The 143,514-nt window shown below is 39.4% G+C and overlaps 11 protein-coding genes and 4 non-coding genes across 15 annotated transcripts; 7 read left to right on the top strand and 8 right to left on the bottom strand.

The window, feature by feature from the left end:
* Positions 1-9,076: 9,076 nt before the first annotated feature.
* LOC112085724 lies at positions 9,077-9,182 on the top strand. Its single transcript, XR_002899023.1, has one exon. It is a non-coding gene; the product is annotated as a small nucleolar RNA R71 (small nucleolar RNA).
* Positions 9,183-31,995: 22,813 nt separating this feature from the next.
* LOC112085536 lies at positions 31,996-32,102 on the top strand. Its single transcript, XR_002898839.1, has one exon. It is a non-coding gene; the product is annotated as a small nucleolar RNA R71 (small nucleolar RNA).
* Positions 32,103-38,239: 6,137 nt separating this feature from the next.
* LOC112085843 lies at positions 38,240-38,346 on the top strand. The gene has a single exon (XR_002899131.1). It is a non-coding gene; the product is annotated as a small nucleolar RNA R71 (small nucleolar RNA).
* A 7,516-nt stretch (positions 38,347-45,862) lies between these two features.
* On the bottom strand, positions 45,863-45,968 carry LOC112085695. The gene has a single exon (XR_002898995.1). It is a non-coding gene; the product is annotated as a small nucleolar RNA R71 (small nucleolar RNA).
* Positions 45,969-60,234: 14,266 nt separating this feature from the next.
* LOC18014302 (putative F-box protein At4g09190) lies at positions 60,235-61,466 on the top strand. The gene is given in 2 exon segments (XM_024154594.1): positions 60,235-60,448; positions 60,451-61,466. Coding segments are annotated over 2 exon segments (1,230 nt in total).
* Positions 61,467-75,173: 13,707 nt separating this feature from the next.
* LOC18014600 (NAD(P)H-quinone oxidoreductase subunit T, chloroplastic) lies at positions 75,174-76,202 on the bottom strand. The gene is made up of 2 exons (XM_024154020.1): positions 75,787-76,202; positions 75,174-75,697 (listed from the first exon to the last, which is right to left on the bottom strand). The coding sequence occupies exons 1-2, from the start codon at positions 76,110-76,112 to the stop codon at positions 75,274-75,276; spliced, it is 750 nt and encodes a 249-aa protein (XP_024009788.1). The 5' UTR covers positions 76,113-76,202; the 3' UTR covers positions 75,174-75,273.
* Positions 76,203-82,755: 6,553 nt separating this feature from the next.
* On the top strand, positions 82,756-85,455 carry LOC112085382 (meiosis-specific protein ASY2-like). Its single transcript, XM_024154593.1, has 5 exons — positions 82,756-83,638; positions 83,707-83,844; positions 83,915-84,654; positions 84,728-84,802; positions 84,841-85,455. The coding sequence occupies exons 1-5, from the start codon at positions 82,756-82,758 to the stop codon at positions 85,453-85,455; spliced, it is 2,451 nt and encodes an 816-aa protein (XP_024010361.1).
* A 1,599-nt stretch (positions 85,456-87,054) lies between these two features.
* Positions 87,055-88,395, bottom strand: LOC112085381. The gene is made up of 2 exons (XM_024154592.1): positions 88,137-88,395; positions 87,055-88,025 (listed from the first exon to the last, which is right to left on the bottom strand). Exons 1-2 carry the CDS (start codon positions 88,393-88,395, stop codon positions 87,055-87,057), a joined length of 1,230 nt encoding a protein of 409 aa, XP_024010360.1.
* A 174-nt stretch (positions 88,396-88,569) lies between these two features.
* On the bottom strand, positions 88,570-90,279 carry LOC112085380. Its single transcript, XM_024154591.1, has one exon. The coding sequence runs from the start codon at positions 90,277-90,279 to the stop codon at positions 88,570-88,572; it is 1,710 nt and encodes a 569-aa protein (XP_024010359.1).
* A 4,583-nt stretch (positions 90,280-94,862) lies between these two features.
* Positions 94,863-96,187, top strand: LOC18014599 (transcription repressor MYB6). The gene is made up of 2 exons (XM_006397127.2): positions 94,863-95,237; positions 95,596-96,187. Exons 1-2 carry the CDS (start codon positions 94,975-94,977, stop codon positions 96,071-96,073), a joined length of 741 nt encoding a protein of 246 aa, XP_006397190.2. The 5' UTR covers positions 94,863-94,974; the 3' UTR covers positions 96,074-96,187.
* A 14,737-nt stretch (positions 96,188-110,924) lies between these two features.
* On the bottom strand, positions 110,925-114,340 carry LOC18014598 (alkaline/neutral invertase CINV2). The gene is made up of 6 exons (XM_006397126.2): positions 114,204-114,340; positions 113,355-113,764; positions 112,402-112,833; positions 112,127-112,317; positions 111,682-112,049; positions 110,925-111,298 (listed from the first exon to the last, which is right to left on the bottom strand). The coding sequence occupies exons 2-6, from the start codon at positions 113,733-113,735 to the stop codon at positions 111,003-111,005; spliced, it is 1,668 nt and encodes a 555-aa protein (XP_006397189.1). The 5' UTR covers positions 113,736-113,764; positions 114,204-114,340; the 3' UTR covers positions 110,925-111,002.
* A 7,973-nt stretch (positions 114,341-122,313) lies between these two features.
* Positions 122,314-122,619, bottom strand: LOC18014597 (auxin-responsive protein SAUR15). The gene has a single exon (XM_006397125.1). The coding sequence runs from the start codon at positions 122,617-122,619 to the stop codon at positions 122,314-122,316; it is 306 nt and encodes a 101-aa protein (XP_006397188.1).
* Positions 122,620-133,401: 10,782 nt separating this feature from the next.
* LOC112085379 (uncharacterized protein At3g60930, chloroplastic-like) lies at positions 133,402-135,992 on the top strand. Its single transcript, XM_024154590.1, has 4 exons — positions 133,402-134,290; positions 134,382-134,537; positions 134,584-135,149; positions 135,222-135,992. Exons 1-4 carry the CDS (start codon positions 133,402-133,404, stop codon positions 135,990-135,992), a joined length of 2,382 nt encoding a protein of 793 aa, XP_024010358.1.
* A 1,735-nt stretch (positions 135,993-137,727) lies between these two features.
* LOC112085378 lies at positions 137,728-139,948 on the bottom strand. Its single transcript, XM_024154589.1, has 3 exons — positions 139,475-139,948; positions 138,454-139,415; positions 137,728-138,085 (listed from the first exon to the last, which is right to left on the bottom strand). The coding sequence occupies exons 1-3, from the start codon at positions 139,946-139,948 to the stop codon at positions 137,728-137,730; spliced, it is 1,794 nt and encodes a 597-aa protein (XP_024010357.1).
* A 702-nt stretch (positions 139,949-140,650) lies between these two features.
* Positions 140,651-142,153, bottom strand: LOC112085377. The gene has a single exon (XM_024154588.1). It carries the CDS (start codon positions 142,151-142,153, stop codon positions 140,651-140,653), a length of 1,503 nt encoding a protein of 500 aa, XP_024010356.1.
* Positions 142,154-143,514: the final 1,361 nt, after the last annotated feature.

The following is a 143,514-nucleotide window of genomic DNA, read 5'->3' as shown; positions in this document are numbered from 1 at the left end:
ATATATGAGAAAACAAATATAACAACTCGCGCGTCTCGCGAGATTTCATCTAGTATGTATACATACCTCTGTTCCTCTTTAACCCACCAGTCCGTTAAAGCACATGTGGCTAATCCACCGAACGATCGGCATTTTTGTTTAATCGCATTTGTGAGATCACCATATGCAAGACAATTGAGTGTAGAACCACTACATTTAAAAGATGAAATTAATTATATAGGACATCAACCCTAGAATAATTTCTTAATTAATGAAACACCTTAACCAACCATATACTACTTGGACAAACCATATTTTATAAACGACTAATTTAAAATAAGTTTCAAGGGAATACATACCAACAAGATAGTGGTAAATATAATGAAATTCATGAAATGATACTCTGCCAATTTGCTGTGTATTTCCCGCCCATAGGCTTTCGAGCTAAACTTGCCCATATCTCCTCTGCGAAGTTGCATTGGAAGAAAAGATGGTCCCCTATCTCCAAAGCTTTACAAAAAACACACTCTCCTGTTGCTCCAGTATTCTAGTGCAATATTCTATCTCTAGTGGATAAACGATTATGCATTGCAAACCAGGTTATGAATGAGTATTTAGGTGTTTATCATCATAATTCATTCTAACATATCATTGAGAAATCTAAACAAAATATTTACTTTTATAAATTCAAAAAGTTTTTTTTTAAATAAAATGTTTTATCGATTGAGCAAAATCTTTTATTGATAAGATATTTTTTCAGTCATGAAGAACTTTCTACACATAGTATGAGATATGCTTAAAAAAATTTAAAGGGTTAAGTTTTTCCTTAAAAATAGTTTGTGTGTAGAAATATTTTATTTTTTATACAACATTAAATATTACTTCCTCCATTTCAGTTTATAGGTCATTTTAGGATTGATTTTTTTTTATTTATTTCAACTTAAATGTTATTTTTATTTTCAATGTAGAATTTTAGACAAATATTTGTTTTAACCTTATTATTTTATATATTAATTAAAAAAAGGAAATTAGAGAGAGAGAGAGAGAGAGAGAGAGAGAGAGAGAGAGAGAGAGAGAGAGAGAGAGAGAGAGAGAGAGAGAGAGAGAGAGAGAGAGAGAGTAGTTATCAAAATAATGTTAATATGATAATACTATAAAAAAATTGCACTAAAAGTGTATGGAAAAAATTTATTTAAAACCATTGAATATTTTTGAATTAAAATGTTATTATTGTTGTTTAACGTCTATAAAATGTTGGGAACAGCTCTGTCTGCAACTGTAATTGTAGATCAAAGTGTGTAAGATGGAGCCACCATGGTGGCAATGGATTCATATACTTCAAAAAGGGAGAAGATGAAACTTTTTAGGTGGCCTGCTAAATGTATACAACCAATGTTACAGTTGGCTGCGGAATAAACTACGTCTCACAAGAGTTCTTTTTTACGTAACTAATCACTGTTTGCTATCTCAATATCAAATTCATTTCAAATCGCTTATGTGTTATTTGCTGACATCTTTGCTTACTTCTTTGATAATAGCAAAAATGGATCTCTAGTAGGGAAAATCCTCAAGGTCTTCACGGGTAATCTGTATCCGACAATAGCTCTACATAGCCGAAACGAGGAGTATGGTTCTTTTTTTCTTTAAAAAAATAAAACACCGATGTGAACCTTAATCTGTATCTAACAATAGTCGCTCCTTATGCCTTGCAGGGTTACTGTCAATTTCAAACCAGAAACCTTTTTTTTATCTTAAGGTAAGATCCATATATGCATATCTGTGTAGGAACACAAAAATCTGGACTGAATTCATGAAAAAAATAATTTATTAACGATATTTTAAGAAAAGCGTATAAAAAAAAGTAGACGTTGAAAACGGATGTGAGTGCAGTGGGCAATACAAGTTTTATCCAAGGCAAGCTGCAAGTGCACAGCAAACGCAGTAGTACTTAAGGATCGAATCTACAGAGATCTGTGTGTTGAGGATTCCTAACTGATACTAAAAACAATCGTAAACTTAATCTAATAAAAAAAAGGTTTTGGTTTGTCATTAGATCTAATTATGCAGAGAATTAAAAAGCTGTAAATAAAATCGGTTGAAAACTATATGAAAAACGGTGCTGGGTTCAAGGTTCATCTTTAGGGTTCATGTTCTATACACAAGGAATTTAGGCAAGGATTTTCTATGACTCTGAAACTAGGATAGACACATGTAAGATTAGCCAACTCTCATCACCCTAATCATCTAATCACTTGTTCATGGCAATTAACTTTCGCTCTCATGCCAGAACAAGATCATGCTTTGTAGATCGGAATCCATCGCTGCTTACGTATCCTTCGTAGGTAGCTTTCGTCTCTTATGACGGTGACATCCATAAGATCCAGTTCATGCAACCCATATACAACATTCTCGTGGCTCGGATTAAACCTAGGATCGGATTCTGGGTGATCAATCCAGAATTACCGCTTTGAGATTTGGATGAATGTGAGAATCATGTTAAAAATTGAAATCCTTTTACTAAAAACCTAGATGTCATTCGAACATGGGATCCCTTTGGATTACCCTTTTCACCCAACTAGGTGACTACTCAGACATGGTTGAGGTAGACATCATCATCAGTTTAGAACTAAGAAGAAGAAAAGTAAAAGAAACAAAGTTGCAGAAAAACTTCTCTTATTGAAGACAGAGTGGCGATGGAGAGCTTCTACAAATGCATAAAAATAAAACCTAAAACTAGAAATGAGTTATCTCTCAAAGAGAAGAAAGAGGCTCCCTTACAAAAGACCTAAAAATGAGTATTTATAGTGTTTCTCCAAGTCTTGGGCGTCTTGGGCATCTAGGGCTTGTAAAATGGGTGCAGGAAGTGTCTTGGGCCTTATTTGGGCTCCTGAGGTTCGGACATAGGTCCACTGGGGGTGAAACCTCCTGAGCCGCGGTGGGAAGAAGGCTGGCCGCGGGTGAAAGCACTTGTGCTTGACTGAGCTTGTGTTGATTGGCTTTCAGTGCATTGATGATATTTGGAGATCTAACCGTTGGATTGCTTTGAATTTAAGTGTGTTAGAAAGCTGGTTGTCTCCTCTATAATGACTCCAAATTTGGGGATGATCAGACGGTGAAAAGGTCTTCATTGGTTGCCAAAATTCTGACGGCCTGAATTTATCCAAAAATGTACTTTTTCTCCAAAATGCACTCCAAAGTCCCAAGTTTCCTGAAAAGCTTTTTAAAACTCCAAAAAAAAAACTTTAAAACGGAGTGAAAAGACCTGCATAAGATACTGAAAGTGATCCATAAAAATGCTCAAAATCAGGTGTTATCAACTCCCCCAGACTTAAACCTTTGTTTGTCCTCAAACAAAACCAAAGATCTGAACCTTGAAAAGAGGTTTGAAAATCTCAGGAACTAACAAAATCTTAGACACCATGCTTCTCAACCAGAGTTAGTCATTATGCTCAAATCAAGGATAGTCTAGAAAATTCTCACCAAAGCATAAGCATAATTAGTCCGTTAATCCGTCATGCGAAAATCTACACACTTAAACCTATCCTCCAGTCATTAGCTCTTAACATTCATTTATAAGTTCCAGTGGTTCTCATCAAGAGGAGTTTAGCAAGGCAATCAAGGCTAGGTATTCAGAATGGCTGTTTAGAAGGTGAGGTTTTTAGTGTTTAGAGTTATCTTTTCTGGAGAGACAAGACATTATGCAAAATAGCAAGAGACGGTGGAGCTGTTGATATCCACGGTTTCCAGTCACATTCTTCTTGCTTTAAGATTCTTGATCTCCTTTCTTCAGGTTCTCCTAATAACTCCCCCAGAATTAGATTTTTGTCCAGGTCTTAAAACCAATGCTCACAAATGAATACTTGTAGTCCTTGCTCCAGATAATTTCGGCCAACCTAGACTCTTTTAGGCTTTTTTTTCCCTTTCCTTTCATTTTTTTTGATTTTTTTATTTGAAGGGGAAAATGCCTTTGGATGTAGAGTCTTAGGGAGCACGAAATTTACCTTTAAATTCAAGTTTTTGAAGGTACCATTAAGTTTTGATAGATTCATGATGCTCCACTTTCCCAAATTCCTTTAGTCTTCTTCTTGAGTGACTGAAAACCATGTTGTTCCTCTCTCTCCGGCGTTTTTGCACATATCTGCCAAAAGAGCTAAAGAGAGAATGCATGAAGTTTGAAATGATGGTTTTGGATAAAGGGTGTCGTACCAGCTAAAGATGAACTGGCCATCTAGGACAACAAAGAGTGGTGATAATGATGTAAAGATGTCCTAGATGTGTGTCATGATGTCTGCTAAAACCAATGATGAGAAAATTAAATGTCAAAATTATGTTCAAGTGAAATGAGCTAGTCTATCCTGGCAGAAAGAGTCTCCATGAATCCAAATCCTCTGGTGGGAGTTCGTAGTGCAAGTATTCTAGCTACCGCCTACTCTAGTACTAACCACAAAAGAAACTAGCATCTAAAGTCTAGAAGCACATGGGTCTTACTCATCATAGTTTTGTGTCAAACATTCCTGAAAAATACTCAAGGTCTTTTAATAAGCATAGAAAAATTTAAAAATTGCAGAAAAAGATAAGAAACAAAGAAAAAATATATTAGTACGGATAAACATCCTCCCCCAGACTTAAATCACAATGTCCCCAGTGTGAAAAAGTTGGTGAGAAGATAGTGAAATAAAAGCAAAATAGTCTAAAATAAAAGAAAAGAAAAATGGTGATAGAACTTTGGGTATGATGTGGTGATGGATAGGCGCCTATGTCTCATGGCTGTCATCTGTCTCTATGGCAGAGGAATCATCATCAAACCGGCGGTTCTTCAGTAGCCTCTTCATGCGCTCGTTGATCTTATCTTGCTGATCAAGCTTCTTTTTCAATGAAAAGTCTGCATCACTCCTAGTGGATCCTCTAATCTGAGAAGAACTGGCTCTGGATGAAGATGGTGCAGGTTGAAGTCTCCTGCTGTTTACAGCTACCTCTCTCTTGGCTTTTGCAGCCAGAAATTGCTTCATGGTCAGAGGTAAAAGTGGCAAAGATGGTAGGAAGTCGCTAGTCTCTGGTTTCCATCTTGGGTCTGAACCATCTCGGAGACGGGGCATTAAATCCGATGGTAGAAGGACCCTGTACTCGGTGGAACTGGTGGAGAACTTGTAAGTAAATCCAATTGGGTCCATCTTGGCCCTAGTGATAGTCCTGTCTCTAGTGAACTGAGAAAGATCAAATCAATCCTCTCTAAGAGGTGTCTCAGCTGAAAAATCAACTCCTGCTGTTATCATAAGTGAAGTAATGATGCTCCCAAAAGCTGGTGAGTAGTCCTGAGAATCAGATGTAATCATCTCATGCTTAACCTTCACTAGGTTCCTTGCAATGATACAAGCAAAGCAAGGGAACCTGGGGTGATCTGCGAATGGTAGCTGTAGTGTCACCAACTCTGGTTTGAGGACATTCGCTTGATTGGCTCGCGAAAACACAGTGTGTGCTAGTAGTTTATGAACATAGCGAACAGCAGGATGAGAGAGTAATGATGCCTTGGACCTTCCTTTGTCATAAACTCCATAACCCATTAGTTTCCAGAGATCCTCATCTAGATCCTTCTCCAATGCAATCTCATCACAATAAGGCAACTTCAAAGCATCACATATCTCTAAAATGGTAAGAGAGTAGGGATGACCTCCAATATAAAAGGAGAGTGCGCCATCTAGAGCTCTAGGAGTAGCTCTCTTCTTGTAGCTCAAAGTTGCTGATGCAAGGAACTCCTTGGTGTGGTTCTCATAGGTCTGAAAATTCTGCTCCATGAATGATCTCATTTCAAGCCTATCAAGATACCATATCACATCTTCTCTGATACCAAGCATCTCAAGAGTTGAGTAGTAAATTGCTGGGGTTGGCTTGATCTTCAGCTTCTCAAGCTGCGCCAAGTAGTTGATGTCTGGGTGAATGGATTTACCAACAAACTTCACTTTCGTCCTAGAGGAAGACTTGACTTTTTGAGGGAAAGATAGCTGAGTGGAGGTTCGCTCAATCTCTCCTGAAAAGATTATTCTTTGCGCGGCAATGAAGGTGGATAGAGGTTCATCTTCTCTCAGTTGTGTCTCGTTCAATGCATCATATGTCTCCTGCGAATGGGGCTTTTTCGCATGAGGGCTCGTCTTGGTTCAAATCAGTCGAACTTGAGAGAGATCCATGACCTGCAAAAATGAGATTCTCGAGACAAAGGATAAATCAAGCTGCTTTGATATCGATTTTTATGAACAAGGTGTTTATAGAGTATCACAAACACATTATTATGACAAACAAGCTGTAAATGTATCAAACATTACAAAATCTGAGAATTTCTAGTCAAGTTCGATATATTGATGTTCAACACATGAGATTTCTGAATCAGAATGATGTTTATGCTCACTCACATGTAATCTAATCCAATTTTCTATCAACAAGAACCAAACAATCCAGATTTGCAAAGCTGAACCAAACAGATTCTCAAATTTTGATTTGCTCAAAGTCTCAAATCTCAGATTTTCGAAAATTTCAAATCTCTATGGTCTAAGTGTTTAATCATGCAATTAAACTGCCCACTAGTCTAGTCATAAGTGCAAAGACAGTTTCCAATCACCCAAAAGTGAATTTCTACTTATTTAAGAAAACCCTAAATCTGAATTCTTAAGAAAAAGTGAGAAATTTGAGCTCATACCTTGATGAAAGTGTTATGTGATGATAGATTTGAAATCTCCTTGGAAAAAGAGTGAGATATGTTTGAAAAATTTGGAAAGGATTTGTCAAGTTTGAAATCCGTCTTTTTCTCAAGATCTCCAAGCTTGTTGGGGAAGACGAAGAGAAAGACCTTTTTGATCTTTTAAAATTCTCTTTTTCTTTTAAAAAGGTGTTTTTCCGAAGAAAATTTTATTTTTAAAAGTTTAGAAGACTATCTGGCGTGTTTAACACGGGAATTATGCTTCGGGAACTTCCTGGTTAAATCCCGGAATAAAACAGGAAATTAAAGTTCCGGTTTACAAGAAACGGGGAAAAACTCGCCTGGGAACCAAACCATGGCTGGCCACGGGTGAGGTGCACGTAGCCGCAGCGGAGATAGGCTTGGCCGCGGGTGAGGAACGTGGACCGCAGCTGAGAAGGGCTTGGCCGCGGCTGGGTTGATCGCGGCCGCGGCAAATGCATCCGGGAACTCTCGGTTTTTCCCGTTTTCCTATTTCCTCCTCCTATCTTTTTATATTTTCTGGTTTTTTTTTAATGTTTTTGGTTTTTCTGGGTTTTATGAAAGCTTGAATTGCATAAAAAGAAAAGATAAAATAGAAAAAAATAATAAAAAGAAAAGAAAATCATACCAAATGGGTTGCCTCCCATTAAGCGCGCTTTTGTTTAAAGTCTTTTAGCTAGACTCTTGGCAGGATTATGATTTAGAAGAAGAGACAGGATTCCTTGAATTAAGAGTCCTTGGGATCCTTCTTAGCCTGAACTTGGGGTTTCCTTCATCTTGAATCACAATTTCTTTTCCTTTCTTAAAGATTTTTGCATTCTTGAGGACATGTTTTGTCTTCTCAACAATTCCTTCACGATTTTTCTCATTCTCCTTGCTGATATCTGGTGTCACCACTATCTTAATCTTCTTAAATTGCCTGGATGCAAGTGCTTTTAGTTCCTTTTTGTCCTCCAACACCTTCTCCTTGTTCTTGTCTTTTCGATTTGGAGCTGGGTCTGGTGTGGTTTTATAGAACTTTTTCCTGTCCACATTTAAGAAAACTAAACAGCAATTTGCGTGGTCAATAACAGCACCTACAGTGGCTAAGAATGGGTGACCAAATATCAAAGGCCTATCTTTGTCTTTGTCCATCTCCAAAACTTGAAAATCGGCTGGGATTGTTTTGTTTCCAATGATCAGTGGCAAATCCTGGATCATTCCTTTTGTTCTCTTTTGAGATGAATCACCAAAGATTATTCTTACTCGAGATGGGAAAAATGTACCTATACCAAGTTTCTCAGCAACCGATTTGACATGACATTCACATTAGCACCAGAATCACATAAACAATCTGAAAATTCAATTCCAAAGATTGAACAAGTGAATGAAAAACGCCCTGGATCCTTAGACTTTTTGAGTCTTTGGTCAGGCAAGCGTTTGGGTACCTTAACTGGATTGACTTGGCCTCTCTCATGCTCAGTTTCAGGGTCCTTCATGAGAGGTTCAGGTGTCGATTTTTCCTTAGAGTCTGCGACAGGTTCTTCTTCCAAACTGCTGTCATAGCATTGCAGAACTTCTTTGGGTTATCTTCCACTCTTCCTGGTAAGACTCCTGGTTGTCTCTTCATTGAATCTGCAGTTTGACCTATCTGATGTTCCAACTTCTTGACATGGGTCGCATGAGATTCGAACTTCCCATTCAAGTCATTGTAGATACAATCGTCTTCACCCCCATTTCCCTGATTGACTTCTCATTGCCTTGAGTAGTCTGCATCATAGTTTGTTCAAGCGATTTTACCTGGTTTCTTAGCTGGGAAAGGGTTGCTTCTAATGAGTTAGTCTGTGCTTGTTAAGGATTGAAAGATGGTCTTTGTTGGAAGTTTCTTCCTCCATAGTTTCCACTTTGAAACTTGTTTTGAAAACTCCTTTGCTGCTGCAGATAGGGCTGATTCTCGGCGCCTTGATTTCTATATGAGAAATTGTTGAAATTGGCACCAGAGTTCCTAAATTGTTGTTGAAAACTGGACTAAATCGGTTATGGTATGCCTGAGCTCCCATAAAATTGATTTCTTCCTCTTGATACATGCCATCTTCTTCATATCTTCCATCTTCTTCATTTCCTACAGCAATATCACAAGCATGTATATTCTTATTTTGAGACTTAGGAAGTTGACTTACCATGCTTTTTAGCTCAGAAATCTCCCTTGATTCATGACTAGTGATGGTCTTCTTTGATCTATCATACTCAGGTTTGTTATTGGTATTGGCTACACCTAGATTTTCGATGAGTGCTCTCCCTTGAGGTATGGTTTTCGAAATGAAATCTCCATTTCTGGCAGTGTCAAGAGAAAGTTGATACTTCTGCTGAAGCCCCCTGTAGAAGGTGCTTAGCAGGTTTGCTCCAGAGAAACCATGATGAGGGCAGTCTCTCTCATACTCCTTGAATCGCTCCCAAGCTTCATAGAACTATTTTATTGGGCCTTGTTGGAAGCATTGTATCTTGTTTCTTAGCTGGTTCGATCTTGACTTGGTGTAGAAGTGGTTCAGGAAAGCTGACTTGCATTCTTCCCATGAAGTAATAGAACCAAATGGCATAGATTTTAACCATCTAAAAGCTTTATCACTTAGAGAGAAAGGAAAGAGCTTACACTTCACATAGTCAACAGTTTCTGGAGTTGTTCTCACCATTCCAAAGATTTCTTCAAAAAAATCAATGTGGTCCATTGGATGCTCAGTAGAGATTCCATGGAATTGGTTCTGCTTCACCAAAGAGACAATCTGAGGTTTTATCTCATGATTTCTCTTAGAACAGGAATTTGAATAGCTGATCGATTTTGAAAGTGTTGGTGAGGTGCATCGAAATCGGCAATGAGTCTATTCCGAGGCTGTCTTCTCGCAGGATTGACAAGTTGTATTGGTCGATTGGCTTCTCTAACAACTGGTGGAACAATGTTTTCATCATTCCTTCTCCTTCATCATCGGCCTGGTCTTGTCTCCTTTAATTATCAGCGGCTTGAGCAGGATTTAGAGGCACTCGGTTTCCCTCTTCATCGAGTTGTGGCTGTCCATCTTCTTCATGGGCAGCATCTACGTCATCACCATGAACTGACTCACGGTCATCATCTCCAATGTGATCCTCCTGATCACGGTTTAAAAGATCTTCATGATGGGCATTAAGATTGGCCATCTTGAGCGTTCTTCGTCTGAGTTTTCTAAGAGCTCTTTGTGTTTGTCAATCTCGTCTAAGGGCATTATGATGTCGTCAGGATTTCTCCTAGTTTTCATGCACCTGTGAGCAAAGAAAGCAAAGATAAAAAGAGGAGTTAGAAAATCTCCAGCAGAACTCGAAAATTTTGGGGTTTAGGATTGAAATTAGATTAAGAAGTCAAGTAAACAGCGACAGATCCCCGGCAACGGCACCAAAAACTTGATGTGGTGCAGTGGGAAACACAAGTTTTACCATAGGCAAGCTGCAAGTGCACAGCAAACGCAGTAGTACTTAGGGATCGAATCCACATAGATATGTGTGTTGAGGACTCCTAAATAATGCTAAAAACAATCGTAAACCTAATCTAATAAAAAGGGGTTTTGGTTTGTCACTAAATCTAATTATGCAGAGAATTAAAAATCTGGAAATAAAATCGGTTGAAAACTATATGAAAAACGGCGTTGGGTTCAAGGTTCATCTTTAGGGTTCATGTTCTAAAACACAAGGAATTTAGGCAATGATTTTCTATGATTCTGAAACTAGGATAAACACATGCAAGATTAGCCAACTCTCGTCACCCTAATCATCTAATCACTTCTTCATGTCAATTAACTCTCACTCTCATGCCAGAACAAGATCATACTTTGTAGATCGGAATCCATCTCTGCTTACGTATCCTACGTAGGTAGCTTTCGTCTCCTACGATGGTGACGTCCACAAGATCCATTTCAGGCAACCCAGATACAACATTCTCGATGCTCGGATTAAACCTAGGATCAGATTCTGCGTGATCAATCCAGAATTACCGCTTTGAGATTTGGATGAATGGGAGAATCATGTTAAAAATCAAAATCCTTTTCCTAAGAACCTTGATGTCATTCCAACATGGGATCCCTTTGGATTACCCTTTTCACCCAACTAGGTGACTACTCAGACATGGCTGAGGTAGACATCATCATCAGTTTAGAACTAAGAAGAAGAAAAGTAAAAGAAACAAAGTTACAGAAAACTTCTCTTATTGAAGACAGAGTGGAGATGGAGAGCTTCTACAAATGCATAAAAATAAAACCTAAAACTACAAATGAGTTCTCTCTCAAAGAGAAGAAAGAGGCTCCCATACAAAATACCTAAAAATGAGTATTTATAGTGTTTCTCCAAGTCTTAGGCGTCTAGGGCTTGTAAAATGGGTGCAGGAAGTGTTTTGGGCCTTAGTTGGGCTCCTAAGATTTGGACATAGCTCCACCGGGGGTGAAACCTCCTAAGCCGTGGTGGGAAGAAGGCTGGCCGCGGGTGAAAGCACTTGTGCTTAACTGGGCTTGTATTGATTGGCCTTCAGTGCATTGATGATATCTGGAGATATAACCGTTGGATTGCTTTGATTCTTAGTGTGTTGGAAAGCTGGTTGCCTCTTCTATAATGTCTCCAAATTTGGGGATGATCAGATGGTGAAAAGATCTTCATTGGTTACCAAACGTTTGACGGCCTGAATTTATCTAAAAATGTACTTTTGCTCCAAAATGCACTCCAAAGTCCCAAGTTTCCTGAAAAACCTTTTAAAACTCCAAACATGGAAAACACTTATAAAACCTTTAAATTTGAGTGAAAACACCTGCATAAGATACTGAAAGTGATCCATAAAAGTGGTCAAAATCAGGTGTTATCAAAAACGTTTGAAAACGCTTGTTTTCTGTAGTGGGTTCTCATCAATGGAAATGCTCTAATGCTTTCTTACAATACAGTTTAAATAGTTTTGTGGGAGTAAAACAGCAGTATACAAAATCACATATGTGCGCCGGTGCAAGTGCTGAGCCCATTACGATGGTTTAAAAGTCGTCGCAAACTTACAACGATTTTACGACGAATTTACGTAAAAAAAAAACCGTCGTAAATTCGTCGTATAAAAACATCGTCGTAACTTCGACGTACAATTTACGACGAATTACGACGAATATACATCGATAACGAGAGATTTGATATTGAATGCAAAATCGTCGTAAATTTGATGTACAATTACGACGAATATATGACGACTGTATTTCGATGTAAAAGATACGACGATTTTACGTCGACACATAAGTTAGGTGAGGAACATTTAAAAATAATTTATCGCATAGTGATATGATCGTGACAAGCTCAGAGGAGGAGGAACCAGAGGTAGCTGGCAGGATCACTCGTTCCAGGGCTAGAGAGATGGCTAAGGAGGCTCACGCACTCATGGCCGCAGAGGACATCGATCAACTGGAGGCTGGAGCTCACATCTTCAACATCTCTATCTTGAAGAATGAAGAACCCAGTAACAATGACTAGGTAACTTAGGTGATGATTCTGTACTCTTTTCCTTGGTGAAGATTTTGGAAGGCAAGGAGGTTCTTCTCCAAGGTTTTTAACGAGGCAGTAATCATTGCTACGTCGAGTTACTTAGAAGTTGTTACTAATGGGTAATAACGTGCAAAGTCACAATGACTTGTGCACTAGTTGTTTTAGGCGCACCACTTAGGATTTAGAATTGACGCCTCACTGTTTTATTTTTAATCAAACTTCTTGTTGTTTTTATTTCAAACTTCATGTAGTTTGTCTCTTAGGGCTGCGATTTCTCTCTAAGTCTATTTAAGAGAGAAAATCGCCTAAGTGTTATTCAGTGAAGAATTTTTAGCCAACTTTTAACGTGTTCTTCTCTCTTTGATTTCTGAGAACTAAAAACTCTGAAATTCGAATCTCTTAAAAACTAATCTGTTTACAAGAGATTCTACTATCTCTCCATTCCATTGATATCTTCTCATCAACGCCACCATCTCAAACCATCGATCCGATCCACCAGCCACCATCGCCTCTCATCGCATCGATCATCATCATTGATCCGATCGCTGCAACCACCTTCGCCAACCCATCGAGTCACGCGTTCAGCCACCATCACCACTCCATCGCATCATCGCTGCAATTCCAACCACCATATCGCCACATCTATTGCCCTTGCTTCAGAGTTGATCACCTAGGATCGTATCACGTGGTATCAGAGCCAACTCTGAACCAAAGGCTGAGAAATCTCTAACCCTAATCGCGATTTTTGATCTGAATTCGTGTTTCGATTGTTAGGGCTTAGCGAGTTTGGTTTGTGTGCATCGATCTGTTTCCTTTTGAATATTGTATCATTATTGCTTCGTATCGTTAGCGAAATCGTTTGCTATTGTTAGGGTTAGTCAAGTTTCGCATCGTTCGTTGTTATTCCTGCTGCTAGTCATCGTTCGTTTGATATTGTTAGGGTTAGTCGGTTTGCTATCGTGTTAGTCTCAAGTTTGTTTGTGTCGAGTCCTATCGCATCATATCTAATTTGGTAGATCGTGTTTAGGGCTTGATTGTTCTCGTTTTCGTTAACTTGATATTTAGTTGCTTCGTTTTCGTTTAGGCTTTGTTAAAGAGTCTCGTGTTTTCGTCTTCGTTTAGGTCTATTAAGAGTCTTCGTGTTTCGCATTCGTTAGGTTGTCAAGAAGTCTTCGAGTTGTCATTTGCGTTTAGGCTTTTTAAGAGTTATTGTATTATCGGCTGTTTCGTTCTCGTTTAGATAGGAGAGTCTTCGTTTTTTTTATTTTCGTTTTGTTTTTTAGTTTTTTTTTTTTTTAAAAAAGACGAATTCTGTGTTAGATTATTGTAGGTTTCGTGATTTTTTTTTATGTTGAGTTTAGTTCGATCATGTTTATGTCTTTGTGATTCCGTCTAGAACAAGTTACTGCGAGTTCTTTTAAATTTTTTCAGGTACTATGGAGCTTTCAGCTGAGGCGATGGAAGCTCTGAACCGAGCAATGTCTCAACAAATTAAAGAAGCGAATCAAGCCATAGCAACTCAGCTCACCCAACAAATCGAACAACTCAATGACAAGTTTGAGACAAAGATGAATGATTTGCTCAAAGATCTCAGTGCAAGTGGAGAAGAGTCGTCTCAAACTCCAACTCCGTCGGAAGCAATGCGCCTAGCTAAGGGTAAAGGGCACATAGGATCTTCCCGGAAACTCCTACGCCACCCAACACCTTCCGAAGCCAGGACTAAAGCTAAGTCCAGCCGAAGCCAAATTGGGGGCAGAGAGACTACGTTTAATCCGAGGAGGAACCCTACTGGTGCAGATCGAGATGGCCTAAGGGTAGATCGCCAGCACCGCCGAGAGGAATATATTGCTGGGCATCGAGTTACCCTGGAATCAGACCCATAATACTATGAGGAGGACGAAGCTTCTGATCATAGCAGATAAACTGTGAGACGAGATCGAGGCCGACGACATGGTCGAGATTATGATCCTCTACGTCAGCAGCTGCGTCACATCAAAATCCAGTATCCTCCTTTCCATGGAACTAATGATCCCGAAGCTTATCTAGATTGGGAAAGGAAGATGGAGTCTAATTTTCTGGTCCAAGGAACTTATGAGCTCAACAAAGTGAAGATTGCAGTTTCGGAATTTCATGGGTATGCACTTCTATGGTGGGAGCAGTTGGGAGTCACCAGAAATCGCCTGAGGGAACTTCCGATTACCACTTGGGATCAGCTTGTTATACAGATGAGGAAGAGGTTCGTTCCAGCCTATCATCAGTGCGAAATACTCAACAAGCTTAGGCGCCTCGTTCAAGGTACAAAATCTGTTCGAGATTACTATCAGGAATTGGAAACTTTGCTCTTTCGTGCAGATTTACGAGAAGGAGAAGATATGGTAATGTCGAGATTTCTTGGAGGACTTAACCGAGAAATTCAAGACAAGGTGGAACTTCAGGATTTCGCAGATATCCAAGAGATGGTGCATAAGGCTGAATTGGTGGAATCTCAAGTCAAGAGGCGAATTATCAAGGCCACATTCACGCCTAGTGTGCCTAAGCCTAAGGAGATCAGCAAACCAGCTTACTCCAGAGACATCAAACCACCCTCTACTGGAGTTAAAGAAGAAGCTAAAGCTGAGTTCAAACCTAGAAGTGGTACCTCTATCAGCAATGTGAAATGTTTCAAATGTCAAGGAATGGGACATTACTCTCGAGATTGTCCAAACAAGAAGGTTTTCTTGTTACAAGAGGGAGGAGAGATAGTTCCTCAAGAGGACTCAGAGGCCGAATATGAAATAGAGGAAGAGGAAGAAGCTGCTGCCGTGGGCGAGATGCTGGTTGCCAGAAGGACTTTGAGTGTTCAGAGTCAACCTGAAGAGACTTGTCAGCGAGAGAACCTGTTTCATACGAGATGCTTCATTAAAGAGAAAGTTTGTAGCCTGATCATAGATGGAGGAAGTTCTACTAATGCTGCAAGCGAAGATATGGTTAAGAAGCTCCAGCTCAAGACTATTCCTCATCCAAGATCGTATAAGCTTCAGTGGTTGAATGACAGTGGAGCCTTGACCGTATCTCAGCAAGTTATGGTTTCTCTATCTATTGGGAAGTATGAAGATGAGATTCTATGTGACGTCATTCCCATGGGTTCGAGTCATGTGTTGCTAGGCAGACCGTGGCAATCAGATCGTAGGGTGATACACGACGGTTATACCAACAAGCACTCATTCGAGTTCAAAGGTCGCAAAATTACCCTCCTACCTCTCACGCCTACCGAGATTTACCAAGATCAGATTCAGATGAAGCTCAAGGAGAAGGAGAAAGTCGCCAACAGCCTCTACATAAACCACAGTGAATTTTCTAAACTCTTTGATCCTGAAATGACTACTTTTATGTTTGTGTACAAGGAATCCCTTGTTAGTACTAACCCTTCACAGGAGCTTCCTAGTGCTATGTTTGAGATTTTGCAGGAATATAAGGACGTTTTTCCGGAAGAAATTCCACCAGGGCTACCTCCAATTCGCGGGATCGAGCACCAGATTGACTTGGTACCAGGATCAGCATTGCCTAATAGGCCAGCATACCGAACCAATCCTGTAGAGACTAAGGAGCTGCAAAAGCAAGTGGAGGAGCTGATGAGCAAAGGCCATATCCGAGAAAGCTTGAGTCTATGTGCGGTTCAAGTTCTGTTAGTGCCAAAGAAGGATGGTTCCTGGAGAATGTGTGTAGATTTTCGAGCTATCAACAACATCACTGTGAAGTATAGGCATCCGATTCCAAGACTAGATGATATGCTGGATGAGCTCTGTGGATCAACAATCTTTTCGAAGATAGATTTGAAGAGTGGGTATCATCAGATCAGAATGAAAAAAGGAGACGAATGGAAGACGACATTCAAGACAAAGCAAGGACTCTACGAGTGGCTAGTTATGCCGTTTGGTCTCACCAATGCTCCCAGCACCTATATGAGATTAATGAACCATGCCCTGAGACCATTCATTGGCGTGTTCGTAGTGGTTTATTTCGACGATATTGATTGTGTTGTGGTGTGCTGTGTGTCGAGGGTGTCAAGTTTTACCCTAAATGAAATCAATAGCCGCAAGTGCACAGCTGATCGATTCTAGTACTTATGGATCGAATCCACAGGGAAGGAGGATCTTTTCCTGCAAAAAGCCTTTGAAATAAGTATTAAGTAAGGAAGTCTAGAACCAAAACGGTTTTGTGGGGGTTTGGTGGAGTGTTTAAAATGTAAATACGAAATCTTAAAAGAAAAATACGGAAATTAAATGGCGTAATAACTAAACTTAATGAAAATGACCTAAAGGGGGTATTTATAGCTTCTGGGGTGGTTCTGGACACTTAGGGCTTCAAAAATAACGAAGGGAATTGATCTGGGCTTTAATTAAGTCGTCGGGAAAGTGAACAACCAAAGTCCGCGGTCGCGGTGGCTCTACCCGCGGGAAAATGAGTGTTGGCCGCGGTCCCGGCACTTGCTCTCTTCCGGAACTGCATTTTCTGTCATTCTTGCATCGGGAGTATATGAAGATCTAACCGTTGGATTGTATCCAAACCAAGTGCATTAGAAAGCTGGTTGGATCCTCTATGTTGTCTCAAATTTTGGTGGTGATCAGACGGTGAGAAGGTCTTCATCGCTTGTCATACTTCTGACGGTCTGCATTTATCCAAAATTGCTCATTTGTTCCAAATTGCATATCTTTTGCCCAAGTTTCCTGTAAAGTCTTTTGAAACTCTAAAACATTGAAAACACTTTAAAAAACATTGAAAACAGAGTTAAAACACCTGCATAAGATACAATTATGATCCATAAAAGTGGTCAAAATACGGTGTTATCAACTCCCCCAGACTTACCTTTTTGTTTGTCCTCAAACAAACTTAAGTCAGGAAAGAAAATTTTGAAAAATCGCAGGAACTAAACAATATTTCAGTGACCGTCCTTCTAAACCATAACTTAGCGTGAAACATCTAATTGGATCTAGTCTAGAAAATTCTCACCAAAATACAAGCAAACTTGTCCGTTAATCCGTCATGCGAAAATCTACACACTTAGATCTAACTTCCAGTCAACTAGCTCTTAACATTCATTAGAAATCTCGGTGGTTCTCATCAAAGAAAGTCTAGGAAAGGCAATCTAGGCTAGGTGTAAAAAGGGTTATTCTAGGGGTAAGGCTTAAAGTGTTTACGGGTTACCTGAAGATCTGGAGAATGCAAGATATTATGCAAAACCGCAAGAGAGAGTGAAGTTGTTGGTATCCACAGTTTTCAGTCATTTTCTTCTTGCCATAGATTACTGGCCTTCTTCCTCAGGTTCTCTCCTACCTCCCCCAGACTTAGAATTTTGTAAATCTTTCAAAAACATAGCTCTATAAACGCTTAGTAGATACTTCTTGCTCCACAAATTTCGACAATCTAGGACTCATTAGGCTTTTTGTTTCCCTCTCTCTTTTCATTCGTGTTTTTTTTTTTTTTTTTTTTGAAAGAGAGGGAACACCTTTAGATATAGAATCTTAGAGAGCACGAAATTACCAGTTAAGATTTGCCTTGTAAAGCTTCTTGATGTTTCTGATACTCTTCCTTTCCAATTCCATTCAGTCTCCTTTGTGAGTGACTGAAAACTGCGTCGCTCCTCTTCTCTCCGACGTTTTTGCACATATCTGCTGATATAAACTAAAGAGAGAATGCACGAGGATTGAAAACAAGGGTTTTGGGTTTAGGGTATGATACCAGATAAAGATAAACTGGTCATCTAGGACGACAAAGAGTGGTAAAAGTGAGGGTAAAAGACGTCCTAGATGTGTATGTCGATGCCTGCCTAAAATCAATGATGAGAAAATTAAATGTCAATATTCAGGTCAAATAAAATGAGATAGTATATCCTGTCAGAAAGAATCTCCATGAATAGAAGTTCTCTGGTGGGATTTCGTAATGCAAGTACTTAGCTACCGCCTAGTCTACGCCTAAATCACAAAAGAACAAAAAAACGAGGAAATAGCGTAGAAGCACACTGGTCTAATTCATCATAGTAATGTTTACTGTGTTCCTGGTTTGAAAACTTTTTGAAAAACTTTTTTGAAAACGATTTTCGAAAAATTTTATGAAAAACTTTATGAAAATTTTTTTGTGTCCAAAACAAACTAAAAAAAAATCATATTTCATTAGTAACGGATGAACATCCTCCCCCAGACTTATTTCACACTGTCCTCAGTGTGATAAATCTTGGAAAGAATGGTAAAGAAAATAGAAATGTTGAAATGTTTAAGTGAACTTATCGTGCTGGAGAGTGATGCTCGTCTTTTTTTATTTATTCTTCCTTATTGAAAACCTGAAATTAAATGAAACAGAAACAAAGCAATGGAAATAGAAAATAAAGGTCAAAGGGAAATAGATAACATACCAAGTGGGTTGCCTCCCACTAAGCGCTTGTTTCAAGTCATTAGCTTGACATTGTGGTTCGATTAGACTTAACCGGGGTCGTGACACTCCTTGGTCTCATCATTGGCCGATGATGGATCAATCAAAAACATCACTTCTCTTTCGTCTTTGGTTTCTTCAACCACGCATCTTCGGAATAACCCATCAGCACATCTCTTATAGAGATAGGGTTCATCCCAAAAATAATGTCTTATGTCTTTCAGGAAGTTTTTCTTCCTATACCCGAAAAATTGCGGGGGCTCTACATCAGCTGCTAAGTAATTTGCTATGTGCCTAAACCATGGGGTGTTGAAAGCATCTGCTTGTCGCATTAGAGGACGTGGTGGTGCGGTATTGGCATTGGGGGTAGTATCTATCGCATAGATGTTTTCTTCTGGCAAACTGTCATTTAGAGGCAATCTTTCTTCAACTCGAATTCGTGAAAGATGGTCTGCAACTCCATTGTCTGCTCCTTTCCGATCTCAAATTTCGATATCGAATTCTTGCAGTAGGAGGATCCATCTTATCAACCGAGGTTTAGCGTCTTTCTTAGACATTAAATACTTGATTGCAGCATGATCAGTATGAACTATGACCTTAGATCCTACGAGATAAGAACGGAATTTCTCAAATGCAAATATGACAGCCAGAAGTTCTTTCTCTGTTGTAGCATAATTGCATTGAGCTTCGTCTAGAGTTCTGCTTGCGTAGTAGATTACGTGCAGTTTCTTATCTTTTCGTTGGCCAAGCACTGCTCCGACTGCATAGTCACTTGCATCACACATGATTTCGAATGGGAGTTCCCAATCAGGTGCTTGCACGACAGGAGCGGAAACAAGAGCTTGTTTGATCTTATGAAACGCGGCTAAGCACTCATCATCGAACTCGAAGTTCGTTTCTTTGCAAAGCAAACGCGTAAGAGGTCTAGCTATTTGAGAAAAATCTTTAATGAAGCGCCTATAGAATCCTGCGTGTCCTAAGAAAATACGAATTCCTTTTACGTTTGTGGGTGGTTGTAGGCTGGTCATGACTTCGATTTTAGCTTTGTCAACTTCAATACCTTTTCCGGAAATTCTGTGCCCAAGCACGATTCCGTCTTGTATCATGAAGTGACATTTTTCCCAATTTAATACTAAGTGCTGATAACTAAGAGATTTCACTCTTTATAGAGGTTATCAATACCCCTGTCCTTGTAGTACAAGGGGTTATCAATCCAAGCTTGCAGTGGAGACACTATCTATGTCATTTGTTGGCTTAAGTCAAGACAGATCAATGAAGGTTTTTACTAAGCTAAGTGACAAGCGAATGAGCATAAAAGTAAAGCAAATGATAAGATTTAAACAAAGCTAAGATGCAAATGACAAATAAACGATTCAGATGATTATAATGAATGATAAAGGCAGAGACTTTAGACAAGATAATCGACTCAGGTGCTTCCAAGCTAAACAAGTGGGTTAATGAATCATTTTATCAAGCGATTTCATTTAACTTTGAACTCAAGGCATGTTAATCTTCTCATGAAAGTATTAAGCATCTAAACTGATCCTCTTTCATACCAAAATCCCTTTTGAGAAGCATGAATCAGTCAGCAATAAGATTCAGTTCAAAAATGCCATTTAAGAGAACAAACTATCACTCTCGCGATGAAAGACTCTTAAACCCTTAACCGAGTGGTTCAGACATTTCTACAAACACTTTTGATGCGAGATATGTCTAAGATCTGAACCTCAAGTGATGTGCTTGGATCCAGCCTAGAGATCTCGTCGGTTAAGGAATGAAACATGCAAGACTAGACACCTAAACCCACTAATCTACTTTGAAAGCACCCTAATCTACTTATCTAAAGCCACTTAAACGACTACTCACTGATCATAACGAGCTCACTAAGTCCTTTGCAAGACGTGTAGCTAGTCATGATAAGGAGTTTGATGTTTGGATGATAAAAGAAATAAAGAAAGAACGAGATTCAGATGCAAAAATGAGATATCGGATTAGATTAATCCAGTTTCACAAAAGAGGCAAGTTCTTAAAGCTAAAAACAGATAAGAGATAAGATGATTAGGTTTTTAGTCTCAAAATATATTTATAGCAAAGGGAAAGTGTCGCGGGTCAGCCCGGAACAAACCTGGTACTGAACCGCTTCCTTGGGTTGATTGTGAGTGCCACGGTGTGTCGGAAAGTGAAGCCGAGGTCTTCATGCCGAGGTGTGCACGTGAGTCAGGATCCAGGTGAAGATCTCGTGAAGAACACGTCAAGAACATGCATGAACCCTAGTCTTTGATCCATCCTCAAGTGTGTGTTCTTAAGCCATTCTGTTCTTGATTCTGGGTTCGTGACAAGGGACCTCGGGATAAAATGTTGAGGGGTCATGATGTCGAGGTGTTTGGGAGAACACAGTCCGGCATGCACGCCGAGGTCGTTACACCGAGGGGTACTCTCAACCCTTAGTCGTTTCCAGCTTTAGTTCTTACGTATGCATGCCTCGATCTAATCATGCCAAGGCTTTGGGACGATGTCTGGTCCAAAATACTTCCAAGATATGAGTCTCGACTTGAGTGATGCCGAGGTAAAGATACCGAGGCTTGTGAAAACACTTAGCGAGTGTCGCAACTCATTTAGGTTTCCTGGATCTCACATCTTTGCATCGTATTGAAATCACCGGAAAACAGGCCTTTTGGACCAATGTGAACTCCGGAGACTTTATCTTTTAAACCACTGCTCCGAACTAAGCGATCCCGAATGCTCTGAGAAGATCTTCCATGGATCTCGAACTTTGATGAAGACCGGGCAAGCTGATTCGGTCCGGAAAGGCTCCGTCCGCCGTGATCTTTGGACTCCGCCGTTCGGTTTTCGGATGCGCGTAATGCTGGTGCATCTTCCGGAAGCTGTATCTATCTCTCCACTAGTCCGAATTGGATGATTCCGATCGTTCTGGGATCTTTGCTTGATTGTCTCCAACTTTGATGAAGACCCCGCCAACTGATTCGGACCGGTAGGTTCCCCGGATTGTTGATCTTTGAAATGTGCGGACAAGGATAGATTTTGGTCGAGAAAAGCTTCCCGCGGTAAGGAAAATGACCGAGGGCTGTGTACCGCGGTAAGCTTTTTGATCGTAAATTTCTCTCGCCTCGGCCAAAAATTCAACCCGTGGTATTTTGCACCCGATACTCGACCCAAGCTGATTTTGGTCGATCGGTAAGGATTTTGGCCGGTAATGAGCAATCGGTAAACTTTCTGACAGAGGTTTCTGTCCGGCCAGTACGCGATTTGGCCGAGAAATTCCTCCAAGCGGTTTTCACCATTTTTGACCCTTTTCTTCATCGTTTTCTTCTCTGCTCCTCTTCTTAAGCTCTAAATGACTTCCAAAGTACCTGATGAAGACTTCAAAACATGCAAAACTCTTTGGGACCTAATGCAAGTCCTAAATCCTATTTTTATGCCTAAAGACTCAATTTACATGGGAAAACATATGATGAGGACTCTAAAATGCACTCTAAATGATGTAAAATATAGACATATCAACTCCCCCACACTTGTCCTTTGCTTGTCCTCAAGCGAAGAGAACAAATGATAGAGAGAGAGGTTGTAATGCAGATGGAGCTCATATTTCCTTTTTAGAGAGAAGTGATCGCAAAGAGAACTCGGATTCATGCTCAAATATGCAATGCAAAGCTATACTCGGATATTTTCCAATTAAAGCACGGAATCTCCACAAGTCATTATCACATTCAACTCTTTCACATTCATTAAGTTCGTAACCGGTGAATCAAATGATGCAAATGTAAATAGGCTGGCTTGGCTAGGGTAAGGTCATGAGATAAAAATGATCTCATCAATATTCAAGCGGGTGTAATGCAACAAGGGATCTCTCAATGAACAACCAAACTTCGGCAGAATGCTAAAGGTAAAAAGCAACCGATGCATACAAGGGCAAGACTCATCACACCCCCACACTCTACTCAAAGCGTTTCTCACTTGCTCACCCTCTCAGAATCCTCACTCTTCACAATCGTTTTCTTTTCACTAGGGGACTCGCCTTTTTCTTTTATTTTCAAGCCTTGGTTTTCACTTATTCAAACAGCTCTTTTCTTTCATAGCACATAGCTTCTTTCATTTTCGTTTCAGATTCACTTGAGCCTTTGGCTTCTTTTCATTTCAGAGCTTATCTTTTCACGTCCAAGACTTAATTCATTTCCATTTGTTCCCCTAGCTATTCCACTCTCACATTTCCACTCAGCTCACCTTTTTCCACTCACCAACAAGTCTTTTCCCCCACACTTATTTCTCACCAATACTCTTGGTTCCTTGATGTTGGAACATATCACTCAATGAGCCATGCCCTTGTCGCTCTAAACCTAACACTTTCTGCCAAGTTCAGTCCAAGGTGGCCTTACAATTCACACACAAACATTGGCTCGAAAGAAAGATGGGTTCAAGGTGAGGGAACTGATCCATGATGCGGATTCAGCTACTTGAGCTAAGGAAGGAGGGTGGTAAAAACAATGATTCTAGCTCAAGTATGTATATCGGTATCCACAAGCCTATTCAAGCAATGCATCAAAAGATATTTACATTTCAAGTTCAAGGTTATCACTTAGCTAGAGTTGAGTGTATTTCAGACTTGCTTCTCAGATTCAAATCGTTTCAAGCTTTACAAGCACAGAATGAGTTTCACAAGCATATTTAGTTCAAGTTCTCAAGTGATTTACTCTCTCTAGGAAAAAATCTATCATTGCTCCTTGCACTGATGCAATCCTACATGATGCAGCTAGACTCGATCTTAGAATGTGAGATGCAACTAGAATGATGTAATTTATCACATGTATTAAGCTAGATGAGACTCAAAAATGCAAAAGTCAAATAAGAGCAAAGAAAACCAGATCAGAAGACACAAAGCTCCTCCCCCACACTTAGATAACACAGTCCCTTGTGTTAGAAAAGCGTGTGAGAGAAGTGAAAAGACAAACTGAACGAATGCAAGATGATATATACAAGATGCATATGTACAAGGGTTGAAGTCGATACCTTAGTCGGAAAGGTCGGATCCCAAGTAATGCGAGGGATTCGATGTGGAGCATGAGGGAGTAGGCTGACGTGGTGGGCTGCTTTCTGAGGGTTCAGGCAGGAAAGCCGTGGCTGGGTCGATCCAGTCTTCTTTGCCTGGTGGAAACTCCGGGTTCCTCGCGTTTGAGCTTTCTCCAACTCCTTCCTCTGTAATCGGTGCGGTTGAGGTCGCTGAGTTCTTATCCGGTGAGGATGGCCTCGTGAGCTGCTTTACCTTCTTCTTCAAATGCCTCACACAATCCACCAATGCGTGGATGGTTTTGTCTTGCCACTTACACCACTTTTGGAGGGTGTTTACTCGCGAGTACAGCTTCTTGGTGTGCTATTCAGGCTCACCCCACACTTGCAGATCAAAGTGATAGCAGCCTGCTCCGATCCTTCTCTCATAGTGTCTCTGCTCTTCGTTATCACAACCTTCCTGGCTCTTAGTGTTCTCGGGTTCGCTAGGTGCTGCCTTGGTGCATTTGCGTGTTGGTGGGTCGAAAGCTGGGTTATACAGTTGATCTTTGAGAACGTAGAATGAGACATTACACTGCTTGTCGAGCATGGTGAGGCTTCGGTTAGGCAAGAGAACCTGTGTGCCGTCTCTATGCAGTAGGGTGAAGTTGTAAACCCATTTGTCCCCTGACTTGCCTCCGAAGAAACCACTTTTGCTTAGGTATAACTCATCAATGAGATTCGGCTTCTTTGGTGAATCAGGGAATATAAACCCTTGAGCTCTCAAAATCTTAGTGACAATCCAACCGTTCTGAAGCCTTCTTGCTCCTTTCTTCTTTCGGTCACACCACACATTGTGCCTGTAAGTAAGCATTTGGATTGCAAAGAACGCGCCTAGAGAGGGTACATGCATTGGTCCTTGGAACTCCTTCTTGTTCTTCATTTGAGTGATGAGCGGCTTCAGTCCAAGTCCCAACAACTCAAGCTCGGCCGTATGAATAACACCGGGGTTATAGGTCGAGAAGAATGTGGAGGCGAGAACTCGGTTGGTGTATCTGATCGTGGGGTTCCTGATGCAACTCGTCTTGCTCTTGCCTCCAAAGTAGGGTCCAAAAGCGATCGTTTCCCACAAGGCAGCCAAGTCCTCTTTTGGGTACACGAACTTGTCAAGCGAGCTTCCATTCCTTTCAAAACCAAATATCTCATCAAGCTCCTTGAAACTGACCTTTGCCATGTAAACGCTTGGGATCTCTCTTGGGGTAGATGACGACCTCCAAAGTGGCAAGAAACTGTTGTGTAATCCCTTCATAGGCAACATCGCTCATCGTGAAGAACTCGGCCAAACCCATGTTTTGAAAGATGAGGGTAACATCATCGAGTATCCCAAGCTTCCTCAACAACTCCATATCAGGGAACCGACCTTGAGCCACTCTTATAGAGTTAAAGTGGTCCAAGTACTCCTCAGTAGTTGGGAAATGTTCTTCCTCGGGCTCGGGCTTCGGTTCCTTCTTGGCTTTCTTGCCACAGTTGGCTTCATGGGGGACTATGGCTCTGAGCTCATCCTCGTCGGATCCAACGGTAGCCTGCTTCCCATTTCTTCTTGATTCAAGGGCCGGTGCCGGAATGAGCTCGGCGTTCCTTGCGCGCTTAGCAGTAGGCTCACCATCGGGTCTCGCTGAGGGTTTCTTGCTTGTTCCACCATTACGCGCCATGGCCACGGCTTTCCTTTCGTACCCCTCTTCTGGGCCTCGTTTTTGTTCATCTTATGAGTGGGAACAGCTCGGTCGCCGGTCATCTGCAAGGCAAATTCTCAAAGAAACCGTTAGAATCAAGTATATCGATAAGCACATGTCTCTAAAGTTAGCAAGAACGGGGCTTTTCCTCTAACAAGACCAGGGTTATAGCTTTTTCAAACATCAAAGAGAGTACCAACAAGCTAGAACAACCAGAGAGAGACAATATATCTAGACAGTTCAGCTCAACAACTCGGTTCACCATTTAAGCCAATTCCAAGCGCTTTTTCTCAAGAATTTTAAAAACTCAAAAACAAGTGATTTTCAGAACAAAGACCGGTCGTTCATGCGTTGTCTATCCCGATGGAATTTTTAAAATTGTTCCCAAAGGCCGATATGTTCTAAAAGAATCGATTCCACATTTTACAAACATTAAAGCCCGCAAAGAATGAAGGAAAAAGATGAGTTCTTTAAGATGCAAATACCTTTGGGAATCCAAGATTCAAGCTTAGTGAGATGCTTATGCTGAATAGACAACACCCTAACGAGTCTAGAACGCTTGGAATCACACGAAATGACTGAGGAATGAGAGAGTTGTGTTCGTGAAATGCAGAGAAAAGAGAGAAGAAGGCAAACTCTGCGTTTTGGTTCGGGATGGAGGCTGGTATGGGCTGGAGCGCGCTTTCCAGCTGGCGTTTGGACTGTAGTGGGACTGGTCCCCCCCTTCTCCTCAGCTGCGACCGTTGACCGCGCCAAAAACCATCTTGACCGGGCGTTTAAATTTGAATTACCGCGCAAAGCCTTCAAACGGACGCGACATGGGGATGACGTGGGCCGTACGGACTAAACCAAATTTTCTCGTGTTAACTTGAGCGGCCTCGACTTGTTCCACCCCGAGGGCACCAAGCCGAGTGGTTTGAGCTCATGCTAACGAGTAGATCTCCGTGGCCTCCACGTCTTTTCCTTGGGTTCGCGCAAACCTTCTTCTTCGATCTAAGTGTCCCAAGTGTTTTTGTTTTTGATCGTTCTTGAAACCGGGCACCTCGGCATGCTCCACCAAGAGGGTATCATGTCGAGGTCACTTGTTTTAACAAATAACACTTGGTGCTGGGGGTTCAAGCGTGCTGGCCTTGGTGTAAACTGGTCGCGGCCTCGGATCGAGGTTTTAGATCGTTTTAAGTGAACATCGCCCCTCGGTATTATTACACCGAGGTGTTTACACCGTGAGCCTCCCCCACACTTAGTCATTTTCACTACAGCTATTCTCAGACACGGCCATGATGAAATTAAGTCGAGGAGTTTAGCTGAGGTTCTCAAGCTTTTACTCGGTAAAAGGTGACCGCGGTATGAATATACCGAGGGTCGATACCGAGGCTATGAATACTCTCTGACTTAAATCATCAGGCCGTATCTTTTTCAAGCCTTTTCTTACTATCATCCTCGAGGTTCACTGTCTAACTCCTGAAACACTTAACAAACCCTTCAAAAGATTTCAAATAAAAAGAAAAAGAGCATGAAAAACGAAATATGTACAAGGATAAGCTTGGAGTGTCTCCCAAGAGCACTTTGTTTAACGTCGCTAAGTTTGACTTTTCATACCTTTTCAGGCTGATTCTGGTTCAAGTAGGGGAACTGAGGTAGCTCCCTCCCTTGTTTCTGATGCCAAGTAATGCTTTACCCTCTGGCCGTTTACCACAAAACCTTGTCCATCTTTTCCTTTCAAAACCACGGCTCCATAGGGTCTTACTTCAAGAATTGTGAATGGACCGGACCACCTAGACCTCAGCTTCCCAGGGAACAGCTTAAGTCTTGAGTTAAACAACAGAACTTGGTCCCCTTCTTTGAACTCTCTCTTGTGTATCTTCTTGTCATGAAGCGCCTTGGTTCTTTCTTTGTAGATCTTAGAGCTCTCAAAGGCATCTAACCGGATCTCCTCAAGCTCATGAAGCTGTAAAACCCTCTTCTCTTGTGCGGTCTTGATGTCAAAGTTCAGAAGTTTCACTGCCCACAAGGCCTTGTATTCCAACTCAACCGGTAGATGACAGCTTTTCCCATAGAGCAAGTTAAATGGTGAAGTCCCAATGGGGGTCTTGTAGGCGGTTCTGTAAGCCCACAGAGCATCGTCAAGTTTCTTGCTCCAATCCTTTCTGGATGAGTTCACGGTCCTTTCCAAAATGGCCTTTATCTGACGGTTGGAAACCTCCACTTGGCCGCTGGTTTGCGGATGATAAGGTGTGGCCACTTTGTGCTTTACTCCGTGCTTCTTCAAAAGACTCTCAAGGGTCTTGTTGATGAAATGGCTTCCCCCATCACTGATGACTACTCTTGGTACTCCAAACCGTGGGAAGATAATACTCTTGAAGAGTTTTACCACCACTTTTGAATCGTTGGTCGGAGATGCAACCGCTTCAACCCATTTACTCACATAATCCACTGCCACAAGGATATATTGATTCCCATATGAGTTTACAAAGGGGCCCATGAAGTCAATGCCCCAACAGTCGAAGACCTCCACTTCAAAGATTGGGTTTTGGGGCATTTCATTCCTTTTGGATATGTTTCCGTGCCTTTGACAGGCTTCACACCTCGAGACCACTTCTTGGGCGTCTTTGAACATGGTCGGCCACCAGAAACCGCTCTGTAGAACCTTGGCAACTGTCTTGAACGCACCTAAATGACCACCATACGATGAGCCGTGGCATTCTTGTAGCACCGGATGGATCTCTTCTTCGGCCAAGCATCGCCTATAGAGATGGTCCTTGTTAAGCACGTAAAGGTACGGCTCATCCCAATAATACCTCATCACATCTCTAAAGAACTTCTTCGTCTGATAAGTATCAAGATCCGGTGGCTCTAAACCGCAAGACAAGTAGTTCACAAGATCCGCGAACCATGGAAGGCTTCTTTCTTTGATCGTGTTGGCTTCCTCCACTTCTAGGTAAGACTTGACTAGCATAAGGGTCTCCTCCGGTAATGCATCATCAATTGGGACCTGTTCTTCAATTCTCAACCTGGAGAGGTGATCTGCGGCTCCGTTTTCAATGCCTTTCTTGTCAAGTATCTCCATATCAAACTCTTGGAGCAATAAGACCCATCTCAAAAGCCTCGGCTTAGCGTCCTTTTAGACATTAGGTACCTCAAGGCCGCGTGATCTGTGTAAACCGTGACCTTTGATCCCACTAGATAACTCCTGAATTTGTCAAATGCAAACACAATGGCAAGCATTTCCTTCTCGGTTGTGGCATACTTTTCTTGAGCCGAGTCCAAGGTGCGGCTGGCATAGTAAATCACATGGAGCTTCTTATCTTTCTTCTGCCCCAAGCAGCTCCCACGGCATAATCAGATGCATCGGTCATCACTTCAAATGGTAAAGACCAATCAGGGGCTTGTACAATCGGTGCACTGATCAAAGCCTCCTTGATTCTCTTGAACGCTTCCTCACATTCTTCATCAAAGTTGAAATACACTTCTTTGCACAATAACCTGGTCAAGGGCCTGGCTATCTTGGAGAAGTCCTTGATGAACCGTCTATAGAACCCAGCGTGGCCAAGGAAGCTTCTTATTCCTTTCACAGAATTCGGGGCTTGTAAGTTCACCATCACCTCGATCTTGGCCTTATCCACCTCGATGCCTTTCTCTGATACCTTGTGTCCCAAGACAATGCCTTCTTGGACCATGAAATGACACTTCTCCCAGTTCAAGACAAGCCTATGCTCCTCACATCGTTTTAGAACCTGAGAAAGATTAGCAAGACATTCGGAGAAAGAGGAGCCGTATACGGAGAAATCATCTATAAACACCTCAAATTTTTCTTCAATTAGATCAGAGAAAATGTGCATCATACATCTTTGAAAAGTGGCCGGTGCATTGCACAAACCGAATGGCATTCTTCTATAAGCATAGGTGCCATAAGGGCAGGTGAATGTGGTTTTCTCTTGATCTCGGGGGTCTATAGGTATTTGAAAGAACCCCGAGTATCCATCGAGAAAACAGAAATAAGGATGATTAGCTAACCGTTCAAGCATTTGATCAATGAATGGTAAAGGAAAATGATCTTTTCTTGATGCAGAATTCAATTTCCTATAGTCTATGCACATGCGATGGCCGGTTATAGTTCTTTGGGCTATGAGTTCATCCTTATCGTTTTTCACCACCGTGATCCCACCTTTCTTGGGCACAACGTGCACAGGAGATACCCACCGAGAGTCAGAGATTGGATATATTATCCCTGCCTCAAGGAGCTTTAGTATCTCCTTCTTAACCACCTCTTTAAGGTTCGGGTTAAGGCGACGTTGGTGCTCAATGGAGGACATGGCTTGGTCCTCTAGGTGGATCCTGTGGGTGCATATATCAGGAGAGATCCCTCTAATGTCAGCCAAGGAATACCCTATTGCTCTCCTGAATTTCCTTATTTCATTAAGCAATGCACGTTCTTCATGTTCAAGCAAGCTATCGTTTATGATCACAGGAAAAGTAGAGTTCAGACCTAAGAACGCATACCTGAGCCCTGTTGGTAGAGGCTTTAGCTCAACAGGGGGTGCGTCTGCCTCGTTCCAATCGGCATCAAAGCTGCATTGGCCTGGAACAGCTTCCTCGGCCTTTGCTTCATTCTCGCGCGGTTTACCATCGGCCTCGGTATGAGTTGTCACGGCCATGATATCCCGAGGTGTCTCTTCTGTTCCCGTGGATCCCTCGCTGTCTAAGATGTCGAGGCCACTCTTCCTGAGCTCCAAAAACCTCGCCTCAGCTCCAAGTTCCCTCGGTTGGTCCAAAAGACGCTTGTACACCTCGCTTTCCTTGTTCAAGTACCCGTGCTCGCCTTGTTCACGTGTCAAGACCACTTGTAACGGATCCTCTGCGTTTAACTCTTCAAGGAGCTCATCAGCCAGCTCCTCCATTACTTCCACGTAGAAAACCTGACCTCCAATGGTCGGTTTCTTCATCATCTCCTTCACACTGAACTTCATAGTCTCGGAACCGATGTGTAGTTCGATCATTCCTCCTCTCACATCTATTATGGCTCCTGCGGTTGCTAAGAACGGTCGGCCTAGGATGATAGGGTCCAATGGTTCCTCGTCCATCTCAAGAACTATGAAGTCCGTGGGGATTTCTATCTCACCGATCCTCAAAGGTAGATCCTCAAGCAACCCCACCGGTAATCTAACTGATCTATCAGCTAATACAAGAGAGATCTTGGCCGGCTTGTAGCTTTTGTATCCCAATCTCTTGGCCACCGTGTAAGGCATTAAGCTCACAGAAGCTCCCAGGTCACATAAACAGTTTGAGAACTTCAGGTGACCTAAGGCACACGGCAAAGTGAAGCTGCCCGGATCGGATAGCTTCCTTGGTACAGATCTCCTTTGTAGTATTGCGCTGCACTCATGACTCAGTATCACCATGCCCTGGAGCTCCTTTTTCTTGTTGAGGATCGCATCCTTTAGAAACTTCCCAAGCTGGGGTATAGCTAAGAAAGCATCTATAATGGGTAAGGTTAGTTGCGTGTTCTCCAAGTGTTTCTCAAAGACCACCTTGGCTTTGTCTAGGATTTTCTTTTTGAAACGCCCTGGGAATGGTATCTTGGGTTGATAAGGTGGTGGTGGAACATAGGGCTTTTCAAGCTCGGTTGTCTTTTCCACCTCTTTTCCTTTGTCCTTGATCGGTTCCTTCTCTGAGACCTCTTCTTTGTGCGCATCATCTGAGGCTGCCTCCCCCTCTAGTTGCTCATTGGCCTCAATGAGCTTTGTTTTAGGCGTTGGAGTTTGTAATTCCTTACCGCTCCTCAATGTGATGGCGTTCACATACTCTTTAGGGTTCGGCTCCGGTTTACCTGGTAGAGCCGGGCCTCTTGATGATGTAGATGTCTGGTTTTGCTTAAGCTCCCTGATATCTTGCTGCATTGTCGCGTGCTGGCTCTCAACCCTTTGCTGGCCCTGTAACAGCTGCTGTAATATCCCACAGACGTCGTTCCCCATCTGATTCTGACCCGGTCCCTGAATCTGTTGCTGATTACCTATCGGCTGTGGATTGAACCCTGGTGGAAATTTGTGTTGCTGCGGTTGGCTGGTGAAGTTGTTACCCTGAGCTGCTTGATTCTGCTGAGTGTAGCCGTGCTGTTGCCCACTGAACTGTTGCTTGGGCTGGAAGGTATTCTGAAAAGGAGCTTTTTGAGCATAGCTTTGTTGGTGTTGTTGAGCAGGGTACACTTGGTCTTGAGGGTTAGCTACATTCGGGTTTCTGTATGAGAGGTTTGGGTTACTGTTGTAGTTGTTAAACCGCTGATACCTCTGCTGATTCCCTATGTAATTCAGCTCTTCTTGAGTTAGACCATCTTCATTAACATTGTCAAAACTTGGCCCTTGCTCATCAAATTCGCCTACAAAGTGTATTGGCTTTTGAGTCGCCATTAAAACCTTGTCAAGCTTGCTCTGAAGCTCTCTTATATCCTTTTTCATACGCTGTTCATCACTAGATCCCTCTGTACGGTTTGCCCTATCAAAGTCCTCTCCATATGTGTCATTGGACATGGCTAGGTTCTCGACTAGTTCCATTGCCGCATTGATCTCTTTCCCAAGAAAATTTCCATTTGAGGCTGTATCGAGTTGGTTTCTGATCTTGGGGAGTGCACCTCGGTATAAAGTACTCAAGAGGGATGCCTCTGAGAAGCCGTGGTGTGGGCATTGGTTAGTATAGCTCCTAAACCGTTCCCAAGCCTCACTAAAGCTCTCGTTGTTGTGCTACGTGAAACTTGAGATCTGATTCCTGAGCTTAGCCGTGCGTGATGTGGAAAAAAACTTTGATAAGAACGCCAGTTTACACTGCTCCCAGGTTTGTATAGAACCCCTCGGGAGGTTCTTTTCCCACTGGTGAGCTTTATCACCGAGGCTGAATGGGAACAAGCGTAGCTTGAAGCTGTCTTCCGAAACGCCATTGATTTTGGTTAAGTGGCAAACTCGATCAAACTGATCTAGATGTTCAAGAGGGTCTTCTCCGGCTAGACCGTGAAACTTTGAGTTCTGCACCATATTGAGCAGGGAAGCTTTAACTTCAAAGTTGTTATTCTGAACCGGTGGAGCTTGAATCCCAGCTCGGTATTGGTGCGCATTAGCTCGGTCGTTCTCTCCAACAAAGACTGGAGGAGGTTGTCTCTGAGCTTGTGGCGGTGGCGGATGAACATGATGGGCTTGTTGCTCGTTTCTATTAGCTTGTTGTTGGTTTTGCTGAGCAAGCCTCTCGTTCCTTTGAACCTGTTGTTGGTTTACATAGGCTTGTTGTTCATTTCTTCCTGCCTGCGCCTGATTAGCCTGAGCCTGGTGCTCGGCTTCTTGAGCTTGTTGCTCGATCCTTTGCTGTTCTGCCATTCCAAGTCGTTCAAAGTGCCGTTCTCTCTCGCGAGCTCGCCTCTCAATCCTGTTGATGTTATTGTCGTATGGTAAAGGCGGTTCTGTGCTACGAGACCTGGTTTTCATGCACCTGAAATCAAAACAAGAACTTGCAAAAGAATCAGTGAAACAAAAGAAAGGAAAGTCTTGATCTTAAGAACAAATAAGAGAATAATGCTCCCACAAGTTGGCAACGGCGCCAATTGATAACTAAGAGTTTTCACTCTTTATAGAGGTTATCAATACCCCTGCCCTTGTAGTACAAGGGGTTATCAATCCAAGCTTGTAGTGGAGACACTATCTATATCATTTGTTGGCTTAAGTCAAGACAGATCAATGAAGGTTTTTACTAAGCTAAGTGACAAGCGAATGAGCATAAAAGTAAAGCAAATGATAAGATTTAAACAAAGCTAAGATGCAAATGACAAATAAACGATTCAGATGATTATAATGAATGATAAAGGCAGAGACTTTAGACAAGATAATCGACTCAGGTGCTTCCAAGCTAAACTAGTGGGTTAATGAATCATTTTATCAAGCGATTTCATTTAACTTTGAACTCAAGGCATGTTAATCTTCTCATGAAAGTATTAAGCATCTAAACTGATCCTCTTTCATACCAAAATCCCTTTTGAGAAGCATGAATCAGTCAGCAATAAGATTCAGTTCAAAAATGCCATTTAAGAGAACAAACTATCACTCTCGCGATGAAAGACTCTTAAACCCTTAACCGAGTGGTTCAGACATTTCTACAAACACTTTTGATGCGAGATATGTCTAAGATCTGAACCTCAAGTGATGTGCTTGGATCCAGCCTAGAGATCTCGTCGGTTAAGGAATGAAACATGCAAGACAAGACACCTAAACCCACTAATCTACTTTGAAAGCACCCTAATCTACTTATCTAAAGCCACTTAAACGACTACTCACTGATCATAATAAGCTCACTAAGTCCTTTGCAAGACGTGTAGCTAGTCATGATAAGGAGTTTGATGTTTGGATGATAAAAGAAATAAAGAAAGAACGAGATTTAGATGCAAAAACGAGATATCGGATTAGATTAATCCAGTTTCACAAAAGAGGCAAGTTCTTAAAGCTAAAAACAGATAAGAGATAAGATGATTAGGTTTTTAGTCTCAAAATATATATATAGCAAAGGGAAAGTGTCACGGGTCAGCCCGGAACAAACCGGGTACTGAACCGCTTCCTTGGGTTGATGGGTGAGTGACACGGTGTGTCGGAAAGTGAAGCAGAGGTCTTCATGCCGAGGTGTGCACGTGAGTCAGGATCCAGGTGAAGATCTCGTGAAGAACACGTCAAGAACATGCATGAACCCTAGTCTTTGATCCATCCTCACGTGTGTGTTCTTAAGCCATTCTGTTCTTGATTCTGGGTTCGTGACAAGGGACCTCGGGATAAAATGTCGAGGGGTCATGATGCGAGGTGTTTGGGAGAACACAGTCCGGCATGCACGCCGAAGTCGTTACACCGAGGGGTACTCTCAACACTTAGTCGTTTCCAGCTTTAGTTCTTACGTATGCATGCCTCGATCTAATCATGCCAAGGCTTTGGGACGATGTCTGGTCCAAAATACTTCCAAGATATGAGTCTCGACTTGAGTGATGCCGAGGTAAAGATACCGAGGCTTGTGAAAACACTTAGCGCGTGTCGAAACTCATTTAGGCTTGTATCGACCGTGTCACCTTCCGGAAGCGATAACTTTCAGCACACGACTCCAATTGCTCTGGGACCAGTTCCACAGTCAAGATGACTCAACGAGCTCGAACTTTGGTGAAGAAACCATTGGAGCTTGGGAAGTGGAAGGCTTCCTGGATCTCACATCTTTGCATCGTATTGAAATCACCGGAAAACAGGCCTTTTGGACAGATGTGAACTCCGGAGACTTTATCTTTTAAACCACTGCTCCGAACTAAGCGATCCCGAATGCTCTGAGAAGATCTTCCATGGATCTCGAACTTTGATGAATACCGGGCAAGCTGATTCGGTCCGGAAAGGCTCCGTCCGCCGTGATCTTTGGACTCCGCCGTTCGGTTTTCGGATGCGCGTAATGCTGGTGCATCTTCCGGAAGCTGTATCTTTCTCTCCACTGGTCCGAATTGGATGATTCCGATCGTTCTGGGATCTTTGCTTGATTGTCTCCAACTTTGATGAAGACCCCGCCAACTGATTCGGACCGGAAGGTTCCCCGGATTGTTGATCTTTGAAATGTGCGGACAAGGATAGATTTTGGTCGAGAAAAGCTTCCCGTGGTAAGGAAAATGACCAAGGGCTGTGTACCGCGGTAAGCTTTTTGGTCGTAAATTTCTCTCGCCTCGGCCAAAAATTCAACCTGTGGTATTTTGCACCCGATACTTGACCCAGGCTGATTTTGGTCGATCGGTAAGGATTTTGGCCGGTAATGAGCAATCGGTAAACTTTTTGACCGAGGTTTCTGTCCGGCCAGTACGCAATTTGGCCGAGAAATTCCTCCAAGCGGTTTTCACCATTTTTGACCCTTTTCTTCATCGTTTTCTTCTCTGCTCCTCTTCTTAAGCTCCAAATGACTTCCAAAGTACCTGATGAAGATTTCAAAACATGCAAAACTCTTTGGGACCTAATGCAAGTCCTAAATCCTATTTTTATGCCTAAAGACTCAATTTACATGGGAAAACATATGATGAGGACTCTAAAATGCACTCTAAATGATGTAAAATATAGACATATCAAGTGCTTATCTTCACATCTTTGCAGAACTTTACCAAGGTTGCCTAGGCATTTTTCAAAAGAAGATCCATAGACAGAAAAATCGTCCATGAACACTTCCATGAAATCCTCAATAAAGTCTGTGAAGATCGACATCATGCACCGCTGGAAGGTAGCAGGTGCATTACACAATCCAAAAGGCATACGTCTGTAAGCAAACGTGCCATATGGACAAGTGAATGTCGTTTTTTCTTGATCCTCCGGTCGAATAGGAATTTGGAAAAATCCGGAGTATCCATCAAGGAAGCAATAGTAGGGATGATTAGCTAATCTTTCTAGCATTTGATCTATGAAGGGAAGTGGAAAATGATCTTTCCTAGTTGCTGAGTTCAGTTTCCGGTAATCGATGCACATACGATGTCCAGTTACTGTTCTTGTAGCGATCATTTCATCTTTATCATTTTTAATGACAGTGACTCCTCCTTTCTTTGGAACAACTTGAACTGGGCTAACCCAAGTGCTATCTGAGATAGGAAAGATTATTCCAGCTTCTAAAAGCTTCATAATCTCCTTCTTGACAACATCCATGAGATTAGGGTTCAGTCTCCTTTGCCTTTCGATTGAGTTTTTAGCATTATCCTCTAGATTTATCTTGTGCATACAGAGATCTGGAGAGATTCACGGTATGTCATCAAGGGAATATCCTAAGGCTTTTATATGCTTTCTCAGCTCAGTCAACAGCATTGTGGTTTCTTCTTCCGTCAAACCAGAGTTTTATTTTGACAGGATAAGTAGAATTTGGTCCAAGGAAAGCGTACTTAAGTCCGACGGGAAGAGGTTTAAGCTCGACTTTAGGGGCTTTAAGCTCGCTCCAAGAATCATTAATTGCTGCGGCATTGTCTTTAGGAGGTGTAGGAATGTTTGTTTGGTCCTTAAGATCTAGATAGTTTAGAGGTTTCCTATAAGTTTCGGACTTATCAAGCATACGTGAACATTCACTCGAAATTCCTTCAAGGAAATTGCGTTCATCTTTTGCGGGTGAAAGCGTGACACTTAAAGGGTCGTCTAGAAGCAGATCTTCATAGACTTCCTCAATAATTCCGTCTAACTCATCAACCCAACAAATTTTGCCATCCAAATTTGGTTTATCGAAATTTTTGTTCATGTCAAACTGCATTAATAGACCGGCTAGATGAAGGTCGATTTTTCCTTCAGGAACATTGATTATGGCTCCGGCTGTAGATAAGAATGGTCTTCCAAGAATAAGTGGATCCTTAGGTTCTTTTTCTAGTTCTAGAACTACGAAATCGGTTGGTATGGAACATTTTTCGATTTCGACGGGAACATCTACTAAGATACCTACAGGTTGTCTAACGGAACGATCAGCTAGTACTAAAGAAATCTTAGTGGGCTTGAAAGTGTGATGTCCTAAACATTTTGCTACTGAAAGAGGCATCATGTTTATGCTAGAACCTAAATCACAGAGAGCACGCTCAAAAGCTACATCATTGATGGTGCATGAAAGTACAAAGCTTCCAGGATCGTTTTTCTTTTCAGGGATTCGGCTTTGCAGGATAGAACTACATTCATGGGTTATCATCATAACGCCTTCTTCAAGAGTTAAAGAATTTGTTAGAATACCCTTCATGTATTTTCTTAAAGCAGGAATCATAGCACAAGCTTCTACGAAAGGTAATTTCACATTTAATTGATCAATTAACTCTTTCAGCTTAGCTTTTTCTTTTTCTTTCTTAGGGGCTCTTAAGGCTCTAGGATATGGAGGTTTAGGTTTGTAGACATGAGTTGGTGGAGGTGGAATCGGGTCTTCTCCGAGGATTTCCCGGGGTGAATCTTCTCTTACTTGTTCTCCATCCTTCTCTCCTACCACTTCTTTTTCAACATCTTCATTCGTGATTCTTTCTTTTTCTTTCTCCTTTTCCTTACCCTTTTCCTCATCTTCAGGATCTTTAGGAAATTCAGGCTCTTTGTAAGCTAATCCACTCCTAAGTGTGATAGCTTTCACATCATCGGAGGGATCTGCTTCACTTGAGCTTTCGAAAGAATTTTCACTTGGTTCCTCCTCAGGTTTATCTAAGTTTTTAGAATTGGTTTTGACCATTATGTTAAGGAGGGTATCGGAATCCTTCTGCATCTCTTTTAGTTCAGATCTAAGATCACTAATCTCTTGAGACATGGATTTTTCAAGCTCTAGAATCTTTTTGTTTAGGTTTTCAGCTTCAGAAGAGGGAAAACTAGGATAGGAAACAGGATTAGATTGAATAGCCGAGATTGGTTCAGAAGGTGGTGTCCAACCAGGCTTGAAAGACGTTTTCCCGCGGTCAGGTGGCTCACGACCGCAGTGAATCAAGTCTTGGCCGCGGTCAGAACAGCCACGACCGCGGTGAAAGGTTGCTTGGCCGCGGTCAGAACAGACACGACCGGGGTGATCAGAAACGAATGGAACATCATGAATTTGATATACTTCTGCAGTGTTCATCATCCCTTGATCATAAGAATCCATTGGGTTGTCCCAACCATCAAAGTTACACGTATTGTGTACCCTATTTGGTTGTTGCAATCCAAGATGACTCATTATGTGACGGAGACACTTTATAACTTCTGAAATTTCTTCTTTCTTCTCAGGAAGTGCAGAATTACCAAAGGTTACTTGATTTCGGATGCTGTTTCCTAAATTTTTAATGAAAACGTGATCATCTTCTACAGGTCTAGTTGTGAAATCTCCATTACTTGCTATATCAAAAGAGTGTCGTAACTCTGGAGTTATACCGTGATAGAAAATACTTAGCAGGTATTCCTCGGCATATTCATGGTGTGGACAATCTCTTTGGTATTCCCTAAATCTTTCCCAAGTATCTAAAAGATCTTCATCTTCTTTTTGTTTAAAAGTTCTTATCTTCTTTCTTAAGAGATTTGCAAGATTTCTAGTGTAAAAACGATTTAGGAAAGCAGTTTTACACGCTGCCCACGTTTTTATTGAAGCAGGTGGCAAAGATTTTAGCCATTTGCTGGCCTTATCTCTAAGAGAGAATGGGAAAAGACTACAATTGTGGTAATCCCCATTTGCTGTAGTGGTTGCACATAATTCTTTGAAAGTCTCGATATGGTTTATCGGGTTTTCGAATGAATAACCAGAGAATTGATTTTGTTGAACTAAATGGATATGGGGTACCTTAATTTCGGTTTTGCCATCCTCTGGTAAGGCTGGTTGAATAGCTCTTCGATCTCCCATGAACTTTTCGAGTGAATCGAGACTTCCAATCAGTTCATCATCATCTTTGTGTTTGACCGATCCGATTAGCTCATTGTCATCATAAATCGGTTCTTCAAGCTCGTCATCAGTCAGGTCATCATCGTCGATTGGATCACCATCCACACGATATGGTGGATCACCAAGAGTTCTGGGAACATGTTCCCGGTCTCTCATCGCAGAGAAACCTGAAAAATTCAAAAGAAAAAGTAAAAATAAAAAAGTGTTCTAATGGATTTAAGCTGGGATTCGCAACAAAACAAATTTAAGTCCCCGGCAACGGCGCCAAAAACTTGATGCGAGCAAAAGCGGGGTTTGTTGTTTTCGTTTTACTAAGCTTCAGGTTTTAAATTTATAACCCCTAAATGTCTGCAAGTGCACAGATGTGCGCTGTAGTACTTAGGGTATCGATCCACATAGACTTAGTTGTTTCAGTACGAATTCACTGCAACGCTTAAATCAGATTAGAACTAAAAGGGTTTTGGTTTTGGTTTTGGTTTTGGGTTTTGGTTGTCACTAAATCTAAACTAGAAAGCAATTAAAAACTAAAAAGCAATTGACAAAAACGAAAGCAAACAAAAGCAAGTAGTAAGCGACTTAAACAAGAGGCGAATTGGAGCAAGTAAAAGCGAATGAAAAGCAGATAAATAGCGATTAAAAAGCAGATGAAATTGAAGTTGTAAGCAATAAAAGACAGACGTTGGGGCTCAAGGGGTTTCGCAGGGGTTCATGGACTAAGCTATGTCGATTTTTAAACATATGATAAAGGTAATCAACTACGTATGTTCTAGAACTCGAGGCACAGAAGTATGAATAGCCTACTTTTGCAGCACTAAACAACTATCTCTCGCAACCCTAATCAGTAGGTTTCCACTCTGATTCTGGAAGAGAGAAGATGCAATAGTAGAATTAGATTCATCAATATTCACAACTCAACTACAGGTAGGTTTCCACTCCTATAGAAGAATTGCTCGTTTCACCCTAGTTCAGACAATCAATGAAAACTTTCGCAACATATCATATCAGATCGGCTTCTAAGTGGCCAGCAAAGAATCACGCAGTAAGATTAAAGGCAAACGAAGAACATATAGAAGATTATAAATCCTAAATCTATCGCTTCATAAGCAAAGACACATGAAATTCCCTTTGAATAATCCCTTTAAACCCAACTGGGTAACTACTCAAACATATTGTAAACAATCATCACAGAGTATTGAAAGTTGCAGGAAATTAAAGAAAAGAAGGAAGAAGAACGAAGAACGGAAGCGACGATGGAGGCGCGATGATGCTCTCCTCGGCGACGGCTCCTCCTTCAAAAACCGGCGGCCTCCCTCTCTCTAGGGTTTGTGTGTCTCTCTCTCTTTCTATCTTATGTCGTCTACACACCTTTAGGAATAACCTAAAGGGGGTATTTATAGCTTCTGGGGTGGTTCTAGACACTTAGGGCTTCAAAAATAACGAAGGGAATTGATCTGGGCTTTATTAAGTCGTCGGGAAAGTGAACGACCAAAGTCCGTGGTCGCGGTGGCTCTACCCGCGGGAAAATGGGTGTTGGCCGCGGTCCCGGCACTTGCTCTCTTCCGGAACTGCATTTTCTGTCATTCTTGCATCGGGAGTATCTGAAGATCTAACCGTTGGATTGTCTCCAAACCAAGTGCATTAGAAAGCTGGTTGGATCCTCTACGTTGTCTCAAATTTTGGGGGTGATCAGACGGTGAGAAGATCTTCATCGCTTGTCATACTTCTGACGGTCTGCATTTATCCAAAATTGCTCATTTGTTTCAAATTGCATATCTTTTGCCCAAGTTTCCTGTAAAGTCTTTTGAAACTCTAAAACATTGAAAACACTTTAAAAACCATTGAAAACAGAGTTAAAACACCTGCATAAGATACAATTATGATCCATAAAAGTGGTCAAAATACGGTGTTATCAATCGCCACCATCTCAAACCATTGATCCGATCCACCAGCCACCATCGCCTCTCATCGCATCGATCATCATCATTGATCCGATCGCTGCAACCACCTTCGCCAACCCATCGAGTCACGCGTTCAGCCACCATCACCACTCCATCGCATCATTGCTGCAATTCCAACCACCATATCGCCACATCTATTGCCCTTGCTTCAGAGTTGATCACCTAGGATCGTATCACGTGGTATCAGAGCCAACTCTGAACCAAAGGCTGAGAAATCTCTAACCCTAATCGCGATTTTTGATCTGAATTCGTGTTTCGATTGTTAGGGCTTAGCGAGTTTGGTTTGTGTGCATCGATCTGTTTCCTTTTGAATATTGTATCATTATTGCTTCCTATCGTTAGCGAGTTCATTTGCTATTGTTAGGGTTAGTCAAGTTTCGCATCGTTCGTTGTTATTCCTGCTAGACGTGACACAAAAAAAGAAGTAATAATATTAAAATGTTAATTTACTCCATTCACGTGGCTAGACGTGACACAAGAGACCAGCTCTCCTTTATTGTCTAATCAATAAAAAGAGAAAGTATTTTGACTTTATTTCAAGATATGACTATATACGAGCTAAAAAGCTGGATGTATATGCGTAAAGATTCAGAAGGGGCGTTGACAGAAGAGTTCAAGAACGGGTTAGAAATATTTATGTATCATGCTACACATATGGAGAGAACGAAAGATAGCGGAAAGATGTTTTGTCCTTGTTTGAAATGCAAGAATACGAGGTATACACTAACAAAAACCGTGTGGACGCATTTATTAAATAGAGGGTTCATGCCGCAATATTTTGTTTGGTATCTACATGGAGAAGGATATGGCAGTAATACTCATGGGAATGTTGGTAGTAGTAGTAATTATCAAAGTCATATTGATTTTGATGGATCGAATTATGGTCATCAGCCTAATCAGTATCAATCTGATCAAATTGTAGATCATGATAGGATGCATGAGATGGTGACTGATGCATTTCATGAAACGCATACTGGTAATGCTGTTGAGGAACCTAATGTAGATGCCAAACGATTTTATGATTTGTTAGACAATGCTAACAGCCAATCTACGAAGGATGTAGAGAAGGCCTGTCTAAATTATCGTTGGCAGCTAGAATGATGTCAATTAAAACAGATCATAACCTGGCTGAGGTTTGCATGGATGATTGGGCTGATCTTCTGAAAGAGTATCTACCGGAGGATAACTTGGCAGCAGTGAGAGTTGTGCACAAACTCTTAGCACACACGATCTTCTCTAGAGCCAACATGGGAAGTGTTTTGAAGACTGAGCTCATCACACTTCAGATTCTGTTTATGGATGATCCACGACTTGCCTGCTTCGCATGGATCATAGCGCAGAATATGGTAAAGGTGAACTATGATTTACATGGTTGCGAGGACGCTACTCCAGCTTTCGAGAGTGCTATTACAGCGATACTACAGGCTGTAGGATTCGATTTCTCATCTGATGATCCACTTCCCGATGTCTAGTATGATTTACTTTATCTCTCTTGCGATCACACTATCTCTCGTGCCGCTTTCGATCCAGACAGGTTTGGTTACAAGTATTGCACTGGCAACGAGGAGCACCGAGTCCGCTTACCTTCAGCATCTATCCCGAGATTGTGCAACGGAGGACGCCCACGATGGACTCCGGTATCCGATGATTTTCTGCCATCTGTACCTCGTCTACCATTCACCATTGGCCAATATGATATATTCATAAATTGCATCATTTAATGTACATATTCTAGTCCAAATCATGTCTCATTTGCATGCATTTTAGGTCTTTAGGCATTGTTTTAGGACTTAGGAGATTACATTAGGTCCAAGAGAGTTTTGCATGTTTTGGAGTGTTAAACAGGTGCTTTTGGAGCCAATTTGGAGTGGAGGATGTGATTCAGATGAAGAAATGGAGTTGGAATGATCAAAAATGGTGAAAAGGAGCAATTTTGGGTTTCTCGGCAAAATGGTGTACTGAAGGTTGAAGATCCTCGGCCAAAATCCTTCCCGCGGGTAGCTTTCTCGGCCAAAAACACGTGCCGCGGTTAAGTTTCTCGGCCAAAAATCTCGAGTGCAGATACATCTCGGAAATCATGTGACCGGAAGGTTTTGCCGGCCGATTCAGCTGTCAAAATCTTCATAAAAGTTGGAGATAATTGAGTCAAGAGTTCAGAACAGTTAGAATCAAAGCATTTGGACCACGGAGCTGAAAGATATGATAATCGGAAGACAGACCTCTCTCGCATCCATTCCGGAGCAATCCGATACTCCTGAATGATCGCCTGTCCGGGGAACCTTCCGGTCCGATTCAGTTGTCGGGGGCTTCATCAAAGTTGGAGACGATTGGATAATGGTTCTATATCAAGTGGAATAATGGAATTCGGATGCGTGAGCAGAAAGGTGAGCTCGTCGGAAGAAATCCCTGTCTCGCTGCCGTCTTGGACCGACCCGATGAGCTCCGAAGAATGCGAAGGACCGCGCACTTTCAGGCCGATTCGGTTTACGAGGCCTTCATGAGAATCAGAGATATTTGAATCCTCGTTCCATAACGTCCGAGATCATCCAATTCGGATCTATGAGCAAGAAGTTAACGTTTCCGGAATGGACACATGTCTAGACGCCTCTCTCTGATCGTCTAAATGCACTGCGAAGATGAGCCCTCCAGGAAGCCTTCCACTTCCCAAGCGCCGATAGTTTCTTCACCAAAGATTGAGCTGAATGAGTTATCTTTCTCATGGAACTGGTTTTAGGCCATTTGGAGTTATGAGCTGAAAGTTACACTGAACAGAAGAGAAGCTGGTCAATTCGGGTTTTAAGAGATGCGACTGTAAGCTAAGTGTTGTGTCCTACCTCGGCGTGAATACCTCGGCATGTATGCCGAGGAGGCATGTTTACGAAGCTTTGAGACTATACCTCGAGGTAGGACTTCGGTCTTTCAACACCAAGGCTCCCTTGATCACAAAAATGATCCCAAAACGACTAAGTGTTGAAGCAGACCTTGGTGTGAACCCTTCAGCATGTTATGCCGAGGTCTTATGTTTCACAAACCTCAGGTACCAAGCCCCTCGGCATGTTATGCCGAGGTCCTCATCTCTCCAACCCAGATCACAAACAAATCCTCTTCACGTTTCAAAGCTTTAACCGGATCAAAGGCCAAGTCTCATGCATGTTCTTCAAGTGTTCATCAAAGTTTCAACCCAGCACATGACCCCCTGGTGTATGGCCCTCGGTGTGAGACTTCTTCAGATGGCGAGGGGTGGCTCCAGCAACCCAGAAAGGGCGGGTCAGTACCCAGTTTGTCCTGGGCTGACCCGGCCCACACCCTTTTATATAAATAGTTTTTAGAGACTAAAACCCTAGTTATCCATTATCTTATCCTTTATCTTAGTTTCTCTTTGGTTTCTTTTTCCTTATCTGTGTAAAACCGACGTGATTAAGAGATATCTAAGAGATTTCATTATCTTAAAGCTGTTTCTTATCATTTCATCATCTGATCTCAACTTCTAATGATGATTAACATCACCTCTTGCAAAGGAAATGGTGTGTTAATCATGATTAGTGAGTAGTTATCTTTTAAGCTTCTAGGTGTGTAGGTTAGGGTGCTTAGATGATCGGTTTATGATGTTTAGGTTCTAGATCTTCATTTCCTTTCCTTAGTTAGCTGCTCTTAATGCTAGATCTTTGCACATCACTCTGATCTAGACTTTAGTCATTTCTCCACCCACAAGGTGTTTGATGAAATGTCTGAATGAGCTAAGCTAAGGGTTTATGCCTTTTTCATCATGGGAATGATTTGTTAAATGCATGAATGACATATTAGAACTGTTTCTTAATGCTCACTGATTCATATTTCACAAATGATGATTTGGTTTGAAAGTGGATTAGTGTAGAGATTAGTGCCTTCATGAGAGGATTAGTCTAGATTTGAGTTCTAAGTTAATTGGTTTTGAGATCATATGATTGCTTGTTGCTGCTTTCTGTGTAAGATTCGGTCTCTTTGAAATAGAAACCGTTTGGTCATTATTAGACTTGATACTTTATGCTTGTTGATTGCTTGATCTTGCTTAAGGTGAATTAATCTTGATTAAGTGATTTACAAAGAGATTATTGTCATGGGAATGAATTAATCTGCTTTTGAAGTCTAGACTAAAGAGTAACTTGCATTGCATTATTGTTCTTAGCATCATGAATAAATCTCTAAAGCACCCTAATCAATGATCACATCTAGAGGTTTAGCTTTCTCTTTATTTTGAATCTGAGTCTTTGTTTTGTTGTCTTGTTGCTTGTTCTTAAATTACTGCTTGTTTTTTGTTTGTTTTATGTTTTAGATCACCTTGTTACCAACTCATCTGCTTGTTAGACTTGAATTAAGATAGCTCCTCATAGTTCTAGTGTCTAGAATCTCTCCATTTGGATTGATACCTCAAGTGCTACAATGACATGAGTAGTTGAGGAATTGATCAAGGATTGAAAAATTCCTGCTATCAATTTGGCGCCGTTGCCAATTGGAGAGTTCATTCTAGCATTAGAACTTTGGATCTTCTTGAGATCAAGTCATTGTTTTCTTTTGTTTTACAAAGCTTTTATTTTCACCATGTTAATGTATATAACTAATAGCATGCATCTCTTTGAGATGATGAATTTTCTCTTTTTCATTGTTACTAACTTGTCTTCCTTGATTCTCTTGAGCTTTGAAAGGTACCAAATTCACAAGAAGAGAAATGGAAAGACACGTTCTATTGAGCTGTTGGAGATGGACGTCCACAAGAGCATTATTCCAGTCCCAAAACCTCAACAACAGCCACGAATTCAAGCACTGCCTCCAGCACTGATCCAAGCTCCAAAGAAAACGCCAACAGTTGGAAGCTGTGACACTCCTTGTTGTCATGGAAAGAGGTATGGAATCCATCCTCCTCCAATTGAAGCTGCGGCCTATGAGATCAAAGCAAGCTTGGTTAGGTTGATTCAAGAAACTAAGTTCTTGGGGTCAGGCATGGAGAATCCATATGATCATTTGGATTGCTTTGAGAGGTTGTGTGAGACATTTAGGACTGGAGGAGTGCCCCACGACAGTATCAAGCTGATCTTGTTCCCATTTTCACTTGGAGAAAAGGCAAGCAAATGTGAGAGAACATTACCATCCCACTTGGTAAATTCTTGGGATGATTGCAAGTTGATCTTTCTCCAAAGGTTTTATCCAATAAAGGACTATCCAAGCTAGGAAAGACATCTTGGGCTTCAAACAAAGAATCCATGAGACCTTTGATGAAGCATGGGAGAGACTTAAAGGCTACACTAGAGATTGTCCCCATCATGGGTTCCAACAGGAAGCTATCCTTAGTATCTTCTATTGGGGAGTTGAAAGAGAGCATAAATAGACATTGGATACAGCTAGAAATGGGCGTTTTGCAACTCTTACCATAGAACAAGGAGAGCTACTTGTTGAGAATTTGGCCAAGAGCAATGAAATATACAAAGAGCTTGATACTGAAGATTGTCAAGATGGTAAAACTGAGGTGGAGCTTCGTTTTCAGCAAGAGTCTGTTCCACAAGGGCAAGCTGCTTCAAAGACTCAAGAAATGGAGCTGAACAGCATGTTCCAACAACTTCTGAAGGGACAAGATGAGCTCACAACAAGAGTAAAGCGTTCATACAATGATCTCCACAACAAAATAGAGAGTTTAACCTCTCAAGTGAATCACATGGAGAGCAAAGATCATGAAGCTGCTGTAAAGGAGATAGAACGTGTACTCTTTAGTCCACAAGAAGACATTTCTCTTAGAGGTCTTTCTTCACAAGACAATGAGGACATTGAGAAACTCAGTGGAGAGGTGACCCTTGGAACTGAAGTTTTCGCTATAAAAGACATCCATGGAGCTTCTAGAGACAAAGTTCAGATTACTGCTGAAGAGAAGGCTGAACAACAGCTTCAGAACGAAGAAAAAACTATTGAACCACCAGCTTATGTGTCTCTAAGTCTCTGTGATGAGTTTCAAAACTTTGAGATGACGTATGTGGGGACTTGTGGAATGAAAGAGAAGGATCAGCCTTTTGCTGCTTGTGAGAAAAAGAAAGAACACCAAAGAGAGCTTGATCTTGAGTTCATTGATGGTGAGAAGTTCTTTAGTGATGATGAGGATTGCTTGGAATCTCACCTCCTACACCAGGTGAGAAAGAGATCAGCAACAATAAAGGCAATGGTTCAGAGTACAAAGACAAGAGCCCAAAACGCATTAAACCATTCACTCTTGGGTCTTCTTCTCAAGTCTTAACTCTCACTCCATGGAAGTTTGATGGTGGAGCTGTGGAATACAGAGTTAAAAGCAATGGAAGATCAAGACCATTTGCCAAAGTCAGAGCTATCCTCACACAAGAACTCATAGACAAGGGATCTGGTGGTGTCCAAGAGCTGATGAACAAGGACCTCATGCTTGAATTCATGGACATGACAAGGAGCATCAAAGCTCCTCCTCTCCCTCATTAAGAAAGGTTTTACAAAGTCAAACTTAGTGACTTTAAACAAAGTGCTCTTGGGAGACACCCCAAGCTTATCCTTGTATATAGTCTTTTTAATCTTTTCTTTAGTATTTTCAGAACGTTTTGATGGGTTTGCTAAGTGATCTCAGGTTCTAGAAAGCGTTCTTGCTCAATGGTTTGAAGGAACAAGTGCAGAGAGGAGCTTAAAGGTGGCGGCCTTATGATTCAAAGGAGCAGTGAACCTGAGACCTCGGCCAAGCACCTCGAGATGATCATTACCGAGGTCTCATGTTTGATCTTCACGGAACAAAGTGCTGTGAGAAGCCTTGGAGAGCCAAAGCCGAGGTGTTCTTGAGCTAATACCGAGATGCCCTTGCCACTTACACAGAAACTTGTCCACCTCGGTATAGAAGCCTCGGCATGGCTAGGCAGAGGGGTCCCTGAACGAGCATGAACAAAAAGGGACGCTTGAGAGACTTGAGTCCAAGCAGAGGGTTCAAAGCACCAGCATCCTCCTCCATGTCCAATGCCTCCATTCCATCATGAACAAGTCTGGTAACTCTCCAAACTCATTGTACATATGCATCTAGTTCTTAATTTTTCATTTTGCATTTTTCTTGCTTTTGCCTTTCACTTCTCTCTTATGCTTTTATAACACAGAGGACTGTGTTATTTAAGTGTGGGGGAGGAGTTTAGTGTTTACTAATCATGTTTTCTTTGATCTTATTTTCCACTTTGAGTCTTGAGTCTCATGTAGTTGCATCTAATCAGAAAATTTTCACAAAAAAATGTTCATTCTAGTTGCATTCACATTTTTTAGGATCGAGTCTAGTTGCATCATATAGGTTGCATTTGCTGGGAGTAATGATAGGTTTTCTAGAGAGTACATAACTTTGAGAACTTGAACTGAATATTCTTTTGAATCTTTTTCTGTGCTTGCAAAGTCTGAAACGATCTGAATCTGAGAAGCAAGTTTGAATTGAACTCGACTCTAATTAAATGAGAACCTTGAACTTGACTTGAAAATATCTTGTGATGCATTGTTTGAATAAGCTTGTGGATACCGACATACATACTTGAGCTAGAACCATTGTTTTTACCGCCCTTTTTCCTTAGCTCAAGTAGCTGAATCCACATCATGGATCAGTTCCCTCACCTTGAACCCATCCTTCTTTCAAGCCAATGTTTGTGTGTGAATTGAAAGGCCACCTTGGATCAAAATTAGCAGAAAGTGTTAGGTTTAGAGCGACAAGGGCAGGTCTCATTGAGTGCTGTGTTCCAATATTGAGGAACTGAGAGTGTTGGCGAGGAATAAGTGTGGGGGAAAAGACGACTTGGTGAGTGGAAAAAGGTGAGATGAGTGGAAAAGAGAAAGTGGAAATAGCTAGGGGAATGAAAGAAAAAGAAATGAGTCTTGGAGTTTTGAGTTAAAGAAAGTGAGCTCTGGTGTCTTGAAAAGAAAGAGTCTAGCCTCTAAGTAAAAGGAAAAGAAAAGAAGCCAAAGAGCTCAAATGTTTTGAAAAGAAAGAAAAAGAGGCTAGAGGTTGCAAAAGAGAAAAAGAGCTATGTAAAGTTTGAACTCCAAGACTTGAGAGTGAAAATGAAAAGTAAGTCCCCTTGTGAAGAGGAAAATGAGTGTGAAAAGTGAGGTTCTTGAGAGAGTGAGCAGTGAGAAAGCTTTGAGTAGAGTGTGGGGTGTGATGAGTCTTTGCCCTTGTATGCATTGGTTGCTTTTTACCTTTAGCATTCTGCCAAAGTTTGATCATTCATAGAGAGATCCTTTTGCTGCATTAAACCCGCTTGAACACTGATGAGATCATTTTAATCTCATAGCCTCTCCCTAGCCAAGCCAGCTTGTTTAAACATTGCATCATTTGATTCACTTGATAAAAGCTTAATGAATGTGAAAGAGTTGAGAGAGAGGAGAACTTGTGGAGATTTCTTGTTGAGTTGATATATATCTGAGTATGGCTTTGCATTGCATAATTGAGCATGAACTTGAATTCTCATTGTGATCACTTCTCTCTAAAAGGAAATATGAACTCCCAATGCATTCAACCTCTCTCTCTCATTTGTTCTTTTTGCTTGAGGACAAGCAAAGGATAAGTGTGGTGGAGTTGATATATTCATAAATTGCATCATTTAATGTACATATTCTAGTCCAAATCATGTCTCATTTGCATGCATTTTAGGTCTTTAGGCATTGTTTTAGGACTTAGGAGATTACATTAGGTCCAAGAGAGTTTTGCATGTTTTGGAGTGTTAAACAGGTGCTTTTGGAGCCAATTTGGAGTGGAGGATGTGATTCAGATGAAGAAATGGAGTTGGAATGATCAAAAATGGTGAAAAGGAGCAATTTTGGGTTTCTCGGCAAAATGGTGTACTGAAGGTCGAAGATCCTCGGCCAAAATCCTTCCCGCGGGTAGCTTTCTCGGCCAAAAACACGTGCCGCGGTTAAGTTTCTCGGCCAAAAATCTCGAGTGCAGATACATCTCGGAAATCACGTTACCGGAAGGTTTTGCCGGCCGATTCAGCTGTCGAAGTCTTCATAAAGGTTGGAGATAATTGAGTCAAGGGTTCAGAACAGTTGGAATCAAAGCATTTGGACCACAGAGCTGAAAGATATGATAATCGGAAGACAGACCTCTCTCGCATCCATTCCGGAGCAATCCGATACTCCTGAATGATCTCCTGTCCGGGGAACCTTCCGGTCCGATTCAGTTGTCGGGGGCTTCATCAAAGTTGGAGACGATTGGATAATGGTTCTATAGCAAGTGGAATAATGGAATTCGGATGCGTGAGCAGAAAGTTGAGCTCGTCGGAAGAAACCCCTGTCTCGCTGCCGTCTTGGACCGACCCGATGAGCTCCGATGAATGCGAAGGACGGCGCACTTCCAGGCCGATTCGGTTTACGAGGCCTTCATGAGAATCAGAGATATTTGAGTTCTTGTTCCAGAACGTCCGAGATCATCCAATTCGGATCTATGAGCAAGAAGTTAACGTTTCCGGAATGGACACATGTCTAGACGCCTCTCTCTGATCGTCTAAATGCACTGCGAAGATGAGCCCTCCAGGAAGCCTTCCACTTCCCAAGCGCCGATAGTTTCTTCACCAAAGATTGAGCTGAATGAGTTATCTTTCTCATGGAACTGGTTTTAGGCCATTTGGAGTTATGAGTTGAAAGTTACACTGAACAGAAGAGAAGCTGGTCAATTCGGGTTTTAAGAGATGCGACTGTAAGCTAAGTGTTGTGTCCTACCTCGGCCTGAATACCTCGGCATGTATGCCGAGGAGGCATGTTTACGAAGCTTTGAGACTATACCTCGAGGTAGGACTTCTGTCTTTCAACACCAAGGCTCCCTTGATCACCAAAATGATCCCAAAACGACTAAGTGTTGAAGCAGACCTTGGTGTGAACCCTTCAGCATGTTATGCCGAGGTCCTATGTTTCACAAACCTCAGGTACCAAGCCCCTCGGCATGTTATGCCGAGGTCCTCATCTCTCCAACCCAGATCACAAACAAATCCTCTTCACGTTTCAAAGCTTTAACCGGATCAAAGGCCAAGTCTCATGCATGTTCTTCAAGTGTTCATCAAAGTTTCAACCCAGCACATGACCCCCTGGTGTATGGCCCTCGGTGTGAGACTTCTTCAGATGGCGAGGGGTGGCTCCAGCAACCCAGAAAGGGCGGGTCAGTACCCAGTTTGTCCTGGACTGACTCGGCCCACACCCTTTTATATAAATAGTTTTTAGAGACTAAAACCCTAGTTATCCATTATCTTATCCTTTATCTTAGTTTCTCTTTGGTTTCTCTTTCCTTATCTGTGTAAAACCGACGTGATTAAGAGATATCTAAGAGATTTCATTATCTTAAAGCTTTTTCTTATCATTTCATCATCTGATCTCAACTTCTAATGATGATTAACATCACCTCTTGCAAAGGAAATGGTGTGTTAATCATGATTAGTGAGTAGTTATCTTTTAAGCTTCTAGGTGTGTAGTTTAGGGTGCTTAGATGATCGGTTTATGATGTTTAAGTTCTAGATCTTCATTTCCTTTCCTTAGTTAGCTGCTCTTAATGCTAGATCTTTGCACATCACTCTGATCTAGACTTTAGTCATTTCTCCAACCACAAGGTGTTTGATGAAATGTCTGAATGAGCTAAGCTAAGGGTTTATGCCTTTTTCATCATGGGAATGATTTGTTAAATGCATGAATGACATATTAGAACTGTTTCTTAATGCTCACTGATTCATATTTCACAAATGATGATTTGGTTTGAAAGTGGATTAGTGTAGAGATTAGTGCCTTCATGAGAGGATTAGTCTAGATTTGAGTTCTAAGTTAATTGGTTTTGAGATCATATGATTGCTTGTTGCTGCTTTCTGTGTAAGATTCGGTCTCTTTGAAATAGAAACCGTTTGGTCATTATTAGACTTGATACTTTATGCTTGTTGATTGCTTGATCTTGCTTAAGGTGAATTAATCTTGATTAAGTGATTTACAAAGAGATTATTGTCATGGGAATGAATTAATCTGCTTTTGAAGTCTAGACTAAAGAGTAACTTGCATTGCATTATTGTTCTTAGCATCATGAATAAATCTCTAAAGCACCCTAATCAATGATCACATCTAGAGGTTTAGCTTTCTCTTTATTTTGAATCTGAGTCTTTGTTTTGTTGTCTTGTTGCTTGTTCTTAAATTACTGCTTGTTTTTTGTTTGTTTTATGTTTTAGAACACCTTGTTACCAACTCATCTGCTTGTTAGACTTGAATTAAGATAGCTCCTCATAGTTCTAGTGTCTAGAATCTCTCCATTTGGATTGATACCTCAAGTGCTACAATGACATGAGTAGTTGAGGAATTGATCAAGGATTGAAAAATTCCTGCTATCACAATACATAGTGGCCAAGGTGAAGCGTGATGCAGCTGCGGCCCGTGCTCATTTTCAGCCATCTATTTCGACTGGTCACACCTCAACATCTACATCATCACACACTCATTCCGATCTGGAGCGCAGAGTTGAGAGACAGGGACGACGCTTTGAGCGCGTTGTCACCTTCTTACAGGAGCAGCACCAGTTCGCAGACGACACTTTGGAGGATGAGTGATTGATCAGCACTTGACTACCATCACGGTTCTATCATCATTTTCTTTTCACTTATCTTATTTTATTTTATTTTGCTTTTATTCACCATCTTCTCACCAACTTTTTCACACTGGGGACAGTGTGATTTAAGTCTGGGGGAGGATGTTTATCCGTACTAATCATTTCCCTGCTTTGCTTTTAAATTTCAAGTACTTTTTAAATTTTAATATGTAACCTATTCGACATTAAGTATTTTTCAGGAATGTTTGACGCAAAACTATGATGATTTAGACCTGCACACTTCTACACTATGCATGATAGCTCATTTGTGGTTAGCACTAGACTAGGCGGTAGCTAGAGTACTTGCACTACGAACTCCCACCAGAGGACTTCTATTCATGAAGATTCTTTCTGACAGGATATACTAGCTCATTTTATTTGGACTTAATATTGATATCTAATTTTCTCATCATTGATTTTAGGCAGGCATCGACATACACTTCTAGGACGTCTTTTACCATCACTTTTACCACTATTTGTCGTCCTAGATGACCAGTTTATCTTTATCTGGTACCATACCCTAAACCCAAAACCCTTGTTTTCAATCCTCATGCACTCTCTCTTTAGTTTATATCAGCAGATATGTGCAAAAACGTCGGAGAGAAGAGGAGCGATGCAGTTTTCAGTCACTCACAAAAGAGACTGAATGGAATTGGGAAGGAAGAGTATCAGAAACATAATAAAGCTTTACAAGACAGATATTGACTGGTAATTTCGTGCTCTCTAAGACTCTATATCTAAAGGTGTTCCCTTTCTTTAAAAAAAAAAAAAAAACGTGAAAAGAGAAAGGGAAACAAAAAGCCTAATGAGTCTTAGATTGTCGAAATTTATGGAGCAATGAGCAACCACTATTCGTTTAAGGAGCTATTGTTTTGAAAGATTTACAAAAATCTAAGTCTGGGGGAGTTTGGAGAAAACCTAAGGAAGAAGACCATGAATCTATGTCAAGAAGAAAGTGACTGAAAACTGTGGATACCAACAGCTTCACTCTCTCTTGCGGTTTTGCATAATATCCTGCATCCTCCAAATCTTCAGGTAACCCGTAAACTCTTTAAGCCCTACCCCCCCCCCCCAAAATAATCCTTCTTGACACCTAGCCTAGATCGCCTTGCCTAGATTTTCTTTGATGAGAACCACCGAGATTTTTAATGAATGTTAAGAGCTAGTTGACTGGAAGTTAGATCTTAGTGCATAGATTTCTGCATGACGGATTAACGGACTAGTTATGCTTGTATTGCTAGTGAGAATTTTCTAGGCTATTCCTGATTGATGCATACTGATTGATATTGGTCTAGAAGTTTGGTCTCTGAGATTTTGTTTAGTTTCTGCGTTTTCAAACCTCTCGCCGAAATTTAGCCTTTGTTTTGTTTGAGGACAAACAAAAGACTAAGTCTGGGGAAGTTGATAACACCGGAATTTGACCATTTTTATGGATCATTTTAATATCTTTTACAGGTGTTTTTACTCCATTTTCAAAGGTTTTCAAAGGATTTCTATGTTTCCGGATTTTAAAAAACTTTTCAGGTAATTTGGGATAAAGAGGCACAAAATGGAACAAAAAGACTCTTTTGGATAAATGCAGACCGTCAGAACTCTCATGGAGAGACGAAGACCTTCTCACCGTCTGATCACCCTCAAAATTGGACAACTTATAGAAGAATCAACCAGCTTTCAAATGCACTTGGTTTGGAGACATTCCAACGGTTGGCTCAAGATATTCCATTAGCCCCAGAGCCACTCGAAGTCGGTCAGCAACTCACGCGACCGCGGCCAACAAGCTATTTGCCGCGGTCAGAAGCTTTCCGACCGCGGCCAACAAGCCAATTGCCGCAGTCACAACACTCCCGACCGCGGCAATCAATCTCCGAGTTAAAGCTCACTTATCTGAAGCCCAAAATCATTCTCAGCCTCAATTCCGGAACTCTAGAGACCATGGAGTATTGGAGACTATAAATACATGTCATTTAGGTCGTTTTTAGACACCACCCTTCATACTTTACAGAAACCCTTTTCCTTTAGTCGTTTTTATGAGATTTTTGTAGAAGATTGTTCAAGTCCGAGTTCTTCAATAGAGAAGCTTTCTTTATCTCCTTTCTTTACTGTTTTTCATTACTTTTATTAAAACCAATGATGTCGTCGAACTCAGCCATGTCTGAGTAGATCCCGAGTTGGGCTTAGGGTTCCCGAAAGGGGCTCTCATAATCGATTAAGACATCTAGGTTTATAGATCTGGGATTTCGACCTGTTCTCTGTTTATTCTTGTTCTTATTGCATGTATGCTTGATTGATCACCTAGTATCTGATCTAGATAGTTAGTGTTGCGAAAGTTTTCATTAAGTATCAGCCCTAGAATGAAACAGGCGATTTTTCCGTAGGAGTGGAAACCTACCTGCGGCGAGATCGTGAGTATTGACGAGTCTTGTGCAGCTCTTGCGTTCTCTCCCATCCAGGGCCAGAGTGGAAACCTACTGGTCAGGGTTGCGAGAAACAGTTGGTTATGATCACGACAGTGACGTAGTCATACCGCCGTACTTTAGCTCTAGAACCCATATATCGTTATCTGTCAATCCCAATCTATTTACCTTAGTGTTAAAACTGATTATGATCCCTTAGAATTCCCAAAAGCTCAGCGTTTTTAGCCATAGTTTACAATTCCATCGATTTTTACTTGCTTTCTTAGACCTGCATTTCAATTTCCTTAGTTCATTATTTACTTGCTTTATTTACCTTTCATGCGATATTTTACTTGCCTTATTAGTCTTTCATTCGATATTTGCTTATTCTAATTGCATTTCATTCGATTTTCTTACCTGCTTTTTAGGATAGATTTATTTGCTTTCTTTTGTTTTAGTTTAATTCGCAAGAAAAACAACCAACCTTTAAAACCAATTTAGTCTAGACATAAAGTTAAAAAAGCGTAGAAGAATACCAGGCACACAAATCTCTGTCGATCCCTAAATACTGCAACTGATCAGCTGTGCACTTGCGGCTTTCATTTGTTTTGTTAAGAGTAAAACTTGTTCCCTCACGCAGTTGACACGACCATCAGTTTCATGCATTGTATGTAGTGAATACTTAATGTTTGTTATTATGTCATTGTAACTTTGATTGTTAAAAATTTTAAAATTGAAAAAATTCGATTTTACGACCGTTTTACGACGATTTTACTAAACCCTAAACCCTAATTCTAGGTTATAAGCCCTAAATGAATAGGGTTTCAACATTACGACGTCTTTACGACGAACAGTCGTAATATCGTCGTAATATTACAACGATTTTATGACGAGTACTCTATTTCGTCGTAAAATCGTCGTAATGTTGAAATCCAAGAATTTCAATCTTTTATATCTTATTGGTTGTAAGGTATTTCACAAATGTTTTTGATTGGTTATCTTCTTTTATATGAAATGCTATCAACCTGATCAAAATCAAAAATTTGAAAAAAAACATACATATTTACAAGTTCATGCATGTTTTCGTAAATGTTAAGTGAAAGGTTATATATTAGATTACGGAATTTCAATATTTACTATCTCATGTCATAAATCCATCATACATGCAAAGTTGTAAACCTTTTGTTATATGTTAGGATACAATAACCTTTGCATTGTTCTTTAAGCAATATCCCATTTTTAAGATTTAGGGTTTAATAACTTTTTAAAAAAACATCGTAAAACCGTCGTAATATAATCGTAACTTTACGACGGTTTTACGACTAAGTTCTCTAAAACCATCGTTGAACCGTCGTAACGTTTCCACCCGGATAGGCTCTTGATCCGAGGTACGAAGTTATAAATGTTTAGACGTTACGACGGTTTTACGACGGTTTTGGGTAAAATCGTCGTACAACCGTCGTAACGGTCAAACGCTCCCGTCATGACATGTGTCATGTCATGCAGTGGACCGACTGTTATACAACCGAATCGTCGTAAAATCGTCGTAACGTTACGACGATTTTACGACGATCACAAAATCTATATAAGGGACGCGAGTTTTCCCCCTTTGTCGCTCATTCCTCTCTACTCCTCTCTCTCTCTCTAAAAGCTTTCTCTCTAAACCCTAAACCTCTCCCTCACTCCCTACTCTTCCAGCCAAATACTTGTAAGTTTTTTTTTAAATTAATTTCATTACAGATTTTTTTAGATTTAGGTTCAGAATTTAGATTTAGGTTCGGAATTTATATTTAGGTTCGAAATTTAGATAGGCCCAGATTTTATAAATAATATATGATAAATTAGTAACAAATATTTTTAAATTTTGTAGATTACGTTGATATGGCTCCTCGGGCTAAGAGGTTTCACTACCGACAGCTGGTAGATTCAGACGGTACGGCCCCTTTTACCTCAGCGACCGGGTCAGTCATCCCGGAGTCCTCGGGAACACAACAGATGGTTTCCCAACCGGTCGTTGTACCGCAGCCGGCACCACCTCCACCACCACCAGCCGAACCAGCGGCTCCCGCACCGGCCGATCCTGCTGTTCCGATACAGCCTGTACCGTATGCCCAGTTTACGGTACAAGATCTTCTACGCCAACCGGGTCGTGAGAGTATGAACAAACTCGACCCGGATCGAGCCCCGGGAATATTTTGGTACGAATTTTTTTTTTAAAATACTTTTAAAATAATTAATATTTATAATTATTTGAAATTAATTTACTTTTTCTTTGCATTTGACTAGGTTTACGACCGACAATGCAGTCGGTCGTAACATTGCGGATATCATCAAGGGGTTTTTCGTACAACCCCATACCAGCTGGAAGAAGCTGGATCAGGCCACACTTGACACTTGGTTCAAGTGTTTTGCGGTAAGTATTTTACAATTTTGATTAGTATTAAATATTATTTTTACTTTTTACAATAATTACTAACTTTTTGTTTTTTCCTATAGCAAAACTGGCATTGGGAAACATCCGCACACGGACGTGTGGAGACGGCCTTCAAGGAGAAGGTCAAATTCCGCCTCAACAACACTGTTTCCGACTGGAAACGGAAGGGGAGGTTGACGGCGACAAGGCCAAGCCGGCGCTTATGGCCGATTCTGGCGGGGTCTTGTCCAGTACTGGTTGGATCCGCACAACCAGACTACTGCGGCCAAGTGTTCCGGATCCAGGTAATTTAATTAAATTAATAATTACATTATCTTATTTTCTACTTACAATATATTCTAATGAATATATTTTTCAGAAACGCTACTGACGATGCGGGAAATCGGAAGAACGTCCCGCACACTTCCGGCCAGATTCCTTTTGTCGGAAGACGCTTTATGATGGTAATTAACATTTAAATTATCAATTTTATAGTTTTGAAATATTTAACCCTTATATGTCTTATAAATTTTTTCCTTTTGAATTTGTAGGTCGAAGAAAACGGGGGACAACTTCCTCCGATGACGAAGGTCTTCGCCGAGACGCATAAGAAGCAGAACGGCGAATTCACGGATCCTCAGGCGGAGGAGATCTACAACGCCGCCTGTGCGGCGATCGAGGAGCGGCAGACGCAACTGACTCAGCAGGTGCGTCCAACGTCTCCCGGAGGTAGCTCGGTCTAATCGACCCCGGCGCTGACGGTGGCGGAGATGTACCAGATTTTTGAAGAGGTAATTAATTTCAATTAATATATTTAATTAATGTAATTTTAACTTTAAATTCAATTTTTAACCATAATGTATTTAAATATTTTCAGGTTGCCCCTAAGAAAAAGGGGCGGGTATTAGGGATGGGATCCATCCGTGATACCCCAGCAGCTACGGCGACAGGTCACGTCCGGGCCCCGGATCCGGTTATCCGCCAGGAGATCGACCAGATGCGGACCCACTACGAGACGAAGATCGACCAGCTGTACGGTCTCTTCGAAATCATGGGAGCCGACAACCCGGTGCTCATGGCGCAGTTGGACAGGCTGCGGGCTGATGGGGTTGTCGGATCGTTTGCCGGGTCATCTTCTAGGAGGCAACCACCGGTGCAGACGGACGAAGAGATGTTCCGGTCTCTCGGAATTGATCCTCCTAGAACCGGAGATCAGGCGCCGGAAGCCTCTAACCGAAGATCCGGGGATCAGGCTGCGGAAACCTGTACCCGAAGACCCGGCAAAGAACACGTCGAGGACGATGGGGAGCAGGCCAATGACGGGATCGACGACATTGATGTAGATTTAGATTTAGAGCTGTAGGGTTTTTTTGTAAATACTAAAATTAATTTTAATTTGAAATTTAATTAAATTTTAAATTATAAATTAATTTTTTTTAATTTAAATTTTAATTCGAATTAAATTTTTTTTTCAATTATATAAAACGTCGTATAATCGTCGTAATATAAATATTATTATTTTATAAAACCGTCGTATATTCGTCGTAAATAATACGACGAAGTTACGACCAAAATGTACGACCACAAATACGACGATTATACGTTCGTGTTTTACGACGATTTTATGACGGAATGATCAAATAATTTACGATTAAATTACGACGAAACTTGCATCGTATATTGTACGACGATCTTACGTCGATTTTTAACGACGACTTAACGACGGTTCAGGCGAAGACCAAATCGACGCAATTCGATGTAAAATCGTCGTAAAATTGTGTTTTTCTTGTAGTGACCCCTAAAAATATTTCAAATAATAAAATATGAGTATTTAAATATAGTTGAATTATAAAATTAAATTTTAATCTAAAAACAAAACAATTCTATCAATTTTAATCTATTCCATTAATTTTTTTTCTTTCTCTTAATTTTTATTTTTTCTATTGTTTAATATTGATTTATCTACTTGAGAACCCCACATGCTCCTTTATATACCAAAATTTTTTTTTCTTGCTAAACAATGTGAGACTTTTATACTTTCATTTTAGTTATAGCCAATAAAAACATTTCATTAGCTCAAACTCAAATCTCAAATGAATTTACAAAACATATTTTCTTATTAAATTTCATTTCTCATTCACATAAATACTTAATATTACAAGATCAGTTGCTTATTAAAATTGAGTTCTAACAATATGTTCTAATATTTGCTCGTATTTGCTTATGTATCAGGACTATAAAGAAATCGTGAAGACAATCCGAAATATGGAGATTGAAAGGATGACCGTACTAGGAGCGGATGTAGTTGTGGAGGAGCGGGGTCAAGAGCCCTTACTTTTTTTTTAATATTTAAATAAATTTAATTAAAATAAAATTAATTTAATAGTAAAAAAAAATTTTGCTCCCAACTAATTTTTGTTTTTCCTGTTTATAAACTAAAATTTTTTCTATATCCGCCACTGGACCGTACCTCCAAACATAGCCCTTGAGTGCGTTCACTGTTTTTTCCCATTAGCTCTGAGTGCAATACTCGTTCCCCTTTTTGCATAGCTAAGCGTTGTTTGTTTTTTCAGGCTTGTAAAAAGGTACCTGCTTTTCTATGGGTACAAGAGACTCTTGGTACTGTACTCGAGGTTAAAGAGGTACGTATGTTTCTTTCAACAATAAACTTGTGTGATGGATTGGGTTTTTTTTATGTTGACTAAGGTATTCTTATGTCTTGTTTTCTATTTCAGAACTGCAGTAAGCTTCTTGCGAGCGAAAATCCCGATGAGACACAAAGGGAAGTAGTAGCAGACGCACTAAATGCAGAGGTTCATTCTCGTCTACAGAGATTTCTCAGACATCTGTGGGCTTGCTCCTTCTACTGCCGCCGCTGATAACGTTTGTAGAGAGGCAATTTAAAGACTTCGTCGTTTGGTTCTTCTAAGGTTCAAATTTTGGGTTTCCTAATCTTTAGGAAGTCTCCAAAAAAATTAAAAGATATGTATTCTCTAGTGGGACCCGATTTCCATTCGGGTAATCGGTAAAACTATATTTTTTACGGGTAAAACTATATTTTTTACGGGTAAAAACTTTATAATTATACAAATATATAAAAAAAAAACTTTCTAGCAGACTGAATGACAAACTAGGGTTTGAAAAAAAAAAATTATGGAGCAAAGAAAGATGAGAAAACTCCAGAGATCAACACAATCTTCACATGATGATAATGATAGATCTCAATCACATGATGATAATGATGGATCTCAATCCAGAGACCATATTCCTCTCGATCTAATCGTTGAGATACTCGTAAAACTGCCTGCAAAATCGATTGGGAGATATCGCTCCGTCTCTAAGCTATGCTCTTCCATCACCACCACTCCACGTTCATCAACTCGTTCCCGAGCCGGTGCTCGGCATCATCACGGCCTTGTGTTCTGCTAGCCTTCTGTAAACGCGACAAGCTGTTCGTGTTCTCGTCTCCGCTACACAAGATTACTTGTTATCCTGATCAAGCGGAGAATTATCAATATACAATCCCCAATAATGGTTGCTTTCGTCGTTACGATTCCGTCCACGGCTTGGTTTACTTGGAAACTTATACAGAGCTCACAATCTGGAACCCTACCATGAAACGCTTCTTCACTTTACCTAAACCTCAAGGCAGCCAAGGCAGATACCAAACAGGATTTTTGGGATATGATCCTATTGATTGTAAATACAAAGCACTGTGCATTCTTACAGGCAACAAGATTGGGATTCTTACATTGGGAGGTCAAGAATCATGGAAAATACTATCGGAAGGTTTCCCTAGGCATTCTTGCATTATAAAAGATTGTGGGAAATGCATTAATGGAGTCATGTACTATGATTGTTATTTTGAAAAGAAGTGTGCCATAATGAGCTTTGATCTCAGATCTGAAAAGTTCAGTTTGATTAAATTTCCGATGGACAAATACTGCCGCGGTTCTCTTTTTGTATCATATGAAGGAAGATTAGCTTTGATAATAAGTTCTATTGATGGTGTTGAATTATGGATTTTGGAAGATGCAGAGAATCACCAATGGGTATATAAACATATTCATTCACCTAATCTTCCTTACACAAGATGGACGATGAAGGAATGGACGCTGAAGGGTGTCACTGATGTTGGTGAGTTTATCTACATTTATACACCAAGTGCTACTTATAGATCTCCTACGGAACTTAGTTCTAGTAATTGGCGTTTGTATGAATGGTTTCATATTGTGTATTTTGATCCGAAGAGAAACGGTTTAAGAGAAGTGAAGTTTCCAGGAATTGCGTATGACGAGTTTAAGCAACTTGGTGAAGTTCGATACGATCTTTTGAATGACTCAAGTGTTGTACCAAATCATATCGAGAGTCTCATGTCGCTGTAAGACCTTAAATAATTTTTTTTTCTTAGATTGACACTTAATTTTAGTTATTCATTTTTTCTTATGATTTTTCTTGTAATCACTGATTGACTGAATACCACTGGGGAGATCATTTTGTCATGATTTAACTATTCATAATTCCAACATGTTTTAATGTGAATGTTCAACACAATCACAATCTTAATATGTTTGTTTAGCTTTTTTGCAACGTCATCTTGTACAATGTAAATAAAAGCCAAGTTCCTTATAATCCCTTCATATTTATAGAACTAATGAAGTAAAAATTGTACTGCTATAAGTATGAGAAAAGGCTAATTCGTACCGCAACATTGTCAATGGATACCACCGATTCATTAATGAACAATTTTTGTGTGCTAATCCATATCTGAACTATCAAAAATTTGAATATCCAAATACGAACAATATTTTTGTGGCAAAACGTGCATTAACCCAATTTTTGTTAGTCAGTTTTATTAAACAATTAACGGAGATGAATCAATTGCTAATAACACCGTATTTTGACCACTTTTATAGATCATTTGAAATAATTTTTCTATGTTTTTAATTGCTTTCAAGTACTTTTATTACGTTTTTCTAATATTTGTAGTTTCAAAACTCTTTTCAGGAAACTTAGGGAAAAGTTTAACAAAATTGATAGAATACCAGATTTTCCTCAGAGTCAAACCGTCAGAAGTTCACCCCCGATTGAAGGCCTTGTCACCGTCTGATCCAGCTCAAATTTGGAGATCTCAAAGATGGAAGTATCAGATTTCCAGCATACTTTACAGCTTGGCAATCCAACTGTTTAATCAAAAGATACGCGAAGAGCAAGATGTCCCGTAAACCAGCCGGCAAGCGTTTCCACCCGCGGCCAATAGCCCATTCCCCGCGGTCACGCAAATCCCGACCGCGGCCAGCCATCCATTGCCCACGGTCACGCACATCCCGACCGCAGCCAGCCAACTCCGAGTTCGGAGGCCCATTTCTAAAGTCCATATCATTTTCTCAGCCTCAATTCGGAACCCTAATGACCAGATAGCATTGGAGACTATAAATACATATCATTTAGGTCGTTTTTAAAAGAAGAAGAAGAGAGACGAAATACTTTACAAGAAATTTTACTTTAAGCTTTTTTTTTAGGTTTTAGGGAGAGAGAGACTTGTCTCTTGAACCCTTGTTCTTTCTTTTTCAATTTTGACTTTTGCTCTACTTTTAGTACTATGTTTTTGATTTCGTTCATCATGTTTGAGTAGTTTTATTGTTGGGTCTAAGGGATTTTCGATGGGGATACACATGTTTGATGAGGATTCCATGAGCTATTGAAGTCGAATCTTAGAAATTTTTCTTCTGAATTTATTTTTACTGCATGAGAGTAGCGTCATGAACTACAATCTGATCCAGATGCTTGGTGACACGAAAGTGTTCATCCGGTGTCAGATCTAGTTTGGGAGAGCAAAACAAACATAGGAGTGGAAACCTATCTATGAGCGATTTGTGAATGCTGACGAGTCTTACACATAATGCATCTCTTCTCTTCCAGGCCAGAGTGGAAACCTACTGGTCAGGGTTGAAAGAGATAGTTGTCTATGATCACGACAGTGGCGTATTCATACGTCTGTAACTTTAGTTCGAAAAGCTAAGATCTTATCAAATTTACTCTCTAGCAATGTTTTGAATCGTTCATACCCCTGAAAAAACTTCCCAGAAACCCAGCGCCTTCCTTCCTATAGATTTACACCGATTTTCATTCAAGTTTTAGTCTAGTATTTTCATTCTCTTAATCGATTTTCATTTAAGCAATTTGGTTAAGCCGTTTTTCTCGTTTTTAGTCGTTTTCGTTAAGTTTAGTTATTAGGTCATTTCAATTCCCGTATTTTCTCGTTAAGATTAGTTTTTTACGTTTTAAAGATATCACCAAAACCCTCACTAAAATCGTCTGGTTCTAGACTTCCTTACTTTATATTTCTTTCGAAGGCTTTTGCAGGAAAGATCCTCCTTCCCTGTGGATTCGATCCCTAAGTACTACAATCGATCAGCTGTGCACTTGCGGCTATTGATTTCATTTAGGGTAAAACTTGACAACCCTCACGCAGCAGACACATCAATTGCCACATGGAAACCCTCGTTGGAACATATATTCAAAACGTCGTCTTGAATAATCTGTTTAAATATATATATACCACTAAGGTTGCTCAAACCCATGTGCCCAAGGAAAACACTCGGGAAATCGGTTTATTCCTACCTTAACTGACACAAATGGTACTGATTAGTACATGCACTTTTAAGCCGTGCTAAAACATATCCAAACTATTCAAAATTTGATTTTGCATACCCAAACCTAATTTTTTTTGGTGGATTCAAACATTGACTTGGAGACCGTTAATCAAACCCATAACTCCGTTAAAGGAGATAAGTCACATGCCGCAGTGGAGTTCCCGTTAGCTATTGTTTTTATGTGATGCCGTTTTGAGTAGAGCCGAGAGTGAAAAAAAAACCGAAACGACGTCGTATTGGAAAATCTTAGTTAAAAAAAAAAACTTACAAACATATGGTCTAGGGATTTCTCGGCTTGTCTCTTTGGTCTTGTGCATGGTTTGTGTCTAGCCTGACTTTTTTTTTGACACATAACGACATCATTTAATTAAAATGTTCCAACAAGGACTCCATTGTGGCAGCTGACTCATCTCAATTAATGATTTATGTATTTGACTAGCGACCTCCGCGAGTCAATGCATGAATCCAAAAAAAAAGGGTTTAGGTAAGAAAATTCAAAATTTTAAATAGTTGGAATATGTTTTAGCACAGCTTAAAAGTGTGGATACTAATCAGTACCATATGTGCCAATTGAGGTAAGGATAAACCGTTTTACAACTTTTAAAAAGCTAATTCTGACCTGACAATTGGTATTGATTTGTATCTAAACAATTTTGATATACTAATTTAATACTCGAATTATTAAAATTTTGAATATCAAAATATGAACAATTTTTTGGCCAAAACATATATTGACCTGATTTCTGTTAGTCAATTCTGTTAAATGATTAATGGAGATGAGTCAACTGCCACATCACCAACTGAGCCAGATAATTTTTGTGAATGCATGTAACATATGTAATTTATAAAGTTTGTCATCTTCTTTAGATATTTTTTTTTTCAAAATTATCTGGGATTTTTTATGACAATCTGATAACACTATATATTTTTATCCATTTTCATTAAAAAATTCTTCTGCTTTTTGAATGGTTTTAATCAGTTTAAGTATTTTTTTAATGATTTTCCTATATTTGTAATAGAGAAAAATCATATTTTCATATTAGAGTTAAACCGTCAGAAATTCAATTTCAATTGAAGACCTTCTCACCGTCCGATCCATCTCAAATTTGGAGATATTCAAGAGGATCTAGCTGACTTTTCATTGCATTTTACTTGAGGAAAATCCAACGGTTCAATAAAAAAATACATGAAAATCAAGATGTCTCGTCAACCAGCCTGACATTCAGCTGACCCACGGCAAATAACCTTCTGGCCGTGCCTCACAAACTAGTCTTGAAATTTTTTTAGAGTATGAATCTTCAATGCTTTTTCCTTGCAACAAGTCTTGAGGAAAGAGTCTTGAGGGCCATCTATGCTTCATTTTTGCTTCAGTTGAGTCTTTATCACATCCCATATGAGCAAGAGTCAAGTGTGCTTCAAAAGAGATCTTATTGCACACTGAACTCTTATGGTTGATGTTTTTATGAAGTGTGATGGGTGGACCTTCTTGTGGGACGTTTTGAACATCCTTTGTAGCTCCTCCAGAGTAAAAAACTAGTTTATATCCATTGTATATGGTCATAAAATGAGATTTCCTTGTAGAAATTCCAAGGATCAAGGTCTCTTTGCATATTTTCTCATCTCCACAACGTGGAAATCATAAGGAACAAGACAGTTTCCCGCATGAAAAGGCAAATTGGATATGAAACCTAATGGAGCTGCACAAGAAAAATCTCCAAAGAGTGAATATAAAAAATAGATGGATGAAATTTTGAATACCTATTCCCTCTGCAGTGGGCTTTGGAATTTGATTCACATCAGATCTGGTATCACAAAGAGAATCATGAACATATATTCCTTAGTCTTCTTCAACAGCCTTCCATCCCTTCTTAGTGTTGCAGCATCTTTAAGATTCAGCTCTTCTAGGGACCTCACATGCTCAGAGAGATCATCAAACGATCTTGTTTAGGTCAATGGAGATGTATTTAATCTTCATATGCAAGGCAACATCAGTATCAGCTCGAAATTCAAGCAACTGGTTTAGCATAGCTTCAAATCTTGATTAAGCTGGAGACTTAATTGATAGATCTCACCATTCTGGTTCAGAATTTGATGAGGAAGTGGGTGATATGGTCGATGATTCACCATAAGGGGCAAATAGACTTCATCTTGGTAGTGATCAGGTGGAAGTTCTGATCCATATAGTTTGATTCGCGGTAGGTGTGTGAATCATGAGAGTATTGAGCAGCACACAAGTTATAACACCCCACCCAATGATTTCATCTTGTTCTAAAGGAAAATACATGTTTCAGAAACTTGAAACCAAGAAAAAAAAAATGAAAAAAGGTGTCTAAGAATCGGTGTTACTACCTATGAAGTTTGGTAGAAGGAAGAACTAATCTCTCCCCGGCAATGGTGCCAAACATGTGATGCTAGTAGGGTTGATATCTCAGGAGAGGTTTTTGAAACCCTAGTATCTGCAAGTGCACAACAATGCTATGTAGTACTTAGGGTGTCGATCCATAAAGAGAATTTTCTTTTCTACAAAAACTTTAAATGGATTAATAGATCAATGGGGTTTTTGTAGGGTTTTTGTTTCACGAAAATTGTAAAGAATGCAATGGGAAAATAAAACAAGACTATAAGCTATAAAAACGAATGTTGGGATGGCAGGGATACATAGGAGATATTTGGTTCATGTGAGGGTTCTTAGATTATAGAGGGTGATTTAGACTACTCTTGAACGTCCTACTCGATATCTAAGTATCTTCTAATTAGCTTACAAGTAGTATGTTTTTATCGATTTCTAAGTATCTGCATCGAAGTAGAGTAGACACTGATATGGTTAGCCAACTGTCGTCACCCTAACCAACTAATCACCCAAACCGACCAGTAGCTTTCATCTCTGGTCACGAGAGAGATCATGCATTAACTAAACTGAATTCATTCGTGCTCACATCTTCTCTAGAGGTAGCTTTTGTCTCCTACAGCGATTATGTTCTTCTGAAGCTATGTATGCCAATGTGATACATCACTGTCGTGACTCTGATTAATCCTAGGTTTAGAGATTAGTTAATGACTCTAACTTCATGTATTAATTAAGTACAACTTAGACGAGATGAGATCTAGAATATGACTAAGAAAATAACAATCATAATCGAATATGGAGTCCCCTTTGATGGATCCCTTAAACCCAACAACTAAACTACTCTGACGTAATTAAAAAAAGCATAAGCATAGAAATAGAGAGCGTAAACTGAATAGATAAATGAAAATTAATAACAAAGGTTCAAGAGAAGAATCTCTATCTCTCTAACCTAAATCTAAGAAACAAAAGTTTGGTGACTCCAAAACTAAGGCACAGGAGCACACACGAAATTAGGTCTTCTAAAACACATATTTATAGGTCTTCAAGTCTTTTAGGTCGTCTTTAGAGCTTTTTTAGAAAAAAAGAATGAATTGGGCTTGAAAATCGTTTTTAGGACCGAGATTGGGCTTGCCACGGATGGAGACTTTCTGGGACTGGTAAAACATGGTTCTAACGCGGGTGCAGGTCTGGAGACATAGCCCAGGGGATTTTTACTGCGGGCACAACCCTTTTTAACCATGGTGATTAGCCTATGAGGTCAAATCTTCAGTTCTTCTCTTGCTTCTTTCACGAAACTGCAAAATATATCTTAGATAAATTGGAAGAATATCTTATGATTCTAACTGTAGGTAGTCAGAATGGTAACGGATCCGGATTCGAATACACCAAAATTTCAGTCTCTAAACATGACTCTTATTAGTGATATGATCACTTGCTTCGCTTCTTGTAATATTTCTTGAAATCCAACCAAAAATATTCATATCATGACTTAGATTTACATGTCTCTTTCCTTTTTTTTCATATTGAAATTCTCTTTTCTAAAACTATCCTCATACATAATGACCGTTTTCTTTAGATTCCCGATTCCAGAGAATTGAATTTCCAATTGCTTTGACTTTATAAGACATGTTGTCTCTTCAAGAACAAAAATAAATAAAAAATAGGTGATTATCCGCATCATGTGCGGGACAAATATTAATCATAATTTTTTTCGAATATGCAAATACAGTATAAATAAATACAATTAAAAAATATTAATTGATATTTATAATTGCAAATTTATGCACTGATTATACAATTTTAAATAATATTTACAATTACATTTATTTTGTAGTATAATTGAATAAATGATAGATAATTGTTGGTTTTATAATTAACTTTAATAATATTTTTTATATGAATAAAATTGTACATTTGAATATACTAAATTGGATTAATACGTTTTATTTAACCGGTTCAACATTAAATTAAAATATTTAAATTTTAATAGAAAAAAAAATAATTATAATATGCATGAAAAAATTAGATTTTTTTATTAAATGGATAATATGATTTTTTTAACAAAATTAAGATAAAAAAAATATGATATGAAGAAATATAATTTTTAGTAAACTAAGTAATATTATCTATTAAATTTTTATAAATTTGTTGTTAAGAAAATAGAAAGAAAAAGAATATCTTTACAAATTAAATGTTAAGTATTAAATATATAATTGATATAAACTAATATCTAACCAAATTAATGTTAATGGCAAATGATGTACAAGCAAGCATTTTTTATATATGTTTTGACATCAGCATGATACTCTTGTAAATCACACATGATATAAATGTTATTTTTAAATTATCCTTTTCAAATAATAATAGAAAATTGCAATTCATTCGATCAACAGTGATGACTGTTGTCAAATATTTACACAGTATTTTAGAATGAACTTTTTAAACTGCATGAACATTATTCAGTAAAAACCTTAATTATAGCAATGCAGTAATGAAATGTTTCTTGGTAGTTAGATGAAAAAGAAACTACTAAGAAAATAAGAAAGAGTTTGGCTGAAAGTTGAAACGGACAGTTAAAAAAATACTGTATGTTTCCTAAAGATGGACGTCTAAAGCTAACCAGTCTTCTTTATCCTCTTGCAATTGTTGTTCATAAGAAGCCGGTTAAGCGAGAATGATTCTCCCTGACCGTCATTTAATGACCGCATCTCTAGACAGCACGCCATTAGCTGTCGGAGAAGTGTCTCAAGCTGAGAATACAGCCGATCTTTGTTGTTTGGATTTGTACATAAAATCGCTGCATTCACAGCGTCTGCCACTACTTCCCTTTGTGACATTTCTAGAAAATACCCCACATTTGATTCCTGAGGACGTTCATACACAAGCAGAGCAAAGCAGTCCTGAAAATAGAGAAAAAACTCGAATCACTGACTTTGAAAGCCGTACATATCGAATTCCAAATCCATCACATATGTTTAAGGTTGTAAACGCATAGATACCTCTACAATGTCTTGGAACACAGTTATACCGATGAATTTGCCTAATTCCACTCTTCCATATTTCACAGCTTCTTCTAAAGCTCCAATCTACGTATGTCAAATTTTTATTTCCAGATCATTTACTAAGGGAAATAGTCTAAACAACATCGATCTGATGTGCTAATGATTGATATATAAGGGTCGAAGAGCATTACCCGTACTAATTCAATGAACTTTTGGCAGTGAAAGGAGGAAGCAGACTTCTGATTTATCGTCCTGCAATGATACAGTTGGGGTAAGACTTCTTATCTCAATGTGAATCAGCATGAATCAACCGATACGACTTGTTCCTTAATCCACCTGTACAAGTTGGGGATAGCAATCCCGGAGTTTATCGAGAGCAGCATCAATCTCACCCTTCCCTATAAGCTTTACCAACCGTAGTATATGGATTAGTCCAATATCAACGAGAGACGTAGCAGTAATGAAATTTACTTTTGATATAGGCCAAAGAGTAAAAAACAGCAAGATAGCAAATCTTATTCGATACCTGTCTAAGGATTTTCCTCTCACGCAATGCATATGATGTATCATGCTCATCAACACCATTTTCTTGAGATACATAGATTGGAGTAACTGTACTGCTAGAAGCCAGGTCAAAAGCATGAAGTGTCTCTTCATATCCAAAATGAAGCAAGTAGTTCTTCACAAGCCTGATGACCAAAAAAAAGGAAGCTTTAGCTATCGCGAAAGTTTAATAACAACCTGGTAACAGGGAAGAAAAGAAGAAAAAATGCATTTCAGTAAGTACTCACCTAAAATTCATGTTTGGAGGTATGGATATCTTTTCAAGTGCTATTTGCTGCTTCTTCCTCTCCGATGCTTCATATCCCTAACAAAACAGAAAAAGAGTAACAGGTAAGCCATACATAATCGCTCCTGAAACCTTACCCTCAAACAACCACGTAACTAAGACTAAAAAGGGAGGAATAAGTAAAGAAAATTACCATCCAACTAATACTTCAACTTTCTTACAGTCTACATAAATGTTAATCATAAAGTCTAAGTGGTGATGTTTGACCACAAGGGAACCAGTAAACGCAGGCACGTGACCTAAAATCATGGATGCAATTTGTAACAGAAAAATCCACACTATAAGTTTGTACACTATTTCGCTAGTTGTTGTATTCCTGACTATCCTATCTTCAAATTACTCAAGCTAAGACCTTACAAACCCAACTCATATGTAGAATTTCGATGATCTTACCTTGAAATCGAAAGCAAACTTCTCCTGCCCAAAGTTGACAGTAACCCTGCCAAGATTCAGAGCACAACCGTGGAGCTCATACGCAAGAAGCTGAGATAACTCGATAAACAAAGAGAAAAACAAAGAGCATACTCCTCGTTTTGGCTATGTACAGCTACAGTAGGGAACAGAGGACCCTTGATGTACTTGGAGACTGTCCCTACCAGAGTTCCATTCACGCTAGCAAGTAAACGATGACATGGTCAGAACTGCGACATGAAAATGAAATGAATCTGACTGATCCATCCGAATGCTGTTCATTTCAGTAATAAAATTTTTTGATTTATTCAACTAATTCATTTGGCTGATCCATGAAGTTTTGTTTGTTTGATCATTTCACATCATCATCTAAATAAAAAATGACTAAATACCTATGTTTTCATTTAATCATATTTTCAATATACTATAATATTACTTTTTAATACAAATAATGTTTTAAAATTAAATAATTTTCAGATAATTATTTAAACATTTGAAAATTTTTCCTTTTATAAAAATAAAAGTTTTGTTTATAAAAAGATTTATAACAATTGATTAAAAAAAATTAGTAAATGATTCATATCCAATAAAGACATTTAAAACAAATATTTTCTCATTGGTGAAGCAAACTACAATATCTTCTTCTAGAATTATAATTTCATCATACAAAACACAATATCAAATTAAAAAAAAAAACATATCATATTATGTTTATAAAGATACAAAACAAAGTTTTTTTAGAAAAGCATAATCCTTAAACCACGAACTCTTCCTTCTATTCACCAGATCCTACAAATAAAGACAACAAATTTTTTTTAATTAGAATAAAAGGAGAATTCAAATAGAAAACAAAAGAAAGACAAAGATCACATACCTATCAATATGGAAGTCTAGTTCTTTTTGCCATCTCTAAGGTAATGCAACACGTTTTGTCTCTATAACTCTATCACCTGATGGTAAGTATGGAACATGTCCAACATTTTCATCACCATGCTGTTCATATGACTCCACATTTTCTTAATATTCAAAGTCTCTATCCTCTTCCCTTGAATCTCTGATAAAGTTGTGAAGAGTCATTGTTGCTGTCACAATCTTTATTCATTTCTTAAGCTCATACTTAGGATGTTTCCTGTCCAAAATCTGCCAATTAGCTTTCCATACACCAAATGTGCACTCAATCTTTGATCTCAAACCCGAATGCTTGCGGTTGAACAGCTCTCTACCATTTGTAGGTGGTCCTCCTGTGTTGAACTGATCCAGATGATATCTAGTTTTGCGATGTGGACCTAGAGAACCGGTTCTAGTGGGATAACCTGAATCAACTAAGTAATACTTTCCAGGTGGAGGATGTGGAAAAGAAGCTTCTTGGGTTGCACAATGTGTTAGCACCTTTGTGTCATGTGCTCTCCCGGGAACTCCAACATAAGCATATATGAATTTCATACTAAAATTACATATAGCAAGCACATTCATAGTTGGCTCTGATTTTCGACCTCTAAATGGCTCTACATTCCCTGATGGAGGACGAACTGGCACATGTGTGCCATCAATAGCACCAATGCAATCCTCAAAATAAGGCATATACTTGTAATCATCTACTACAAAAAGATCAGCACTTGCAAACTCATCCCTTGCGGGCTTCACTATATCTGCTGCGAGTTTCAAAAGAGCACTTAAAACATCATTTAGCTTCCTTTACACTGTGTCTAGTGAATGTTGATACCGCTCAGCTAAGGCCTGTACAGTTAGATCATGTGCAACCATTTCTATGAACATTGCAACACTCTCTTCTATATAAACATGGCAAGATTCCTCTAACTTATACTGCTCAGATAGCCTCTTACACAAACTCCTAAATGTTGACTGGTGCATGCGTAGAATATCAAAACATTGTACCTTAGACTCAAAAATCAATCGTTGCACATGTTGCCAACTTTCTCCTCATTTTGTGTTCACCATTTGTCTCTCAACTTTTCTTTCCTCCACTCCAACATGTCTTCTATAAGAGCATACATGTATTTCTCCTCCTCAAGAACCAATTCCATATCATCATCCTCAATTAGGAATCTAAATGTTTTCTGCAAAACCAGAATAGAAAACGAGAGATAATAATGTTACAAACTAGAAAACCACATCAGGAAATAGAAAAGCTTGGTTGGTATCAGGTAGACATATATCTTGATATCATTTCAAGCATTCCAAGCAGCAAAAGTAGACTAATGTCAGATACGAGAATATGAGACGCATGCCGTTCAAAGTAGCTGTCTTCACCAATCATATAAAGCAAAATGAAGAAAGCAAAAGCAACAAATATGACGTTCAAAAGAGAGTGTGGCTACGGACTACTAAGCATTTTCAAAGAAACGTAAAAGACAAGTTAACTCAGAACATATCAAACCGTTTATCGTAACTAGTTTCAGGTTGATGGAAATTAATCTCTGTACGTGTAAGCAATGAAACACAATATCATATTCATGTTCATTATGATGACTCACAAAGTATCAAACTTCAAAATCATTAGCTCAACATATAGTAGACAAAGTTTACTCTTAGTTTCTGTTGTTCTAAACATTCCAAGCAAGACTATTACCTTACTGTTCATCTTGTCTGATGATCTTCTTTACAGTTGCAAGCTTAGTCCATTCTGCAACAAAGAACACAAATTATAATCATAACAGATCACTGAAAAAAATAACAAGATAGGATAATTCATTCACATTCACTCATTCACAAATAAGAATCATAACTGATAACTGAAAAAACATTATAACAAGATAAGGTAATTCATTCTCATACACTCAAAATAAACCTGTTTCTCATACACAAAATAGGATACTAGAGTTCAAAAGAAACATAGACATGAAAAAGCATGAATCATTCTCATGCATTCCTGTTTTCAAAAGAACAATTTAAAGACACTAGATACTAGAGTTCATAAGAAACATAGTTCATAATAAGCATAAATCATCCTCATGCATTCCTGTTTTCACCAGTTGCAAACTCCAAGTAGAGAACCTTGTTCTCATCATCTTCATAAAACAAGAATGTCTGACGGTTGGCAATATCTTGTTTCAGATGTTGAATTGCTGCCTTATACAAAGGAGACCACATCCTTACAGCAGACAGCAAGTATAGAACCTCCATAGCTCGAAGCTGACTACAAGTAAATTCTGGATGGCTCTCAATTAGTTGATTCTTGTGGGAAAGAATCTTATCACGTGACTGAACACTCTCCCTAATCACATCTGCAACAGCTTGTTCTTCTTGCACAACTCTCTTTCTTTTTTTATTAGTCCTCCTCTTACTAAAAGATAAGGGACCACCGCCAATCAATGGCGGAAGCAGAAAAATTATTGACATGGGTCATAATATAAAAAATTGTATAACGCAAGCTCGTTTTCACAATTTTCATTGCAAAAAATTATTTTTTGACGGTTGGGGTCGCAACAGAAAGAATCAAACATACCTTCAATCTTGAATGTTTTTTCGGTTTGCTGGATCATATGGTAAATCATCCAATTCAATATTAGATGGTGAAGATTTTCTTTTTCAGAAACTGTTCCATTATTATATTTGACTTTTGAATATTTTTTTGCTTTGCTGGATTTATATTAGATAGTAGAGATTTTCTTTTTATAAACTGTTCTATTATGTTTGACATTAGACTACACAAAAAAAAACGTTAATTCTAATTTAATATTTAAAAATTTGTGTGTTATAATCACAAGCATAAATAGTTGGTGTCTGCCACATTTTAAGGAATAAAAATAAAAGTATAAGTTTCATGTGAATTACTTAAAATTTATATTTTGTTGATCAATATATAATTTCCTTTTTTCTAAAAAAAAACATTAATGTGCAGCTTCTTTTCTAGGTTATATTAGTTTTGGAAAAAGTCCACAACTTATAAATTAATATTTTAAGATGAATTCTTATTTATAGTTTAACAACTCCTTCTAAAATGTTACAATTTGTCGATGTGGGATAAAATTATAGTGCTACAGCATAATTTTTTTTTAATTCCACATGGGTTGTCGATGTAGGATAAAATCATAGTGCTACAACATAATTTTTTTTTTAACTCCACCTGGGTCAGCTGACCCACGTAATTGTAGGCTGCCTCCGCCACTGCCGCCAATATTGGAAGATGAAACTCTATTGCTATTATTGCCTTGAGTACGAGGAATTTGCCTTGATTCAGCATCAGTATCAGCATCTTGAGTAGGAGGGATTCACTTTGATTCAGCATCTTGAGTAGGAGAGATTTAGGTTTAGGTTTTTCCCTTGTAATTTTTTTATTTTTTCAAGGGTATTTTAGTCATTATAGAGTTCTGACTGAAGTTAGTTCATCCAGCTGGCTCAATTCAGATCAGCCAGCTGATTTTAAATATTTGATCATAACTTAAAGGGGCCCTAACTTAATTGATTTTAAATAATTGACTGATTCATCCGAATGTAAGTAGTTTTATGCCTTAAACGAACATCAGTTGACTGAATCATCTGGATATCATCTGTTCAAACGAATATAGACTTAGTCACTTTACTGATCAATGCATAGTTATTTCTATTTATCTCACCATCTAACTCTTAAAATCACTTAAAATATAGTAAAAAGAACTCATTATCTCACCATCTAACTCATAAAATCACTTAAAGCAACGTTTGGATAAAAAAAAAATACTCAAACCAAGTAAGGATACTTTAATACATGTTATTGAAAGTTCTAGCTAGTGCATTTTGTGACATTGAAATCTACATTTCGAGTCCCCTGTTAAGAAATTTAATTTTTCAACACATGTCAGCGAATCTAACTGCCACTAGATCACTTGTTTAATTTAGATTATCTAATAATCTGTAAATGTTAATCCTCCACCTAGACATATTTCTACGAATTTAATTTAATCTTCCATGTATACTGATCCACACCTAGTAGGAAGGATCTTTAAAGGCAATCACATAAACTATACAACAAATGGCAAAAACTATGATCAAAACATCGAACGTAAGAGCCGTCATGGCTTGATCACTAAGCTCCATGTTCCTTCCACCTAACCGATCAACCATATCCGGTATAGACTCGTAATTCCGAAACTCTTGCTCTTTCGGGTCCTCAAGCTTCATTCTCATCTTCTCAGCTTGACGACTCGCTACCTCTTGAGCCAACGTCCAATCATAGAATCTCCTGCTCTCTTCATCGCTCAAAACATCGTAGACTTCTCTTAGTTTCATAAACTTGTCTGAAGCAGTTTTAAGCGGTAATGAAGTCGTGTCTGGATGATACTCTTTTGATAATCTCCTGTATGCAGATTTTATCTCTTCAAGATCAGCATCCGTTGAAACACCTAAGAATCTGAAAATGATATAATTAGAAGTCATAATCCATTTTGAAAAAAAAACCAAAAAGATATTTGATGAGAAGAATCTGAGTGGCTCTCTAACTGGTAATGCGAATCAAAAGAGTCTTTGATTAGTTCTGCAAACTTGTCGTCACTGAAGAGATTGTTTCTCTCTTCATCAACGGATTTGGTCGGGTCGGATCCTCCACCGATCCAGCCTTCGTCCGGGTTTTCCCAATGGATTCTTGTGTCTACTCCAGGGGATGGTTTTGGTGGTTTTGTTGGGCCTCGCGACGAGTGAATATGCATCACTCTTCTTCTCGTCATCCTTCGAAATGATATCATCTTGTCAATGAACTTCGTGCCGTTTTGGATTTTGGGAAGGAAAATGAAGGACGTTCGAGCATAGTTGGAAGCTGCAGAAGCCATGTGGTGTACTGTGTTGGAAGAAGATGGTTTGTGATTTCTTCTCTTTTTCCTTCATGTTTTTAGTAACTGTCTCGCCGCAGACACTTGTGTCATGGCCTCATGATATGTGTGGCCTTGAGTTTCTATCTCTTCCTTGTCCTATCTATTGGCCAATAGAATATAAAGAAATAAAAATAAAGACGACCAATTTAAAAGACGTAGTTCACACATTTTCTCTCTGTTTGATACTGTAGTTTATGAAACATTCAAATAATTATGTTTTTTTTTCTTTTTTTACCCAATTATTACAATTACATTTGACCTATCATAAAAGTGGTTTGTGGACGACCTTCGACCGGCTCGGTATGATCGATTCGGAAAAAATTAACTCCTCTTGCTCGAGTTCCTTTTGCAAGACTATCCGCCCAGACATTTTGAATTTTCAGAATAGGGGATAAGGTGAACTCTGAGAAGCTCTTACGAAGTATACGGAAGGATTCCAACTCTGTCATAAAAGACGGCCAATCTGCTGGTGATTCACACATGTTCACAAAGTTCGAACAGTCGGTCTGAAAATGCACCAAAATCATTTGTCTTTCTTTCAGACATGACATAGCCCATAAGAGGCAATCCATCTCAGCGTAAAGAGCTGAGAGGCTTCTACGACATCCTTGTAGTCCAAAAATCTCATTCCCTCTGCCATCCTTAAAACTCCAACCAAGGCCGCTAATATGTCCGTCATCTTCAGGTTGGTTTGCTGATCTCTAATTTTCTGCTTTCACCTTTGTGTGGATCAAGGTGTCTTCCAGGGAATTTTTTTTCCGTTGAGGCTCACGTTGCGTGGATTCAAATAATTATGTATATTTGCATTTCTATCATCATTTGGATCTTTAGACATATTTACTATTATTTGTAAAGTATTTATTAGATTCTATCCCGTGCGTCCGCACAAAAACTTCTTTTTATCTATAGTATAATTTTTTCTTTCGTTTTTGTTTATATATAATTTTATAGTAAAAAATAAAAAATTTGTTTAAATATAATTTGTTTCTATTGATTTATTTTTTCTAGTATTATATATGACCGCGATTAGAAAAACATTATTCTAACTCGTCCATCCGTTCATATTATTTTAAAAGTATCACAAATAAAAAAATGTCATTATAACATGTTCATTTATTTTAATCCAAAAAAACTGAGATTATTAAAATATTTAACATATTTATTCATATTATTTGTATATTTTAAATATTTATTAAGTTTAAATATTTAAATTTTAAACTTATTTAATAAAAATATATAATAATATATCATTTTCATCTTTGTCATTGAATATTTAAATTAAATCTAAACTAATATTTGGATTATTATTTTTGTAAAGATATAATAATAACTTATTTTCTAATTTTTGATAACATAACCTACATTTAGGGGGTGTTATTCAATCATGGTTTTTAATAGAATTTAAATCCAACCACAATCCACTATTATTCAACTAATGATTCTAAATAATGTTTTAAAATCAAGCGTTATTGGTTCTTTTAATTCTAAATCATATTTAAGAGGTTTTAAAGTTTGGTGTTAATCAATAAAGATTTCAAATCTTTCATTAAAATCCAGTGTTATTCAAAACTAAATAATTTTTAAAATCTTTGTACATTTAGTCATTTCAAATCAATTCTAATAGAGTTTTATGAGTAAATTATTAGAATAAAAATCCAGTGTATATTGCAGAGACTTTAGAATCTAAACAAATGAATCCATCAAACTGATATCAATTTTTAAATCTAGAAAATTATATAACATAGAAAATTCATTTTAAATTCATGATTGAATAACACCCCCTTAAGGAAATCTATAACAAATCTAAATTAAAAAATAAATTTTCGAATTTATATTAAAATATAAATAAAAATATATTATTTTATTAATGTTATACTAAATTAACTTGTTTGATAAATCTAAATTAAAATCAATATTTTTGTTTAGCAACAATTATCCAAAAACAGATTAGTAGGAAACCAAATAAAAATTCTGTTTGGACACAAAACACCCTTCTTTCTTAATAGTACAGATTTTCTTTTTTGGAACAGAGTCTTCACGTTGAATCTCACAAAGTTAAATATTAAGGTTTTGTTCGTTTTTTTATTTAGATGCTGCATCTAGTTCAACATCTAGATGTTGCATTTAGATGATGTGCCATATATTGTTTGTTTAGGATTTTTTTCACAGATTTCACAGATGTTGCATCTACTTACCTTTAATACAAACGATTTTTTCACAGATTTCCCCAAGACTCAATGATATTCTGATTTGGGTTTTTTAGAGCATCTCCAATGTATTTCTCCATTTTTATCTCCAAAATGGAAGAACCGCAAAATGGAGTTGGATTTCTCTCTAATGTATTCTTCTATTTTCAACTCCAAAGAAAATATTCTAAGTATATTTTTCATTTTTTACTTTATTGTTAATTACTAATAATGCATTTTATTTATAAAAACTACAAATAAATCTTTTTATTTTTTTCAGTTAAAACTTCCATAAATTATAATATTATTTTAAATTCAATTATTATAATATAAAAATAATACTATACACCATTTAAAATAATAAAACAAAATACATTTTAATTTTATGTATTTCTTATGTATTTTTAATTTTATGTTATTTCTAGTTTCAGTTAATCTTTTTATATATTTTATATTATATTCTCAAATTTTAAATCTATTTATCTTTAATTTTAAATTAAATATATAATATAAAAAGATTAAATTATAAATAAAAAATATAATTTTAAGAATTAATGGAAAATAAAAGATTATCTTGTAAATAAAAAAATTCATTGCAAAATGGAGTTGAAAATGGGTTACTCCATATTTGGAGGAAAGAATGACATTTCTCCATTTTGCAAGTGAAAATAGAGTAGGGTTTGAGAAGAATTTCCTCCAAAATAGTATTTTAAGAGAAAAATAGGGTAGGGTTGGAGATGGCCTTAAAAGCAAGGTACATACACTTATCGCAGTTGATATCGCCTTCTGGAGATATTGAATCCTCTCCAACAAACACTCTAGGTCCAATATTTGGAAGATCAAAATGAAGATGTAGAAATCACGGGATGCAACACAGGAGTTTACAAGTTCAAAGACAGCTGACTAAAGGAGGAACGTGGTAGGTTGTAAACAAGCTGAATAAATCAAAACCAGAGTTTACGAATCATTATTTGAAGATATTCAGGAAAAAAGGAAAGTAACAAAGAAAGCAAAAATACTTAAAAGAAAAGGAAATTGATTATAGTTTGACTTAGGAAAAGATCGGTGTTTTAGTATTTTAGTAGCTTTGTGCGAGAAAAGGTTTAAAGTTTTGAAGACAAAAGGATGTTGGGAGAGTATGTTTGAGAGATATTTGATTTAAGCTTGCAATCATTTCTTGTCTTGGGAAAGCATAAGGATAGTTAGATTTTCAGAGATATACTTGTAAGTTCTTGTAATTTGGTAGACTTGTAAGATACTATTATAAAAATAATCTAGTGGAATTGTTTTGAAAAAAAATTGTCTGAACATATGGCATCAAATCTCTATAGTTTTTGCTTTTACAATTGGTATCCGAGAAGTCACAAGTGCGTATATTCAGATGAGATCCTGCAGAAAAGATGGAGAACTCTAGAGAAGTTGTGCTCGTGAAACAGAGTACTGTTCTGTACAAAGCAATTTATGGTTGGTGGAAGTAAAAAACGATACTGATTATCAAGAATAGCGATGAAGATGCCTCGACTGCTGTGGATAAAGGTTGGAAACCACCAACTACGTAGGATAAAGATGGGAAGATTGTTCCAAAACCAAAAGCAGAATGGACTGAGGAAGACAAGACTCTTGAAAAGTGGAACTCAAAAGCTATACGTGAGATTTTTAAATAAGTGGAAGTGAAGCAATTTGAGTTAATCCAGAGTTGTAAATCTTCTAAGGTGGCATGGGAAACTCTACAACGAGTCTTTTTAAAATGTGGATTAATCCCAAAAAAAAAAATCCAGTCTCAAGGCTGAGGATCAAAGGTTGGGAGCTGCTATTAACAAATAAATAATAAGGTTTATAAACTACACACTGATCAGGATGAGAAGCTTAGACAAATTCGAATGTTGAACTCTAGCACAAAGCAGCTTGGCAAGAGTTAACTATGGGAAAGAACAAAAAAAAAGCTGTGAAAGCTTAGGATATCAAGAATATTCTAACCAAGATGAAACAATGTTTATCAGTGGAGGAAACTATCAAGATGGAAGAAAATATAAGTTACAGATGCCACAATGCAGAAAGAGAATTAACCTTGGAGAACAAAACTATGAAAGAAACACCAGACAGATGCATACACATCAACAAAACAAGAGGTCATGGTGCTTTTTATGTGGTAAGTATATTGACAAATCAAAGCTCAGTGTTTCAAATTCCTCGAAAGGATTAATAATCTTTGGAGTCAAAGGAAGTTTACCAAGAATAACAGGATGAACCAGGTATGGAAGATCATACCCTCCAAGACATGAAATGATTCAGATGTAATGATGCATTCATAACTAGCAGAGATTGTGATGAGTTTGATACTGATGAAAACCTTCTTGCAATGTTATGGATATACTGTCAGAGACTGACTCTGAAGATGAGAAAAAGTTAGATTAAGTCGATCTTTCTAATAGAGAAAGTGGAAGTGAAATTTCAAATGTTTGAGTTGCCACAGAAGAACAAGGATCTGCAAGGTACTTTCACAGCGGATATTCAAGGCATGTAATAAAGAAAATAGATTACTTATCTGAATTCAAGCAAATATCCAAAAGAAATATCATATTTGGTGACAGTGTTAAAGGAGTAATTAAAGATAAACGTGTGACAAGGAGCCTATAACAGCCGTCATTTAATCAATATATATTTTGTTAAAGGTTTGAAGGTATATACAATTAGAGTGGGTTAGTTATCCATGTCCCCCGCCGTCACCCAACCTTCTCTACTGGTTTCTAACATCGCCGGGTCCATCTTCATCTTTACCATCAAAAGCTTCATCTATGACGAAGTTTCAGATGACCAAGCTCCTCCTCCAATGGTTGTCTTCAGCTTCATCATACACGTGACAAGTTTCTCCGGCGAGTCCTCTACAGGGAAAAGTCTCGATGAGTTCCTCAAATTGGCCTGGGCCATTCATCCTCGTTATTGGGTTTTCCCTTGTGGAAATGCCCATTTAGCAATCCAGCAGTTCTATCTTTCTTAATGGGTTTTCTTTTAGAGAAAAACCCAATAAACAGTACATCAACTCCGTTGATTGCTAAATACAGCTCAGGTATGTAACTGTCTTGCACCTTCCTCTGTCACAATGGAGAGATCAATTTCCTCCTGATGGGAGAGATCGTTTTCGCCCCTCTCCTATTTCGAGGAGAGAATCTTATCTTCACCGTACCTCTTGTTGGGAGGTGTTTCTTTCCTAGTCTTAAAACTGAAGAAACTTTCAAATTCACTATCTGGTCTATCATCTTGTGTAGCGGTCTGTATGGAGCCAGAAGATGCAACAGGATTCGTTTCGATGAGATACGACGGTATAAGCGGTTTTTCAATGTCACAAGTTAAAGTGACTATTTCTCAGCCTTCCAGCTTTGCCGGTAATATGCTATCGACGCATCCAATTGTGCATTCGCTGTCATTCTATCATGGAAATTACTTTGTGTTAATCTTTGTCAATTTCAAGTTTTATTGTATTAGCCTAAGAGTTCGTTTCTTTTCATGTAATCCGAAAGGTTAAGTAATGAAATCAAGTGTTTGAACCAAAAAAAAAAAATCATCTAAAAGGTACTATTCTATTCTTTCAAAACCTGGTTCTTGATTCTTGAACACATGTTGATTACTGTATTCAACTATTCGAGGTCGGTCCGGTAATTTGAGTTCGAAAGAGATTAAGTTGATTAGATTTTATTATGTTCTCAATTACAGTTCGTTCAGTTCGGAGGTCTCTCGACAAACTCAATACAATATTCAGGTCTCTACTCTCCGGGTCCGAAAAAGATCCTTTCTACAGTAACAATTCTACTATTTATAGTACAAGAACGAGGAGACGTCCTAGGGCTTCTCGTTCGGCTCTCACCGCCTCTCGTTGCTGGGCTTCTTTCTCATGGGCCGCGTCGCCAGGCCAGGCCCATTTTGGCTAAGACCTTCGTAAACCGGGATCAATTGGGCCGGTCTCGGTCTTTAACCGATCCAAACCGGGGAGCGGAGCGTACCACCAACAGTATGTCCCCCTCCCCAGTTCGGTAAACGAACCTGACTGACTTTTGCCGAATTGGAGCAGGATCGGTTAATGATCGAGGTCGGCGACGTTGGTTTCCTGACTTACGCCTTTTTTATCCCCTTGATGTCTTCGCGAGGGTATTTTAGTATTTTTGCTTGTGGGGAACCGAAAAGACGCGTTGGTTCAGGCGGGAAATAGAGACGTTACGAAGCGCGGAACTCGAGAAGTCGCAATGATTCGCTTTTTCCCTAAAAATAGAGCCCAGCTCTCCCCATTTCTCATTTTCGCTTCTTCTGCCAAGGTATTTTGCTCTCCCTTCTCTCTAAGTTTTCTTCTTTCTCTCTCTAGGATTCTGGTTGCCGTCCGCCGTGCTCTCTCGTCGACGATCGCTTTCTCGAGTTCTCCGACGATGTCTTCCGACTCTTCTTCCAATTCCGAGGCTGCGATTCTTCCCGAACACCGCAGGGAGGAAACTTCTACCGAGATCTCGAGTTCGGGATCTACGGAGCATTCCTCAAATGCTTCTTTGGTTCGTAAGAACTCCCGGGTCGTCGAGGTCGGCTCTGGTAGCCGAGTTCCCATTCGGGCTCCGGAACGGATGGACCAAAATCTCCGCGAGCCCGAGGGCCAAGTTCCTGCTGATTTGGTCTTGGGACGGGAGCCTGATGTGAAGACAGATGAAGACGCTCCACTGCGCGAGGTCGGGGATGGAGGAGTGCAGGATCCCAACGATGACGACATGATGCCGATCGTGGATCGGCCGTGTATCTGTGCTCCGGTGAAGTCTACTTTATCAACCCCCGAAACAGTCCGGGCTGCTATGCTGGTTGGTGGAGCCCCTCCCGGAATCATAATCCAGGTCCCCGAACCGGAGGAGCGTCCCTGGGACGCTCCTGAAGATTTTATTTGCGTCTACGAGGCTTATTTCCGCGAGGCCGGGTTAACTTTCCCCTTGCCTCGCCTTCTGTTCGCGTACTGCAACCGGCATGGCTGCGCGATAGCCCAACTTCAGCCGGCGTCGATTGTAAACTTCGTTGGGATTCTCCAACTCGGGCGCGATATCCGCACTCGAATCAATGTGGCACAGTTCGAGGAGCTCTTCATAATGAAAGTCTCGTCGGCCAAAAGCTGGTTCATGTCGGTGAATTGCAATCCGAAATTCGATTTGGTCACCGGGAACAAGGCCAGCAAGTTTACGGACTGGGACAAGAACTACTTTTTTCTTCGCGTCGACTCAATTTCTGCTGAGAATCCGGAGAGCACGTTCCGGACTGGCTGGAGTGTTGACTTTGGTACATATCTCACGGTTCATCTCTTTGTTTCCTGACTGATTCTAACTGATTTCTCTTCCTATGTGCAGATCGTCACATTCCGAGGTTTATCCAACGCTCTCTTACGTCCGACCTAGCGAAGCAGCTTAGTCTCGCTGGTCAGCGCCGTTGGCCACTAGCGTATCGGGAGAAGATTGACCGCCGGATAAAGAGGGCTCAAGACAAAGGTATGAGTTCTCGGATCGTCTTGAATTTGCTATCATTTAGACTATGGCTGACGCTTGTCCTTTTTGGTAGCTAAAAATAAGAAGGAACCCAGTTCATCGAGACCGGTCGCGAAGAATAAGAAATCGAGGAAAAGCAACAAGAGGAGTCGGAGGATGGCGTTCGACAGGTCGGATATCCCAATCATGAACTTTGGGGCTGACGAGGAAGACGACAATGCCCCAATCGACATCGTCGGTCTCGATGGGAACGAGGCTGGTGACGGCGTCGAAGCTGCTGTCGGGGACGGGGTCGATAACATCCCGGTTGGCCCAGTTGACCCTCCGATCCCGGTTGCGGAGCCGGAGGGCGATGCGGCGGGAACTAGTGTTCCCGAGGCGACTCCTCAGACTCAAATAGAGGAGGGGGAAATTGGTGAGCAGGATGAGGACGAGCTCACCATTGCCGACCGCGCCCGTAGGAAGAAGGGCAAGGCTCTGAAGAAATCATCTCGGAAAAAGGGTGATGAGCCCGAGACGGCCGCGAGTGAAGGGACTTTGGTCCTTCACGAATCTTCTAACGCTTCTCAGGTTCCTCCAGCGGATCCGGCTGCCGAGACCGAGAACCCGAGGTCATCCAAGAGGCGTCGGACCTCTGACTCGTCCTCATTCTCAGTCCGGCTCAAGTACAACAAGGACCGGTCCTTCTTCGACGACTCGTCCGCCTGTGCCGAGCTCTTCAGGCAGATCGTGCCGGCCTCGTCTCCAATGCCAGAGACCAAAGAACTTTTCCGCCCCAAGTCTTACGCTCGGGTCGCGAAATCTGCCTCCGCTGTAAGTTTCCCTCTGTCTTGAATACTTAAGCTTTTTTAGTTTTGAAATGTTTTGACTTGGGCTCTATTTTCAGCTCGTCTGTGATACCAACGAGCTCGTTCGCGAGTACGACTCCGAGGTCGAGAGGCTGAGGAGGATCAACGCTGAGGTTGCTGCCAGAGGGTGTCTCTGGAAACGTCGTATCAGGACGAAAAGGAAAGGTACGAGGCTGCTGTGCTGGCCTTTACCGAAAAGGAGAAGGAGAACGCGGCTTTGAAGGAGCAAGTCGAGGCCCTGATGAAGCGGACTGTCGAGCTGGAGGGGGATGTGGACGCCTTGTCCAAGTCGTTCAAGACAAGCGAGCTCGAGAAGCGGAAGTACCGAGACGCCGAGTCCAAGGGCAGGAAGATGCTGGCCGCCCTTAGGGGCAAGTGCGAGGGGAAGCTTGCCAAGATGAAGGACTTCATGGACAAGTCCAAGCTCAGAAAGGCGCCGTTCCTCAAGCTTAACCAGGCGACTGCTCTGGTCGGTTTCTGCGACTTCCTCAGGAGGGAGCACAATATGATCGTCCCGCCTCACATCGTGGAGATGTACGGGCGGAGGGTTAAGAACTGCACGAAGGAGGTCGATGATGTCCCTCTCCCGCGGCTCGCAAATGAGGACTTCCTGCTTCCGAGTGATGACGACCTCATCCCAAGGATCGTGCTTCCGCCAGGAACGCACGTTCCGGATGGTTTGGACCAGTTTGGCTCGAACTCCAAATCCATCTTGGCTGATCGGGCAGCGAGTCTCAAGAGTCCGGCGTCCGTCGCTCGCCAATGATTCTCTTAGTTTTCCTTATTTTTTATTTTGGTGTTTGTTGTAAAGACTGTCTTGCCCGCGTAGCTCAGGTTTTAACTTATTGATTTTGCTTTAGTCGCCGATTTTAGGTGTTGTATTTATTTCCGTCTAGTTCGGCAATTTTGGGTATTAATAAAATGAACATGGTTTATTTTATCGCGATTGTTACTTAGAACCTTTTTCCCTTATTTTATTGCGAACTGTTGAGAGTTTGGCTTGTTTTGATTAAGTTTGGAGTTCATGATGTTATTGTGACGATGCGGACGAACTCGGGAAACTCTTCGAACTTGAATCGCGGTTGGCGGATTGTTGTTCGAAAGAGTGAGTGCGGGTTGGGCTCCAGCTTTGAATAGTGGGCACCATGGGGGTGCGGGCGAGATCTCGGCTTTTAAGATTGTATTCGTGGGGAATACTTAGTTCGATCTCCTGGCCGGGAGTTGATATGTGGAGTTAGTGATAGAAATGAAAAAGATGGATTTTTATTGGATTTGTAGCTGAACTCGAAATCGAGCTGCCTACGTACCCTTTTGCAAGGGATCAAGCCACTCGTAGTTCAGTTTACAGGGGTGAGTTCGGCCGGAGCCGGACTGGTTTTTTTTTTTTTGGGTCCGCGCGCTTGTTGGCTGGGACTTTAATAATAAAATCGTTTGAGATTGGCTGAGTTCCAGGATCGCGGGATCGGCGTTCCAGGCTTGACGATTCTCATTATCTGATATGGACATTCCCAGTTCGTTCCCAGTTTGCCTGCATTCAGCTCCTCAGTGTTCTGGAACACTTTGCGTAAGACGAGGTCGCCTTCATCGAAGTGCCGACCTCGAACTTTCTTGTTGTAGTACCGAGCAGCGAGGTTTTGATAGTTCTGAATTCGGAGGAGAGCTAAACAGCGTTACTCTTCCAAGTTATCAAGGTTGTTGAGCATCATCTGGTCGTTGAGATCGGGATCTTCGGGGAGCACTGAGTACCGTAAGGTTGGAATACTCACTTCTGCCGGGCAGAGGGCTTCGAGTCCGTACGCTAAGGAAAAAGGTGACTGTCCGGTCGATCGTCTGGGAGTAGTTCGGTGCGACCATAAGACTCCGTCGAGCTCGTCTGCCCAGGTACCTTTCTTAGCCTCGAGACGTTTCTTTATGCCGTCCAGGATTGTCTTGTTGGTTGCCTCGGCCTGGCCATTGCCTTGCGGATATCGCGGGGTAGAGAAACTAAGGCGAATTTTGAACTTTGCGCACCACTCATTGAATGTCCCTGCAATAAATTGTGGTCCGTTGTCCGTGACGATCTCGTGGGGACCCCGTGTCGACAAATGATATACTTCCAGACAATTTTTTGTACGTTCAGTGCGGTAATCTCCGAATATGCTTCGGCCTCGACCCATTTTGTGAAGTAGTCGGTCATAATCAAGATATACTGCTTTTGACTTGTTAATCGGCATAAAGGGCCAACGATGTCCATAGCCCACCGCATAAACGGGTAAGGGGCCGTACTGGTTTGCAGCAGCTCGGTTGGTACGTTAATCATTGGACCGTGGCGTTGGCACTTATCGCATTTCATGACAAACTTTTCGCTGTCCGCGTTCATCGTCGGCTAGAAATAGCTGGCTTTTTTGATTTTCAGAGCAAGAGATCGACCTCTGGAGTGATTGCCGCCGGACCCTTCGTGGATTTCGCGCATGATTTCAACTGTATCATTCCCGGAAACGCAGGCCAGGAGTACTCCAGATGCACTCCAATGGAATAGCTTATCATTGTGCATTGTGTAATGGGCAGCCCGGACTTTAAGACGGCGAGCAGCCCATTTGTCGTTAGGGACTTTGCCGTTGAGGAGGTATTCTCGCAGTTCGACTGTCCAATCTTCGGCGGATTTGGTTTCCTGGTTTTCGCTAGTTGACGGACTGTGGATTCCTTCGGTTATGTGCTCGAAGTCATGATCGGCGGCTAGGTCTTCTGGAGCCTGCTCGGCATTTTCCTTAAGTTCCTGCTCGGCATTCTCGTTCGTCCGGGTCGAGTTCCTGTTTTGTGTACTTACCGAGATCGGATTTTCGTCGAAGTTCTGTCGGCGAGTAGCAACATTGCATTCCAGCGCGGTTTTGATACTGGGCTCTGAGATACTTTCGATCGGGATCCTTATCTTCATATACGGGTCGGAACTGGATGCCAGGGCGGCTAACGCCTCAGCAGATGAGTTCTCGCCGCGAGGGATTTTCGTGAGCTCGAATGTCTCAAATTTAGAGATGAGAGCCTTAGTCGTTGTTACGTACGCATCCATTCGTTCGTTCTTGGTCGTGTATTCTCCACTTAGTTGACTTGCGACAAGCTGCGACTCGCAGAAGGCGTGAAGATGTCGCACGCCGAGCTCTGTGGCCAATCGCAGTCCGGCAAGTAGAGCTTCGTACTCGGCCTCATTGTTGGACGCTGGGAACTCGAGGCGGAACGACTGTTCGAGGATCTCGCCGTTTGGGGACTTCAGGCGGATTCCGACTCCTGATCCCCGGTGGGATGACGATCCGTCGACATGCAAAATCCATACCTCGCGAGGCGGCAGTTCGACGACGAATTCTTTAGGGAGTTCGATCAGAAAATCGGCTAGTACTTAGGACTTCGCGCTGGTTCGATTCTTGTATTCTATATCGTACTCGCTTAGTTCGACGGCCCATTTTGCGAGTCGACCCGACTGGCTTGGACTGTGAAAAATGGTTCGGAGCGGCTGGTCGGTCAAGACTGTGATCGAATGAGACTGGAAATATGGCCGAATCTTCCGAGCAGAAGTCACCACCGCAAGCGCCAGTTTTTCCAAGGTCGGGTATCTGGCCTCGGCGTCACTTAGCGATTTGCTGACATAGAATATGGGACGCTGTTCCCCCCTGTCTTCGCGGACCAGGACATTGCTGACTGCCGATGCGGAAATTGCGATGTATAAGAATAGCATCTCGCCGTTCTCGGGTTTAGCTAGGATGGGGGGAGTCGAGAGATACGTTTTCAGCTGCTTGAAGGCGTCTTTGCACTCGGCGTTCCAAGTATGATGCTTATTACCTCGCAACAACTGATAGAAAGGCAGGCACTTATCCGTCGACCTGGAGATAAACCTATTCAGTGCGGCGATTCAGCCTGTGAGTTTTTGCACTTCTCGTTTAGAAGTCGGAGAATGTAGGTCGAGAACTGCAGATATTTGCTTAGGGTTAGCTTCGATGCCGCACTCAGTGACGATGTAACCCAGGAATTCGCCTGCTGTTACGCCGAAGGTGCACTTGGCGGGATTGAGTTTCATCCCGTACTCGTTCAGAATGTCGAAACACGTTGACAAATGCGATATATGGTCCTCAGCGTACAGGGATTTAACCAGGATGTCGTCAATATATACTTCCATCGTTTTCCCGAGCTGACTGGTGAACATGCGATTCACGAGTCTTTGATAGGTGGCTCCCGCATTCTTGAGGCCGAACGGCATGACCTTATAGCAGTAGATTCCTCGATCGGTAATGAACGAAGTCTTTTCCCGATCATCCGGATGCATCAGGATTTGGTTATACCCCGAGAAGGCATCCATGAAGGATAACAGTTCGTTGCCAGCAGTTGCCTCTACCAACCGATCAATGTGTGGTAGTGGGAAGCTATCTTTGGGACAAGCTTTGTTCAGGTCGGTAAAGTCGACGCAGATCCTCCACTTTCCATTCTTTTTCTTCACGACTACCGGGTTTGCTAGCCAGTCCGGGTATCGAACCTCCGTGATCGAACCGGCTTTGAGCAATTTTTCGACCTCATCGTTTACTGCTCGCGCTTTCTCGGGTCCGAGCTTGCGTCTCTTCTGTTTGATAGGTTTGTATGTGGGGTCGATGTTTAGCTCGTGGCAAGTGATGTCGGGATTGATTCCGGGCATGTCGCTGATATTCCATGCGAATGTGGAGACGTTCTTCTGGAGGAAACTGATGAGTGCTTCCCGGATACTGTTGTCGAGCTCGGCCCCTATGCCGACACACTTTTCTGGATTTGTCGGATCGATGCAGACTTGGTCAACTTGGCTCTGTTTGGGTGGACCGAACTGGCTTTCTGCGGCCGCACGACCTTCCTGAAAGGGGCTTATGACGCACGTCCGTGCGAGACTTAGTTTGCATTCGGTGAGATGGCATAATCGGGACGCGGTCTGGCTTCCTTTGAGGGTGAAAATCCCTGACGGGGTCGGGAATTTGACGCACTGATGGAACGTTGAAGCGACGGCCTTCATGTCGAATAGCCAAGGCGTTCCCAAAATTGCATTATATATCGCCGGTTTGTTGAGGACCAAAAACTTGATCATCCGGGCCGACCCGCCGACATAGATGGGTATCTTCACTGTTCCTACTGTTCTTGTTTTCTCTCCGGTGAACCCGGTCAATGATTCCATGTAAGGCTTGATCTCGGAGTCCGGAAAATCCATATTCTTTAATGTTTCTTTGAATATGACGTTTACCGAGCTCCCTGTGTCGATTAATATTCTGCTTACTTCGACATCTCCGAGCTGGAGTTCGACGACGAGGCAATCATTGTGAGGCATGTGCACTCCCCGCAGGTCGGCTTTAGTAAACAACAGCGGCACGATTGTTACCGTCGTTTGGGGCTGCGAACTCGATGCCAGCCGGCTATATTCTTTGAGGGCTCGGACGGAGTAGTTGCATGATTCGAGGGCTCCCATAATCATATTGACCTTCTTCCTGGTTTTGGGGACGTTCGCCTCTCTATTAGGTGCTTCGCGATCTCGTTTAGGGGGAGCAACCGGCTCTTCATCGGAGTGGGCTGCCTTAGCGGCTTCTTGATTGCCAGGTTTGTTTGGTCGCATGTTTGGCCGCCGAGGTCCTGGTTTGGGCAAATCTGCGGTGACGATCTCGCCCTTGCGGAACTGTTGAAGTAAGAAGTCCCTCAAATGTCGGCATTCCTCTGTGATATGCCCATATCACTCGTGATACTCGCAAAAACGTTCACTCAGCGGCGTGTCGTCGTCCTTGTGCCACGTGTTCCAAGATTTTGGAGGTCGTCATGTCCTTTGGTTCGACGGTCCTGCCTGGTTCACTACTCCGCGTGATTTCCCGGGCTGGACCTTTGTTTCCGAGCTCTCTTTGGGGGTTGGCGTTTGTCCTGGCTTAGTCGTTGAATACTGTCGATCCTTGGCGGCTTCTTCTTCTTCTTCCGCGATGAAGATGTTTGACTTATGAAGCGCGTCCTCGAGGGTGAGCGGTCTGTTCCTGCGAAGCTCTTTGTGAAAGGGGGATTTGTACCATGTTTTCTGATACAGAGCTTCGAGAGCGGCTCCATCGTCCACCGTACAGTGTGCTACGATCTGTTTGAAACGTGCCATGAAATCTCGGAGCGACTCATTCTCACCCTGTGATATCTCCCACAGCTCGGAGTTACGAGTTTTCTGCCCGATAAACATCGAGAAATGTTTTGCGAACTTAGTCGAGAGTTCCTTGTAGTTGTCGATGGAGTCGGCTTCCAATCTTGAAAACCAATCTAGAGCTATGCCTTCGAGGTGTTCGACGAACAACTGGCATTGAACTGCGTCCTTCTGTTCGGCCGAGGTGAACTTCAGTCGGTTAATTACGATTCCGAATGGGGTAAGGAAATGCCTCGGATCGGAGTTCCCCTCGTACGATCGTAGCTTAAACTTTTCTAAGTTTGGGACGGGGATGTTGGTGATCCGGGAAGTGAACGGTGTTTTCTGTGCCTCCTGGATTACGCGGTCGATTTCGGGTGCCGAGCTGGTGGCTTGGTGAAACTTTGAACTGATCTCTCGCAGTTGAGCCTGCATCCGCTCGATCTCCAGGTCGCGCGCTGTCGGTTGAGCTCGCACGTGCTGAGATGGGCTCTCTGTCCGCTGGTGCTGCTGAACTACTGACCGCGCCACTGTGCACTGCGGATCTCGCTCTTCTTGGAAATCACTAATGAGGTTCCGTCTTCTAATCGGACTCTCTTGCTGTAGGTTGGAGATCTGTGCGGTGAGGGTTGCGAACTTCGCGTCGTTGCTTCTGACCAACTCTTGCATCTGCGCGGCGAAGGCGTTCATAAGCGCAGTTGGATCGAAGGCAGCTTGAGTTCGGTTTGGTGAGGTTTGGTGAGCCCCGGCGCTTGAGCTCGGCTCCGCCCTGATTTGTTGCGCTTCCGGTTGGGATTGTGCGGGGCTGCGCTCGCGTTCCTCTATAGGCCCTCCGACCTGGCTCGCAGGTCCTCCGACCTGGGTGGTCTCATCTGCACAGGTCATCTGACTCCCGACCTGGACTGAGGTCGGTTGTCTATCATCATTTGTCATGTCGTCCTGGCCGATTACCAAACCGGCCCTACGGTGGGCGCCAATTGTTGATTACTGTATTCAACTATTTGAGGTCGGTCCGGTAATTTGAGTTCGAAAGATATTAAGTTGATTAGATTTTATTATGTTCTCAATTACAGTTTGTTCAGTTCGGAGGTCTCTCGACGAACTCAATACAATATTCAGGTCTCTACTCTCCGGGTCCGAAAAAGATCCCTTCTACAGTAACAATTCTACTATTTATAGTACAAGAACGAAGAGACGTCCTAGGGCTTCTCGTTCGGCTCTCACCGCCTCTCGTTGCTGGGCTTCTTTCTCATGGGCCGCGTCGCCAGGCCAGGCCCATTTTGGCTAAGACCTTCGTAAACCGGGATCAATTGGGCCGGTCTCGGTCTTTAACCGGTCCGAACCGAGGAGCGGAGCGTACCACCAACAACACATATTACAGAGTAGGATACTATGATGTACACGTTTGTGTTTTTATTGTTCTTGTTCTGCTTTCAGTTACTAATACCAAAGTCGAGGCATTTAGCAATGTGAATCATGTTAATGATATTGCTTGTGTTTTGAGTTGTAACGAAGCTTTTTTTTAATGAATGCCTCCATTCTTCTGATGCAGGCATTGAAATATCATTCTTCAAAAAGGGTGCACATCAGGGAGTTGCCGTCTTAGTTTGTGAATCTTTTGGATTTTGAGTACATTACATCTAAATGTTTTGGTTATGTTTTCTTGGTGATATCTTTTGAAACTTTTTTTGGTCCATCTTCTCTTGTTTTGAAGTTCAAAGTTTGAAGATGGTTATGTTGTTCACTAAACAAGTAAATAGCTTGAATTGAAGTTTGTGTTCGAGAACATTTAGTTTTTTTTGCTAACATCGAACATTTAGTATTATGTATCAATTCGGGGTTTGGTTCTAAACCAATCCGAAAATAAATTTGCTTTCTATTCGGTTTTGTTTAGAATTCTCAGAACCGATCCGAACCCGAAAGGACCCAAACCGAATCAAACCAAACCAAATATTTCTTGGGTCTAACTTGGGTCTAATTCCTTTTTACCTGAAGACCCGAAACTCGAAAAACCCAACCCGTCCCAAACTACAGACCCAAATGCTCAGGACTACTAACTAACATTAACGAAATCCCCAAAACCAAAATAAAAGCCCAATAAGTAAAAGACATGTTGTATCACATGGTTCTTCCAAAAATATGTAAAACATCACATAGTTTTCCAAAAAATATTCATCAAATGAACCACTTACCTGAAAATTATAAATTCGCACATGTGTTCCCTAAACACTATCACACATGTTTTTTCTAAGAAATAATGTAGCAGAATCATCATCCAAATATCTAGATAATCAGTTGCTTCTGCAAAGGCCTCCTTGACCTCCTTCGCCTCCTTGGCCTTCTTGGCTTCAAGCAAGATGACATTGATGCTCATCTTTATGAGCTTCTGCTTTTTCACCAACATTCTCAGCTAACGATATTGCCCTTTCAATGTTTTCTTCAACATCAGAAAAATTCATTTCACTCTTCTTTTCATGTAATATATTTGTCATCTTCAGATAATGCCTTCTCACTCTTATCTTCAGATAATGTCCGCTCACTCTCTTCTTCAATTACTATCTTCTTTGCAACATCCGAACCTCTTTTTTAATATATAAGCAATTGAATGTTTAGGTTGTTTTTTGAATGATGATTATGTTACTTTAGTTCTTAGGAAAAAAACATATGTGATAGTTATTGGGGAACACATGTGTGATTCTAGGATCATTTTCAGAGTAAGAGGTTCTTTTGATGGATGTTTGTTTGGAAATTATATGATATTTTACATGTCTTCTGGAAAAATCATGTGATATTTTACATGTTTTGTTAGAAAATTATGTGATGTTTTACATGTTTTTGGAATAATAATATTTACTTTTTTGAATTGTTATGTTGTGATTCATTTTAGTGTTACAATTCATTTAGTTTTGAATATATTTATTATACATCGTCTAGTTCTTGATACATTAATTATACATGATGTAGTTTTAAATTATTTATTATATAGTCGTGTAGTTTTTGATACATGAATTTTTACATAATGTTAGAATCCTTCATCTGGTATACTATTCCGTCAATTCTCAAAATGTTTATGATGTTAATCACATAATTTTTATTAATTGATACATATTGTTATGTATATCATATACTTCATGTAGTTAGAAATGCATTAATTTAATTTGCATGTGTGGTCATATGATTGGATATAGTGTGTAGCTGGCTATCATTGTTTCAAATTTGATATTTTAGAAAAGTATTTTACTCATAATTTATAGCAAATATTTTTACTCATAATTTTTAGCAAATACTATAGCAAATTATATGAATATTATAGCAAATAATTTACTCATAATTTATAGCAAATATTTTTACTCATAATTTATTGCAAATATTTTTATTGAATAATTTGATTTTTTACTCATAATTTATGATTTAGTTATTTGCGTTTTAATCAATATTTAAAAATTTAATATAATATAATTTTATTAATTATTATTTTTGTGATAGTATTTGCTTTATAGTTATTTATAAAATTTAATAATTTAATGAAATATGATTGATTGTCAAAAACTATAATACAAAACATATTTCTTTTAAAGTTTACTGGTAGCATTACCATTGAAGAGATATACCTAAAATTTCCAATTTAAAATTTAGCAAACTTCAAATATATATATTTTTCTATAACTCCAAAAGTTAATTTCGTTTGTTGTACGTGATAAAACATATTCATCATAAATGGTAACAAATATAATTTGTGTGTGAAAACAACAAACTAGAAAAAGTGTACAAAAATAAAAAATATATATATTCAGGTGTATTTCAAATTTCAGTTTTTGTTGTTGTCGTTGCTTTTTGCATTTTTTCTGAACTCCCACCTAATTATAAGATAAACAAAACAAAAAGCAAAATCTAAGGAGAAAAAGTAGGGAGGCGACAAAAAACAAAAAAAAGTAGGGAAATAAGAAAAGAAAAAAAGAAAAGAAAGGAAGAAGGTTACCTACCAAATCCCCACACACAACACAGCAAAGCACAGCCTCTCCCTCTCATATAATCACATGTATGGGTACCAACTTGGTCAAAAAGTCACCACCTTTTATATTAACCCAAACTCTCCTCACATATTGCGTCCTTCTTCTCTTTCTCTCCATACACACACACACACATACCATCTTCTTCACCATGGGAAGGTCTCCTTGTTGCGAGAAAGCCCACACAAACAAAGGAGCTTGGACCAAAGAAGAAGACCAACGTCTCGTCGATTACATCCGTAACCACGGCGAAGGTTGCTGGCGTTCTCTTCCCAAATCAGCAGGATTGTTGCGATGTGGTAAAAGTTGTAGACTGAGATGGATTAATTACCTTCGTCCTGATCTCAAACGTGGAAACTTCTCTGATGAAGAAGACCAAGTCATCATCAAACTCCATAGCTTGCTCGGCAACAAGTAAGAAAAAATTCCTCTTTTCTTCTTCTTTTATCTAAAGTTTTCAAAATTCCAAGAAACAGAGAGAAAATAGAAACAAGGTCATCTTCAATTTAACTTCTTCTTTTATCTAAAGTTTTCAATTTTCCAATAAACAGAGAAAAATTATAAACAGGGTCATCTTCAGTTTAGCTTCTTCTTTTATCAATAGTTGTCATCCTTCCAAAACACAGAGAGAAACTAAAAACATATTCATCTTCAATTGAACTTCTTCTTTTATCTAAGGTTTTCAACTTTCCAAGAAACAGAGAGAAAATACAAACAGGGTCATCATCTAGCTCTTTTTTAAATTCCTAATTTGAAATTTTCTTTTTTTCAGATGGTCATTGATCGCTGGAAGATTACCAGGAAGAACAGATAATGAAATCAAAAACTATTGGAACACTCATATTAAAAGAAAGCTTCTTAGCCATGGAATCGATCCACAAACTCATCGTCCGGTTAAAGATTCCGTCGCCGTTACTGATTCCAAAACGGTTCCGTCTCCGTTAACACACGCTCACCAAAACGGCGCCGTTGAATACTCTTTCTCCGTTAGACCTAAGAAGGAAATTTCCTCCGATAACGGCGCTTCCACAAGCGGCACGACGACCGATGAGGATCTCCAGCAGAACGGCGATTGTTACTACAGTGATGATTCACGAGACACAGAGCTGAATCTGGAGTTAACTCTCGGGTCCGGGTCAACTTCGTGGGTTGGGTCGGATCGGGTAGTGAGAGCTGGGTTATCGGCAGATTCGAAGCCGTGGCGGGATCCGGTGACCGCGGTGGTGGCGGCGCGTTTGTCGTTGTTGTAAGAATTGCTAAACGGCAAAAATCCCCTTTAACAAAATATCAAAATACGATGATCTAGTTCTTCTTTTTTTTTTTGTCTGTTTACGATAAGAGATTTACCGCTGAATCAAAAATATAAAAAAAAAAAAAATTAAAACGGTACAATTTTTTTTTCACTAAATTTTTTTGATATGATGATGAAATACAATTTTATACGGATGTAAATAAGTCAAAATCCAATTATTAGCATTCCATGCACTTATTACATAGAAATACCATAATATTACACAAATCCACAAGCAATATTAACCAAAAAAAAACCTCATATTCTTTTGATGGATACGATCTTTTTTGGAGACATTTGTGACCATAACCAGTGACAGAGCTATATGTAATAGATTAGGGTTATTTGCTCCCAGTAAATTTTAAAAAATTGATATAATTTATCAGAATCACATATTAACGCTCTCATTCATAAAATCATATATATCTATTCATATATTTATGTTGCTATTTTCCAATGAAAAAAAATTTTGACTTCGCCACTGACTATAGCACTTCTCTTTATCTATATCAATCACATATTTTATTAACAAAGACCAAAACACCTTGTTTAATAAACTTCAACAAAAAAAAGTGAAAGCCATCTCCAAACAATCTATTTATCACTGATGGTAAAACATCTCATCAAAATTAACCATAATTCAGATTGATATTTGTATGCAACTCCTCTCCTAAACAGATAAGATAACTAGCAGAACAAAGATCCTCAAATAAACTTGTAGATCTACTTAAAAAGGGAAAAAACCAAGATAAAACTTCATTCATATCTAATCTTAGCATAAGAAGAAGAGATTTAAACCCAAAAAAGGAATAAATTATTGATCTTAAAATCAAATTTACAAAGTTTAAAACTCAGAAAACTTAAAAACTAAATTTTTGGAACCAATTTCAACGATAACGTCAAAAGAACATCTACCACCAGATTCAAACAAGATCTACCGCTGAAATTTTTAAAGAGAAACATAAACATCAAAATATGGTACAACCTAACACTATTAATATATATTTTTTACCATTCTTTCTCTTTTTTTTTTAATTACTATGAAATTTTTTTACCGTTATATCAATCAAATCTTATATTTTGAAAATTATATAAGTATTTTCTGTCGGCTGGAGTGAAATGAAATTAACTGATTTTCCAAAATAATATTATAAAATATAGAAGCATAATCCACCACCACCAGGAGCGAAATGTGAAAGGTGAACATAGTTTTGGACTCTTTGGATAAATCGTTATCCATTTTTACATTTAGATATAGATGGATATTGTATAAAGCATAAGGCTTCTAGAAACTTTGAGTTTGTTCACAATGGGGACCAATGGACCATAGTAGCAAGTTACAACAAATATCTCAATTCACTATGTTAGTATTTTATTATTTTATAATTAAAGGTCTAAATTCTTTTCATCTGACTAATTTTCTAAATAATTGTGATTATCGAGTAGTCTATTCATCGAATTATACCAATAGTATAACTAAAAACATAATATTATTTAAATAAGAGTGTTAATTTCTTATACTTGACAAAAATTAATTTGAAAGAATAATTATTTAACAAGTGAGAATCACTAACCATTTTTTTCAACCACTAACCATTATTATTTGGTTATGTGTAACTTTTTTTTCTTTCAGAGCTTTTTACAATCATTTTATTTCAAAAATTTCTTATATCTTTGATTTAAAAAATATTTTAAATTCCTTGGCCCTTTTATGCCAAATTGTCGACTATTTTACATTATAACTGTAAGCGTAATTCGGTGCCCAAAGAAAATTGTAAATATATACTATGGGCGCAAACACCTAAACAAGACATTGCTGAGACACGAAAAAGAATGTGAAGAAGCAGCTGATTGATTGGGAGAGATGGAAAATAGATAAATAATTTAGTAAAGAAATAGATAAAGAGGAATCAGATAAGGGAGGAGACATGTGACATGTTTTAGGAACGGGAAGGTAGGTGGCCGAATGCCCGAATCTACCATTATAACTATAATTGACTTCGAGGAAAAAAAACTATAATTGACTTCACCTTTTTAAGAAATAGAATTTATATTTTGCCTACTATATAACTTTTTTTTCAACACTATACTTATATTAATCTTAACGAGGAAAACCGAAACTTCTGCTAAGAAAATCCATTTTTCAAAAATTTAGAAATAAAACTTAAATACAATACAAAATATTATAAACTAAGATAAATAGTTGAAATCATAGAATTTCAAAATTTTTTCCGATTAAATTTGCAATAGTTCCACGAAAAACAAAGCAATTGTTACATGAAAAAAATATACTTCCTCCGTTTCACAAAGAGTGTCGTTCTGACATTCTTCACGCAAATTAAGAAATAAAATAAAAGGTCTCTTATACCCTTATTAATTTGCAGAAAATAACTCTTGGAATTATATTTATAACTAATTTTCTGAATTTATTTTTGAGGTTAAAAATAGTATTTTATGTTAAAATTTACATTGGAATTCTAAAACGATATTTTTTTTGAAACATAAAAAAGTGTCAGAACGACACTCTTAGTGAAACAGAGAGAGTATTACATAAAAAAATAATCTTTTAGATCGGTTTTCAGAACCCAAGAGTGTTAGTTTACTTTTTCATCCGTCAAGATACAAAGCAATGGGATGAACATCTTCTAAGAAAATTTTTCCAACCTGAGGATGTTTCTCTTATCCTTGGATTGAGACCTAGTAGGAATCGTACTTTGATGGGTTTGCATGGAACCATACCAAATCAGGAATTTACACTGTTAAATCCGGATATGATCTGATTAAGACAACAAAACTTGAACAAGATTTGGCTGTCGTGAGAGAACCGAGTATCAGAGCACTTCAAAGCTACGTTTGAAAAGTTCGGACGCCTGGAAAAATGAAGCATCTCATGTGGCAAGCTTTAACAGGATGTATTGCTACTTGCCAAAACCTAACCTACAGACATATGGGAACGGATATGAGTTGTCCCCGTTGTGGGAATCCTGAAGAATCTATTAACCATTTTTTGTTTCTATGTCCTCCGGCTTTACAAATCTGGGCGTTATCGGACTTTCCGTCCCTTCCGGATCTCTTTTCAAGTACTTCTATTTACCAAAATATGTTTTTCCTCTTTTGGAAAACAAAAGAGTTAGGCATGACAGATCCTCAAAAGGATCTCCATCCTTGGATCTTGTGATATATTTGGAAAGCGAGGAACGACAAGATCTTCAACGGGAAAAAATTTCTCCGGTAGATACGTTGAGCCACGCCAAGGTTGAAGCTGAAAGTTGGAAGATCGCAAACCAACCAGAAGAAGAAGAGTACAGACTAGACGAGACGTCGCCCACCCCCTGTTCCTGAATTCTCTACCCGATGCCCATAGGTTCTCGATCTATCAGGTTGATGCATCATGGGCTAGCAACAGCCTGGTTAGTGGGCTTGAGTGGAGTCTAAAGGATGACAGGGATGGTGAGACGTTTGGCCTTCAGGGCTGTCGTAGAAACCTATCAGTCCTTCATGCCGAATTAGAGAGCCTTTTATGGGATATATCTTGCCTGATAGATAGAAAAATTTTATCTGTATACTTTCAGACCGATTGTTCGGATTTGGTAAGCATGTTTGAATCGCCACCGGATTGACCGTCTTTCTTATCAGAGATGGAAGTCTTTTGCATACTTCAGAAAGTTTCATGGTTTTCAATCTTTTTTATATTCCCAGAAGTTCAAATGTTCGAGCGGATAGTCTTGCAAAAGAAGCTCGAGCAAGATGCAGTATTTTCTCTTAAATCATTTATACCGAGCCAGCTGAAGACGGTTTACGAACCAATTATTTAACGGGCCAAATGTGATGTATTAGTTGGATTTTAGGAAAAAAATGTATTAAAGACGACAGAACAAAATTTTGTATTTTTGACCTTTTAAAAATTGAGCAATTTAAAACTTTTTTATAAAGAATAAATTTGATAAAAATGAATTTCGTTATAAGTGTTAACGATCTCTCTTTAAATAAGAAAAAAATTGAAAATTTGCGCTACTTTTGGATATATATATTTTTTACCCTTTGATATTTTTCTTTCGACCAAATATTGATATAACATATATATCAATATGGTGTTAAAGACAGAGCAAAAAATTAACCCACAGAAATGTTTGGTCTCTAGACAATGTTTGGTCGACGTCAGAAGAAAGAAGAAGAAGACAAGAATTGATTTGCGAAACAAATATCTTAAGGCATAAATTCATAATATATTAAAATAATAATGAAGAACAAATATAAATGTATAACAAAAGAAAGAATCATGTGCGTAAGAAGAGGAAGAAGGTATGGGAATGTGGGATTTAGGTGAGATCCAGCCAAACATGACTCCCTCTTTTCTTGGAAATTAAAAAGAAGTTGTCATTCTCCTTTTTATAATAATTAAATTCTCTGAGACCACAGATATTAATAATTGATAAACCTTTTTACATCTTCTAGAAAGACTAGATTATGAGCGTTTAATACACCAAATACGATCTACAATATTCGTATTCGGAAGCCATTGGCGTTGAGTTCTTATCTAACAAGTTACACAATTTTCGATATTAAATTATCAGACTTGAAGAATAATTATATACGTGATTCGATATATAATTTAATTTGATGAGTTCAGTTGGTGACACAATTTATAATACTTTTCTTTTAATACAGAAAATAGCGATAAGAAATAGTATTATAACTGATTACCAATAAAATCCGATAAACGCATGTACGACGTTTACTTACAAAGTTATGAGCGTATACGTACGTAGTTACATGTGGGTATAAAACTAAAATGAGCTGCCTCATAATTTTTCAATTATTAAAAATTTAAAATCACATGCATTTGTTTCTCATTGAGCCTCACATGCATGCATGACGTGCACGCTTTCATACTTGCACTTGCACATATGTAAACACACACACACATATGGTTTTCTAATAATTTTAATTCATTGATAATATATCTTGTAGGAATATTACTGGAACTATAAGAAATGACTAAAAAAACGTCATGTCTTCGTAAACTATCAAGTAAATTGTCATTTTTTTCGGTAATTGTTGTAAGGATTAGTTAAAAGCTCTAGTCTCACAAACGGTAAACCTTTTTGTTGGTGTTTTTTTTTTATAAAAATAATATACTTTCTTTTCATTAGAAATGGACCAGAAGGCCAGCAAATAAACAGCAGTCCGCTTACAAAAAATTACACAGCAGCTGTACCCCAACAGGGGAATTACAGATAAAACATAGAAAACCAAGAGATAAGAAAAGATGTGATAGATGGCAGATTCCTTTGCGCTCTTGACAACGGGTCTAAGCGGCATCAGATAGTCTGAGAAATCTCTGAGATCAACAGAGATGAAGGCCGAGAGGAAGTGTTGTGAAGCCGGTTATTCCTTTCTTTCCAAACCTCATAAATAGTTGCCTGAAATGCAAGCTTTATGATAAAGAGCGACATTCTTGTGCCTGATACAATTCTTTTTTACTCTTATTGCAAGATAACCTACTACTTCGATACCAATATTGTGAGACCCCGATCTCGCCTTCTTTTTTAAGAATTAGACGGATTGGCTATCACCTACAGTAAGGTTCCAAATCCGCCTTTCATCTAGACCACCTATCAACTCTAAACGCCCCAACCGCCCTTTCTAGTAAACTTAATGCCCTCTCTCTAGGTCCATTGGTCCACCACTGTCTGACGGTCGGTACGCTTGGGAGGCTCGTAAGACTTATTTACTATCCATGCAACCACCACATGATCTTTCACCGTGCTTTGTCTTCACTCGCACGATACCGCATACTACTTTTCGATAGGTCACTCATCCTGAATTTGCTCCAGCTTTAAGTATCTTTAACTCTGATGTTCTCTCAAAACCAATGCCTGAAAAAGTGCACATTGTTAACATAGATAACCTAATCAAATCTTATAAGTCTTTCCACATATACCAAAAAATCAGAATGTTACAAATATTCTTGGATCACGATTGAAAAAAAAAAACTGCGATTGAAGCTCAAGACATGAGTCTGTCGAACACTCCACTTATCTTAGAGTCTCTATCTAACAACTTTGAGGATACAGCTTCTGTGAACTGGCAGCTGAAATATCAGGAGATGCATCAGACGTTGTATCATGAGGCCGTTGACTTGAAAAAGACGCGGAAAGACTTGCCATAAACGTGGAATTTATGTTTATGCCATCAATGAAGATTACATGAAAATCCTAGGTTTAGGGTTTGAGGTAAGGGATTATGGATATGGAAGGAATTGGGCCCGAAAGAAGTCATGACACTTTGAGTCGCAAGTTTAAGAGATTATACCTTGAAGATTTCAAGCTCACTCTACACCGAACGAAGTATTCTTTTCTTACTTGGTTTGCAATTCAGAATCGACTGTCTCCAGGTGACAGAATGAGGCAATGGAATGGAGGACATGATTATGATTGTGTTTATTGTGGCCTAGAAGAATCGAGAAACCACCTATTTTCGTATGCAACTATAGCTCCGAAATATGGAAGAGCCTTGTCTCTGGTCTCCTTGGAAATGCTTACTCAACGGTGTGGGATAGTCTCATCATGCTTCTCCACACATCACTGCTATTCGAAAAACAAAGGATCGAGCAACTGATGATGCTCTTATCTTGTGGTTTGCCACAAGACCCACTTGAGCCTCAAAAGCTTATGTAATTTCTTTCTTGCTTTTTTAAACATAAAGATGCAATCATTGTAAAACACGATTTTTTGGGTTTGAATATATTTTATTTTCAATTCAAAAAAGAAAAAAGATTTCAACAAAAATCAGAAACTGAAATGTGAGTGTTCTTTTGTTATTTGGTAGGGTGAGATCTATGGAAAAGGGATAGACTAGGAATCGTTCGAGGACAGTCTACGTAGATAAAATTGTGTAACACCAAATTAAGTGTAATCTGTGGTAAGGTTAACTTAAAAGATTCGAGTAAATAATCAAAGTATACACTTTCTCAAAAAAAAAATAATCAAAGCATACGACATTTGGTGCGTTCCAAGTCATAAGATCTTTTGTTGTGTTGATTTTTTGCACTTACAAATTTAAGTTGAACCCCTCCATGACCATTAAAGTATTTATTGATTGTTTCATTAGGAGGGTCTGAAAATATAAGTTGCATTGTGTGACATAGTTCCTACCTTCACCACTCTCACTTTTCCTTATGTGATGATATCCCTAATGAAGTGCAAACCAACATCTCTATATTTTGTTTTCTCGATGAACATAGAGTTCTTTGATAAGCCAATAACACTCTGATAATCACAATGCACACCAACTGAAACCAAGTTCTAAATTAAACCTTTCAACAATTTTTTTTTCTTTTATTGCGGCAGTCGAAGTCATGTATTGCTTCTGTTGTAGACAATATAATTATAGAAATACCTTTTAATTATGCTGATTTCAAATTATTAGGTAACAAAAATAGAATACTATAATTTGTAATCTTTAACTAGTTTGGATAACCAACAAGTACCTCTTATATCTTTCTAGGTTTTTGGCCACACAGTAAACAATCAAAAGTTCAAAACTAGAAAGAAAGAAAAGAGAGAGAGATTGCTGAAAAGAAAAACTATAATAACTATCGTTTAGTACCATTTCCAATGGTAAGAACGTCTCACGGCTTACCATTTTTTTATTAATAAACTAGATTTTGTTTCTAAGCTATGCATATAGGTATTTTACGTATAAGTATTTTGTTGATAAAAATTATATGTAATCTTATATTTATTAAGATATAAAATATATATATTAGTATTTTAAAAATATATTAAAAATATTATGGTGTTAATCTGATAATTTTTATGTAAATTGTGAGTTTTTAATGGTTTTGTTTTGAATCTATATACAGTATGTCATATTTTAAAGACATATTATTTGGTCAAACACTTATAAATTAATATACCCAAACTAACTAAATTTTTTACAAATTAAAATGCTACTTTTTAAATATAGTATTGAGATAATGATAAACTATTATACATTCACTTCTTTAAATTAAGAAGATAATATTTGTTTCATCATTTTCACTTTTATTCCAAATATATATATATATATATATAATATGTGTGTTCTTTAAAAACAATCAAACAATAAAATTTAATATTTAATATTTTTTCTTCTCTTGTTTAACCAATACAAATTTTTATTTTGATATATTAATTTAAAAAACAAACTATTAATTTTTTTTCTTTGAGATTAATAACAATTTTAAATTTGAAACTAAAACAATAGTTGAATATGAAACGAATAAAATCACATAAAATTTGTGAATTAAATATATTTTTGTCAATTAGTTGTGTAAATTTTTAAATAATTTTTTTAATAATTATATAACATCTCTTCTAATAGGAATGAAAATTTTTTTTTATCATGTTCATTTTTATTCTTGGTATATTTGTTTTTCCAATGAATATATCATATTTATTTATTTTAATGATTTTTGTATGATTATTTTCAGTTTCATCATATTTATTCTCACTTTTCTACTTATAATTAAGTAGAAAAAACCAGTACAATTTAATACATACAAATTTTAGAAAATAAAATAACAAATTTAACAACTCAAAACTTAAAACTTCTACATTAATATATTGCAATTCCAAGTCGAATATACAAAATGTAAATTTTCGATCATTTTAGCATAATATATTAGATGAGGTTATGTGGAAATATGTTTTTCAAATATGAAAAAATAAATAAATGAAGATAAATCATATTTATTAGTTATTTAAAATTCTACGTGAAAAATCTTAAAATCAATTAACTTAAAATTGTATAAGTAGCATAGATTTATTTTATAGATAATAAATTAAATTTGTAACTTAAAAAGTGATAATAGAGATTTAAATATCATGTTGGTTTTTTTTGTTGTTAATATAGATTTCTTTATTTTTAAATTATTTTCTTAACCATAATAATAAAACTAGAAAACTTTTGTAATTTATAATTTTGATATATTCAAAAAATTTGAAATTTTAAATGTTGATGTGGATGCCTTGAAAATAATATAGCTTTAACTGTTATTAATAATAGAATAATTTTAGTGAACATTTTTTCTATAATTTTTTGTATTAACAATGTAATTTTATAATTTAGAATTTTTTTAATTTTAGTTATTAATGTAAACTAATAAAATTGACCTTTTCAATCATATGTAGATGTCATTAGAGGCATATTATTTTTCTATAAATATATGTTTTTGTTAACAATATAATTTTAAAATTTAGAACTTTTCTTAATTTTAAGTATTGGTGTGGACCAATAAAATTAATCTATTAAATCATATGTGGACATTCTTAGAGTCATATAGCTTTAACTTTTATTAGTAATAGATTTAGAGATTAAAGCTGGAAGATCCCACACGAGGTCCGTTGCGGCAAATGATTTTGGTCTCTCTTCCTTGTTTTAAAGCTTATAGAATGTATTTGGATGCTGCTTGATCAGCTAATTGTTACATGTGTGGTTCAGATTGGGTTGTTAAAATCCCATCAGATGCCATGTTATTTCAAAAAATTTCCTCGAATACTTTAGTTTCTTTTGTCTTAATGATGGAATATTTTTCTCTATTTTCATTGCTTTGTTTTTCAAAAGTGTCGACTATCAGTCACTTGACATGTTTCTCGGATTGTTTGGAATTTATCATTTTTTTCAAATTCGGTGGCCAAGCTTTGGAGATTTTACAGTCTCTTTTTAATATTAAAGCGGCTTGTAGTGGTTTTGTATATATCTCTTTTCATTATATTCTTTGTAATTTAGCTAATAGTTAAACATATAATTTAGTCAAAGTTGGTTTTTTTATGTGGTAATGACTAATGTTTTAGTGAAACTTAACTTTATTTTATTAATTTTTTTTGAAATGGTTGCATAGACAGAAAAAAAATTTAAAATTTATTATATTTATATGACAAAAATTTGGATGTCAATGTAAGAGTCTCTAGATATGTGTATATACATCTAATTTAAATTTAAATTTTCATATTCTAATATTATTTATTTTATTTTTTAATTATTAATATAAATTATATATATAATTTCTTTATCTTTAATACTTTTTTTAAAAAAATAATAGAATTTGGAAACTTTTTAATTTTCAATGTTGAGATGGACCAATAAAAAATACATAATTTCTTTATTTAGAAATAATATTAGAATTTATAAATTTTCTTAATTTCCTTATTCAACAATAATTATAAAATTTGTAATATTTTTTTATTTTGAATGTTGATATGGACCAATAAAAATTGCCTTTAAAATCCTATGTGGACACCCTAATTAAGAGCATCTCCAACCTAGCCTTTAAACCCTCAAATTTAAGGTTTTTTGTGCTCCAACCTAGGCCTTAAACCTTCAAATTTTGAGGTTTTGAATAGTGAAACCTCAAATTGAGGATTCACTATTTAGACCCTTAACACTGTTTACTTTATTTTTTAATCTCTACAATTGTGTATCTTATCAGTAAATTTACTTTTTGTTTTTACTTTTCATTTTAGTCTATACAATTATAAATCTTGTAAATGTAAACATATCTTTATAAAGTTTAAGTATCATTTTTAAAAACCACATAAATACCTGAAATTCAAAACTAAAATTACCAATAAAAAAAATATTACATAATATTTTTATAATTAAACATGATAGAAATACATCAAAACACATAAAGTAAATTAACACAAGAATAAAAGCTACATAAACACATAAATATTATATAAAATAAATCATAATACAGTATTAATAATCTGGTAAATTTGATCCTGAATTTTCAAATTTTTTATTTTCTATAAATTTTTTTATGTGTTTTATATTTATTTATGAAAGTTCTATCATTATAATTAATAATTATGAATATTGAGAATTATAATGTAAAATATAAACTTTCTTTGAAATAGATTTGAGGTTTTACCATTGGAGCAATCCACCCTCAAACCCTTATTTTAAGAATTTGCCATCCTCAAAATAAGGGCATGGGTTGGAGATGCTCTAAGAAGCATTTAACTTCAATTTTATCAGTATACTAGATTTTGCGTCCATGCTAAGCGTGGATATTTTGTTGATAAAAATTATATGCAATCATTTATATTTATTAAGATATAATTTTATATATTAGTGTTTTAATAAAATATTAAAAATATTTTGGTGTTAATCTAATAATTTTTGTGTAAATTGTGAGGTTTTAACAGATTTTTTTTTGAATCTATATACAATATGTCATATTTCAAAAACATATTATTTGATCAAATACTTATAAGTTAATATACCTAAACCAACTAATTTTTTTACAAATTAATCAAATGCTACTTTTTAAATATAGTATTGACATGATGATAAAATGTTATACATTCACTTCTTTAAATCAAGAAGATAGAGGACGGATCAGACGAGGCTTCGCTCATTCCTTTGCTCCTGAGTCCTCTACCCGATGCCTAGAGGTTCCCGATTTGTCAGGTTGATGCATCCTGGATAGGCAACGGCCTGGTTAGTGGATTCGGGTGGAGTCTGAAGGAGGAGAGGGGTGGCAAGACTTTTGGCCTTCAGGACTGTCGCAGAAGCCTATCGGCCCATTATGCCGAATTGGAGAGCCTTTTATCGGTTATGTATTACGTGAAAGATAGACAAATTTTATCCGTACACTTTCAATCTGATTGCTCGGATCTGGTAAGCATGTCTGAATCTCCATCGGATTGGCCTTCATTCTTATCAGAGTTGGAAGCCTTTCGCATCCTCCGGAAAGCTTCTTGGATTTCACTCTCTCCCATATCCCTAGAAGTTCAAATGTCCGAGCGGATTGATGCGAGCTAGGGTTGCTGTCGCAAAATAGTTTTAAATTTATAAACCCTAGTGTCTGCAAGTGCACAGTCGTGCGATGTAGTACTTAGTGTGTCGATCCACAAGGAGAATTGTCTTTTTCTGCAGAAACTTCAAACTGGATTAGTAATCGAACTAAAAGACCAATGAGAGTTTTTGTGTGGAGTTTTGGTGTCACGATTTCTACTAAACTAAACAGGAAATAAAAATAGATCAAAACAAGGATGAAAAACATGTTGGCATTAGGGTTCATCTTTAGGGTTCATGATCTATGACACAAGAAATCTAGGTAAGGATTTTCTATGATTCTGAAACTAGGATAGACACTTGTAAGATTAGCCAACTCTCGTCACCCTAGTCATCTAATCACTTGTTCATGACAATGAACTCTTGCTCTCATGCCAGAACAAGATCATGCATTTTAGCTCGGAGTCCATCTCAGCTTATGTATCCTCCGTAGGTAGCTTTCGTCTCCTACGGCGGTGACGTCCATAAGATCCAGTTCAGGCAACCCAGATACAACACTCTCGTGGCTCGGATTTAACCTAGGATCGGACACTGATTAGCTACTCCAGCGTTACCGCATTGAAATTTGGATGAATGAGAGAATCATTTAAAATCGAAATCCTTTAACCTAAAAAACTAGATGTCATCGGTCATGAGGTCCCTTTTCGATGGCCCTCTTCACCCAGCAAGGTGACTATTCAGACATGTCTGAGCTTGAAAACATCATCATTGGTTTTGAAATATAAAAGCATTAAAGTAAAAAAGATTTCATAAACTGAATAGATTGATGAAAGAAAGAACAAAGGTTCAAGAGAAAAATCTCTATCTCCCTAATCTAAACCTAAGAAACAAAAGTTTGGTGCCTCCCTATCAAGGGGAAAGGAGCACACACAAAATTAGGTCTTATAAAATACATATTTATAGGTCTCCAAGTGTTTCTGGTCGTCCTTAGGGCTTCTTGTGAAGAGAGAATGAGTTGGGCTTGAAAACAGGTCATTGAGCCGTTTATGGGCTTGTCGCAGAGTTGTCTGGTAAGTACTTGTCCACCGTGGGTGGAGGCTCTGAGGCATGGCCAAGATGTTTTTCACCGCGGTCACGAGCTTTTGGACCGCGGTGGTTGGTCTATGATCTCCAAACTTCATTCGTTCTCTTACTTATTTCGCGAGACTGCAGAACATGTCTTCAGTAAATTACAAATAACTTATGATCCAACCGTTAGATTGCTTTGATTCCACTTGTATTGGAAATCTGGTTGTGTCCTATATGTTGTGCCAAAATTTGAGCTTGATCAGACAGTGAGAAGGTCTTTATTGGATGTGAAACTTCTGACGATCCGAAATTGGCCAAAAGTGGATTTTTCTCTAATTTGCATTGCTTTTGCCTAAGTAACCTGAAAAGTCTTTTAAAACTCCAAAACATGGAAAACAATTATAAAACTTTCTAAAGTGATTGAAAACACCTGCATAAGATACTGAAAGTGATCCATAAAAATGGTCAAAATCAGGTGTTATCAACTCCCCCAGACTTAAACTTTTGTTTGTCCTCAAACAAAACAAAAGATCTAACTACAGAAAAGAGGTTTTAAAATCGCAGGAACTAACAAAATTTCAGAGACCATGCTTCTAAACCAAAGTTAGTCATTATGCTCAAATCAGGGATATTCTAGAAAATTCTCACCAAAGTACAAGCATAACTAATCCGTTCATCCGTCATGCGAAAGTCTAGAAACTTAAACCTATCTTCCAGTCAACTAGCTCTTAACATTCATTCAAAAGTTCAAGTGGTTCTCATCAAAGGACTTTAGTAAAGCAATCAAGGCTAGGTAATCAAAATGGCTTTTTTAGGGGTGAAGTTCTTAGTGTTTAGGATTACCCTTTTCTGGAGAGACAAGACATTATGCAAAACAGCAAGAGAGGATGATATCCACAGTTCCCAGTCACATTCTTCTTGCTTTAAGATTATTGATCTTCTTTCTTTAGGTTCTCCTCATGACTCCCCCAGATTTAGATCTTTGTCCAGGTTGTAAAACCAATGTTCACAAATGAATACTTGTAACTTTTGCTTTAAATAATTTCGGCCATCCTAGATTTTTTCTAGGCTGTTTTTCCTTTCCTTTCATTTTACTGTTTTTTATCAACCAACCAAATGCCGACATGTCAGGGGTTCTAAAAGGTTCTAAAACCTCTTACACAAGAACCGGTTCTTGTGTTATATAACATTTATTCTTTAAATTTTGATTAAAAGTTTGCTATATAAGAACCTCTTAAAAGTCTGGAGATGCTATTTCAAAGACTAAAAAACAACAAAAACTGGATTAAGATTAATAGTTGATAAACAGGAGTTAGTTTGCAATTAACTAACTGTCAAGCAAAGCATCAAATAAGGAAAGAAGATAGATCTAAAGGGATTCTTATCGCCTTTCAAAAATATTTTTCGTTCAGCCCTATCATATAGTCAAAGTCACACACAAATATATTCGAAGATAGCCACCACCGAAAGCTTTTCCAGGGCACTTTGACCCTCTACTGGAATATCGATCCAAATTTTTTATTTTAACCAGAGGGTGATACATGTTTTTTACCGATCCAATAATTATATATGAAGATAAAAAGATTGAAAGCTTAAATCATGTTATGAGTCCGAGCTGACAAAACTCGTGGTCAATGTCCCCTATAAAATGTTAAAATATTTTGTAACTTACTTGATTTAACAGAGGATTCCATGGTCGAAGTAGTGAACTCTCTTCCACTGCCTATGAGCTTTTGTTGCCCTTTTTCATTTTTACTTTGTTTATTTTCTTTTGCTATATTTTTCTCAAATTTTGGCTTTTATTTTTGTTAGTGTTTCTTAATTTAGATAATTAGTTTTTCAAATTGATTCAATTTCTGTTTGATGTCAATCAAATTGTTAGATAGGAAAAGAAGAAAAACAAAGATGGACTTTACTTTGGAAAGCAATCAATTATGAAAAAAGGAAAAAAAAAAAGGTCTTTTGCAACCCTTAATCTTGAATAACGGCAAATATCTCAAATGACACATTATATTACAAGAACACTTGAAAAATCAGCAAGTCCATGATGCAGATCTCTTGATAACAGGTTTCATCTGTTTGTCTTCTTCAAGAGAGATCATTCCAATATGTGAAGGATCTTCAAGCATCATCTTAGCAACCAAGTAACCAGCGATTGACCAAGTCTGGTATTTTCTTGCTTGTTTCCCAACGTATCTCCCTTGCTTACCATCATAGTACTCGGGCCAGCAATCTCTGTGAAGCCGTGACTCGATTAGATCAATTGCACGTCTCGCGATTTGTGGCCTACCTGTCTTGATGCAAGCCGCCGTCAACATCCAAAGCAAAACTGCACACACAGATTAGAAACAAGCCTAAGAAGCTGATACGTTCCATAGAGTTGAGTATAAAGTGAAGAAGCTAAATACAGAGGCTGGACAGAGTAAATAAAGCACTTTAGCACGTGTGAGAAGAAAGGCTCGTGACAAGTCTTAAAGAAGAAGTGAAGACTTTATATATTAGTTGATGGTTGTTTTACTCTTTATGCTTTGTTGTGGAATGCTATAACAAACTATGTGCGTTTGTTATAGGAGATCAAGATCTAGAGTAATGTGCTCTTATATTTGATCTAGGGTTCATGGTATCATTGATGATAAGCTCAATATATGAGTTTAGCACATTGAAGCTTATCAGAAGCTTAGTGATATAATTTAGAGCAAACAGAATGCTAACCTGGCCAAGATCCACCGTTGTGATAGCTCCACCGAGTGTTCTTGGGATCACAACCAGTGACAATCCTCCACTCGTGGCTTTCGATGCAAGGGTAACAAATCTTGAGCGGCATCTCACCAACTAGCTCCTCCCAACGATGCTCAAGAAGGTCCATAATGGCCATTGACTGATCCGGAGTCGCCAAAGAAGAGAGGATGGCGACACAATTGCCTAAAGAAAACCACCTAAAGTCCATACGAGCAGGGCTTACATTTCCAACAAAGTATCCTCCACGGAGAGGCATGAAGTCGAAAACCCAGTCCGGTATCGAGTCAGGCATCACGTTGAACTTATTCACCGCCGTGTGTGAGTACTCCTCCGTCTTGTACCTTCACAAAAAGTTTGAATCTTTTAGTCATAATGAATCATATATTATACAATTCTTATCATTTTGAGGTTTACTTACCTGTAGATATCGTTGAGTTGCTGGAAGTCTAGCCAAAAGTAACTGCGCATATGGAAACTCAGTGCGTGAAGTCTCTTCACAATCCTCTCTATGAACTCTCTACCTTCCTCGTCAGGTTTCAACATCGACAAGGCACATCTCAATGCCATGAAAAACAGAGCTTGGATCTCAATTGGATATCCATAAACACCCTACAAATCAAGATTCGGTTTTTGTGTGAACAATCAAACAAGAGCTTTCCTCATTCACAAGTCTACAACAAAGTTCGTTCTTACCATTCTCCTATCAACCATGGAACATCCATCAGCGCAAAGCAACGTAGGGAAAGTATCGAATCCTTCAGATAAGCAGAGTGAGAGTATAAGCCTTATTCCTTTCTGACACTCTGGTGTCTCAGAGAGAGTCAAATCTCCTGTAGATTTTGTGTAAGCGCGGAGAAGTATGATCCACCAAAACCCTGAATCAACAGGTGCTACTCGTCCTATCGCGCTTTCACCGAAATCTGCGACGATTGTGTCGGTTTTGCGGACTGGATCATGAAGAACCTTGAAGCTCGCTGGCATAACTCCTTCTCCGAGCTTGAACCGGTCTACACGTTTCTCCCAACCTTGAAGCTGAAGTGTCTTGAGCAAGAAGTTTTTCACTATATCTGGCTCTCCGTTCATCAGAAACGCCAATGCACTCGGTACAAAGTCCCGTACGAACACCTAACACACAAACAATTATAACAAATAGAAGACAGTCTAGAGATAAGTACGTAGAATGCTAATCCAAAATATCACTAATTAAGATACAAAGATAAGATAGCGAATAATAAAGTTTGGATTTTTAAAAGGCTCAAGTCATACCTAAGAAACCCCTAACTAAACCGCATCTATGTAAAGGTTAAAACGTGAAATAAGCTCCTCATTAAGAGAATATTACTCATTTCATAGAATAACAACACACATTTGTGCCTCCTTTGCAAATATTGACTGAGATGTTCTATATAGAATGCTAATCCAAAACATTACTAATTAAGATACAAACATAATACAGAGAATATTAACGTTTGGATTTTTAAAAAGCTCAACTCATAACTAAGATCATTTATACTATACGTTAGCTCGTAAATAAGCATCTCACTAAGAAAATTGGAAGAATGCTTAATCCAAAACATAACTAATTAAGATACATTCTGAGCATTGATTGTATTGGGAAGATATAATAAGTTTTGTGTTGCTATTACCTGATCATAGTTCAAGACTTCCTCAGAAGCATGATCATAAGCTGCAATGGTACCAACAGGTTGACCACGGAAGAACACCATTGACCTTCTAAGAGCTTCCCAAGCCTCTGCAACCATTGGATGTGGCTCAAACGAGTTCCTAACATAAGAAAGAGGCGTGTCTACCATCGACCTGCTTCCAGGAGAATGAGCCATGTCTAGATCATGTCTTGAGTAGCCAGTAGATAATTCGCTCATCGATCTTTCATCAAATGATCTCTTCCTTTCGATCTTTAGCCTCGGCTTATCCAAAGCCCGAGTCAGATCGAAATCGTCCATCTCTGATAACGAACAATGTGATCCCACTGCTCTTAGCCCCAATGGTTCTTTAGTACTTTCCATTTCTTTGGTTTTAACGGACAGAACAAGATCTGTGTTTCAGGAGAATGAATAAGTTATCAAAGATAAAACATGAAACAGAGATTTGTTTTTGCTGGAATAAAAATAATTTGTGTTTAGTTGTCTTTTTTTTTTTTATAGAATAATACATTTGTTCTTATCTTCGGTAAATACTTATCTAAACAATTCAAAATCGTTGAGACACGAGAGATTAACAGGAAAAGACAAATCTATGAGAAAGCAAAAAATCTAAATAATAAATAATAATCCAAAAATAGTGATTTTCATATCCAATTTTATTGGAAAATTATGTAAGAAAATGAAACAGACTGATCAATCTAAGATCCATGAGAATGCTAATTAGAGTCAACAGCTACGACAACGAAAATCTCGAGGAGAGAAACCAGATCTACATCTTCGGAACAAAATCGGAAGACAGAAGATATTTATAACATAAGTGAGTGACCAAACCTGAGGACGAGTCGACGAAAATTTGTACCGGCGGCGGTTGAAATAATCGCCGGCGATATCACCGGAGAATAGGAGAGGAAGAATGGAAAAAGGGGAAAAAGAGTCATGAAGAGTGAAGCTGTTATTTTATAGAGAGAGAGACAGAAGAAGAAGACAAAACGGGAATTGTCAAGAGACCGAAACACCAAAACGGGTCTGGTAAGAAAAATGTCGACGAAAGAGACGGAGTTTACTGGTTATGACCGGTTGTTTTCTGGTCTACGTGGACTAAACGACACTATACTGACTTTCGGGTAATGGACTTTTCGCTTTGGATACTTGATTTATCGGTTCCCCGTTTTATTTTATTTTCATTTATTATTGTTTTTTCTTTTGCTTTTGACCCATAAACCAATAACAGTGGACTGGTAGCTTGTTAGTCGGTTTGGTGGACAATATAATATAATTATATACCACATGTAATTAATCTTTGATCTTTATTCTTCTAATAGATGACAGATTCAACAATTTAATAATAAAAATACTCCATAAGAAGGAAAAAGTAGATAATTGGTAAAGTGATAAAACTTTGGTATACTTCATTGTTACGAGTATATATTTTTTGTTTATCTGAATTTTGTAGGGCTATGTATAGAAGTTTTCTTAAATAGTTTAAATGATTAATATTAATTCGGAATGAATTCATATTATTGAAGAGATCATCATACAAATAATCTGATTGATATTTATTTGGAATGAATTATATCATTGAAGAGGTCATACTGATAATCTGATTGATATCGATTTGGAAGAATGAGTATTATAAATATCAAGAGAAAATCAGGAGAAAATTAACAGTATTTTCCGCATCGACATTTTAATGAGGGTGATTTTTTGATAGCACATTGGCAATAACCTTGTTACGAGTTCAACCAAAATAAATTCCCGCACAACAATCATTGAAAACATGGCTTCAAATACTTTTGGTGATAACAAACAACAGTTCTCATGATGCTAATCTCCTTCTTTGTTTTTCTTTTGTCAAATTTGTTCCAAATGAGTTGGATTTAGGAAGCTCGTTTTAGAAACCGTTGAACAAACCTAAACTGCATAACACAAAGTGACAAAATACAAACCATAGAAATAACTTAGACTTCGGCAAACTAAATCATTGTACTAAACAACCAATTGGTAAGTTAAGAGGAATAAACATTTCAAGACAAAAACTTGATTTTAATGAAGAAGGAAAAGAGTCAACAGTCCAAAAAACGAAACAAAATGCTCTCAAAATCAAATGAATGTAGTTAGTTTAGATAAATCTTTTAACGCCACTAATTTAGTTTGATCTTTTGAGCCAATCCTAGAAAAATTTGGGCCCACGCTAGAATAACCTGAATTCATAAGTTCATAGTAAGATCACATGATCCTAATCGCGACCACTTTGTTAGGTACAAACCGAGTTAATTAGAATTGACTGAGTGGTCTAAAATAAGGATTCAAATTTCGAAGGTTTTTTTTTATTCAAATCAAAAGCTGAGATGTTTCGATACAAGGACTCTGATCATTTATATCGGGGACCAAATTAGAGTTTGTTTTAACTGGGGGGCTAGCAAAATATATATCATTATTGAAAAGGGAAGAGGTCGAATTTTTTTCCCATTGGAAACAGTAGGTACAACGTAATCAAATATATCATTTTAGTTTAGTAATCCATTGTAAAAATTCAAAGTACAATAGAAACTCTATAAATTAATATTTGATAAATTAATAATTTGATTAGTTAATAAATTTTTTTGGTTCTAAATTTAATTTTTAATCTTATTAATATTTTTATAAATTAATAATTTATTAAATTAATAAATTTTGAGAATCCTAATATTATTAATTTATAGAGTTTTTACTGTAATATATTTTAGTAGGTGCACTTGCACTCAAACCCACAATGCTAGATCTGTCTTTGTCTATATACGTATAGCTAACGACATAGAAAAAAAAAGAACACAATTAGAAAAAACAAACCAACCAGAAGAGAAGGAAAAAGAATTTATGGAGGAATGTAAAGGCAAAACATAATAATGTCTTGACGGTGACTTATTAGCGTGCAATTCACGTAAATTGTGCTGCATCATAATTTCCTAGATTTTCTTACTTGAAAAGCATAGAGGTTGATAAAATACATCATGGACTGAGTTCTCAGACTGGTGGAACTAAGGCGTTTTGTTACCATGTGTTTTGCGATATTTTTCCTCGTTTAAGAGTCTAAGACCAATTCTTGTGATTATTTTCTACTGAACTGAATGTCAAAAAGGTTTAGGCAAAAACCGTATTAATGTTTCAAAGCTACCCCGCAAGGGCCGGTCCGATAATTCCAGATGCTCAACTTAACATGAAAATATGATGTCCCTTTCATTTTTTTTGTTCTTTGTTTTCAGAGAAAGATTCCCAAAAAACTTCCCAAATTTTTTCGGTATAATCTGACTCCAGAAGCTATGGCTTCCTTTGCTTATGCTATGGATTGGACATCAATTCAACCATCAGTGGATGTACCATGTTGGAACAATATTTCAAGACCAATTCGGATTTACTCTCATCCATTTTTTTTTTAATGTAAAATTTATTCAAATACATTGCTGTCCAATGGTTCTTGTTAAACACTCTGCTGGCTTTCAATTTTCCACCGGTTTTTGTACACTGGATTCAACTCTGCGTCTCAACAGCTTCTTTCTTGGTTCAGATCAATGGAGAATTAGCTGGTTTTTTCAAGAGTGAAAGAAGATTGCGGCAAAGATGTACATGCTCTCTTCCCATACATATATTCGTAGTCTGTATAAATGTCTTGTCAAAAATGTTAGACAATGCCGCAGTAGAAAGGAAGTTTGGGTATTACCCTCGATGTAAGAGCATACTCCTCACACATTTATATTTTGCTGACGACTTAATGATATTCACAGACGGAAAATCCTATCCATGGAAAGATTAATGAGTTTGGAAGATGTCGGAATTATCTATTAATCTGGAAAAATCCACAGTTTATTTGGTGGGTTATACAGAGCCGACCAGAGGAGAAGTGGAAGCTAATTTTCTATTTGGCATCGATCAACTGCTGGTGAAATATCTAGGTTTGCCTTTAATGATCAAACGAATGACAGCAACAGACTATGGTCCATTGGTGGAGCACATCAGGACTAAAATACGATCATGGACAGCTCGTTCTCTCTCCTTTGTAGACCAACTGCACCTAATTAGCTCTGTTTTGACAAGCATTACAAACTTTTGGCTCTCTGCGTTCTGCTTGCCAAAAAGCTATATCGATGAAAATAACAGTCAGTGCTCGGCGTTTCTGTGTTCTGGACAAGCTCTTTCATCTCGAAAAGCTAAAATTGCTTGGACAGATGTATGCCGACCTAAAGAAGAAGCGGGACTGGGACTTAAGCCGCTGAAAGAAGCAAATACATTCTACATCATGAAGCTCATTTGGAGAATTGTCTCGGGCAACTCTTCCTTATGGATTTTCTGGATTCATCGACATCTGATCAGGAAAGGTTCTTTTCGGGTTATACGTGACAACACCACCACTGGCTTTTGGATTTGGAAGAAAATCTTCAAAAAATGAGAGCAAGCGAAGCCATTTCACATAATTGAGATTGGAAATGATATCACAACATCTTTTTGGTTTGATGTTTGGAGCTCTTTCGAGTGCCTTATTGATAACATAGGACCGAGAGGATACATCGATTTTGAGATTACAATGCATGCTACTGTTGCAGAGGTGATGGAGAATCACCAAAGACGCAGATGTAGACATCGGACTTCGCTCCTAACCAGGTTGAGGACCTCATTGAGGATACTCGGACAAAAAGTAACTCGATGACTGCAGATATACACCAGTGGTGCTGCAAAGATGGAGAGTTTAAAAGGAAATTCTTGACAAAAGCTACCTCGAACCAAATTCGATTACCTCATGCCCAAACAAATTGGAGTTGTAGTGTATGGTTCCCAAAAACCACACCGAGGTATTCTTTTGTGACCTGACTTGCAGTGCACGATCAACTATCTCCGGAGATCGATGTGGCAGCCAAATACTTCTACTACCTGTGTGCTCTGCAATAACTCCATGGAAAGCCGGAATAATATATTTTTCAGTTGTTAATACTCTGCCGAAGTGTGGTCAAACATCGCTCAAGGGATTCTCCAATATCAGTTCACCACAGATTGGAATTCTCTTCTTCAGATTATCTCAACCCCAAATCAGGATCACATTCAGCTATTCATTACTAGCTATCTCTTCCAGGAAACCATCCATATGATCTGGCAAGAGAGGAACCAGATAAAGCATGGTGAAAAACCATCCACTACGCAACGTTTCGTCAGGATTCTGGACTAGACGATGAGGAACAGACTTAGCACTTTTCAGAGGAGCAGTGATCCACACTTCTCCAGTGGGATGGTGTATTGGTTTGCTTCTTGCAGCAGTTACTGATTCTTCAAATCTTGTTCAATGTTCAAAATTAGCTCAAATTCCTTCAAACTCTTGATGCATTCATTGTAAAAACGAATTTTTTTTTTGGGCTGAATAAATTTTACATTCTCTTCAAAAAAAAGAAAACTTTACTCAAAAAAAAAAAAAACATCTTTTTTTTGCTAAACATAAAAGACTTCTTTAAAATGAATGCTTTATATTTATTTTTATAAGTAGAAAGAGTTACAAATAAATGTTGAAATCAAGTGCTTGAAATCAACATGCTTCAGGGATGTGTCCGTGTGTTTTATTGATGTAGTGGAGGTCTGGTGGAAAACATGAGCATTCCATCATCGTATGACGGTATGAGTAATCACCTACATTCCAAAGGGAGCTTACTCGATTTATCATATTCTTGTTATGAGTTTGATGATAAGTGAAGTGATGGTGGTAAAGGTTTTTCGCCATGCTTCCTACTGTTTCTCTCTCTCTAGATCTCTCTCCAAATATGGTACACCGAAGCCTGAAACACATATCTGATCAAAACAGAGTAAGTCAATCATGACAATTGTGTTGTGTAATGTTGCGATAATTTAATTCCGGCTTGTATTGTAGATGCTGCGGAGAAGTCCTTAGCAAGATTATCCCATATTTTTGATGAAAATTGACATTAAAAGAACATGCAGTCCCTTGTTTTCTCCATATTCCCGCATAGGATACAATCCTCATTTTGGTTAGAGTTCCATCTTTTTAATCTATACAATAACTATTTTGGGAAGCCTTGTATAAAACATATTTCTAAGTTAATAGTGATTAAATACATCTTTATAATATTATTTAAGGAGTCATTTAGGATTTACGTTATTATTACATACTATGTCATTTGTAATAGGAAAAGATAATGGAAATAAGAACGATATTTTTGTCTTTCAAAATTATTGAAGATAATATAAAAAATATATTTTTCATTAAATAGGATATTTAGAATTTAGTTTTAATCATTATGATATGAGAAATATTATATAGTAGAAAATAATAATCAATCCCCATACACCCAAAGAAAAAAAAAATTGAGATCTTGCAATATTTTATACATTTGAATATATATATATATATATCAAAACAAAAATTGGAATAGATTAAGTTAAATTTATATTTTAGTCTATTGTAAAACGGTTTAAGTAAAGAAGTTTGTGCGGTTTGACTATTTTAATTACAATAATTAGTGAGACATACTTGTAAAAGTCAGGAAAAAAAATCAAAATAATCTCTCTTGAATTTCATAACAAATTTTAAGAAAAATTACTCTGCGCCATAACACGGATTCAATCTTACCTATAAATATTTAGATAAAAACATGATTTGACAGTCAACATTTACAAAATGAATATTTGTAGTATATTAAAACCATTGTCAATATCAATATAAATCTAAAATGGGGATGGTGAAAATAGAATTAGATAATGGTCGAAAGGGTTGTTGAAGTCAAAATATCTCATCTTTAATGATAAAAAATTACTGAAGTCAAATTATTTCATTTTAGTATCGATCCGACATAAGACCATCTCTATCCCTAAACATTTGAGTGATTTTTAGTGTTTTTTGGATATTTAAAATAAATAAAAAATGATTTTTGACAAAAAAAAAATAATAATAAAAAATGATTAAAAGTTTAAAAACTGCACCTTAAACCTGTTAAAATCCCACATCCAAAGTTTAAAAGAACTAACACTAGTATATAAAAGATTTGGACTAATCCATTCATTATCCAAAATCAATTAGCAATAAGTGAATTAGTCCAATTTCCTTATATATTACTTAAGATCTCTTACAACTTCAGATGTGGAATATTCTCACACGCTCCATCGAGATAATGGCCGTATAACCATTAATCTTGATAATATCCCATCACATAGGATTAATTTCGAGTAAGATCGGTTGACTAATTCGGATCAGACCGATTTTGATTAAGATCAGTCGAGCCTCTTTTTATGGGCCAGATAGGTTTCAATTTTAAATTGAGCAGCGGGTGATCGGACTCTGATCCCATGTTAAGTTTCCTGGATTTTCAACTCAAAACCAATTGGAAATGAGTGAATTGGTCCAAATCCCTTATATATTACCCAAAATTTCTCCCAACTTCAGATGTGGGATATTCTCACAAAACCCCTCGAGATAATGACCCATATAGCCATTAATCTCGATGTTAATTTCGAGTAAAATCGGTCGACTAATTCGGGCCAGACCGATTTTGATTAAGATCAATCGGACCTCTTTCGATGGGCCGGATTGATTTCAGTTTTTAATTGGACATCGTGTGATCGAGCTCTGATACAATGTTAAGTTTTATGGGTTTTCAACTCAAAATTTATTGGCAATGAATAGATAGTCTAAATCCCTTATATATAATCCAAGATCTCTTTCAATTTCAGATGTGGATATTCTCACAAAACCACTTATTTAAGAATCCTGTTTTTTATTTTTAAATATATGTGGCGTCACACTCTCTTTCCTCCTCTCCTTTTTTTTTTAATTTATTTTTAAATGATATTTTTTTTAGAGATTCTCTTTCTTCTTTCTCTCTTCTCATAACTTTACTATTTAAAAAACTGATAAAACCCGGACTCTGCGATGGAGATGCTCTAGCCGACTTTAACTGAAATTTGTCTGATCTGAAATAGTTACACTGAGCTAACCTGAGTTAAATCCTATACTAGGATTATCGAGATAAATGGTTTAGACAAATTAACCATCATCTCATCTCAAGGGAGCATGTAAGAATAGAATATCTCAGATCAGGAATTTAGATGAGGTATAAATAATATAATGGGTATGAATTAATTCACTTATCGACAATAGTTTTGAATTGAAACTTATAATAAATCTATATTTAATAGACTTCTCAATTGACTGCTTGGCTCCTATTCCTCTTCATTGTAAAAATAATTTTTCATAAAATGACAAAAACATATCGAAGTGAAATATCATTTCTTATGTACTGAGATAATACGTGGGACCATTTGCACTCATAATTGCCTTCACATCTACGGAGCTCGCTATGTCTGAACATATACGTAGCTTGCCATGTCTCCATATCTAAGCAGGTGGACGACATTCTTATGAATGGAAAAGAGTTTGATGCACCTTTTCTTAATTTGAGAATTTGTGATGTACACATTCCAACTTCAAGGGGGTATTGAGAGAGTGGCATATCTTGTAATTAGTTACTATCTTATTGTATGTTTCATTAGTTTGGTATAACCTTAATGTACAGGTCTTTGGTTAGCTTTCATGTTTATGCATAAGGAAAACGTTTCAATTTTTAAATTCATAAAAAAAGCCATTTTAATACTCTTAAGGTTTCTTCATATTTTCCACCTGCTAAGTTCTTTTTTGATTTTTTAGAAGAGGTTTTGAAGAAAAAATGTCTTAAGTATATACTTGGTTGAGAATACGTAATCAGGTTTAACGTAGAGTTAACTTAGCAAGCAAACTGCAAAAACACGTTGAACTGATATATAACGTATGATAAAGAAATATCTTACACTCGTAGGTGAATTAAGTTAGAATATATAGTACATTATACGATTGAAATTATAACACATAACAAATGAGATACTTATAACCATTTTATCATTCAAAGGACGTAGTAATGGGCTTATGCGGTTAATGTCACTTGTCATAAGAAGTCAGGAACATGACGAGACTTCGGAAACTAGAAACATCACAGGGCAAGACGATCTTATTACGGTGAGCCTCCGCGTAACCAAACTCCTCCGCCGCCTTTTCTAGAAGCTTCTGGAAATAAGGGCTCTTCAGAAACCTTGTCGGGACCACGAATCTTTCCAACTTCATCGTAGTACCAACGTAAACCACGAAATGCCCTCTCGGTGTTTTTGAGGACGATATCTTGATCTCTCCAGTATCATCTTCTTCTTCTTCTTTGTGGAAGTGCATATCAAAGACCTTTTTAGGCATAGTTATATACACCGTATTATATAGTGAATAGTTCGTTTTGCGTGTGATGAGTCACAGAGACATTAACGGATTTTGTGGGGATCTTTGTGTTTTTCACTTTGCTTTGGAAGTTGGGTGCTTATATATATACGTCTAGGTACTTATATTATTTATTTGTTTGTAGGGCTTGGAAATGTGTGCCATCTAGAAGACATTCACACACATTTTATACATACACGATATAGGTTCAGTTTGTAAGACAAAAACACGTTGTACAACGGTACAAACTTACTAATGAAAACCATAATCAAAGATCTACATAGTGTTAACCATCAATCTATAAACATTGTACCTAATCATTTTTATAAGGAGCTATGAGTCGTTGGCTTATAGTTATCTAAACTTGGATCATATTTAGTAATATTTGTGGTGGAAATGGTATTGAGAGCGAAACCATGTAACATTTCTGATTCGAGGTCTGGGAAAGTGTATATATCGGTCCAAAACTTCTTAATCATCAAAATATATACACTTTGTGGCGGCTCTACGAAATGTCATGTCGTCGTATACGGTATATCCCAATTATTATATAGTATTGGAACATACAATCAAAATAAAGCTAAAATAATATTTTAATCGATTAAAGTAATTCCGTTGGAGTTTTATAAAGTTTCTTTGATTTCGAGTTTACATCTAAAGAACCCAATGTTCTTCTGAGTTTAAGATTTTCTATTACAAATAAACATAAGAGAACATAAATCAATTCGTGGTTCAAAAGCATAACGTTAATATATAGAGCGTAGGAATACAAATATAAGTACACATGGGTAAATTCTTTAAACTGTTATAAGGATAAGGGACTTAAGAAGATAACATCTATATATGTCAATATGTGTGATGAGTTTGTATATGTTCGTAGCTTGGCTAGCTATAGCTAGGTCCTAACGATGATTGTGGGGAGAATAATTGACTTAGTGAAAGTCGATGACATTAATTTTTCTAACCATTCCTGAGGACTTACGTATGTGAGACAGAGAGAGAGATAGAGAGAGAATGTGTGGTTATTATAAAATGGGTCATAGATTGAGCTACGATAAAGTGACTGAGAAAAAGCACATGGTTTCTGCTACTGCTCATAGAGGATGATCCTTGTCTCCATACTTCTCCATTCACTTAATTTATACTATCCGATAAGGTTTTTTACATTCCTTCATATACGCCAAAAATAGTGACGGTATGAGGCAAAAAAAGAATACAGAGTGGTTTATCTAACTTATTGTCTTTTTTTTTTTGTGAATTTATAATCAAGACGTGATCTAAACCTCTGCTAACTGACTAATTATTGATCGTGAATGTAACCGTCGAGTAGTTCACTTACCGAATTTTCTCATAAAATTTGCTTTTTTTTTTTTTTTTTCTTGATAGTTTAATATCTAGAACGGTTCGACAAACCAAACCGGTGGTACTGAGTTTACATAAATAACTTCATAAAAGTAGACCTGTGCACTTCTTGCTAGATTGTCTGCCTTCAATTTTTTTGCGCATGAGATGTGCGATATCGAGAAAAATTGAATCTGTTCTTCATCTTCTCAATATCCTCCAGATGTAAAGCAAACGCTGGCCATTCTTCGGGTGTAAACACCATCTTCTCTACCCCTAAACAGTCTGTTACAAATGCTACTGACATCCTTTGATTCTCTAGCATACAATGCATAGCCTATATAGGGACTTCCATCTCTGCATGCAAAGGAGAAAAACTCCGCCGCACATTTTGTGTTCCCATAGTAATTTTCATAGTTCATTCTTTAAAGTAATACCATCCTAAACCTGCTACTAAATCTGTAATCTAGAAGCCATCAATATAACATCACCATCCATCATACTCTGTCATTATTGATAATTTTGTTGGGTCACCTGGAATTGTAGGTGTTAAATTCTGTTCGGGTAATTGGGCCTCCTCCCATAGTACTGCCTCTGTTTTTGCCATTTTTAATATTATTTGTGGATTTGTATTAATGTTCGAAAATACTTTCTCATTCCTTATCTTTTAAATATACCAAGCAATCCAAAGGAATTGTGTATTTTTTTCTCTCTCTTGATAATAAAATTTGCTTTTTCTAATGATTTTTTTCTAAACCTAAAACTTACTGTTGAGGTTGGATTTTGTATTTCAATTTTTGGCGAATCTCATGATGATAACCACTATTTAAACTCCTTATGGGAAAAGCTTTAATAAGTCATAAGCTTTACATCACAATTTACAAAACTATATACCACAAATGCAAGGTACAATAGTTAGTGTTGAAGGGCCGATCCATACAAAAACAGGAGGAATAACACACTAAGCTATGATCAAACTACTTAAGCTAAGAAGAATTGTCTTTTTTTTTGGTTTTGTGACTTAAGCTACTAAGATTCAAACATAAACTAAATTAAGCAAAAATCAGTTCAAAGAAAGAAAAAAAATTTAAATAATTAAGAACTTAAATAAGCAAAGACGCAGCAGATTAATAAACCAAAGTAAAGATAGAAAACATGGATAATGAGTGAGGTAAAGGAAAGACTACTCATTGAATAAAGATGCTAAGAAAATTCATTATGTTTAAATTCTTAAGACATTTGATTACACAATCAATTTTTTTTTATGATTAAATACGATTACCATACCATCTATATAGTGCACAATTAGAGTTACTAATTGTGTCCACTTAACAGGCATCTCTTTCCTAGAGTGTCCACTTAACTAAACTAAAAATCATTAAATTATAGTCTATTCAAAAGATTCATTTAACTTATACTTACTGTTGAGGTTGGATTTTGTATTTCAATTTTTGGCGAATCTCATGATGATAACCACTATTTAAACTCCTTATGGGAAAAGCTTTAATAAGTCATAAGCTTTACATCACAATTTACAAAACTATATACCAGAAATGCAAGGTACAATAGTTAGTGTTGAAGGGCCGATCCATACAAAAACAGGAGGAATAACACACTAAGCTATGATCAAACTACTTAAGCTAAGAATAATTGTTTTTTTTTTTGGTTTTGTGACTTAAGCTACTAAGATTCAAACATAAACTAAATTAAGCAAAAAACAGTTCAAAGAAAGAATTTTTTTTTAAATAATTAAGAACTTAAATAAGCAAAGACGCAGCAGATTAATAAACCAAAGTAAAGATAGAAAACATGGATAATGAGTGAGGTAAAGGAAAGACTACTCATTGAATAAAGATGCTAAGAAAATTCATTATGTTTAAATTCTTAAGACATTTGATTACACAATCAAATTTTTTTTATGATTAAATACGATTACCATACCATCTATATAGTGCACAATTAGAGTTACTAAATTCGAATTCCCTCTCTCGTTGCATACTCGGTAATAATAGATTTAACAAAAAAAAAAGATGCCACTCAGATAGGGAGCTATTGAAAACTAAAAGAGAGAAATCATACCTAATAATAAACTACATATATATACATATATATGGATAGATGGATATAGTAGGCATGAAGACTGAATAGGGTTATGGACGGTATAGATCTGAGAATGAAGCGACCATACTGTTTTGGATTATAGAAATTTATGCTGACGTCCTTCCCTTTCGTTTATGTACGGAGTCTGTTATACATACTGTTTCAATTACTAAATTTTTAATACGAGATGATTTTTTTTTTTGGGTTGATCTGTGTTTTCATTTTTTCATGTGTCCAAAGCAATTGAAGTTTTGACGAAAAACAAAGGAAAAAAGAAAAATTGAATGGCGAATGTAGTATCTAGATTTTTGGTTCTCAAAATTTTTATATATTTTAATTTCGGTTAGTTTTAAATGATTTGTTTTTTGTTTTTACTCCAAAAGTCCATCAGTCCAAGCCCAACTAATATAATTTATTTCTTATAAATACTATTTTTTAATCTCCCTTTTATATATATTTTTTTGGAAATATGTTAAGTTATATTTTTAAAAAAATTGTTTTCTTTACATTTATTCCTAAAAAAAATGAAAGAAATAAAGTCATTTGCTAATACAGAATCAAGAGATTTGTCCCAATAAAGATGTTTTATCTTCGAGCTTCAAACCATACTTCAAGTCCCTCATCGTAATCAAAATTGCCAGCCAGACGCAGAGAGCTCAGTCTATAGCGCATTGTTTTGTCTAAAGTGATTACCAACTGCTGAGCTGAGCACAAAATGTCTCCATGTCGACGCCCATTACGCTCCCTCCAAAGTGTGGATATCGCAGCTTGGAAGATATATCTAGCTAGAAACAGAGTCACTCTGTTCAACCTGTTTGATGTTAGTAGATCAACAATATCTTCCCATAAATTTGTGTATCGATCACCATAAATCCTGTGAGTGAACTCCACACCTCATGCGAGAAATTGCATTCAAAGAAAAGATGTTGCTTCGTTTCCATTGGGTTTAGGCATAAAGCCGTTGAGGCTCCATGACCCCAATGCATCATCCTATCTCCAACAGACAGGCGATCCAGGATTGTAAGCCAAGTGATGAAGGCAAACTTTGGTGTCGCAGATGGAAACCAGACCATCTTACTCCATGGTTTCCGACTTGCAGAGCTGCGGATATTGTGCCATGTATGCTTTGAGGAAAAGGTAGGGTAATATTTACCTGACTTTGTCCTCCATAAGTGCTGATCCTCTCGATTGTTTCTTTGCAATGCTGCCTCCATGATTGCTGCTTCGATATCATTAAAAACGTCATGACGATGTCGTCTCCGACGGTGGTGTCGCCAAATCAAATCTAAACCTAAGGAGGAATATACCGGAACACCAAAAGATATGAATCCCTATGCTCCTGTGATGCAATTAACCTCCCTAGTGAACTCCAAACATCAAACCAAAATGAAGTTTCCTCTCCATTATTCGCTCTCACTTGGCATGTCTTCAGCGAGTTCTCATGATTTAAGCATTTTCCTCCATGTCCATGAGCCATTAGCGGGTTGTATGAGTACAGACCAGAAGGAGTGACCCCACAGCAGATGATCTTTTGTCCATAGAACCCATAAGGATGAATTGTTCGACAATACTCTCCAAATAAGCCGCAAGCAACACACTCTATTGGCTTATTTTAGCGATCGAATACCCAAGCCTCCTCTGCTTTGGGTCTACAAATATCCTGCCATGCAACCTTTGCTTTTCTATGGTTTAGTGAAGGGCCTGACCAGAGAAAAGCACTGCATAAAGCTTCCACCTCTTTAATGCAGCTACTAGGGAGACAAAATGCTGACATCGAGAAGTTGGTAAGCCCTGATACTACAAATAGAAAGAAGCTGCAAACGACCAGCATAGGAGAGATGCCTAGCCGTTCATGAACCAATTCTCTTTCGTATAGTAGACACTAGAGGGACATAATCTTCTTTTGACATGCGGTTTGTCATAAGCGGAAGCCCGAAGTATCTCAATGGCAGTGTGCCTATGGCAAAAGGAAACTGATCCACAATTGATACCCGATGCTCCTCTGATGCACCAGATAGGTAGATGGTGGACTTCTGTATGCTAATCTTAAGACCCGACATAGCGGCAAAATCATCGAATACCTTCACTATGCCTTCAATCGAGCTAAGTTTTCCATCAGTGAAAACCAGGAGATCATCTGCAAACATAAGTGGGTAAGTTTCAGCTTTGAACAATGACGGTGGTAACCAAATCTACCCTCTGCAGCTGCAATATTCAACATTCTCGAGAGAACATTCATACAGAGCACAAATAGGTAAGGCGAAAGTCCATAGCCTTGCCGGAGACCTCGACTGCTCTGAAAGTATCATACAAGCACTCCCATCTAGCAAGAGCTGCATTCTCATCCTCTGAACCCGCAGTCGTCGGATTCTGCGCATTTGCCTCCTGCTTGCTGCATAAATTACTATAAGCTTCCTTGTGCGCTTTTCCAGATCACCAAATCTCTGTTTTGACATGGTGCGCAGCTTCAGCTTCAGAGCCTTAAGATTTTTAGAAAGCCTATGGAGAGCCGATGTGGAGTGAAAAAGGGGTCTAGATTGATCCCATTCTGCTTTGATCGTGGATATAAACTCTGGAGATTGAGCTAACGAGTTTAAGAATTTGAAAGGCTTCTTAATATCTAGTCTTTTGTTATCTAAAATAATCCGAACATCTCAAGTGATCAGAACAACCTCCTGCTTCGAAAACACAATAGGTTCTGGGTTGATTCAGCAGCCAGTCTTCATTTATTAGAACTATATCTAAATTCTTGTGAATCAAGCCTTCACTTCTCTTATTACTCCAAGTGAACCAGGGGCTATGGTGACCCATATCTGTCAAGGAGCAATACCGAACCACATTCTGAAAATCTAAAGAGCCCTGTGCGTCCACAGAGGATGGACTCTAGTGATCATCAGTAGACATAGTTTCATTAAAATCTTCACAAATCATCCATGTTCTGTCTTTGTAAACATTTGATGTTTGGAGCGACTTGATCTTTTCCCATAACAACTTCCTTTCTGAAACAATATTTGATGCATAAACGAATGAGCAGAGTATTTCCTCATCTTGTTCATCGTCAGATATTAAACATGTAATCATCTGCCCACTTTGTTGTACGACAGCCAATTGAATTTCCTTATCCCACACCACCCTAATTTATTGTACGCGTAATTGGTTTCAATAGACTAGTTCGGGAAGACTGATGAAGCGATACGAGCATCCTGTTTTTAGAAAAAAAAAAAATTCTAGCCTCCTGTTTTTTGTCGCCTTCCTCTTCCCTAGCCACCGTCTTGCTTAACGTTTTCCCGGAAAACCATGAAGATCCACATAATGATATACATATCAGTGAATTCTCGAGTCTGAACTCTCTGAAAAGCCTAAGTTTGTCCTGATCGGAGATCCATTCCAGAAGTTATTGCTATTTTCTTGTTGGGTATCACTGTATCCGATCTGCCTTTAAAAAAAAGAAATGGGGAAATGTTGTATTGAAACTTTAACCAAAAAAACAAAAGTGAGGACTTGTTTCCCCTCACCCTATTTTTAAATATGAGTTTTGATTATAGTTAGTCTTTTCTTAAACCAAAGCGTACACTATTGTTAGAATGTTAGGGTTTATAGACATTGATGGTTGCTGGTTGATGGCGAGACAAGTAAATGGATATGGAATTAAGAATAATAAAACCCTAGAATATAGAACCTTGTTTGATGACCTGTTTTATGTTCCATCGTTACAACTTAGTATTTAATATACATCTATGATAAATGGAACCTTGTTTGATGACTTGTTTTATGTTCCATCATGACAACTTAGTATTGAATATAAATCTAAGATAAATAGAAATGAGTAGTACAAAAAACCGGTATTGATTGGTGATTGTTAAAGGACGATTGATTTTATTAGAATTGCTAGGTGTCCATCATAGGCAACTCATATAGTGCGAATATTGTTTGCTGGGGCTAAGGAATGCCCATAGGAGTCATTAGTTCTCAACACCAGAAAGGTAATGGCAAACCCTCAAGATTGTCTGTGTGACCCAGTTTGATGGCAGGCCAATTCGTCTGGTCCTTCGGGAAGGCAGGATCGGGTGTCGAGTAAGTGAAGTGTCCTCGAGACACACCTTTTCGGGAGGCAGAGCAATAGCTCCTGTTGTGGTACAATTGTGGGGTACCCTGTGTAGATAAGTACTTGTTAAGTAGAAAGGTGACACTAAATGAAAATGGATATGAGCTGAGAAATGATAATGAAATTAATTGTTTGAGCTTTAGGATTAGACTTTCGTATAGTAAATTTCTGTATTGTTGAATGGTGAACTGTGGGCCTCCCTAAGACTCATCCTCACTGAGTAATCCAATTACTCATCCCTGTTTCTTCCTGTTGCCCTTTCAAGTTAAATGGATCAGTTTAAGTCTGTTTTTGTTGTTGTTACTTGGGCGTTTTCCGGGCAATCATGTGTTTCTCACCAAGAGACCAAATCAGGTGGCTAACCAAATAGGATTAGACCATCAATCTAACATGCATGATTTTTCAATTTTCTATGAAGCCTGGGATAAGAATATTACAATTTGGTATCAGAACCCATGATTTAGATCACTCTAGCTACGTTCTAGAAGGGTTGTTCTCATGTTTCATAAATGTTTGCGAAAAATGTTTTTCTTAAATGTCTTTTAAAATGTTTTCAAGTATAAAAACAACTTATGGACGCTGGTCTAATAACAGGTTTTTTTTTTCTTTCCTTTCAGATTTGGACTCAGAACCCGGGAGACAGCGCATAAGAGAGTTACACCTCGCTCACAAGAGAAGTTCCGGAAGAACCAGTGGCTGTGCGGTCAAGTGTACCACTACATGAAAACATCCGATTCCTGACTGCGGAAACGGACGGAAAACCATCGGAAAATGCCAATTCTAAAAAATTCCCGACAAATTTGACCCATCAGGCCTATGGCGTCGGGAATTAAAAATTTCGGAAAATTGTCGGTAATTTCTGACGAGTTTCCAATAAATTACTTTTTCAGGAAAATCCCGATGAAGAACCGACAGGCATAAACCCGATGAGTTTCTGATGGACTGAGTGGCCGAAAAATTCTGACGACTTCCCGATGAGCTATATTCCCGACCGGTTTTCGACGGATATAATTTAAAATACTACCGAATATTTCCTGACGGATTTAAATATATAAATAAAAATTTTAATAATCAAAATTAATAAATATAATCTAATTATAAAGACAAATATTTTTTTTATAATAAAAATCATTTTTGCAATAAAAATAATAATAAATAAATAAAAACTATTAGAATATAGTTTTAATATTTTGATAATTATACTACTAATTTTCATAATCTCATTCAATTTTCCAAAACCTAAAACAACAAATTTCTATCTATTCCATAAACTAATAAAATCCCTAAACCAACAAATTTATATATAATTTATAAACCCTTACTTTTTCAAATCCAAAATTAATATCCATTCAACTAACATTATAACCTATATACTAACAAATAAATCTAACAAATAAACCTAACAAATCAACCTAATTCACAAAGAACTAATTTAATCATAGAAGAAAAAAAAAATTTAGAAAGAAAGGATGAAATCTTACCCATAAGACATTTCAATCTGTGGAATAGAAGCATTAGGAGAGGAATGAGGAGAATTGTGTGAGCCAAAACTCGCACAACCAAGAATTTGTGAAGAGAAACTAAGGGATCTGAAACTTCTAGGGTAATCGCAAGAACAGTAAGATCAAAAGAGGATTTTTATTGCTGTAAAGTGTTTAGTCCTTATTGCTTAGGGTTGCCAAAGTTGGCGGAATGAATTGCATACATCATATATTTATACTAACTTTCTAAACCGCATAGCCGAAAATCTCGGGCGAGATTTTCGGAATATTTCCTTATCGCCTCGTGCGGCTGACCGCCTTTGCATCTCGCCTAGGGTTTTCCATGGGCTTCATCTTTCAAGGCTTTGGTTCGGCCCGTCCAAGCTTCTTTACGGCTCGGCCCATCTAGCCTTCTTCACGGCTCGGCCCACTTGCCATGGAGACATGATCTAGCCCACCGCACCGATACACGGCTCGGCCCACGTGTTGAAGTGGGGCTCGGCCCATTTCTTTCGATGCGGCTCGGTCCACCTGTCTTCTTTCACGGCTCTCCCTACTGGCCTATCTGCACGGCTCTCCCATTTGTCTTGGTGAGAACGGCTCTCCACTTGTCATGGTGAGAACGGCTCTCCTACTTGGCGACCACAGCTCTCGGCGACCACGGCTCTCCCACTTGGCGACCACGGCTCTCCCACTTGGCGACCACGGCTCTCCCACTTGGCGACCACGGCTCTCCCACTTATCTTTCTTCCATACTTAGCCATTCTGAGGTGGTTTATCTACTTGGGGTGAAAACCGACCCCAACAGTTAGCCCTCCAGCTCGTCAGTTTCGGAGGCGAGGGTGACGAGGTCCATTATTTCCGACTGTAGGATAAACCACTGAGTTAGACGCCGAGGCGTTTTGGGAATGAAGACGCCGAGGCGTTCTGGGAATGAAGGCGCCGAGGCGTTTTGGGAATGAAGGCGCCGAGGCGTTTTGGGAATGAAGACGCCGAGGCGTTCCCAAGGAGTGCCGAGGATGCCGAGGTGTTCGAGATGGTACCAAAGATGCCGAGGCAAGATTAAGGACGAGGCGATTTTTTTAATAGTGATAGCCCCTGACGAGGTGATTTGAGGAGGTTATGCCGAGCGGAATAAATGGCGAGGCGTTTCGAGAGAAAGCTCGTGCCGAGCTGTTTTGTTAGCGGCAAGACGTATCAAGAAAGATTGTCAATGCCGAGCCGTTTCTTTAACGACGAGGCGTTTCAGGAAACAGATTCAACGCCGAGCCGTTTCGTTAACGACGAGGCGTTTCAAGAGAACAGATTCAATACCGAGCCGTTTCGTTAACGACAAGGCGATTCAAGAGAGAAAGAGTCAATACTGAGCCGTTCCGTTAACCTGGGTACCCTGACTGTTGGTCTTCCGAGAGGAAATTCCTGATCTTTCGGCGCGTGCCAACGACGCAGTCCGGTATAGCCAGTTCACCGCGGATCCCACGCTCTGTTGGACGGCTTCCCGAGGTTTACGCGGAATTCACGCGCTTCGTTTTTTCTATAAATAGGTGAGCTCCTTCACTCTTCCTCATTATTTCCAGACTCACTCATTTTCACTAAAGGTAGCTCTCCCTTCTCTCTTCTTTCTCTCTCTAGTTTATTTATTTTCCGGCTAGGGTTTCCGAGGTCTCCGCCGTCCTAGATCTTTTTCCGGCAGAGATTCGCCGAGTCCTTCTGTAATTCTTGTATAACTTGTAAATCATGTCGAGCCGCTCCGACGATTCGTTGGACTCGCTTTTTCATTACGAGCCGAGCCGCGTAGATGCCGAGGCGAGAAGTTCAACAGAATCCTCCGAGGCGTCTGTTTCGCCGAACCCTTCCAATAGTTCATCTGACGAGGCGTCGAATGACGCGAATCCATCAAACGAGGGTTCTGCAGATGACGAGCCGTTGGCTTCGACGAGCCGTCCCCAGGACCCGATTTCTGATGAAGGTGTTAATCGCGCCATAGTAAAAGCCGAGGAGGAAGCATTTCCCTTTGACCTACTCGAGGCGAAGTTCGAGTTGGAACGTCTCATGGCGTCCCGAGGCGCTTCCACATCTGGGCGAGGACCACGAGTTAAAAGACAAAAGCCTGATCCGCCTGGCTCTACGCTTTCTTCCCTTGAGTCGCTCGAGGCGTTGAGGCATCGCTTCGGGATATCCGAGGCGGTGGAGTTTGTCGTTCCCGAGAAGAGCGACCGAGCCGACAAGCCTCCGGAGAATCACTTCACACTGTACGAGGCGTTCTTCGAGCTTTGCTTTCTCTGGTTCCCGATCCCCGGAGTGATCCTCGAATACCTTTGGAAACACGGGATCTCGATTGGGCAGATTATGCCGAGGGGATTACGGCATATGATCGGCATTTTAGTCCGAAGCTTCGAATGCGGTCTTGACATCGAGCTGAATCACCTGCTGAACTTGCTGGAAATCAGAAAAGCTCCGAAAGGAAATAGGTTCTATATTTCCAACAAGCCGAAGCGACGGATTATTGGCGGTTTTCCCAGCAAGGATCAGTTTTGGACTAAACGCTTCTTCTACGTCTTGGTGAACGAGGCGTCGGTCGGCGAAGATTACGTTCACCGAACCAAGACTGCTTGGGGACCACTTGGTAGCCGACCCGAAGCTTTGCCTCGACTCGGAGATTCAGTTGATATTCTCTTCCTTTTCTGAAACTTTTGCTTTTTTGCTTTGTTTTGCAGTTCAGTGCTATCTTCCCCCGATTCCCGACGACCTCTTTACTGTTCGAGACTCTCTTTCGGCGCGGAAGGTTAATTGGAGAAAAAACTTCACCCTCGAAAGAGTAGAAAACGCGCGAGCCATCCTTGCCGGAGTCCCCGTCAGGTATTCGTCCTCAAGTTCTTCGAGAGATACCCGGGAGAAGATGGTGGTGATCGCCCTTAGAGAAAGGAAGAGGCGCGAGGAAGAGGAAGCCGCTAGACGAGCTGCCGAGGCGGCTCGCGCGCAAACCGAGGCGGTTCCGGCGCAAGCCGAGGTGGTCCCAGCACAAACCGAGGCCGTCCTTCAACCCGACCCTCCGAGCCGCAGAAGGCGACACTGCCGAGGCGGCTGAGAAAGATGTAGTGCCCGAGGTGGAACCGGGCAAAATTATCCCCGAGGTGTCCGGGGACGGCTCGGCGGCGCGGAGTAAGACTCCTTCGCAATCCGCCATCCTGGCCCTCCCGAAGTCGACGAGGCCACCGACTTCGGTCGTCCAGAAGCATGACTCTAGCCGAAAACGTTCGGCTACTGACAAGGGGAAAGGCGTCGCCGTCCAAAAGGACGAGCCGTCCAAGAAGAGGCGGAAACCGACGCCCAGGGACCCTGCCGCGCGTAAATTGGTTGTTGACGACCCCGACGCTTCTGCCGTCATGTTCTCGCGTGTAAATAACGCGAACACGCGTCTTCCTCCTCCGGAGAAGCTGAGGAGGCCGAGGTCATATGGCGCGATGGCGCAGCGTGGTACCAAGGTACGTTTCTATTCGCTTTCCTTTATTTTCGTAAACTTTTGCTAAGTTTTAACGCGAGTTTGTTTTTTGCAGTTTGTCGCGGCTATTAACGACCTGATGGCCGAGTATGAGGCAGACCTGTCTAAGGTCGAACGTCGCTTGGACGAGGCTCGAAATGAGACCGCGGCGTCAAAGGTGAAGCTGGAAGAGGCGCAAAACAAAGCCGCGACAGCGAAGGGGAAACTCACCGAGGCGATGACCCGAGTGTCGAGGTTGGAAGAGGAGAAGATAGTTCTCCGAGCAGACGTGAACAAAGTTTCCGCCTCGGTGATTCGCCTGGAGGAAGCAAGGAGAGCCAAAAGCGCCGAGGTGGCGTTGCTTAAAAGGCGTATCGAGGCCAAAGACGCGCTGTTCGAAGCCAAGGTCAAACGCGCGAAGAAGGAGGCGAGGCGCGAGCTGACGGCGAAGTTTCAGGAACGCCTTGCCAAGGTGGAGGAGGGTTTGGTCAAGCTCGAGAAGGCCAAAAATGATGAGAACAATCTGGGACAGATCAAGGGCAATCTTGCGATGGTTGCCGACCTAAAGAAGCCGGATGCCCCGACGCTTGACGACGAGGAGGCGAAGCTGAAAAGCTGGGAGAGTGAGTATGCCGACGATGAGGCGTACGAGCGTATTGCTTCCGAGATTCGGGGCGAACTGTATTACCCTCCCGTATCGCCGAACTCGGTCGACACCACCCTCGGCAACGAGCCGCTCAAAGAAACAGCGGCCAATTTAGGCGTTGTGGACCCGAATGGCTCGAACGCGGGTACGCCGATTCCCTCGAACCTTCTCGCCGATCGTGAAACGCAATCCGCGGCGTGAGTTTTGGCTCACAAATTTTTCTTGCTTGCTTCTGTACTTAGGATTTTATCCGCTCTCTTTTGAACTTTTATGTGTTCTGTGCCTAGACGGCTTTATCCACCCGACTCTTTATTTTCGCTTAATGAATATATTTTCCTTAGCCGTTTTCGGACTTACTTGTCCATTAATCCGTAAAAATGTTTACGAAAACTTGTCAAGGACGAAGGCTGTTATGTTGAGAGCGATTTTGATTTCTTCCTTAACTGTATTTTCGAAATTGACCGAAACATGGGCTAAGGGATGAATTGTTTTAAGGACCTCGTTTAGGTTCTAGGCAAATCTTTGATAGTAAAAGAGTGTTACGTGATAATGTTTAGGCAAATCTTTGCTGGTAATTCCGAGCCGTGTTTACGGTGAGGCGTTTTCGCTTTGAATGTTGCCGAGCCATGTAAACGACGAGGCGTTTTTGTTTTGAATGGTTCCGAGCCGTGAAAACGACGAGGCGGTTTTGTTTTGAATGGTGCCGAGCAGTGACAACGACGAGGCGTTTTTGTTTTGAATGGTGCCGAGCCGTGAAAACGACGAGGCGGTTTTGTTTTAAATGGTGCCGAGCCGTGACAACGACGAGGCGTTTTTGTTTTGAATGGTGCCGAGCCGTGAAAATGACGAGGCGTTTTTGTTTTGAATGGTGCCGAGCCGTGAAAACGACGAGGCGTTTTGCTTTTGTTAGCCAAGGATGAAGTGTTATCGAACCTGTCTATGGACCGGTGTTCTCGAGAGGACGAGTATGTTTATCCGGGTTTAACAGTTTTACTTCGGTTTTAGAGAAAGCGATGTAGTCTCGACTTATATTCTCGTGTGCGATAGTAAACCGTGGTGACCTGATACGTTTTTGGTCTGATATTTGTATAGCGCGCTTTGATTTTTATCCGTAGAGGATGTAACTTGTACCCTCGTCCTAGAAAAGGTGGTAAAAGTCCGTTTAGAGAACTTTGTACTTGTTGCCCCGTTGTGGCCATCAACGAGACGAGGCGTTCGAAGGCTTAGTTTGCCGTACTGAAATTGAGGACCGTTAAAGGTCCGAGGTAATCAGGTCATGATATCATGCCGAAGTGGTGAGTTAAAGAATTCAAAAATCCGAGCTTGTTACAATGTGAAGCTAGCCGAAGCGATAATAAACGAACCAGAAATCAAGGGTAAAAGTGAAATAAGTAGATGATTAAAAACGAACTGAGAATATGCCGAAGTGGCGACGTTCCTAAGTGAGCAAGTCAAAATAGTAGAGTTAAAGGAGGTATGTGTATACGTACCCACTCCCCCCCCCCCCTTTTTAGGAGGGGGGACAGCTGAACCCGTCCGAAGACGGGCTGCCTACGTACCCTTTGCAGGCATCAAGCCATCCCGTAGTTCATGCTGGTCGTGCTGCATCCTTAGTGATAGTATTTTTTCAGATGCATTGCGTTTCACGATCTTAGAATCGCCTCGTCAGCTAGTGTCGCGAGTTCGTAGACTCCTGGACGAACCACTTTTGTGACCTTGTAAGGACCCTCCCAATTTGCTCCGAGCTTTCCTGCGTTCTTCTCGGCAGTGTTTTGGAAGACCTTTCGGAGGACGAGCTCCCCTGTTTTGAATCTTCGACTTCGAACGTTTTTGTTGTAGTATCTCGCCGTCACTTGTTGATAGTTCTGGATTCGAATTAAGGCTTGATCGCGCTTCTCGTTGATTAGGTCGAGCTCATCTAGCATCATTAAGTGGTTCAAGCCCTCCTGTCCTGGTAGAAGTCTTCGTCGGATACCTGGGAAATCCACTTCGGGGGAATTACGCACTCCGATCCGTAGACCAAAGCGAATGGAGTTTCCCCGGTGGCTCGGCGCGGAGTTGTCCGATGAGACCAAAAGACTCCATCGAGTTTGTCTGCCCACGGTCCCTTCTTGGCGTCGAGCCTTTTTTTCAGACCGTCGAGAATCGTCTTATTGGCTGCTTCGGCTTGTCCGTTCCCTTGAGGGTATCTTGGCGTAGATTTGCTGAGGCGGTTTTTCCACTTTTCGCAGAAGGCTTCGAAGCGTGTTGAGATGAACTGGGATCCGTTGTCGGTGACTATCTCGTAAGGGACCCTGTGGCGGCAGATGATATTTTTCCAGACGAAATGTTCGACTTGAACATCCTTTATGCTTGCGTAAGAGTCGGCCTCGACCCACTTGGAGTAGTAATCCGTGAGGACGAGCAGAAAACGCTTCTGCTTTGAGCGATGTAGAGGTCCAACGATGTCCATCGACCATCTCATGAACAGATAAGGTGACGAAATTGACGAGAGCAACTCGGTAGGTTGATGAATTGTTGGAGCGTGCCGCTGACATTTCTCGCACTTCGCCGTAAATTTCTCGCAGTCCTTGACCATCGTGGGCCAGAAATAGCCGTGCCGTTTTATCTTGATAGCGAGAGACCTTCTGCTGGAGTGGTTCCCGCACGCGCCGCTGTGCACCTCGTGCATGTCATGAGAGGCCCTGAAAATCTCCATTTAAACACCTCGCCATCGACGAGGACATATCGTGCGGCCTGAGCTTTTAGTTTGCGGGCTTCCCATTTGTCAATTGGCAACTCTCCATCGGCGATATACACTCGGATAACTCCGAGCCATTCTTTGTCGCAGCCGTACTCTGGCTCGGCCGGTTGAGAGTCTTCGTCCATAGGAATGGCTTTGTCGTCCTCTGGTTCTTGTTCGGGAGGATTTATCAACCAAACTCCTTCCACCTCTTCAATGCTAGGACGTTCGATGAATTCAACTAGGATCGTTCGTCGGAGGTCTGGGTCCGAGGTCGAGGCGAGTGCTGCCAAGGCGTCGGCCGAGGTGTTTTCTCCTCGGAGGATGCGCGTGAGTTCGAACTCATCTAACTTTTGTACCAACTCTCGGACCACTCTGAGGTAAGCTCCCATTCGTCCATCCTTCGCCTCGTATTCTCCGTTGAATTGACATACTACGAGCTGTGAGTCGCAAAAGGTTCTAATCTTTCGAACTCCGATTCCCTGCGCTAGTCGTATGCCGGCGATCAGTGCTTCGTATTTTGCTTCGTTGTTCGAGGCGTGGAAGTTCAGGCGAAAAGACTGCTCCAATATTTCTCCGGTGGGAGAGGTGAGGCGGATTCCTATTCCCGAGCCGTGTTTAGACGACGAGCCGTCGACGTGCAGCGTCCACACTTCATCTAGAGTCGGCTCGTTCGTTGCTTCGGCGGGAAGTTCAATGAGGAAATCTGCGAGCACCTGTGACTTTGCAGACGACCTATTCCGATACTCGATGTCGTATTCGCTTAGCTCTATCGCCCACTTGGCGAGCCGACAATCGAATGTGATTGAAAGTACGGCCGCAGTTTGCGAGCCGAGACTACGACGGCTAGGGCGACCTTCTCGATCTGGGGGTAGCGAGTCTCGGCGTCGGTCAGTGTCTAGCTGATGTAGAAAATGGGTTTTTGCTCGGACCGTTCTTCTTTGATAAGCACTCCACTTACAGCTGTAGCAGACACTGCGATGTAGAGGAAGAGTGGCTCTCCTTCGACTGGTTTTGCTAAGATTGGTGGGCTCGCCAGATAACTCTTCAATTCCTGGAAAGCCGTCTCGCACCGTTTGTCCCACTCAAATTTCTTGTTTCCTCGGAGGGTGTCGTAGAAGGGCAGGCACTTGTCTGTGGAGCGGGAAATAAACCTGTTTAGCGCGGCGACTCTACCTGTGAGCCTTTGCACTTCGCACTTCGTCCTTGGAGAGGGCATCTCAATTAGCGCCTTGATTTGCTTGGGGTTTGCTTCTATGCCTCGGTGAGTTACCAGATAGCCGAGGAATTCTCCCGAGGTGACCGCAAACCTGCACTTCGCCGGGTTTAGTTTCATGTCGTGCTTGTTCAATTGTTCGAAGCATTCCCGTAGATGCGCGACGTAGTCTTCCTCTTTGAGTGATTTAACTAACATGTCGTCGATGTACACTTCCATGGTTTTTCCGAGCTGAGCCGCGAACATTTTATTGACGAGCCGTTGATACGTTGCTCCTGCGTTCTTGAGCCCGAACGGCATGACTTTGTAGCAGTATATCTCGCGATCGGTTATGAACGCCGTTTTTTCCCGATCATCAGGGTGCATCAGAATTTGATTGTAGCCAGAGAAAGCGTCCATAAATGTTAACAACCTGTTTCCTGCAGTGGCTTCGACGAGCCGGTCGATGTGTGGCAAAGGAAAGCTGTCTTTTGGGCACGCCTTGTTGAGGTCAGTGAAATCCACACAGACCCGCCACTTGCCGTTCTTCTTCTTCACGACCACCGGATTTGCGAGCCAGTCCGGATATTTGGTCTCGGCGATTGATCCCACTTTGAGTAACCTCTCGACTTCGTCGTTCACTGCTTTAGCTCGTTCGGGGCCGAGCTTCCTTCTTTTCTGCTTGACTGGTTTAAAGGTCGGATCCATATTCAGCTCGTGACAGGTTACGTCGATGCTTATGCCTGGCATATCTTCCGCTGTCCAGGCAAAGGTGTTGATGTTCTCATTGAGGAGGGAAAGGAGCTTGCTTCTCAGGGGCTCTCCTACTTGTGTTCCAATTTCAACGCATCGCTCCGGATGCGCCTCGTCTATGCACACCGAGTCCACTGCGTCATATACCGGCTCGGTGCGTGTTTCGCGGCTCTCCGCGATCTGTAATTGCTATAAGAGTTTGGAGAGCTCGTTCGCAGGCTCTCTGTCTGTCTTCATCTTTTTGCGGTCTATGTCTGCTCGCGCGTCGGTGACGGCGTTCCTCAGCTTGTGCTCGGCTAGGCAGCACATTCGTGACTCCTTCTGATTCCCCCAGATCGTTTTGACGCCTGATGGAGTTGGGAATTTGAGGCAGATATGGTAAGTGGAGGGTACTGCCCGCATCCCGTTGATCCAGGGAGTTCCCATGATCACATTGTAGATTGCTGGGTGATCAGTGACGCAGAATTCGACGATCTTAGTGACTCCGCCAGCTACCACGGGAAGTCTGATCGTTTCCATAGTCATCGTCGTTTCTCCTGAAAATCCGGTTAGAGGTTTGGGGATTGCTTCCACCTCGGAGAGGTCGATTCCCATTCTTTGGAGCGTTTCTCTGAAGATGACGTTTACCGAGCTTCCAGTGTCGATGAGCACCCTTAATACGTCATGATCCCTGATTGTTAACTCGATCACCAACGGATCGTTGTGGGGTCGATCGATTCCTGCCGTTTCCTCCTCGGCGAAGGAGATCACTGTGTTTGGGACGTCGGTTGGTTCTGTCCAATTCTCTTTTGCCTCGGCTCGACGCTGATAGGCTTTGATGGAGGATACGGTATCTTGGTAGTACTGGGATCCACCCATGATCATATTGATCCTTTGCCTCGGCTCGGATCGCTCTTCAGGTTCGCCTCTCCTGTCACGCTTGGAGTTATCACCTCGTCTGGGAGGATTTGCGGGTTCCGCCGTGCCGCTCGGCTCGGCTCTCTCTTGTTGTTCGTTTGGGACGAGGTCTTTGAGGTTGACCGCGTTTTGGAGCTCTCCCGCTGCCATCTTAGCTGCGAGCTTTGCTCCTAAAGTTCTGCATTGAGCCGTTGAGTGTCCGTACGTCTGGTGATACTCGCAGAAAGCCTTCTCGTCGTAGTTGGCGGACTTTCTCACCCAAGTGTTGTTGTGCGGCTCTCCTCTTCCGCGTTCGACACCCACCTGGTAGTTATGGGCTCCTCCGCTTCTAGGTTCATCCGAGCTTAACGTTGTTGTATTGTTTGATGGGTTGCCCTTCTTCGTGGGGCGCGGCAAAATTGAGCTTCGGATTGCTGCTTTCGTTGCTTCATACTGCTCGTCTAAGTTTTTCATCTCCTCTTCGTTCACGAAGAAGTCTGATGATCGGTGCAAAGCGTCTTGAATTGTTTGCGGCCTGTTGAGAGCCATCTCTCGTCGGAACTCAGACTTGTACCACAAAGATCGTTTCAGAGCCTCGAGCGCAGCCTTGTCGCTTATTCCTCTGTCCATGAACATCGAGTATTGTTTGAGGAACAAAGCGGAGAGCTGTTGAAAACCGCTGATCGAATTGCGCTCCTGCCTCGAAAACCATTCGAGCGCGGCTCCTTTGAGATGTTCCACGAAGAGCAGGCAGTATCCGGCATCCACTTTGCGCTCGGTGAGTTTAGCGGCGTTCTTCGTGAAGGCTCGTCCCATTGCTATCCGAAATGCGGTGTGCTTTTGGGTCGGTTGTTCCTTCGTAGAACGGGATTCTCACATTCCCCGGCTCGGGAATCCTGGCCTCCGTGATTCTTGCAGTGAACGGGGTTCTTTGAGTTTCTTCAAGCATTCGGTCGATTTCGGGCGCGGCGCTCGTCGCGTTGTGCACTTGAGATTTCATGGCGCGTATTTCAGCCACTGTCCGAGCCATCGAGGCTCGCAGCTCTTTGAGCTCGAGAGTTTGTGCGTGAGTCATTCCCTTTGATTGGGGGGGTCACTCCCGCTCCTCTCGCCTCGGCTCGTCTTCGCGTTCTGCCTGCTCGATCCATTGGAGGTTTTCTTCCACCTCGGTTGGATTATCGCCACGGGTCGGATCGAAGACTTCGTCAGTCCGGATGCCGTTCAGTGCCAAGGCGAGTTCTTCTTGACTAATTCGGCGAGCTGAGCCAGTTTGTTGAGGATTCGTGGTTTCGTCGTTCTGCTGGGCGTCTACGTCAATCGCATCGTCCTCTTCCTCACCGGCTCGTCGCCTGGAGTTCCGGCGTAGTGGAGGCGGCTCGGTCATGTTGATTCGGGTTGCTGTGGGAGTACGTTCGTCGAGGGGACGAAGAACCGAGGAATTTCTTGCGCCACTCCCTGAGGCTTCTGCGGGTGTCGAGAAATCGAAGCGTCTCCGAATTCCATCCATCGGGTCGGGGATTTCGGCTCTCCAAGTCGAGTGTTGTCGCTCAGCCGCCATCGCGTCGAGCCTCACCGTAATCGCCTTGTTTCTTTTGTCTTGGTCGTCAATTTTTTTTCATCAACGTAGCCATCATGTATCGCATCTCCTCTTGGGTTTCGGTCGTCGCCGTTGTTGTGCCTGATGCTGGAGCGTCCTTCCCCGCGCCGTTACCGGTGTTGTTGTTATCATCGTTAGCGTTGCTCGCCATATTCTTCGGATCTTAAAGCCTTGTCGATTTAGAGTAAGAAAGTTTCGTTTTCCCCACAGACGTCGCCAAATTGTGTGAGCCAAAACTCGCACAACCAAGAATTTGTGAAGAGAAACTAAGGGATCTGAAACTTCTAGGGTAATCGCAAGAACAGTAAGATCAAAAGAGGATTTTTATTGCTGTAAAGTGTTTAGTCCTTATTGCTTAGGGTTGCCAAAGTTGGCGGAATGAATTGCATACATCATATATTTATACTAACTTTCTAAACCGCATAGCCAAAAATCTCGGGCGAGATTTTCGGAATATTTCCTTATCGCCTCGTGCGGCTGACCGCCTTTGCATCTCGCCTAGGGTTTTCCATGGGCTTCATCTTTCAAGGCTTTGGTTCGGCCCGTCCAAGCTTCTTTACGGCTCGGCCCATCTAGCCTT

This window comes from Eutrema salsugineum, unplaced genomic scaffold (assembly GCF_000478725.1).
Source record: "Eutrema salsugineum unplaced genomic scaffold, Eutsalg1_0 scaffold_3, whole genome shotgun sequence".
NCBI classification, from domain to species: Eukaryota; Viridiplantae; Streptophyta; class Magnoliopsida; order Brassicales; family Brassicaceae; genus Eutrema; species Eutrema salsugineum.
This window is presented reverse-complemented; position numbering and strand designations above follow the sequence as displayed.

Bases quoted from the DNA above. Each gene is read 5' to 3' on its own strand.
- LOC112085378 (XM_024154589.1), bottom strand. From the start codon at position 139,948: ATGGAAGTGTACATCGACGACATGTTAGTTAAATCACTCAAAGAGGAA. The intron at 139,416-139,474 runs GTAAGTGGAGTG...TTTCTACATCAG, and splicing joins TCGCAGTGTCTGCTACAGCT to CTAGACACTGACCGACGCCG. The intron at 138,086-138,453 runs GTGCACAGCGGC...CTGCCGCCACAG, and splicing joins CCTCTCATGACATGCACGAG to GGTCCCTTACGAGATAGTCA.
- LOC112085379 (XM_024154590.1), top strand. From the start codon at position 133,402: ATGTCGAGCCGCTCCGACGATTCGTTGGACTCGCTTTTTCATTACGAG. The intron at 134,538-134,583 runs GTTCTTCGAGAG...GATCGCCCTTAG, and splicing joins CGTCAGGTATTCGTCCTCAA to AGAAAGGAAGAGGCGCGAGG. The intron at 135,150-135,221 runs GTACGTTTCTAT...TGTTTTTTGCAG, and splicing joins TGGCGCAGCGTGGTACCAAG to TTTGTCGCGGCTATTAACGA.
- LOC112085381 (XM_024154592.1), bottom strand. From the start codon at position 88,395: ATGCTATTCTTATACATCGCAATTTCCGCATCGGCAGTCAGCAATGTC. The intron at 88,026-88,136 runs GTCGACTCGCAA...AACTCCCTAAAG, and splicing joins TCACAGTCCAAGCCAGTCGG to AATTCGTCGTCGAACTGCCG.
- LOC112085377 (XM_024154588.1), bottom strand. From the start codon at position 142,153: ATGGGACGAGCCTTCACGAAGAACGCCGCTAAACTCACCGAGCGCAAA.
- LOC18014599 (XM_006397127.2), top strand. From the start codon at position 94,975: ATGGGAAGGTCTCCTTGTTGCGAGAAAGCCCACACAAACAAAGGAGCT. The intron at 95,238-95,595 runs GTAAGAAAAAAT...TCTTTTTTTCAG, and splicing joins CATAGCTTGCTCGGCAACAA to ATGGTCATTGATCGCTGGAA.
- LOC112085380 (XM_024154591.1), bottom strand. From the start codon at position 90,279: ATGCGACCAAACAAACCTGGCAATCAAGAAGCCGCTAAGGCAGCCCAC.
- LOC18014598 (XM_006397126.2), bottom strand. From the start codon at position 113,735: ATGGAAAGTACTAAAGAACCATTGGGGCTAAGAGCAGTGGGATCACAT. The intron at 112,318-112,401 runs GTAAGAACGAAC...CTTGATTTGTAG, and splicing joins CCATGGTTGATAGGAGAATG to GGTGTTTATGGATATCCAAT. The intron at 111,299-111,681 runs GTTAGCATTCTG...CTGTGTGTGCAG, and splicing joins CAACGGTGGATCTTGGCCAG to TTTTGCTTTGGATGTTGACG.
- LOC112085382 (XM_024154593.1), top strand. From the start codon at position 82,756: ATGTCTTCCGACTCTTCTTCCAATTCCGAGGCTGCGATTCTTCCCGAA. The intron at 83,845-83,914 runs GTATGAGTTCTC...CCTTTTTGGTAG, and splicing joins AAAGAGGGCTCAAGACAAAG to CTAAAAATAAGAAGGAACCC. The intron at 84,803-84,840 runs GTTGCTGCCAGA...ACGTCGTATCAG, and splicing joins TGAGGAGGATCAACGCTGAG to GACGAAAAGGAAAGGTACGA.
- LOC18014600 (XM_024154020.1), bottom strand. From the start codon at position 76,112: ATGGCTTCTGCAGCTTCCAACTATGCTCGAACGTCCTTCATTTTCCTT. The intron at 75,698-75,786 runs GTTAGAGAGCCA...TATCATTTTCAG, and splicing joins TCTTTTGATTCGCATTACCA to ATTCTTAGGTGTTTCAACGG.
- LOC18014597 (XM_006397125.1), bottom strand. From the start codon at position 122,619: ATGCCTAAAAAGGTCTTTGATATGCACTTCCACAAAGAAGAAGAAGAA.